This window comes from Carassius auratus, unplaced genomic scaffold, assembly GCF_003368295.1.
Source record: "Carassius auratus strain Wakin unplaced genomic scaffold, ASM336829v1 scaf_tig00215565, whole genome shotgun sequence".
NCBI lineage: Eukaryota > Metazoa > Chordata > Actinopteri > Cypriniformes > Cyprinidae > Carassius > Carassius auratus.
The window spans coordinates 1,068,040-1,182,959 of NW_020528142.1; the positions used below are offsets into that span (position 1 = coordinate 1,068,040).

Consider the following 114,920-nt stretch of genomic DNA (forward strand, 5'->3'; position numbering starts at 1 on the left):
GAGAGTGGAGGGCCAGCACAGGGCCAAAAGGGCACTAGGATCCTGCCAGATAGCACCAGCAAAGCACCCTCAAGGTAGCCTTAGGCTGGTTTGCAAGAAGGAGAGGGGGAATCAATCTCCTATCTAGGAACAAAAGACAGTTACAAGCCATACATAGGAGAAGAATCTCAGTTCAAACTGAGACAGTGGCACAAGACAGGTCAGGAAAAGCTGCACCAGAAAGCTAGTTAAAAACTTTGTAAACTAGCAGTAGAATAATAAAGCAAATCTTATTCACCCACCATGGCTCCCATGCATGTCTCAGCTCCAAAGCTCACATAAGGAGGCAATTAATAGATCTGGACCATCAGTGACACAGAAGCTAACCATAACATCATAGGTCAAGTAAGAGACTGCAAAACAGGCACATATAGGTTGCCACCTAACTTCTTGGTTACGTATGTAACCCCCGTTCCCTGAAGGAGGGAACTTAGATGTTACGAATGGGACCTCGCCCGAGAGCCCAATCACCTTCGAGTGGTGCAAAACGAGCCAATGGTACACAAAGTACCTTGGTCTGCGCGATTTGCTTAGCGAGCTCCGCCCCACAGAGCGGGTATATAAGGAGCAACGCGAGCAACTTGCATTCAAGTCTTCGCTGAGGAGCCGATCCAGTGACCCGGCCGTTCAGCAGAACAGCGATGTAGCAAGGGGACGTAACGTCTCCATTCCCTCCTTCAGGGAATGAGGGTTACATACGTAACCAAGACGTTCCCTTTCAGTCGGTCACGTTCGACGTTACGAATGGGGTCCCTTACAAAACGCCACATGGCTGTCTTCCAGCAATCCGTGTGAGTGATAGCACCCTGTCATGAGGCCAACATGAGTGAGGGCCTATAGCTCACACAGAATACACTGGGTAGCATATTCCACCTGGACGTATGCTAGCAGGCTGCCTGCCCGTGGGAAGACTTACAGAAGGCAGGTATCTACCAAGGTGGTGATACATAAGAACTCTGAGGTACCCAGCCCGTAGGGTGGAAGTTTCAATGACAGAGCTGGCAAGGGGCTTGCCAAGGGAAAGACACATGCTGCAGAGAGACTTACTGTGGACATACACATGTGGGATTGACCAAAGTGTACGCAAAGTGTTGGACATCAACAGTGCTGGAGGAACCCAGGCTTCTGACTGAGGAACTCACCTGAGGCGAATAGTGCACGCATCCAGTCCGCGGAGTGGAATGGCACAGCAAGCGGATTGACATCGAGCAGGTCCTTACTGGCCTGAAGAGGAGAGTACCCGGGAGGACACGGGCTCTACACAGAGATTATAAAATCTCGCGAATGTGTTAGGTGTCGCCCAGCCCGCAGTTCTACAGATGTCTGCTAGCGAGACGCCCTGCGCCAGCGCCCAGGAGGAAATCAACTGAAAATGCCTGCAGGTCCCCGACCCTCTTCACTGAAGCCAAAGCCGGCAGGAGCGCATTTGTCAAAGATAAAAACTTTAGCTCTACTGAGAGCAAGGGTTCGAAGGGAGCTCTCTGCAGTGCTGATAGAACCACTGCACAGTCCCATGAGGGGACTTGCTGAGGGCGAGTCAGATTGAGCCTCCTTGCTCCTCTCAGGAACCTGATGATCAGACAGCCTTCGTTCCAACCCCTCCTGAAGAAAGGAAAGCACTGACCCAATCGGATATTTCCAGGGGTCCTCATGCTGTGAAGAACACCAAGTGACGAAGAGGTTCCACTTCAAAGCATAGGCATGTCTGGTGGACATGGCTCTAGTTGAAGTGTTGGTGTCGCTGTTGTTCCTGTTGGTGTCGCTGTTGGACAGTGTTTTCTCTACTTCCTGTTGGCCTTCTGTAGCTAATCATAGCTCCGTGTAGCTGTTTTTATTTTTAATTTTTTGTTTGTTTGTTTTTTAAGTTGTAAAATATAACTTAATTCACACCATATTTCTGATATTATCGATCAATCTTATCAGATTAACTTTGATCGTTCACTCTTCCGTGACTGCAGTACACCTGCAAAGCGTTAGCACCCGTTAGCTTGTCATTAGCGTTTTCTTTTCTCCTCTCCTCTCTCTCGCTCCAGTTTTTCACAAGTTCATCAAACAACCGCAGTAAGAATATTTCATCAAGCACGGTGAGTAATGGCTTCGCCTACTATCGTTATTTGCACCTCTTGCCACATGTACAGTTTATCTATCTCTGTCGCTGATGAGGGATTCACATGTGATAAATGCAGGGAAATAGTTAGGCTGACAGAGAAGATTTCAGAATTAGAGACACGCATCCAAACTTTAATTGAGGACAGTAAGAATGTTAGGGCTCTAGATACGGCTTTGGATGGGTCTAGCTCAGGGACTCCTGTACATTGTCCGGTTCCAGCAGAGCCCCTGCAGCAGGGCAACTGGGTGACGGTGAGGCAGCGTAGTCGTGGGTCAAAACACCGCTCTTCTGTTCCGATCAAAACATTAAACAGGTTCTCCCCACTCAGTGATGCACCCACTGAGAAACCTGATGAAAGTGCTCTAGTTATTGGTGATTCTATTGTATGGAACGTGTATATAGAGACACCAGCCACCATAGTCAAATGTTTACCGGGAGCCAGAGCGCCTAACATCTTGGCAAATTTAAAAGTGCTGGCTAATGCTAAACGTAAATACAGTAAGATTGTTATTCATGCCGGCGCTAATGATGTTCGACTTCGCCAGTCGGAGATCACTAAAAATAACTTTAAAGAGGTGTGTGAACTTGCAAGCATGATGTCAGACACTGTAATATGCTCTGGTCCCCTCCCTGCTTACCGTGGTGACGAGATGCATAGCAGATTGTCATCACTCAATGGCTGGATGTCTAAGTGGTGCCCACAGAATAACATAGGTTTCATAGACATTTGGACAAGCTTTTGAGGCAGACCTGACCTGTTTAAAAGAGATGGTCTTCATCCCTCCTGGGGTGGCGCCACTCTTCTGTCTAGAAATATGGCACATAGTCTTAGTGTTTATACTTGACTAACTGGGGCCCAGGTCAGGAAGCAGACAGACTGGCTAAACCGACCGTCTGCTAGCTGCCTCCCGTCACAGAGGTCAGTTAATTCTCAGCACATAGAGACTCTTTCACCTAGATATCACACTATAGAGACTGTGTCTGTTCTCCGAACTAGAAAATACAAAAAACGTCCAAACCAAGTTAAGGTTAACAATTTAATTGAGGTTCAACAAATAAAAAACAAATGCAATATGGATAAACAAATGATAAAGATTGGCTTATTGAATATACACTTTTTGTAAATAATATGATAACTGACCATAATATAGATGTGCTCTGTTTGACAGAAACTTGGCTAAAACCTGATGATTACATTATTTTAAATGAGTCCACCCCCCACGATTACTGTTATAAACATGAGCCGCGTTTAAAAGGCAAAGGGGGAGGAGTTGCTTCAATTTATAACAACGTTTTCAGGATTTCTCAGAGGGCAGGCTTCAAGTATAACTCGTTTGAAGTAATGGAGCTTCATATAACATTATCCAGAGAAACCAATGTTAATGATAAATCCCCTATTATGTTTATACTGGCTACTGTATACAGGCCACCAGGGCACCATACAGACTTTATTAAAGAGTTTGGTGATTTTACATCCGAGTTAGTTCTGGCTGCAGATAAAGTTTTAATAGTTGGTGATTTTAATATCCATGTCGATAATGAAAAAGATGCATTGGGATCAGCATTTATAGACATTCTGAACTCTATTGGTGTTAGACAACATGTTTCAGGACCTACTCATTGTCAAAATCATACTCTAGATTTAATACTGTCACATGGAATTGATGTTGATAGTGTTGAAATTATTCAGCCAAGTGATAATATCTCAGATCATTATTTAGTTCTGTGTAAACTTCATATAGCCAAAATTGTAAATTCTACTTCTTGTTACAAGTATCGAAGAACCATCACTTCTACCACAAAAGACTGCTTTTTAAGTTATCTTCCTGATGTATCCAAATTCCTTAGCATATCCAAAACCTCAGAACAACTTGATGATGTAACAGAAACTATGGACTCTCTCTTTTCTAGCACATTAAATACAGTTGCTCCTTTACGCTTAAGGAAGGTTAAGGAAAACAGTTTGACCCCATGGTATAATGAGCATACTCGCACCCTAAAGAGAGCAGCCCGAAAAATGGAGCGCAGCTGGAGGAAAACAAAACTAGAGGTATTTCATATTGCTTGGCGGGAAAGTAGCATATCCTATAGAAAAGCATTAAAACTGCTAGATCTGATTACTTTTCTTCTCTTTTAGAAGAAAACAAACATAACCCCAGGTATTTATTCAAAACAGTGGCTAAATTAACGAAAAATAAAGCCTCAACAAGTGTTGACATTTCCCAACACCACAACAGTAATGACTTTATGAACTACTTTACTTCTAAAATCGATACTATTAGAGATAAAATTGCAACCATTCAGCCGTCAGCTACAGTATCACATCAGACAGTGCACTATAGACCCCCTGAGGAACAGTTCCACTCATTCTCTACTATAGGAGAGGAAGAATTGTATAAACTTGTTAAATCATCTAAACCAACAACATGTATGTTAGACCCTATACCATCTAAGCTCCTAAAAGAGGTGCTTCCAGAAGTCATAGGTCCTCTTCTGACTATTATTAATTCCTCATTGTCATTAGGATATGTCCCCAAAACCTTCAAACTGGCTGTGATTAAGCCTCTCATAAAAAAACCACAACTTGACCCCAGAGAACTTGTTAATTATAGACCAATCTCGAATCTCCCTTTTCTGTCCAAGATACTAGAAAAGGTGGTATCCTCACAATTATATTCCTTCTTAGAGAAAAATGGTATTTGTGAGGATTTCCAGTCAGGATTTAGACCGTATCATAGTACTGAGACTGCTCTCCTTAGAGTTACAAATGATCTGCTCTTATCATCTGATCGTGGGTGTATCTCTCTATTAGTTTTATTGGATCTTAGTGCTGCGTTTGACACAATTGACCACAACATTCTTTTGCATAGACTTGAACACTTTGTTGGCATCAGTGGAAGTGCATTAGCATGGTTTAAATTGTACTTATATGACCGCCATCAGTTCGTAGCAGTGAATGAAGATGTATCATATCGATCAAAAGTGCAGTATGGAGTACCTCAAGGCTCAGTATTAGGGCCGCTACTCTTCACGCTTTATATGTTACCCTTGGGAGATATCATCAGGAAACATGGTGTTAGCTTTCACTGTTATGCTGATGATACTCAGCTCTATATTTCCTCGCAGCCCGGTGAAACACACCAATTTGAAAAACGAATGGAATGCATAGTTGATATAAAAAATTGGATGACGAGTAATTTCTTACTGCTAAATTCAGAAAAAAACAGAGGTGTTAATCATAGGGCCTAAAAACTCTGCTTGTAATAACCTAGAACACTGTCTAAGACTTGATGGTTGCTCTGTCAATTCTTCGTCATCAGTTAGGAACCTAGGTGTGCTACTTGATCGCAATCTTTCCTTAGAAAGCCACGTTTCTAGCATTTGTAAAACTGCATTTTTCCATCTCAAAAATATATCTAAATTACGGCCTATGCTCTCAATGTCAAATGCAGAAATGTTAATCCATGCATTTATGACTTCAAGGTTAGACTATTGTAATGCTTTATTGGGTGGTTGTTCTGCACGCTTGGTAAACAAACTCCAGCTAGTCCAAAATGCAGCAGCAAGAGTTCTTACTAGAACCAGGAAGTATGACCATATTAGCCCGGTCCTGTCCACACTGCACTGGCTCCCTATCAAACATCGTATAGATTTTAAAATATTGCTTATTACTTATAAAGCCCTGAATGGTTTAGCACCTCAGTATTTGAATGAGCTCCTTTTACATTATACTCCTCTACGTCCGCTACGTTCTCAAAACTCAGGCAATTTGATAATACCTAGAATATCAAAATCAACTGCTGGCGGCAGATCCTTTTCCTATTTGGCGCCTAAACTCTGGAATAACCTACCTAACATTGTTCGGGAGGCAGACACACTCTTGCAGTTTAAATCTAGATTAAAGACCCATCTATTTAACCTGGCATACACATAACATACTAATATGCTTTTAATATCCAAATCCGTTAAAGGATTTTTAGGCTGCATTAATTAGGTAAACTGGAACCGGAAACACTTCACATAACACCGTACTTTCTACATCATTAGAAGAATGGCATCTACGCTAATATTTGTCTGATTCTGTCTTATTCCGAGGTCACCGTAGCCATCAGATCCAGTCTGTATCCAGATCAGAGGGTCACTGCAGTCGCCCGGATCCAGTACGTATCCAGACCAGATGGTGGATCAGCACCTAGAAAGGACCTCTACTGCCCTGAAAGACAGCGGAGACCAGGACAACTAGAGCCCCAGATACAGATCCCCTGTAAAGACCTTGTCTCAGAGGAGCACCAGGACAAGACCACAGGAAACAGATGATTCTTCTTCACAATCTGACTTTGCTGCAGCCTGGAATTGAACTACTGGTTTCGTCTAGTCAGAGGAGAACTGGCCCCACAACTGAGCCTGGTTTCTCCCAAGGTTTTTTTCTCCATTCTGTCACCGATGGAGTTTCGGTTCCTTGCCGCTGTCGCCTCTGGCTTGCTTAGTTGGGGTCACTTCATCTACAGCGATATCGTTGACTTTATTGCAAATAAATGCACAGACACTATTTAAACTGAACAGAGATGACATAACTGAATTCAATGATGAACTGCCTTTAACTATCATTTTGCATTATTGAGACACTGTTTTCCAAATGAATGTTGTTCAGTGCTTTGACGCAATGTATTTTGTTTAAAGCACTATATAAATAAAGGTGACTGATTGATTGATTGAAGTGATGGTAGCTACCACCTGTGGTGGCAAGGTACCTAAACCTTCCGTGACCAGTCCAGAACCCACACATGTAGATTCCACAGATCAGGACGTGGGTGCCAGAGGGTGCCCCATCTCTGAGAAAGAAGGTACTTCCTCAGAGGAATGGACCAGGGAGGGGCTGTCGCGAGGAGTACAAGTTCAGGGAACCAGGTCCGGCCGGGCCAAAAAGGCGCAACCATGAGGACCTGCTCCTCGTCCTCCCTGATCTTGCACAACCTCTGTGCAAGAAGGCTCGAAGCAACCTCATATGCTTGTGACTCCACAAGAGGAGATGGCGAGCGAGTTGCGACATGCGGCTGGAGCGTAGACCACCCTGATGGTTGATGTACACTATGGTCACAGTGTTGTCCGTACGGACCAGAACGTGCTTGTCCTTTAGCAGGGCCCTGAAGCGGTGCAGGGCAAGACATACTGCTAGCAACTTGAGGCAATTGACATGCCACTGAAGTCGGGGTCCTGTTCAGGAGCCCGACGCAGCATGCCTGTTGCACATGGCACCCCAGCCGTGGCAGAGGCATCTGTTGACACAACAACATGTCTGGACACCGGTTCTAGGGGCACACCGGCCCGTAGAAACAAGGGGTCCAACCACGGGGTGAAGTATCGGCGGCAGGCCAGAGTGATGGTCACTCGGAGCATTCCCTGTTGCCATGCCCATCTCGGGACTCAGTCGTGAAGCAAGTGCTGAAGCGGTCTCATATGGAGTAGCCCGAGCGGTATGACCGCCGCCGCGGATGCCATATGCCCCAGGAGCCTCTCAAATAGTTTCAGTGGAACCGCTCTATTGCCCTCAAATTTTCTCAGACAATTCAGCAGTGAAGGTTTGGGTACCACCGGCCGCAGGGCCAGTGTCGGATCAAAAAGAAAACGAGAACAAAGGGTTCTCCCCCAGCCCTCCTCCGGGGGAAGGAGTGATCCTGCTACCATCTCCTGATGAGCTGACGTCTCCCACTGTGGGTCGCCCGTCTCAGGAACGCCGCTTGGCCTGGCGTTTGGCAAGCTTAGGGCCGGGGTGAAGGCTGCTGCTGTGGCCAAGCGGGAGTGAAGGAGGCCGCATGGGGGCGCCCTCGGTGACGAGCAGGCTGAGGCAGCTGAGGCGGCTGAGGCGGCTGCGCCAGCGGCGGGGTGGAAGCGGCAGTGGGCCGCTGGGGCAGGATGTGTCTGATGGCCTCAGACTGCTTCTGGGCGGCAGAGAACTGCTGGGCAAATCTCTCTACCACGTCACCCAGGAGGCCTGGGAGACTGGGGAGTTGAGGAGATGAGCCCGTTCAGACTCCCTCATGTCTGCCAGGTTCAGCCATAGGTGGCACTCCTGGACAACCAAAGTGGACATCACCTGACCCAATGAGAGCGCAGTGACCTTCCTCGCCTGGAGAGCGAGGCCATGGCATGCAGGGCAGAAGCGGCCTGGCCCGCAGCTCTGTAAGCCTTGGCCACAAGCATGGATGAAAACTTAAAGGCCTTGGAGGGCAGCAGAACGCTCCACAGGGGGAATCCCAGCATACCCCTTGGCCGCCCCACCAACGAGGGCAGTGAAGGCGGAGGAAGTACCAGAACGGTTTCGGGCAGTTAAAGGTGCCTTCCATGAACTGGTTACTTCCTGGTGCACTTCCGGGAAGAAAGGAACCGGGGAGGGTGCTGGCGATCCACATGAGCAGCCCTCGGGAACCAATCATCCAGCCTCGAGCGCTCGGGACAGGGCGGAGGACTCCACTCAAGCCCGATGCTCTCCGCTGCCCGGGAAAGCATGGCCGTCAGCTCGGATCGGACTCGGACAATGCTGGCACTACTGAGGGAGGCAACGCAGCCGAACCCTCATCTCCCGAGGACTCAAGCCTGCCTTGTGATGCGGGGATCGACATACGGTCCTCTTCACGAGCCTCGAATGAGATGTCAGGAGCCTGAGAGGGTCCAGCAAACTCATCTGGAAACTCAACCGGCTGCGGCATATGTGAGGGGGGTGTGGCCCATGGAGGTTGGCTCATCGGGGAAGCCCACACAGTAACCCTCAGATCACCCTGGCCACCAGCCGAAGTAGCCCTCTTACGAGAAGAAGAGCTAGAACGGAGTGTGGCAGAGGGGACTCTATACCGAGCCAAGGTGGTCATGTCCCCGCAATGAGAACATGAGCCATCCATGAATGCAGTCTCAGTGTGCTGGAAGCCCAGACACTTGACATAGCGATAGTAACCATCACGAGGAGTGATGTATCGACCGCACCTAGAAACACTCTGGCGAAATTACATCTTTAAAAAGATGCAAATCAGCCCGTATCTCTTTTGTGAAAGAAATTTGTTCTTTCAGAGGTGTTGCAGCGCTCAGGGGAACGCGGGAGCTGTCGCGAGAAACCCAGACAAACCGCTGAGTTGCGCCGTCACACCAACACCAGCTCTTGCTTGTAACACTCCGGTGATTGCAGCAAGCGATGTGCTCGGCTCCAAAGCGAAAGCTTGAATGCGATTTGCTCACGTTGCTCCTTAAATAACCGCTCTTTGGGGCGGAGCTCGCGATGCAAATCCCGCAGACCAAGGTATTTTGTGTACCACTGGCTCATTTTGTACTACTCGAAGGTGATTGGGCTGTTGGGCGGGATCCCATTCGTAATGTTGAACGTGTCCGACTGAAAGGGAACCTCAGTTAGGGGAAGAAAGGGTTAACCAGGGGAATTAGGGGGAGGAAGATGTGGGTAGATGTAATTATCCACAGTGGGGAGGCAAGTAGATGTCTTAAGTTTTACCGCTGATCCAGACGAAAGCATTTAGAATGCCTTGTCTTGTTCACCTCTCTCTGATCTAGACCCTTTGACCTATTGGCCCTTCTACTTGTGCTACCTTCTAGACCTACCTGCAGGTAGGGAAGGGGTGTGAATCATGGCACTAGCCTTCTGGGCCTTTTTGTCCTTAGGCTGAGACGTGGGCCTTTGAGGAATGCCAAGGTGTGCAATGAAGCTCCAGCCTAACCTGCTACTGCACAGGCCATGCCATTCAGATGAGATGCTATTTGAAGAGGTCTGGATTGTAAGGAGGGAGCCTTAAGAAAAGATGTTTTGCCCACAGAGAGATGGAGGGCCAGCGTATCTTCAATGGAAGGCATCTTCTCACATCGGCTTTCACTCATCCCCTCAATGTGGCATAACTAATCTGCTGGAATCCATTAATGCCAAAGAGAACAGGCTTTTCCAAGTTTTCTCAATCTCCGCAGAAATGGAAGGCTCACCTGAGCTGGAGGGCTATGATCAGAAAGATAGCATTCCTCGAGCCTCACCGTTGTGTGTTTCATAACCTCAAGAAGCTCCTCATACACAGGGCAGGAGGACTGGAAGGACTCAGTCTGGATGGAATTATGTCAGAGAAATAGTGTCATCTTCCAGCAGCTCACTCTTGTCAGTGACCATTGAGCAAGAAAGGGAAAGCCCTTTTTTCAACTCATCAACTAGGTCCACCTGAGAAACCCAAAAGTTCATTTTCTCACGTGTCTCAGCAGTGGCGAGTCCTGAACCACGGAGGAACTGATGGTTGACCCTCTTTCCTAAAAAAAAAGAGAGACAAAAGAGAACAGAGCTTTCTAATAGGTAAAAGCTCGCAATGGGCTCAAACTGCTCCCTTGAGGACATTGAGCACCTGCTCTTCACACAACAAATGACGCAAAGATCGTGCATGTCATCAGGTGTCAGATAAGGAGGACATGGATCAATACACTTCTTAAATGCCTTGCTAGTGCTCACCATAGTAGGAAAAAAAACAGCTTTCTTACCAATATGTACTCTAAACAAAACGTTCCCTTGAAGATGAAGAAGAGCCTGGCGTGTCCTCTCACCATCCTTTAATACTGTGGTCACACAGGTAGTGACATCATAGGCTGTCACTGGCCAATGTTACTGTACTGTTTAGATGTATACTTCAGATACTGGTCACATCTAAGGTGTTCCTCAAAGCGACCGCTAGAGGATGCAGACTAGAGGTCTTCACAGTGCACCTGAGACCCGTCGACCCCGGACCCGACCCGGGACCCGTACGGGTTCGGGTCTATATTTTAAATCATCAGCCGGGTCCGGGTCGGGTCCGAATCTATTACCTCGGGTCCCGGGTCTGTTTAACATTGTGTGTAATACCCGTGCGATCGCCGATCGGAGTCATCGGACTCGGAGAACATCCGGCCATGATCAAAGGCTGCTTGTGTTTTTTGTAGCTTGCAACTTGTAAAATTAGGAAAAGAAAAGAGTGAGCCAAAAAAAGTGATCTCTCTCTCTCTCTCTCGCTCGCTCGCAGACTCAAGAGTTAATACAAGTGCACGCACGGTATTAATGCTTGCAGACTTGACACACTCATGTTTAATATATTTCAAATCAGCAACACAATCTGAGGTGAACTGTCACATGAATGTTTTCTATTACGCTCAAATTGCGTTAAGGCATTTTAGGTTGATAAAGCTAGCTCGCATGTGCAGTCATGTTTCTATGGCAAGCAGTGAGGGACACTTCGACCGCCAAACCGCGTTTTACATTTTCTCCCATTTTTATAATATTATAAATGAACCGTTTAATCTTAAAGTTTTAGTGGTTCAGATTCAGACTCGATGCAGAGCAGAGAGCACGGACAGAGATCAGATGATAGTAAATAAATAATGTCAGCGGCCATGGCATTGCACGAGCGATCGTTATTATAGTTCAAAAGGCAAACAGTGTAAGTTATTATGCGAATTAACTCGAGTCAGAATGTACATGCGCACAGTAGCATTTGTCATCCGTCACCGTGACATCAAGTGGACTTTTGAAGCTGAAATAATAAGTGGATTCAGCTTGGACTTGGAATAACGAGAGGAATAACATGAATAACTTTCTTGACGGAGGATTGTAATGCATCACAGGCAGTCAGGTACAAGGAAGAGAGACCACGGCTCTTTAAATTAGGTAAGACAAAAAGCTGTATTCTTCGCAACAGGTTTATTGACTTGTAATAGCAATTTAAGGTGGAATATGTCAACGTCGGGTCCAGTCGGGTCTGTGTCTTCCCGGCGGGTTCGGGTCCAGATTTCAAGTAATATACGGGTCCGGGTCGGGTCCGGGTAGGCATTTCTCGGATCTACACGGGTCCGGGTCCAGCTTTTGAAATAATAGACGGGTCCGGGTCGGTTCGGTGTAGTACATTACGGGTCTCTGTCGGGTTCGGGCAAGAATTTTTGGACCCGTGAAGACCTCTAATGCAGACTGCAGTGCGAAGTTCCCTTGAAAGGGAACTGGAAATAAATGCTGACAAATGTTCACACAAAGAAAGAAGGTGTAACTTTTATTTTTGCTATTGCCGCTGTGCACCATGTTGTGGAGACACTGTGTGTTTCGTTGTGAAATTGAAACCACTTTGTTTGGCCTTCCAAAAAAGGATACAACTGACACAATTAGAAATCAGTGGCTAAGTTGTATTTACAACACTGTTCCAGAACTGAGCCGAGTTCAAGTCTAGTCACCAATACCAGAGTTCGAATGTCTGAGTCAAGTCTCGAGCTCCCAGTGCCTACACGTCTCTTCAAAGAACTGATAAAATGTATTAAAGAGCTTCTACATTAAACAAAAATGACACCACTGTCACAATTGCAAAGGGAGTTTATAGAGAGCGTTTGTGTGTGAATGACCGAGTGATTTAGCATGAGTGCGTCTGTATGTGTTCAAGTGAATGTGTGTGTGTGATGGCACGCGACTGGTCAGAAAGCAACGTGTAACGTTAGTCTGACATGTTTCTTGTCCACGACACCACAGGATTTTAGGAGTCAAAATTGCGTCGTTTATCTGACACAGTGACCATTGCAACAGACAAAAACATTGTGTAATCTGACACAGTGACTATCGCAACAGACAAAAAAAAAATTGTGTAATCTGACACAGTGACTATCGCAACAGACAAAACTATTTTGTAAACTGATCTGACACAGTGACTAGTAAGTTATCAACAGACAAAAAATTGTGTAATCTGAACCAGACATCTGATACCAAATTGTCAAACATTGCCCAACCCTAGCTTCTTCTGTTTATTATCATATATGCATTAGTCAATAACAGTTTTTTAAAAAGCTAACGTTAGCCAATGGAAAGTATTTTACTTACTTTTCTGGATGCATCCGTTACAGGTGTCTGTTAAAGTTTGAAGTGGTCCTGACGCGACGATCGTCATGTCAGGACCACTGCCCACGTATCGACGATGACACGAAAGGTTCAGTAGACTTATTGCTTTAAATGAATGGCTGTTGTCATGGTGTAAAGAACAGTAACTGCTATTTGTTAATAACTGGAATCTTTTCTGGGAGTGTCCTAGGCTGTTTCGCGCTGATGGATTACACCCCAGCAAAATCGGAGCGGAGCTTCTTTCTGACAACTTCTCCAGGACACTTCGCTCCATGTGACTAGTAAGACAATTCACAAATAACCATTATGATGAGTTTTGTTCCACCCGCTTAAATGATAAAAGTACTTGCACTGTAAAAACTGTTAAGACTGTGTCTGTTCCCCGAATAGTGAGGTCAAAATATAAATATAATGTAGGATCTAGAAAAAATCTTAATCGCAATTAAACCAGAAAAATGTAAAGTAAATGAACAAAAACAATTTTTAAAGTTTGGGCTCATAAATATTAGATCACTCACACCAAAAGCAGTTATTGTAAATGAAATTATGACAGATAACAGTTTTGATGTACTCTGCTTGACTGAAACCTGGCTAAAACCAAATGATTATTTTGGTCTAAATGAGTCTACTCCACCAAACTACTGCTATAAGCATGAGCCCCGTCAGACTGGTCGTGGCGGAGGTGTTGCAACAATATATAGTGATATTCTCAATGTTACCCAGAAAACAGGATACAGGTTTAACTCTTCTGCTAAATGTTACACTGTCAGACATGCAAAATAAATCTAATGTATCTCTTGCTCTGGCTACTGTGTATAGACCACTAGGGCCGTATACAGAATTCCTAAAAGAATTAGCAGATTTCCTCTCAGACCTTCTAGTTACAGTTGATAAGGCGCTAATCATGGGAGATTTTAATATTCACGTTGATAATGCAAATGATGCATTAGGACTTGCGTTTACTGACCTAATAAACTCTTTTGGAGTCAAGCAAAATGTCACCGGGCCCACTCATCATTTTAATCATACAATAGATTTAATTATATCTCATGGAATCGATCTTACTGATATAGATATTGTACCTCAAAGTGATGATATTACAGACCATTTCCTTGTATCGTGCATGCTGCGTATAACTGATATTAACTATATGTCTCAGCGATACCGTCTGGGCTATTGTTCCAGCCACCAAAGAAAGATTCGCAAATAACCTGCCTGATCTATCTCAACTGCTATTTGTACCCAAAAATACACATGAATTAGACTAAATTACTGACAACATGGGCACTATTTTCTCTAATACATTAGAAGCTGTTGCCCCCATCAAATTGAAAAAGGTTAGAGAAAAACGTACTGTACCATGGTATAACAGTAATACTCACTCTCTCAAGAAAGCAACTCGTAGTATTGAACGAAAATGAAATGACGTTAATAAAAACTAACTTAGAAGTTTTTAGAATTGCATGGAAAAACAGTATGTCCAGCTATAGACAGGCTCTAAAAACCGCTAGGGAAGAGCATATACACAAACTCATTGAAAATAACCAAAACAATCCAAGGTTTTTATTTAGCACAGTGGCTAAGTTAACAAATTACAAGACGCCACCTGATTCAAATATTCCACCAACGTTAAATAGTAATGACTTTATGAATTTTTTCACTGATAAAATAGATAACATTAGAAATACAATAGCGAATGTAGATTCTAAAGCGTCTAACACTTCAGTTTCATCCATCGCACCCAAAGATAAACTGCAGTGCTTTACAAATATAGGACAGGAAGAGCTAAATAAACTTATCACTGTATCTAAACCAACAACATGTTTATTAGATCCTGTACCCACTTAATTACTGAAAGAGCTGTTACCTGTAGCCGAAGAACCGCTTCTCAATATCATTAACTCGTCGTTATCTTTAGGTCACGTCCCAAAACCATTCAAGCTGGCGGTTATCAAGCCTCTTATTAAAAAACCTAAACTAGATCCTAGTGTACTGGCAAATTATAGGCCTATTTCAAATCTTCCATTTATGTCTAAATTTTTTGAAAAAGTTGTGTCTGCTCAATTGAGCACCTTCCTGCATAAAAATGATCTGTATGAAGAATTTCAGTCAGGTTTTAGGCCCCACCATAGCACAGAAACGGCACTTGTTAAAATTACAAATGACCTGCTCCTTGCGTCAGATCAAGGCTGCATCTCATTTCTAGTCTTACTTGATCTTAGTGCTGCGTTCGACACCATAGATCATGACATACTCATAGATCGATTACAAAACTATACAGGTATTCAAGGGCAGGCTCGAAGATGGTTTAGATCCTACCTGTCCGATCGCTACCATTTTGTTTACTTAAATGGGGTGTCATCTCATTTATCATCAGTTAAATATGGAGTGCCACAAGGATCTTTCCTAGGTCCCCTTCTATTTTCAATATACATGTTGCCCCTTGGTAATTTTATTAGAAAATACGGAATTAGCTTCCACTGTTATGCTGATGATACTCAGCTATATATCTCAACAAGACCAAATTAAACTTCCCAATTATCTAAGCTAACAGAGTGTGTTAAAAATGTAAAAGATTGGATGACAAATAATTTTCTCCAATTAAATTCGGATAAGACAGAGATATTAATTATTGGACCAAAAAACACTACACAGAATCTTGTAGATTACAATCTGCAACTAGACGGATGTACTGTTACTTCCTCTACAGTCAGAAATCTGGGTGTTATATTAGACAGCAATTTGTCTTTTGAAAATCATATTTCCAATGTTACAAAAACTGCATTCTTCCATCTTAGAAACATTACCAAGCTACGAAACATGTTATCTGTTTCTGATGCAGAAAAGCTAGTTCATGCATTTATGACCTCTAGACTGGACTATTGTAATGCACTTCTAGGTGGTTGTCCTGCTTCGTCAATAAACAAGCTACATGTAGTCCAAAATGCAGCAGCTGGAGTCCTTAAGAGGTCAAGAAAATATGATCATATTACCCCAATATTACAGTCTCTGCACTGGCTACCTATTAAGTTCCATATCAGTTACAAATTATCATTACTTACCTTTAAGGATCTAAATGGTTTAGCTCTAGTGAAAACTAGTGCAGGCAAAGTTCACGATCCGGGGCAAATCTTTCAGCATTTTCCAAATGTGAACATTTAGCCCACGAATCATGCACGAGCGTAAAGTGACTGACGTTAGTGAGTGTGTTGTCAAGCAAAGAGAGCGAGCAGTAGCAATGTCTGTGAGGGAAAAAAATCGATCCCAGCCGGTTTTGGGCACAAAACAGGAAAAGTGTATCACCTTATATACTTTTTTATAACATATTTAGTCAAAAACAACGTGATGAATGCTCAAGTCCGATTTTATATATCCTCGAGTCCGAGTCCAAGTATGAGTCATCAGTCTGCGAGTCCAAGTCGAGTCACGAGTCCAGAGAATGGAGTCTGGAGTCTGACTCGAGTCCAAAGAATAGTGACTCGGACTCGAGTACTCCAGCACTGCAGTGTGGTGCTACTGACTCACATTCTGTAAGTATGTTTTCACATTTTAAGAATTTGCCATTTATGATTAAAATGCAAGTTTTGAGCAGTTTAGAGTAGCGCTTGTTGTTTGTCATTTCTCCTTTCACAGATGCAGACATGGTTTTATGTTTATGCGGCATGATACACAACGAGTAAAAGACAGTATAAGTAATTTTAATCAGTAATTATGTCCCCACTGGATGCAACAAATGCCTTGTTTATAATGGGTTTTATTGTTTTTGTCTTGTTGTGCCGATTTATGCTACCCTGTCAGATTTTACTACCTCCCATTAAAACAGATGGTAGTATAATTGGATAGCGAAAATTGCTACCTATCAGATTTTGCTTCCAGCATGATATCAATAAGGTGTGAGGCTTTATTAATTTGTACATCCACCTCAACCCTAAACTAACCCTTACAGTAGGACAAATACAGTGTTGATAGCATAATCTGATAGGTACCATCATTTGTCAGAACACGTTTGACGGTATGGCAAGGGGCTTAACATATCTGTCACATGCTTGAGCTATTCAGCCAGTCACAACACACTGGATAGCTGGCCAATCAGCATTACACCAAATACACAAAATAACGTTCTTTTTAGTAACATCATATGACCCCTTTAATTATTATGCAATTTACAATATTAATATTTATGTCTTATATTTCTTCACTTTCAAATGTTTAATTCTTCGGTATTTAATTTGGACAGAACACTGATTAAATCCTATACACTTCTATCCTCTGAAATATTGGAAATTGTGCAAATGTATAAATAAAGTAAACCTACCTCTATTTTAAATTTATATTAAATGTAATTATTAGCTTTTCATCAACTCATGGATACAAAGCACTTTTTTACAAACCCATAATTAAAAACTCGTTCAAAAAGAAAATGTCATATGTTTTCTGAATCAATTGTGCAGGTGGGAAGAAAAGTCATTCATTTCATCCACATAACATTGCCTTGTTACTATCACATACTGTATGTAAAGCATTCCGTATGGTGTAGGACTTGGCACTGTCAACATGTTCTTGTCATCTCAGAATTTAGTGAATAATGTTGTTCATAGTGCCAAGTACCACAAATGCGAGACCTATGTTACAAAGACGTTGCTATAAATTATTAATGGACCAAAGCACTTTAAACAGGCTAAGCTGAAAAATGTGGTATGAAAGTATGTATTTGATCAGGTACATGCTGAGGAAGATTTTATTATTTTCATTGTGGTTAATACAAATAGCATCATTGTCACTGCTGGTTTTCACCCTGTACTCACAGGCTTAAAAATTCTACACCTGTTGTGTATGAAATCCAAAGTGTAATTTACCACCTGCTGAGAGATGTATTTGGAATGGGAAGGGTGTTAGGATGATAAGAATAATTGAACCTTGGAAGTTGGGAAACTCAACTTAGGAAAAAAGGGAAAAAAGGAAAGAATCATTCTAGATAATTAACTCCCATATTCCAGTAATTATCTCCCTAATAATGGTAATCATATGCAAATAGCAGAACCTAAATGTGCCTTTTCTTTCTTTTCTTTTCTTTTTTAAGGTAGAATGTAATTTGTGTTTCTTTTGTACTATTGCTTTATTGAACAGGACATGCTGAACGATGGGTAATTGGAGTTCTTTGAGATTATGGTCCTATTTTTATTGTTAATTATTATTATTTTATTTTTATTTATTTGTATCATGGTTTACCTAGAAAGATTGGTTAGTTTTACATTGATTTTAGGTAAGATTGGCTGTCACTTCTGTGCATGATGGAAACTAACTACATTGTTAAAAGAAAAAAAAAGGAAGAAAATAAGGAATGAAAACAGAAATTGAAATTGCATATACAGTATGTCCAATCTTATTTTTGTACATAAAATGTTTTAAGGGAATTACGCATTTGCACAAATTTTATTTTAATGTGACCTACTTTTACTTGCAAGAAATGCTTCACATAAATGGAAATATATGAGTGTCACATAGTCAAAGATTCAGTTTCATCACCTCCCACTCCCAACAATTTTTGTTTTGTTTTCTTTCTTTTTTGGAGGGGTGGGGGATCTTGTAAAACTGTTATTGCTTGTCATCTGATGACATAACATTTCTGTTGACATGGGATTTGTAAGGCACTGGAATTAATTCACATTCTATTGTATTCTAAGTCAAACTTTAGAACTGGATTCAAATCTTCAAAACTTTAGAGAGAGAGAGAGAGAGAGAGAGATAGAGAGAGGGAGAGAGAGAGAGAGAGAGAGAGAGAGAGAGAGAGAGAGAGACTCAAAGTAAACTATAAAAAAAGTGAATGGAAAAATGTTTTTTAAAAAAAGAGAGATCACTTAAAATTAAACAATACCCACATTAAAGGGGTGTATAGATTTATAAAAAAAAAGTTGACATTGATTGACATTTTCTCTTTTTTATTTTGGAGTACCGTGAAGAAAGCCTGAGGTAATTTAGTTTATTTGTTAAACAAATGAAAGCTGAGTAAGAGGGTGTAAGAAACTGATCATGTATATTTTAAATTCCTCTACTGTTCATTTAAAAGACAAAAAATTATTTAGTAATTAATATATTTTGCAGAAAGTTTTATGAATGCATAAATATTTGAATAATGTTACAGTATGTCCCCGGGGTAAATTAAAGGGTTAATATGGGTCCAGAACCTAGACGTCCAGTGTTTTTCTCTGAACGTAAATCAGCAAACATCCCCTGGAGGATACTGACATATCTAAGATTGAAATACCAGCTACTGAATGATTAAAAAAAAGTGATTAAACAAACTGGGAAAAGAGGTGGGAGGTAGCTACATTTACAGCCTTTTTCTGGTAGGCTATCACAATCTCATTAATAAGGACATGTCAAAGGATGCATGGGTTTCGTCTGGTTTTATTTCCAATATACTGTTAAGAACTGAATAAGCCCTTCTAAATCTGTAGAACCAATCAGATCACTTATAGGCCAATTTACAGCATAGATTACCAGGTTGAGAGACTAGCTCATTCTCCAGTTTTTATTTTTCATCTGTGGTGCTGAAATTGGAACCTGTCAATATGCGCTCATTCTTTTTAAGAGCCTCTATTTCAGGAGTATTGTGTGGGATTAGAGTGGCTCCTAGAAACAGAGAGAACAGGAGAAGAAAATAACAGAGGTGAAACGGGGCTTCTTGAGGAAAGTGGGCCCTTAGCGATGCTTTTATTGCTCCAAAAAAGCCTCTCACATTTTCTTTCCTTGCTAACAACCTCTGTGTCAGAAACCAAGAGAGGTGCTCAGTCCCACTGCTGCAACCTTCAGAATCAACAAGGAAATACACAAACATAAGTGCCCAAACAACTTAATTTCAAGAAATCTCTTTACTTTTTCATAAGCTTGCACTATTTGCAGCTTCTTCTTGCACTAAAGGGATGGTTAACCCAAAATGAAACTTCTGCCAACACTTTTTTCTTCTTCTTTGGAAGAATGCTTCAAAAATTGTCCATACCTTGAATGCCACTGGGGTCCAAAACAAAACTGATAATTGATAATTGATAATTGACATCTCCATTTCTTGTCAGTTGGGTACAATTAAAGGGAACCTACACTGACCTGATGCATTGATACATCAGATTGAATTCTGGGGAATTTGGAGCCCAATGCCTTGAACTCTTTTGTCATGTTTTTCAAACCATTCCTGAAGAATTTTTGCAGCATGGCAAGGGGCATTATTTTCCTAAAAGAGGGCACCACCATCATGAAGCATTCACTGCCATGAAGGAGTGCATGTGGTTTTGAAAAATCTTTAGGAATGTGACATGATATTAATTTCTCCTGTCAGGCTTTAATATTGTAGCTGATCAGTGTATATACTTTGCTCCCCCTAGGAAATGGTGGACAGGAAGGCCACTTAGAATGATACATTGGGGTGTTTGCTCCATTTGTTACTCAATGAATAGAATATATGTCAAGCTGAATAACCCACCTATTCTGGATACATTTTATGTTTTTCTCATGCTTTCTGTGGCACTGTGGTAATTAGTAGAGTAACCAGTCTCTCAATGGCTGGGCTTTGTCACAGAGGTCAGTCTCTCGACACTTATCATGTACCCATCACTGAACCATTAAGATTCATAACAGTATGAGTAGACATTACAGTTCAGTTGCTCACCGGAGATGGAAAGCTTGAAATATGAAATGGTGGAACCATAAGTAATAGCTGTTCTTCTCTACATTCAGCCTGAGGCACCTGTGGCAAGCTTAAACTGAAACCATAGTGAATCTAATCTGCTTTACTGACACCAGGTGTCTTTGATGTCTATCTGCACAGGTCGACAAAACACATTCAGTAAAGGCTATTTCCATAAATTCAAAGACTCTATCTACATGCTTGCATAATAAAATATCTGAAGCTGCTCAGGTGGCTCTATTATCTGATCTTGACGAGGCAAGAGGATCTGCTAGATACCTGCATGTGACAACTGGTGGGTTATGCCAGAAACCTGATCTGATGGCTGCTATAAGAAATCATTGCTGCCATCTGTGAATGTATGAAACTTTTTTTCTGTTATTGAATGTGTAGAGAGGTTAAACCTCTTATTTCTTATCCAACATTTTAATGGGGAAATGCAAAAATGCTACAGAATTATAGTTACTTATAGTTACCTTGCCATCATATCTCTGTACAATGTAAACATTACAACTGAATAAAAAAAACACCTACACTTGTTTCAGCCAAAATATTTAAAATGTTTATAAAATCAATTGTTGAATAAAAGAGTAAATAAAACAAAAGTATGATTCACCCAATAATTTACTTAGGAATACATTCTATATATTAAATGTGTAATGTATATTTATGGTAAAGTAATATTTTGATAATTATTATGAAAATAATAAAAAATTATATATGCAATTGTATATTTATAAAATAACTACTTAAAATAGCACCAAATTTATATTAAATAAAACAAATTAGTAACAGCAAACACTAGAGAGAGTTCATATGCAGCAGTTGAGAGCAGGCAGCTGCACAACTAAAACGTAACGGTGTTGTATGGCGCATTTCGGATAGATGCTCAGTCAAGTCTAAAGTGGGAGCAAAAAGAAGAGTAAGGCTCTACCTCTGTTGTGTGTGCACATACTCTGTGTGACATTCTTTGCTTAAAAATCACATGGTTTTGATGATGGAACACATCTTACATTGAAAATGTAAATATTTCAAAAGATCACGATGAGGCATTTAATATGCAACCACATCAGTTAACCTAAGATACAGATGGAGGTTTTAAATACCTGGCATCATTTATTATAAATATCACTATGGTTGTTGAGTGCTGAAGTAAAAAAAAAAAACTGGGAAGTTTGAAACAAAATAGCTAAAGCCAATATACATTAAATTAAATTAAATATACATGTCTTTAAAGAAATATTTCAGGCAAAAATTTATATTTCTTCTTTTTTTTTTTTTTACTGTAAACCATTGCTTCTGGCAAAAATACATGTCCATATTAATGCTTCTTCCATAAAAAATAAATAAATAAATAAATGTCTCTTTACAACTGTTGAGACTGTCTTTAATTGTTGATATTATGGATAGGGGACTATTTTCGTTGACAGCAATTGTTTGTACTGTTATAAAAATACTGTTATATTTTTTCAGCTGTTTGGACTTTAATTCTGACAGCAACCATTTACAAAGCACAAGCTATCATTCATGTCAATGTAGTAAAATATGTATGAATCTTAATGAATAAAGAATTTATAGCCTAAAACATGCTGAATATGGTTAATGAACTTGCTAGGCCAAACAAAATACCTTGCTAAACTTTGATAGCATAATTTCTCAGAAAACATTTTTATTTTTTATTTTTTAATACCTCCACGGTATTAACAGGAAATATATTTAGGCTATGCTGTAACAATGTGATTATTTTCCACCTTAAAAACATTCTGCATATTTCTTTCTGCTGACATTCACACAACAGGCATAAAACTTTCCCACATGGATACATAATTTCAGCAGATGCTACACTGTAATCCTCTCTAGAGCAATCCAGATATTTGCCGTGGTTGTTCTGTATTGTGTATCAGATCCTTCTGTCACTGTCAACACTCCAGGATTTATTACAGAAAAAGCTCTTTTGGGCTCCCATGCAGAGACCAATACATTCCAGCCTTCTAAAAACCTGGTACAACTGGCTACATAGTGACGGCTAGACAAGAAAATCAGATGTAAAGTATGAATGAAATCCAGCAAGAGATCTTTTAAAAATTTCCAATAGATAAAATACAAATTTGAATTTTGTGTCCATATCTGTTTGATATCATATATATACTGTACTCTTAAGCACATAAACACATTTAAAATGTACAGTCTTTCTCTTCCAGGAAAATGAACCAAAATTATTGATGAAAAACAGAAGTCACGCTATGGTGAGACAAATGCAAGAAGAAAATTAAGATGAATGCAAATAGTCATTAAAGGGTTAGTTCACCCAAGAATGAAAATTCATCCATCTTCTATTCAATCTCGAAGCATAAATGTATAAATGTATAAAGTCCCCTTGTAGTGAATCCATGGATTTTTCGTAAGATAACTATCCAGATTTCAAACGTATTAAACCGTTTTTGTGTAACATCTGCTGACTGTGGGACGCAGAAGACCTGCAGGTGAAAGATGGAAGAAGATGGTACGTCACACACGCCTCTCGGAAATGTAGGAGACACAAGTTTTCTTACTTTAGCAAAGGAAAACCAGTCTCCTCTTGACTTATTTCGAAATCCTAAGACGTTTTTCTTTATAAATCCTTGTTTTGTGCTTCTAATTCGTGACCATTGTTTTGTTTTGTTATCTTTTCATGCTTGTCACCAACCATGCAGCGCTGACGTACTACAACATCTGCCTGCAGGTCTTCCGGTTCCCCACAGTCCCCCCAGAAGTGAGAAAAAAAGTGTTTATTACATTTGAAATCTGAATATTTATCATACAAAAATGCATTGATTTGCTACGGGGGGCCTTTATTCACCCCCCAGAGTCATGTGAGGGACGTGTTATTACAGATGCTTGCACTTTATTTCACAACTTCTGAATTGTTGACAACAAACACCCACTTACCCCATTGAAAGACTTGGAAGAGCAAGGACAATATTTAATATAACTTAGATTGGAGTATTCTGAAATGCTTCGACGGTGAATAGAAGATGGTCAAATTTTTATTCTCAGGTGAACTAACCCTTTAATAATCCAAAAGAGGGTAGATACAGGACGGACAGACTGGATGCACACATTGGGACGTCACAGACCGGACGACAAATAGTGAACTGAACACAAATAGGAGGGCTGATGAGGGTAATTTATGACACACACCTGAACCAAATGACAATCAGACATGATGGAAAACCAGGTCACACAGAACACCTGGGGGATCAAAACACATCAAAACGTCCAAGGTTGTGACAACTGTGGTTAAGTTTACAATAGATTATTTACTTGCTAGATCAAGATCAGGCAGTGAATCATGAGAGCAATGTTATTCAATGACTTGAGTTAACCACGCCATTAACTTCCACTTAGTTATGGCTTAATATGTCAGAAAAATCACATTCACAAAGAGGTACATGAACAACATATCCTGTGGCTATAAATCACCTACAGTATATGAATAATCTCTAGAAGAAAAGATTAGCAGTATTTATGAAATTATCACTACAGGGGGACTTAATTGTTAAATAATATTAGTAATGCCCTCCAGGTATCACTTAACATCAGGAAATAAAATATTCTGCAACAGGGATGTATCTTAAACAAAGTAAGCATCTCCAGTTGTTGAATAGGAGTTTTCATTTTGTTATGGTATGTCATAATGAGTTCCTATTTAGCACTGGAATTTGCTATTTTTAATGCTGTGTGTTCATTGCGGCTGTTATTGTATCAGTGGCAAAATGTGACAGCAGAGAGAGATAGAGATAGAGAAATGTATAGCCACACTTTAGTTAAATGTATCATTTTTTAAATAAAAAAATTACAGTAGGGCGAGATAGAAACCTGCTACTCAAAGCTTAAATGTAATGACCAATGAATTATAATTAAAATGAACCTTTTTAATCATATTGAAGCCAGCGATGCCACCAACCTCACCTCTGGTTTATCACGTCTGAGTGAATCACTTTTAACGCTGGCATGTTCAGCCGGACTGTCCCAAAGCTTGATGGAGACCTGAGAGAACCTGAGAGGTTGCGATATAGAGTTTCCCAGGAGAAATAACAGACCTTTTAGCCCACGGCTGCCAACATTCGCACGTACCGGTGCACGCTAACAAATACACAGCTCACCCCATTTCAACCAATACTGCGCTGAGAAGAGATACAGAGTCAGACAAATGGAAATACCATACAGCTAAACTACCATATGGAGTCACTGTTTGTCATATTCTGCTTCGTAGCACTGAATAAACGCAGCTTTCACAGACCCCTCTATCTTTATTATCAGTGAATAAAGAGGAAGCTGAATGGAAAATGCTAAATTAATAAGGCCGCCAGGTGTGCCTGGAAGTGCTAAGTGTGTTAAACCATTTCAAGGACTGTCAGCTGGATCTCCTCTGGAAACCTATCGTGTGAAATCACATTAAAATCCTTTTCACTGACATTATGGCATGGAAGCTCTCTAAACTTTCAATTACTGCCCCCAGTGTTCCCTCCACCTCGGTGATTTCACAACCCACTCGCCTTTTCTCCCAAAGCCCAGCTGATCTGGATGCAGGTGGGGTTGAGATTGATTGAGCTACTGGTGGGAGCCATAATGAGCTGGGCGGCAGATGCTGGTAATCAGACTGGGCTGTAAATTGCCTTGACAGATTTGGATTGCTTCAATGACCCCCAGGTAAAAGGCTTCTGAGAGATGCTCCATTTTGATGCTTTTGTCCCCTAGTGGCAAAGCACCAGCACTTATTGGTCTTCTGCAAGTGTTTGTGTCTAAATCCCTTTTAGGCTCCATTCCAGCATGACAGGACTCTAAGAGCACAGTGATTCATCGTTTAAAGCTTCACCTCAAAGTTTGTGCGGCTTTCTTATCATTAGCAGATTTATCCACAACAAACAACCGCCTGCAATCTCTCACCTATCTGTTTTCCTCTTGAACCGCTCCTCTTTGAAGCCTCAGAGGGCACAGTTGGTTGCTAATCTTGTTTCAGCGAGCTGACAAAAGCTATTGTTTCTTGCACAGATGCAAGCATGAGCCAAGATGTTTCCCTTTTTCACACAGCACTGAAAGGCGCAATCTGTTCATGAAGAAATGCCACAGCAATATGTCAGGATGCTAAAGAGATTGGTGGGAAAAAAAATCTAATATCACTAAACGGCTTATGGTGAGCACCTTCAAATTCACAGAAGATGAAATTAATTAAAAGAACATGAGTTAAAAGATTTTTAAACACACACCACAGTGGCCTCAATTCAATAAAAGTATAAGTATGGCAAGCTTAGACGGCATTATACAGCCTAACAATAGCATGTGACACTATCAATTCAGTTAAGTAACGAATGGCAAAAGATAAAAAGGCAGCTTAACATTAACCAATAGCATTTTATACAATAATAATAATAATAATAATAATAATCACATACTTAAAAAAAATTACCTGGTGTATATTATAGGTAGATGCAGAAATAATAATGAATAAATGGTGGTTATATGCTACATAATAAAGTCAAGTAAATCTCTGTACAATGTCAGAAGAAAAAAAATCATTATATACCTTATAATACACACTCTGAAATTTTGGTATTATTTATTTTACACCCCTGGAGGATCAAGGTTTGAGGTTTGATTGAAAACTTGGTAATTTTTATGTCGCTTGTATGAGAGATTCTGAAACAGTCTTTGTGCTTCCTCAAGTGCTGCCTCAAACTTGCAGAAGCCTTGGTATGTCTTAAACATTTACTAATATTTTCATTTAGTAGAACCATGAATAAATGCAATTATAAAAACAGAGACATCCTGTGACTTAAACTATTAAACTGAGAGTGTGTTAAAGTAAAGCTGCTTAAGTTTTTATTTTCATTGCATAGGCAAAAGCAAAAACTGATTTCAGTCTGCTGCAACTTGACACAAAGTGCATTTGTCTTTCACTTTCAATTGCCAACAGCAGTCACAAGTGCATTAATTACATAATAATGAAACTTCTTCCCATCACAAAAGATGACAATGACTGAAGCTGAACTTTAAAGCATCGTAGAAAATTTGGAATCCAATAGCTCAAAATATGCAGTGCAAGTTATGTTATATTGTATAATACTCTTAAAAAAACAAACAAACAAACAAACAAAGAAACAAATATATGCATCACTCTCTCAAATACAGTTTCTGATATGCTTATCTAAAACCCACAAAAAAATGGTTGGTTGAATGTTAGGATTGTTCACAATCTCATGAAACGCCCAACACTATTTTATATGCCTCAGAGTCGAGTCATTGAGAGAATACAGCTTGAGAAAATTGGATCTGTCTCTCAGGAGCCCTCAGAGGAGGCAGAGGAGAAGGAGGAGGAAGAAGATGGGGGATGTAGTTAGGTAGGTGGCTAAAGGTGTGTCACATTTACTGTTGTTCTGTGAATCTTCCCAGCTAAAATACGTTCATTCCAACAGGATTCCACAAAAAAACACAAATGTCACGAGAGGGTGAATCTGCATCATTTAAAGGTGACTTCATAAATAACCACAATATTCACAAATAACCAACATTTTTGCTAGTGTGACAACATCTTAAAGGAATGGTTCACCCAAAAACGATCATTTGCTTTTACTATTGCTCACTAATGGAAAACATCACAATAATCCACAAATAATCCGGACCACAGTAGTCCATCAATTACGATCTTGCGAAGTAAAAAGATGCATGGTTGTCTGCCATTATGCCTTAATAATGGATTTGTTCCTTACAAACATGTCATTTTTATGTCATTGACAGACAGGAGTTGTGCGGATTACTAGTTGTTTTAGTATTATTCTGACAGGAAAATCATGGCAAAAGCACAGCACACCTTTTTCAAACTATGAATTTCTTACACAGCTCTGGGATTCATACAGGCCCTACAGAGCTCCACTTACTGCTCGGAGTGGGGTAGTTATTTCAGATACTAAGCACACTAGCCAGAGAGTTTGTGGGAATACAGCAGGTCAGTTAAGGCATGTCACTGTCAACAACAGAATGGACTAAACAAGGGAAGAGGATTGAAAAGTTTGACCACCTTTATATTTCCATAATTTGTTTGACAGCCAAGAGGAACTAGATTATTTAGCAAAATATATACCTGTACACAGTGTTTCAAAATGCAAATTTCTTACCTCGAATACCCCTACAATGAGCCATTAAGATCACAGTTTATCAGCTTTAACAATGGGAAAATGATACAGAGAGATGATTTTCAAAATGTATGTTTTATTTTATTTTTTTAATTCCATTTTAAGCTTAAATGTTCTGACAATATGTTTAAATATATTTGTATACTTCACATAAAATGCACCTACTAGATTTTAAATAGGTGTCCAGAGATATGACACCTCTCTCTGTGACAGCCCATAGGCTCTGGTAGGCACTTATTTTATCAAGAAATACTTTCTGCCAGCCAATTAGAGTGCATGTTTTAGACTGTGCTGGGTTTTGAGGATGTACTACTGTATAGCAATGCAGCACTTTGTAGCATTTTCTATATGCAAGTGGAGTTGAGCATTTAGTTTGAATGTGTATTTCCAAATTTGTTCCTTTTTTATCATGCAGTGCAGTAAATACTATTTTATTCATAGCAGCCTCTTACATGCTGCCTAGGAATCCATAGCATGTTAATAGCATTTCAGGCTATGCATATTTCATCACCAGAGTATAATCTAGTAAAAGGCTGTTAGAATGTTTTTGAAGTGATGAGAATATGCTAAAGCTGTTCACATAAAAAGCATGCTTAAAATGAATCTTCAATGTGCATGTGTAGGTATAAAACAAATTTAACCCACACAGTCCAGATTTGGGAGAGAAAACAAACCTTCTTAAACCGCCTTTTCACTGCTTACAACAAACAGCAGACAGCAGAGTGGAGGCCATTCATTTCCAATGGAGACTAACACAGGGGTTGCATGGAGTTCAAACTCACTGTGCATCTCAAGCATCATTGAAGATTTGGACTGGACAGTCCAACTGGATTTGTTTTATTCAAATCAAATCTATAACATCAAATTACTTTATTAATAAGGTTAATAATACTGGGATATTGTGACAGATGTTGATCAAGAAAAGTCCACTCAGTCTTTTGTCAGACACTTGCAAACAAAGATTAACAAGCCTTAACCAATTTGCCACAGAAAACTATGAGATAAATCACTTTTAGGCAGGTAAATGGTGTTCCATTAATCACTATGTGTTTTTACAGGAATACATTTTGTTGTGTGTATATTAATCAGTGTGATTATTATGGGATTTAAAAAAAATAAGAGATAGTACTGAATGTATACACTGTGTGTATAGGCCTTCACATTATTTACCTTTACTCTTACACAAGCTGCTTGATTACAATCTCCCCATGCTGATTACATCTGCAACCACACTGCCAGTTTTCTTCTCCCTAAGGATATAAAAAGAAGCTGAACTCACTGAAACATCCAGTGACTTAATTGGCTGTACTCCTGTAGTCCAGAAGAATCTGTAGCAGCCGAAGAAATCCCGTACTTTGCTGGAGAGGTGATGTGTTGACGTGCCTTGAATACACTGACACTGTGGAGCTGCTGGAGTTATGGGAACTGTAGGGAAAACCCAGCAGCAAATATTTAAAATTTTACTCAAAAATATTACACACTTCTTTTTGACCTCTTTTATTATTTATATCACCTAATTACCTAAATTAATATGTTCCCTTATAAAATCATTTCCTGCAAATGCAATAAACAAAATCTACTACTGTAATATATAAGCTCAACTAATGAATTATTCATTTGGAAGTGTATGAATTATCACTTTCTCTGCTAATTGTAGTGTTAATTCTATACAATGAATACCATTTATCAGTGCCAGTCTATTTAACTCTCACATAAGCTTCTCAGACAAATGTTTTTCAAGCTTTCCTGAGTTATAATTTTCCCTGTTTGCCAAAGAAGTATAACTAAAATGCTGAAAAATAAAAATTAATACTAATACAGTTGGGCATTATGACCATATTTTCATCTAGCATATTTAAGTATTTTATTTTGTTCTTGTTAAAATCTGGAGGGGCAGCTCTGATAATTTATTACCCTTTTGGCTCTTAAGCTTTGTCATCTGTCATCTCAACTGGCAAAAACTACATTTTGGACTCATAATTTATCCTATTTTTGAAAGAAATAAAAAGGGGGTGTTCCATATTTATTTCATTTCTTTGTTATTTTTTGACACAATCCCTAATTCAACCATATTTTCCCAGTCTAGTAAGCTAGGCAGATGCATTTCTTATTTATGGGAGGCACTTTTAGAACAACATGAATGATGCACAGAGAAGCCTTTAAATGATACTTAAAATAAGAAATGATATGCTGCTTCAAATTCTTCAAGCACGTTGACCAAGTTTTTGTCAGGTATTGGTAAGGGAGGAACTCAGGTGCAGACAGGGATTCTCAACACAAAGGGTTTATTAAATACAAAAAGGGGGAAAACAAAACCCACGAGGGGGAAAACAACAGCTAGGGCAGGAACTAAACAACTTAACAGGGCAGGATTGATAAGACAACAAACTCTTGACACTAACTACAAACACTCACGGTAATACAAGGACTTCAGAGGGTACAGCACAATCTCACACACGATCACATAAGTAGAACACATCTGAGAAACACATAAGTAACACAATGAACCGACGCAAGACAGAGCACACTAGGAGATCTAAATAGGGGTACTAATCAAGACACGACAGGTGTTACAGATAGGACAATCAAGACACGACTAGGTTAACAAGGGGGGCGGGGCAAGGGAACGAGACAACACAAGCACATGGCCCAAAGACAAGGCCATGCGCTTGTACACAAAACATGGGTCTGTCATGATCCTGCCTCAAGACTAGGAAAAATCAAGGACACGAGGGCAGAATCATGACAGAACCCCTCCCTTAAGGAGCGGCTTCCAGACGCTCCTCAAGGGAACATCAAACACGGGACACGACTGACATGACAGACTGGGACACAGACACAAACCAACAGGACATGACAAATAACAACAAAGGCAAACATGAGTACACAACGGCAGGGTTGGGGTGACAAATCAAAAAAAACAAACAGGGAAGGGGAGGGGGCGGGACCACAAAGTTCATGGGGGACAGACCAGGGCGGGTGGGAGGGGTAGGAATCCTAGGAGGACAGGACGAAGGCTGACGACGGGGGGTACGGGCAGGTCTGGGTGGTGAGGGACGGGGAGGGGTCTCGGGACAACTGACAGGGGACATGACAGGACCAGACAAGGGACGCGGGACAACACTTACGGGACGCGGGGAGACGACATCTACTGGACACGGGGGGACCACAGGACACGGGGCCACATCAACAGGACACGGGGCCACAACGGCTGGACACGGGGAGACAACGGCTGGACACGGGGGGACAACATCTACTGGACACGGGGGGACAACATCTACTGGACACGGGGGGACATCAACGGGACACGGGGCCACATCAACAGGACACGGGGCCACATCAACAGGACACGGGGAGACAACGGCTGGACATTTGGGACTTCTGGGGACAGGGTCAGGGGACAAGACAGGACTGACGGGGATTTCTAAAATTTGGACAAGACGGGACAAATAATCAGAAAATGCTTTAGCAGCTAGGACAATTGGCATCTCCTTATGAGATGAAACCGACTGTACAAGAGTCTTTGCTGCAGAGTCGGCCGCGGCTCTCTCCTCCGCTCTCACGACTGCCGACTTGCATACAGCTTTCTTTCCCGGCTCGGGCACGCTAGCGCTCACCGCTGCTGACTCGGACACGCTCACTGCTGCTGGCTCGGGCACGCTCACTGCTGCTGGCTCGGGCACGCCAGCGCTCTCCGCTGCTGGCTCGGGCAAGCTCACCGCTGCTGGGTCGGGCACGCCAGCGCTCACCGCTGCTGGCACGGGCACGCCAGCGCTCTCCGCTGATGGCACGGGCACGCCCACCGCTGCTGGTATGGGCACGCCAGTGCTCTCCGCTGCTGGCACGGGCACGCCAGCGCTCTCCGCTGCTGGCACGGGAGGAAACGGGGTCACAGGACCGGCAGGCCCCCTCTTCCTCCTCTTCCTCCTTGGGCGCGGTGCAGAGACCACAGCTGGGTCAGAGTCGGGTTGGGGGAGTTCGGTCTCTGGCAGGGCTGACTCCGACGATTCCGAGGCAGACTCCCACGATAACCGTCTCCCTCGCTTCCCGGGGAGACCGACGGGTGTGGGAGGCACCTCAGGACTCGGTGAGGGATGTGCCTGATCCCCCAGAGTGGCCACGGCCAGGATACGACCCTCTGGAACCGTTGGCAGCTGGGTAGGTGGGGACCTCTGGGGCTCCTCCTCTCGCCCGCTCGCTCCGGAACGACCTCCCCTGGTCCCCCGGAACACCACAAGGCGAGAGCCCTCAAAACAATCTCGCTTGCTGGCTGACAACATCCAGTATTGCCTCCTGTCTGCTGAGTTCCCTTTTGGTCGGTTCATTCTGTCAGGTATTGGTAAGGGAGGAACTCAGGTGCAGACAGGGATTCTCAACACAAAGGGTTTATTAAATACAAAAAGGGGGAAAACAAAACCCACGAGGGGGAAAACAACAGCTAGGGCAGGAACTAAACAACTTAACAGGGCAGGATTGATAAGACAACAAACTCTTGACACTAACTACAAACACTCACGGTAATACAAGGACTTCAGAGGGTACAGCACAATCTCACACACGATCACATAAGTAGAACACATCTGAGAAACACATAAGTAACACAATGAACCGACGCAAGACAGAGCACACTAGGAGATCTAAATAGGGGTACTAATCAAGACACGACAGGTGTTACAGATAGGACAATCAAGACACGACTAGGTTAACAAGGGGGGCGGGGCAAGGGAACGAGACAACACAAGCACATGGCCCAAAGACAAGGCCATGCGCTTGTACACAAAACATGGGTCTGTCATGATCCTGCCTCAAGACTAGGAAAAATCAAGGACACGAGGGCAGAATCATGACAGTTTTTGTAGACACTGAGATATTGAGATGTTGTCAGTGCATACTAAATAATTCCTCAAAAATCGCTAATTTGATCATGTTAAGTATTCAAAAACTCATCATATCTACAGTAGCCTATATTGTAGGGATTTTTACACATTCAACTCTTTCTGAATAAAAGTGCTGGTAAATTACAATTTAAAGATTAACTGTGAACAGGGAATTATGAGAAATACCATTTAATCACAGCTGGCAATTTTCCTGGATGAGAAGTTGGTAAATGAATGTTTTGAAAAGATGTTTGAAAAAAAGCAATTATGCTTGGTCTGTATGAGCTTCAAGTTTAGCTCCAAGTTCCTGCTTTGCATTTTCAAAAAGTTTTATGTAATGACAATGTTTTCAAATTTCTATCCATTCACATGGATCTGGGAAAAAATGGCAAAAAAATCTATTTTATTTATATGTTTTTTATGTTTATTTTTATTTATAGCATGCCAGGCCAGTAATTGGCGATGTGACTTTGCAAAGAAACACTAATGCATGCACACCTACCTATAGCCTGAACGCATAATACCCATACACCGTCACCATTTTTACAAATACAGGTTTTTGAGACAATAATGGTATGGGTTTTCAAAAAATTACGCTTTAAATTGCTTTTTCAATTTAAATTTTCCAATAAGAGCTGCTGCAGTTGACCATGCAATTTCACGAACTGACTTCAATAATTCACATGTAGGTTTTTATGGTTTACCGGGACTCTCCATTGGTATAATAGTTTTTATAAACAACATTTTCTATCTCCCTACACCAGCCCTGCTCCTAAACCTATACTCTTCACAGGAAACTTTTTTTGCGTTTTTAGATTAAAAAAATGCTTTTTCTTTTTTTAAAGCAATTTGAATTAGGGGGACACCTAAAAAAATTGTGTTCTCATGAACCACAGACAAGCATACAAGAGAAGAGGCATTAGTTTTTCATTTAAACACTCCTATCATTTAAGGTTTATCATCATGACACAGAAGGTTTTTATTTATTTATTTATTTTCGCCAGGGCAGGAGCAGGAGTGTATGTGTGTGTGTGTGTGTGTGTGCGTGCGTGTGTGGATTGTTCATGTGTCTTCTAATCTGGACATCACATGTGTGCAGCAGTGCATGTCTGTTTGCATGAGAAGAGCCTACATGAGCAATCCTGCACATCCTATTTCAGTTGAAAAAAAAAAAATCATATTACATTAGCCATAGATGGGAGGTGAGATTAGGGCTACTGTACAAGTGCACTATTAATGTGAAAACCACACACCAAAGAATTGTCTGTATTCTAATCTCATTGACACTCTTTTATCATTTTGTCCCTCTCAATATAGGGTTTGAGTTGTGTTCTGCTGACAGGTCAGCACTTTCATGCTTCCATACCCTTCAGAGATCATCATTAGTGTGAATTATGAATGTGGTTAATTGACATAACAGATGACATAATTGGCATGAGGCGCCAGAAATGAACTCATCCCTGTAATATAATATAGTGTAAGAAAGGAACAATTACACAATAATTACACAAGATATGACTGGGGAAAAAATTATTATTGCTTTTTTTCTTTTTTTAGCTTATTCATTTTTATATTTTATGCTACTATCTACCCAAACAAAAAGTCATTGTACAAGCCTTCTGCATTACATAACAGCACACACAATCCCATGCTGTATCTAACTATACTCACACACTCGCTTCACAGAATTTAACAGATACAGAAATAATCTATGTGACGTCATAATGTGTGTAATCAAGTGTTTGGCCAACTCTGCACTCCAAGGAATCCAACTCTATTCTAACTGAGGACAAAAAGCAAGTGCTTTAAAATAACAAACTTTTTAGTATTAAATAATTTTAAGACTATTAAAGAATTATAACATTACTTGCACTTGGTAAACATAATTTTGTACATGCTGTGAAAATTCCACTGAACATATGGTTTGTTAGACGTGCACCATTTTTGTTTCTGTGAAAATTCCACTGAACATATGGTTTATTAGACGTGCACAACCACCACCCCCCACCCCCGAATTTTAGAGACAGATGTTGCTTGATTGACATTTCTCTAATTCCTTGTAGTTAGCAAATGATTAGAAGAGTCTTCATGGTCCTTATGCATCCTGGTGATCATGCAAAATACAACTGTTATCTGTACTTCATTAAACTGTGGCCGTGTCGGGTGTTAGAAAAGCCATGGTGTCCAGGGAAAGATTTACATGAATAGAGAATAAAGGGATTAGCATCCATTGGAAGACAGCTGAATTAAACATGTCATTTAATGCGGCTCTCTGGGCATTGCATCATTAATTTGCCCTCATTTTAGTGCAACATCTCCACTGCTAGAACAACCTCATGGTTTCAGCAAGCATCACCAATTTGAGTCAGTGCATTGACTGGACATATGTTTTTCAGGAATTCTGTGACCATCGTAAACCTCAATGGAGCTCAGGCAGCTGAATGAAGCGTAAAGACTTTCTCAACTGGAAGGAAATGTTCTATGTGCCGTTAGGCCCCATAATAAAACACAGGGAAGCACAAAATCACAAAAGTTCTCAAGAAAGTGAAAAATATCAGTTGTGAAAGTAAACATTTTGGAATTTTACATAATTTTATTTGCAGAAGGTTTTAATAAGGTCACATTTCAAAGCAAAGCTTTGAAGCTTGTAGCATGTCGTTTAATGTACTTACCTTCCTATCCACATTCCTCTTGACCAAACAAATGTAAGATTAACAGCTGTTGGCATGAACATGTTACATTTTACCAGTAAGAGAAGGCATTATTGGTTTAAGATTGAGTCAGAATCCAGCTGTCTTCAACACTGATTACTAAGGCTTTGTTAACATCTAAATGTGCCACAGCAGAGTGTATTTCTAATCATCTGCTCAGAACTATTACTGCAGTCATGGCTAAAGTCCCTTTCTGATGGATCCACTAGACAGATTGGAACTTTTAATTGCTGGTGTGACCCATTTAATAAGTGCCATGCAGCTCATTGGCTGGAAGTAACTAAACCATTAGCTCTGAGAAGATACTTCATTTAGCATTCAGGCAAAGTGTTTAATATGATGTGGTCTGCCTTGGTCATGACTAAGATTGTGTATTTCACATGAGCAAAGTGCATTTGTAATGTGGATACAGGGGGAAGATGTGAGACATTGCAGGTGGACAGAAATGGTGTCCCACTTTCATCGTATATTTAATTTGATTTAGCCCCTTCTCTATTATCCCCCATTTTCGGTATGGAGACAGATGACATACCCAAAATAAAAAGGTTGCTGCTTTATTTATGCAGATTTATGAACTCATTATTTGTATGAAATGGGTGTATTGTGCACTAGTAAGAAGCACTTTAGCTGAGGCATTGCGCCAAAGTGACTTATAGTATACAAATTATGGTGGACAGTTCCCCTGGTGCAATGTAGGGTTAAGCTTCTTGCTCAAAACTACAAGAGTTCATGAATTGGACCTTACAGGTTTGAGCTTCCAGTAGTTCAAGGTAATTAAAATAACCCCATTAAAAAAAAAAAAAAATTACAACATAATTTCACAAACGTATTTTGATTTGGTTCTAAATCATTTTTTTAACTCATAGATGCTCTTATAATGAGAAGCAATTTGAGAATTTTTCTAGCAATGGCAGTCTCTTGAGACTAAACTGCGCACCAAAGTGTCTGTGGCTTCCAAATAAGGGCCTTTAATATGCAGTGTGCTGGATCGAGATTTATAATGACTCGCCACAACACCCGTAATTGAGCAATTCGTCTTTTCGCCAGCCAATACAGTGCAATAATCTCTCCATATAGAACTGATTCAGTAAATGCCACACGTCTCTTTGGTTGACAAATAAATGCATTTGCATTATAATGTGATGAGCACCTACTGTACAGAGCGGGTGTTGCAATATGCCACACTGCTCATTGGTGGTTCATTGCCAGAGAAGCAAAGTGAACCTGTTCATTGTGAATATATCCTTATCCACACATTTATAAACATTTTTTTTTTACTTGTAACAAAATAAGACTTAACTGAAGTAAAATAACATAAACCAAAATATTAATAAATACTATACTAGTATATAAATGATCCTAAAATGACACTGAGTAGGACACACATTATTTAACCTTAACCAAAACCCATCTATTTCAAATTTTCATTCAACTGCATTTATTTAATTATGTAATTTTATTAACTTTTTACATTTTATTAATTTACAATATGGTGGGATGTTGTTTGCCCCATTGGAAAACACACAAAAATAATTTTCATTTTGAAACATAAGTAGAAAGTAGAATAAGTGCACAAAGTAGAATATTTTACAAAGCAAATTTGTAAATAACACTTTTCCTTTTCTCGGGTAAGCAAATACTGCAGGCTACTTTAGTATCTGATAATAATTAGTCAACAAAAGAGCTCTAACTCTAACAGTTCTTTTAATTGCAGAAGTGTTCTTTCAAGGAGGGCAGGGGAAATTATCTAAGGGCTAAACAGGGTGGCCTTTCTAATTGACAGTGTACACATTAAGCTATTATCATTGCTCTTCTCATCCATCTGCCCTTCTCCCACCCACACAGTGCCTGACTGCTCACTCTTCAGCAACAATCAATCAACAGCTAATCTACCAAAAAAAAAAAAAAAATGATGTGTTCAAATCCTATAACTATAAGTACTCCAGTATATACTGTATATATGATCCATTGATGAGCGAGTACTATAATGCAAAATTTCTCCAAATCAATTCCATTTAATAAAGAGACATGCCATTCCGCCAAGTATGGTGACCCATACTCAGAATTCATGCTCTGCATTTTACCCATCCAAAGTGCACACACACAAACCATGAACAGTGGGCAGCCATTAATTCTGCAGCGTCAGGGGATTTTTGGTTGTTCGGTGCCTTGCTTAAAGGGGGGGTGAAATGCTCGTTTTCACTCAATATCCTGTTAATCTTGAGTACCTATAGAGTAGTACTGCATCCTTCAAAACTCCAAAAAGTCTTTAGTTTTATTATATTCATAAGAGAAAGATAGTCTGTACCGATTTTTCCCGGAAAAACACGACCGACTGGAGGCGTGACGTGTGGGCGGAGCTAAAGAATCAGGAGCGCCAGTAGGCTTTTGCGTTGAGAGCGTTTGGAAGCTGTGACCGTGAGGGAAACAACATCATCCAAAACAAACCATGGCTAACAGTCAGATTCAGCGTATATTTATGATCCAGAATCAGATCCCGAGGCTGAAACTGAATGAGAGCAGCAGCAGCAACGACTCGCTCCGAGCGGGGCTCGAACCCTGGTCTCCGATGGGAGGGGGACGCACTAACAAGGAGGCAGAGATATTTTACGCAGTTTTACTCACCGCCTGTGGTTCCAACACACGATCGTGACCCCATTTCGTTGGGATTGCATCATCCTTAAGAAATAAACGATACGCAAATCCGTCGTCAAACTGGGCCTTGTTTGTAAAACAAGCATCTTCGAAATGCAGGGAACAAACACTTGCACAACTCCGTTGATGCTCTGTAAAAATAAACTCCATCCACTGGTCCCTTAATGCTGTTTTTTCTTTGGTAATCTGTGCAGGGTTGTCTTGCCCTGGCAACCAAAAACACACTCCTTTTGTGACATTTTGCGACGCAACAGACGCGCCCTTAGGACCCATATAAGGAAATTCTGCTCCATCTAACGTCACACAGAGCCATACTCGAAAAAAACTTTCTGAAACTTGTGACAAACCGGAAGGAGTATTTTTGGAACAAAAATACTCCTTCAAACGTACAACTTAATTTTTGAAACTTTGTCCATGTTTAGCATGGGTATCCAACTCTTTAACAGTGTAAAAAACTCAGTATGCATGAAATAGCATTTCACCCCCCCTTTAAGGGTATCTAAGTCATGGTATTGCAGGGCCGAGATTCAAACCTACAACCCTAGGGTTAGGAGTCAAACTCTATAACCACTAGGCCACAAAGAATGGGAACACTTTACTATAAAGCTTTTCCAATAAGTTGGCAGACAACAAGTTATTTATAGTGAATCAAGAGACAATTATATGCAAGACTGGACATAATTATTTAGCCCTAGTCTGTGGTGTCTGTTATAAAAGTAACTCTTAAAGAAGAGGATGAATGAAAAGTAAAAAAGCAGACCCAAGCTCCCTGATGCCACACTTTGGCAACAGAGAGCATTTGAGCTTATCGCCTGATTCCAGAGCAATGGCAAAAAAAGCTGGGAACAGGGTCAACGTGGCACAATAAATAGGAGTGGGCACACACATGCACACACACACACGCTGCGCAGATGCACCCGGTCTCAGCTGTGCCATAGACTCTGCCTACGGCAGCCCATGCCAGACACTGTCACTCACTGTAATACAACAATGATTTCATGGGTAAATCACAAACAGGCAATAGCTTGCTGCGTTAGGCCTATATACCTAAATACAACATAGGGCCCCTCTGCCAGATTGGAACGGGCACGTTCCAGCACCAAGGGAATCAGCATGTGTTCGAGCATGTGCCATCATGTATGACTCACAAGTTACATTGCGCTTAGTTTCGTCATTGCTTACTGATACAGTTAGACTGCAATGAGTGTATTGTTACCCACAAATATTAAATATAACTCCATGTCATGATACACTGAATATTAGCCATAATCAAAACTGAAATGGGTTATTATTTATTAAACACTGATTACTATGCAATTTCTTTTTATATAATTACTTATTTTTTAATACAGTTACAAGTGTTTAAAAAAAATGATTTTGCACCCCCCCCCCCACACACAAAAAAATGTATGCTTATGTAGCTATATATAGCAGCTTTAATAATCCCGTAACATAGTATTAATCACGTGAGTAAGCAGCTGTGAAAGGGGAAGTATTCAAAATCAGTTCTCTGTAATAGTAAGTAAGCGTTGCACAGTGAGAGAGAGGCGCACTGTCAGTCAGGCGCGCTGTGTGGGGCGGTCTCTTCAGAGATGTCTGAATAAGTCAAGAATCTCTTCAGCTGCCGCACGCTTTCAAAAGCACTTCATCTCGTCCAGTGTCGCTACGAGGGAAGAGTTTTATGTTTGCCGTTTAGCTTCATAAGATTATGAGGAATTATTTTGCGATTGCCGTGCGTAACAAACCTGCAGTGCACAGGGGTGAAGGAAGAACAGCTGGAACGCTGTCCAGGGTCCTGAAGTCAAGAAGCCAGAGGTGCTGAAGAGAGCATAGGCATTCACGGAGGACTGTATGTCTATGCCAATCAAGCCTTGAGATGACTCGGAAAAGGCTGCGTTCTGTGGCTGTCTGGGGATTCGTTGCATGGCAAATAGGAATTTTGTCGAGGTAAGAGTAAATATGTTTCCTGGCGTAGGAAAGAGTAATGAACGGAGAGTTTTTTTATTTACAGTTTTGTGTCGGGATTTTTTTTAGCTGATCGTCACGAGCTGTGGAGGTTGAAAGTATCGAAAGCCTATGCTACACAGACTCATTTGAGATTCAGATTATATTATTTTGCTTGTGAATATTTTACTTCATGTTAATTTATGACTACAGAAGGCTATGTTATAATTAATAGTTATTGTGTCACCACTGTTTATTTTAGTTACTGATGGCAGGTAAAGTTTTTAAGCAGCTTTTTCTCAGTGTAACAGGTGATATCTTGCCAAGTTCATTTAAAGCTTAGGAATAATTATGAAAAGCAATAATTTCTGAAATAAAATTGACTTTTCGTCATTTTTGTGATTCTGATTTATGCTGTTTTGGATTAATGTACATGATGCTTTTTCCCCTATAATGTCAGAAATGTGAACATACTAATGGAAATGGAAAACAAAATAGAAAATGCTGCAAAGTTAAGAAAATTTCATAGGTGCTTGATCAGTAATTATCTCCTTCTTCATATAGAAATAAATGGTTTGCAAGGAGCAAATAGATCTTTCAGTATGATTTAACGAGTATGTTATTTTTTTTTTTTTTGGACTCTTGATAGTACATCCCAGTGAAACTTTACCTTCATATGAATCCTGACTGACATTCATTCAAGCACAGTCACAAATCTCTTAGTTTGGGTGATTATTTTGACTCTGCTATACTCTTTTTTTTTCCAGCACTCTTCAGCCCAGAGTTACAAGTAGCTCTGAACTATGAAACTGGCGCAGATGAGAGTTCTGGGTCCCTTTGAACTGCACTGAATCCTCACAATTCTTTTAGCTGATGATGCTATGAATTTTTAATGTTTCATTTGTTGACGATCCTTGGGCCCAAGCAAGCCTAACGCCTTGCATTATTGATAAGTTGGCACTGTCTGTGTCGCCTTTGTATTGGTTGCCATTCACTGTTCCTTGAGGGAGAGTTTTTTACCTAAAGCCATTACTTAGGATATCGTTTTCAAATAAAAGCAGGATATGGCTCATTCCACAATTCAGAATGAATTACAGTGTACAGAAAAACATTAAACCTTCAGATCTAACTTAGAATGTGTTATGTTGTAAATAACTTTTTATAAGAGCTTCTCACCAATAAGATTGATATTCAGAGATGGCAAAGTCTTTATGGACAGAGAATAGTTTAGCAGAGGAGGTTGAAAAGGAGTATCTCTTATTGATACCATGCAACAGGTGCAGTGTCAGCAAACAAGGTGTTTAGGGGTAGTCATCTGAGATTCCTCTCAATGCGCTTATATCGTGGTGCAAATATTTTATCTGCAAGCTCTGTAGACTGTGGAAATGTCTCCTCGACTCTCTCTGATTTTCATCGCTGATAGAATCTTCAGTCTCATTAATGTGTTAATAGTGATTTGCGTCCTGGCCAAGCACATTTGTAATTTTCTTTGATGATTTACATTCTTTGATCTGCTTGAATCGAAATGCTTGCATAAAAATACCCACCATTATATACAATGTATTATGCACAGACTTTCGTGTACCATAAATCCTCTTAGCACAAAATAATTAATTAAGATACTCTTTCAAAATGCTGATAATTTAATGAGGGATGTTTTGGTTCTTTATCAGTCAACAGCAGTTGTAGGATGTCGATAGACTAAAAAGCTTGTTTTCTATGAAATAATACAGTACAAGTATCAAAATTTGCTCGATTAAGCAAACTGTGGGCCATAATTAATATTGTTATTTACATTGGTCCACCACATTTACATACTGTAATATAATTTTCACTGTTTCCTGAATATTAATCTGACCATTTTAATTTTAAAACCCAAGGTACAGTACAAGGTTTTGTTATTGAATATATAATAAATCATATATACAGTAGGAATCAGGACTATATTCTACTACTTGTTCCTTTAAAGATTTTCTTTTTTCATGTAGAAAAAAATATATGAAGTAATTTAATTCCTTATTTTTAGTTACATATGGAACAACCTACCATTTATTTTTCATGTTTTCTGTTTTTATTCAGTTAAAGTTTCAGTCATTTTGGTTATTTATTATCATTGGTAGTAGTAGTAGTAGTATGTCTATAACATATTTATTTTTATTCCATTTTTAATTATATTAGTAGTTATACTATAATAACAACCTAAGGCAAAACAACCATAGAGATAATTCAGTCACAGTAAGTGTAAGGCTGCAAGTTTACACATGGAGAACATATTTTACACATTGAGAATTTTTATGACCAATCGCCCCCCCCCCACACACACACATACACATAAAAAAAACACACACACAAAGAAAAGAAAGAAAAGAAAAGAAAAGAAAAATGACATTAATTTTTATACTCCCAAAGCCACAAAGCATATACACTCAACCACCATCAAACAAACGGCCCCAGCGCTCACGCGTTTAGGCAGTCACATAGTGAGAATGAGTACAGACAGATATCTCAGCTGTCAGTTTATTCTCAGAAAGGATAATGGAATACGGGACTGTAAGGCATTGTGGTCATACCCTACACCACTCAGCACAGGTTTACATGCATCTGCTCCATACTAGCTAGTCATTACGTGCCTCTGGGCTGACATGGATTTGAATGTGTTGTTTTCTTTAAGAACATAAAGGATCAAAATGGCCTGTTTAGTGCCCCAGAGTCTTTCTGTCATACCTTGTTTTGTTGGACATTGAATATTGTCACAGTTTTTAACTTGTTGGTGGCTTCAAGGATGACTAATCTGATTTCTCAATAGCTTTAGGAACCCAAATAAGGGCAACGGGGGTTAGCTGTCATATGGGTAAGATGTCACAAGAGCTATATTTCAGTAACTATAAGGTTATGAGTAAAAGTTCAATTATTGTTCTTTATGCAAATGTTGGTTTCAAACATTATTCATTATTTATTACAGTATCTAATAATAATCATTGGATTTAATTATATACAGCTATGTATAATAATAATAATAATAAAAAGCTGTGGTAATCTTTGATTCTATAATAAGTATTCATTCAGAGTGAGGAAATCCTGCATGCATAAAGAATTTAAAAGTACAGAGATTGTTTTGTCAGCTCTGTTGTTTTTATTAGGGACATTTTGTGGCAGCAGTTCTGCCAACTCAAATAACTTGACTAGACAAGGACAGACTAATATCAGCACTGGACCAAAGACAGTGTAGGTCACTATGCGTCACTCTGTCATCTGCTCCAAGAGAAAGACATGCTGTTGCTGAGTCTCACACTTCACCCACCAAAAATATCCAGATGTAAATCATTATTTTAAAGTGTGATGAGTCTAAATACGTATTTGAATTACCTATAATATTAAATGGATGGAAATTACAATGTTTTGTTGCAACCCAGTCTCAGGAAAAAATACATGCATGTGGTGATGTTTTTTGCAAAAAATACTGTATATCATGTTGTTTCTTGCATGTTTCTAAATGAGAAGTCAAATGACTTTTCTTTGGAAAATGTTGATCGAGGCATGTTTTTTCCAATGAGCCTGAGTTGCTTTATTAAGTTTATTAACTTTGAAAATGTATTCTAAAACATTATTATAAGCATTATTCTCAGGCTCCCATGTGTAGGTTCAGTAATTTCACTCTAATGGCAATAAATAGTTTTTTTTTTCACTTTAGAGTGAAATAACTGAACATAAACATAGGAGCCTGAGAAAATGTCTAATGTTAGAGGAAAATTTCAGGTGGCATTTAGAGGGTTTTGCATCTGAACAATATATACCGTATTGACCCGTATTGAATATAAGATGACCCTGGTTATAAGACGACCCCCCTTTGTTCAGATGAACCTTTTGGAAAAAGGCTTTTGGAACCAAATGTCTCTCTCTCTCTCTCTCTCTCTCTCTCTCTCTCTCTCTCTCTCTGTAAAACACATTTTTTCTTAAATTATTTTCATATTGCATATTTTTCCTATTTTAATTTTTGTTTTGAAAGTATGGTAAATAGCCTACTGGTAGAATGTGCCAACAATAATTACATTTAAAAATATACATTTTTGATATACCATAAAAATAACAGGTAGGCCATTTGAATTATATAACATTTAGTCCATCCATCTCATAGTAGCCTACCAACATTTTATTAACAGTAGAAGTGAAGTCTTATTGTAGTCTTCAAATCTGAGTACTGTCTTATGTTTTAACTTACAGAGAAAGTTTGGTCCCATCGGGCTAATGACAGACACGGCTCATGCCGCTGAAAGCAATTCTTTTTCTTTCTCTATCTTTACAGCACACATTTTATGACGTATTTCATGGCACACCTGTTTTATGCGTTTTTGGTGCCACCTATTCTTGTGGGTGTAATATTTAAAATGTCAAAGTCTAGACTCTGAATATAAGACGAACATGTTTTTTCAAATGTATTTCCAAGAGAAAAACATTGTCTTATATTTGGTACAATACGGTTTACACACTCACTGGCCACTTTATTAGATACACCTGTTCAATTGATTGCTAATCAGCCAATCACATGGCAGCAACTCGTGCATCTAGATGTGGTGATGACAACTTGCTAAAGTTCAAACCGAGCATCAGAATGGGGAAGAGAGGGGATTTAAATGACTTTGAACGTGGAATGGTTGTTGTGCCAGACGTGCTGGTCTGAGTATTACAAAAAATGCTGATCTACTGGGTTTTTCAAGCACGACAGAGAATGGTCCGAAAAAGATAAAATATCCAGTGAGCGGCAGTTGTGTGGATGAAAATGCCTTGTTGATGTCAGAGGTCAGATGAGGATGGGTAGACTGGTTAGAGATGATAGAAAGGCAACAGTAACTCAAATAACCACTCGTTACAACCAAGGTATGCAGAATACCATCTCTGAATGCAAAACAAGTCGAACCCTGAAGCAGATGGTCTACAGCAGCAGAAGACCACACCGGGGGCCACTTCTGTCAGCTAAGAACAGGAAAAAGAGGCTACAGTTCGCACAGGCTCACCAAAATTGGACAATAGAAGATTGGAAAAACTTTGCCTGGTCTGATGAGTCTTGATTTCTGCTGCGGCATTCAGATGATAGGGTCAGAATTTGGTTTAAAAGAACATGAAAGCATCCTGCCTAGTTTTGACAATTTAGGCTGGTGGTGGTAGTGTAATGGTGTGAGGATATTTTATCGTCATACTTTGGGCCCCTTAGTACCAATTGAGCATTGTTTAAATGCCACAGCCTACCTGAGTATTGTTGCTGACCATGTCAATCCCTTTATGTCTAGAGCGTACCAATCTTCTGATGGCTTTACTCAACAACAACAAAGTCTCACTTTACTTCCACAGTAACCAGATCTCAATCCAATGCAGCAGCTTTGGGATGTGGTGGAAGGGGAGATTCTCATCATGGATGTGCAGCCGACAAATCTGCAGCAGCTGCATGATGCTATCATGTCAATATGGACCAAAATCTCTGATGACCTTGTTGAATCTATAACACGAAGAATTAAGACCATTCTGAAGGCAAAAGGGGGTCCAACCTTTTACTAGCAAGGTGTACTTAATAAAGTGGCCAGTCAGTGTATAATGCACACACACAAAATTAAAATTTCTGACATATAAAATGTTAACAAGAGCATCTCTTGATAACTGAAGATAATGCAAAATGCACACAAACATGCACAATGCAAAGCCAGATGTTTGTTCACATTTTGCGCTGCTCTCACTTTCATTTTCATCTGCTGGACCACTCACTGGAGCGGAATGTTCTAGTAGATGAGAACGGCTCACCCCCAGTGGGAAGAGCTCCTCATAGTTTCTGTTTTCTGCCAGTGTACCTTTCACCATGTGCATTAAGACCAATTGGCCGGTCTTACCCTCTGGCTCTCGTTCCTTAACAAACCACTTGGGTCCTAAAAGCTCTAATGCTTTATTTTCTTTGCCTTCAAGGGGTATTTTAGTTTTTTTCTTTGAGCCTGTTTCACTCCTCTGCCTCTTGTGCCAGTTTTGTGTATTGTAAAAGGCAGATTAGGTAGCTCCTGTTGAATTATTGATAAGATTTTGTCACAAAGCATTGATTGCGCTTTGAGTTATTCTGCCAGCGCCGTTTCTCTTGAATACTTTCATCAGAGTTTTTGAAGTCCAGAGAAAGACACAGAACAGAGGGAGGCCTCTTTAAGCAGCTTAAAAATGTTCAAGTTTTCATAAAGGTTTTCTGTATGAGGAAAATGTCACAGAGTAAGATCTAAGTAAATGCTAGGTTGAAACAAAAAGAGCAAATTTTGACATGAAATTATTAAAAACTTATATTGAAGCCTATTAAAGTGTGCTATTTTTCCAAAGTTTGAATAAGTTTTTGAATAGTATCTTACCATCTCTATGGTTTATGTTTTGGCTGTTCATGCAAACCAGTTTCGCTGTGGGGATTAATAAAGTATCTATCCTATCCTATTTCACCAAAGCTGTATTTACTGATAATAATAATAATAATAATAATAATAATAATAATAATAATAATAATAATAATAATAATAATAATAATTGTTACTTAACTGTTTTCTATTTTAATATACTTAAAAACTTAATTTATTCCTGAATTTTCACAGCTGAATTTTTGAAAGTCTTCAGTGTCACACAATCCTTCAAAATCATCCATGCTTTATCAATGTTTTTTTTTTTAATGATTATTAGATGAATAGAAAGGTAAAGAGAACAACGTTTATTTGAACTTTTGATTAATTTAAGGCTTCATTATTGCTGTATCAATGTATTTACGTCTATAAAAAGATCTTATTCCAAAAATTTGAGTGGTAGTGTACTAGTTTGGTAAAAAATAAAAATAAAATAAATAAATAAACATACTGTATATAAAACTCTCTGTATGATTCCTCATGAAGCCACACGTGCTGGTCACGGTTTGCATATGGTGGTGAAAATAAGCTATAACTGTGACATTTAAGCTGCCAGTGTGACAGTTGATGCGTGAAGCACGAACCTCTGTCAGACATCAGTGTCACTGCTGTCACATACAGTGGAGTGCGAGTTCCTGTTTTTCTCAGCTCATGCTTAGTAAAGCTGCATCTACTACATCAATAAAAATATCTCTCTGGGCTTGCAGGAGAGCTCTTTCCTGTCCACTTAACTTGCTTCATGTTTCCACTTGGCCTGACAATACAAAGACTAACCTGGGTGAAGTGTATCTTGTAAGAATGTTTGGAAAACTAAAAGTACAGATGTGTGTTAATTTTATAAAAGCTATTCTTGGCTTTGGAACATGCTGTAGGTTTGAAAACCACTGAGCAATTTCAGGGACAAGTTTTGAAATCTCGTTCCACAGTGATGCAATGCTAGCAGCTGAAGCCAAATCCACATACAGTGAATGGTGAATTGTGTATATATCTACACCAGCCTGAGCAGATTAGAGACTGAGCCACTGTGGCTGTCCTGATATACAGTCAAGCCCAACATATTTTTGTTACTTTTGCTGTGGTTATATTTAAATAGCAATCAGACATCTGCATATTTTTATTAAGATTTGTTAATAAACACCCACAAGGTCCTTTATTAGAAAGACCTGACAAACACAAATCATTATAACTTTGTCATTTCAAGTTATTTCAGCTGGTGGAGGAACATATTTTGGTAGCACTTTATTTTACAGTCCTGTTCCTCATGTACATACTATGTACTTCTTATAGTAATTACAATAACTATGTAATAACTAGGTACTCACCCTGAACCTACCCCTAAACCTAACCTACCCCATGTAGTTACCTTGTGTTACCAGAACTTTCTTAGATAAATACACTGTAAGTACACTATAAGTACATGTTAGTACACATACTGTAAAATACAGTGCAACCCATATTTTTTATATTTTTATATTTTTTATTATATTAAATAGAGTTTTACATTGGTCCCTGATCCAGTTTTTCATTATATTATTAACAAGTAGCTAAAGGGGATGGATTTTGCGGACCATTTTTAATAAATAATTATTTTTTAAGGAACAGCTTACCCAAAAATGTTAATTTGCTGAAAATATAGGTGATTTTGTTGTTTTTGACAGATTTAGAGAAATTTAGAATTACATGCACACCAATGGATCCTCTGCAGTGAATGGGTCAAAATGAGAGCTCAAACAGTTATTATTGTGATGTTTTTATTAGCTGTTTGGACTCTCGTTTCGACAGCTCCCATGGATGGCCAGAGGGTGAGTAAATTAAAATGAATAAAAGAAAAAACCCTAAAAAATCCCGAAAGTCATTATACCATACATTAGATGCAATTTTTTTTATTAAATTAAATTCATTTTTGTCCAAGTGTACGACTTTTTCCCATAGTAGACATAGACTGGATTTAGCAGCCTGAAATTTATGGGGATATGTTTTTGCTGAAATTATATCTGTCTGTTATGTGTGCGCTGGTGTGTGCACATAAAGGATATTACATTACCACACATATGAAGAGGAGATGAAAGGTGCAGATCTTAGCAGAGCTCTACATCTGTGGTTGCATCGATCCAAGTATTGATGCACTGTGTATCCTCAGTCCATCTTTTGTGCTACAGATCATGAGGCCATTGTTAGTGATGGCAACAGAATATTAAGTGTATGTGTGTGTAAAATGTAATGCAAGTTTGTCTAGATGAGACCATCCTCCATCACCAGAGGGGAACTGCGCTGCAAATCACAAATGAGCACAATATGGTAAATTCTAGTACAATAGTTTTCTAATCATTATTTTTATTCACAATTTTCTGACTACATTCTCAGTAAATAATACATGCAGTGCTGCCTGGATTTAACCAAAATAGCGTATCTTAGGAGGCAGCATTTGAATACTTGCCTACCTTTTGGAAATGTATTCATAGATGCCTTCATGTCAGGAATCACGCTCTGAAGGTTTTGATAAAATAGCTACAATATTTATTCAGCAGGTATACCTGAACTCATCGTTCTCTTTGTTCTCAATGTATCTCATAAATCTCATCAGCAGTCTTTTCAGATCTTCAGTCCGTGGCTGGCATTCTATGATACTAGTTGAATGCTGTTGGAAGTGCAGCTAAGGGCAAAGATCAGAGGTTGGGTTGCAGAGAAACAGAAATCACGTAGACCTTAATATAGTGACTGTTGGAGACAATGTGCATCAGCCATACCTCGAACATCAGGCAAATGAAAATTCAGTGTTCTAGAAAGCGAGTGATTTATGCAGTCAGTGTATTAGATATATCTGACTGAAAAGGAAATGAGAATCTTACATGAAATATGGAGAGTGAGACAGAGGATCTCAGGGGACTCTGGTCATTTCAGTTAGTGGTGTATAAAAAAAAAATACACAGAGGAGTGAAGACTTTATGCAATTACTCATTGTTTAAATCTGAATAACAGCTGTTTATGGACTTATCTTTACTAAACAACAAAGTCTCAGTTCTTTCACCATTCAAAAAAAGACAAAAGGGCTAAAGACTGAAAGCATGTTGAGAATCACCTTGTGTATTAGTACTTGTTACATAATAATAACCTAGATAACTGGTTTGGACCTAGATCTGAAAGAAAAACACAGATGCACAAAAGCACAGAAAACCTTCACTGTCAACGTAAACTTCTCATTGGCACAAGTTAAGTGTTGCATCTAACAATTGCCATGTCTGTGCTGGGTAAAAAGGGAAAGGGCATTTCTGTCACATAATCAGATATGTAACATTTTGATTTTGACCAGTGATGCCAGACGTGTGATAATTATCATATTTGTATGATAATTTTTACATCTGTACGATGTACGATCAATAATAATTAAAAAATCCCGTAATGTACGATAATTTCAAAATTTTATGAAAATTTAAATGATGGTAGTTGCAGTCATATGGCTTCTTTACTCATACACAAAATCAGCTTATTACAGACACTCTAAATGAGTTCGTGTGCACCTGAGGGTGTGTTAAGAATGCAGGAGAGTGCCCTGCTTTAAAGCCAATGAGCACTATGTAGGATACCGATGACAGCAATTTAGATGTGGAGTTAACTGCACCATGCAGCAACAGCTAAATTCCTTCTTCACTGGACTCGACAAAGCAAGTGTTAAAAATCATTTTAATATGTCTATATGCGCCGCGAAGCAGACAATCACTGAAAATAATGGGATAGTATTTTGTCGCACTACTTCTGTCCAACCATACGCCTAGTTATCTATTGTGGTAATTTGCAGGTCATGTCAAAATGTTGTTGGTTTACAATAGATAAATAACTCTTGACTCGTGTACGATAATTTTCTTCCAAATACGTTAATTTTGAACTTCTGGTACGATACTGGGACATTTCCAATCTGGCAACACTGATTTTGACTGATAGCATCCAGTAGATCTCTCCTGCTGAGGAGCTCCCAGAGGACAAACGCAGAAGGGAGCTTTCACACCTGTTTAGCTCTAAAAACAGGATTTTTTGTATTTCGATAAACCCAGACTCCACAGGGTGGCTCTGGGAAAAATAGGACAGTCTTCTAAATTTGGCAGCTGCTTTGAAACTGTAGCATGCCAAGCTCGAAGCTACTCATAATAATTTTAAGTAGCTAGCTAAAGTAAAGTTATTTAAAGAGCCATTTTTCTTTTAAGTATATAACCATATGGTAATCATTTAAAATTCAATTACAGACTCATTTTTGACCAAACGGAGGGTTATTGAATGAGCAAACAATAGTGATGAGGTTAACAGCTAGTCCAATGGAAGGATGGACGGACAGATAGAGCTTCAGGTAGTTACACTCTAACACTGTCACTGGCAAACTGTCCGCTCTCCTACTTGCTTAGTCTAGAGATCATGTTCTGCCTGACTGGAATTATATTCAGTGTTTGTGATGGGCACCATCCATCCAGAGAATAATCTGGTGGCTATCTGATCCCTGATAAATTGATAATCTCTGCCCTCACATGCCTCTCTGCACTGGCTCCATGGGAGATTTTTGGAAGCACTTTCATGTTACATTCATTATAGTTAGAGAGCAGAAGTGGGGGAGGGTGAAATAATGCTTTGTGTGTGTTACTAGAAGAAAGGCCCAGTTTTGACAGATACCTGTAAAGAATGTGAATGTTCATACAATAACAGATATGGACTAGCGTTAAAAAATTGGGGTTGATAAAACTGATTTATTCATCATTAAATTGATCAAATGCATAATGTTACAAATGTATATATTTTAGTACTGTTCTTTTGAAATATATATAAAAATAGCAGCATTAGTGATAATAATAGGCTAAGCAGTGGCAAATAAGCATTACCTTTTAAAAGAAATTACTTTAATTCAAGGATCCGTTAAATTGCTGAAAACAAAAGTGAAATGACAGTGAAATACATTTTTAAAACAAATTATTTGAAAATGAGTTTTTAAGCATGTTGGTGATCTTCATTGTTACATATTTGGAGATGTTGTTGCCCAAATTTAAAAAAAAATAGGGGCATTTTTACAGAAGAGATTTAAGTTTGTTCTTCCGTTCCTTGCAGAGTGAGTGGAGTGGCATGATTTTTGACTGGAGCGAGCAGTAGATTTTTTTGAAAGTCGGAGCATCATAGTTATCAGTTGCTCCAAGAACACTTCACTACCGCTTCATCACAAGCACAATTAATGCCAACAGCAAATGGTGGTATATATTATAGGCTTTATTTTATTTGTGATATAAAACCTAGGCCTACTTTAAAAGCATGTATTTTATCCCAAATATTACAGCCCACAATAGTATATAAATGATAAAATATATATATATATGTATATATATTTGATTGGACTTGAAATAGCATTATTAGTTCCCAAGGAAAACAACAGACAAGCGGATATAAATAAGCCTTTATTTTTAGTTGAATCTTGAAATTTGGCATTCAAACCAACCATAGCCAATCAGCAAACAAAAAGCATTCATATACATTTTTCTAAACAAGAAAAAGCATACTTTGCTTTATCATTTCTAAATGTTTGCTGTTGTTTTCAAGGGAATCGAGCAGCTGTACTAAAGCTATGGAGATGATAGTTTAGAAGTGGTAGTATTGGTGTTAACTTGCGGCTTACACTAACTACACTACTACATCGGGTGTGAAAGTCGTGACAAAGCACACAGATCCTGATTATATTTAGTCATTCAGTATCTGAGTGCGAGCGCTACAAAAACGGATGCAACATTCTCTTTCCCACGCTCCACTGGCTTGTGCTACCAGCAAGTTGACAAACCATATAAAAAGTGCGCTTTGATGCATCCTGTGTAGAGATGGCGTTGGGGTGTGGCAGACCTAAGTTTCAGCTCATACTGCACATCTTGAGACTCATCTTAAATACACAGCTTCACAAAAAAGTACTTTCTCAAACCATGCTTGGATACTCACTGCCAGTGTCACCAATGGTGGTGATGGTGGAATATACCCAAGTACCCATTTACTTTGGCTATTTGAGTTGTTTAATTAAAACATAATAAAAAAAATCAAATCCATAAAATGATCCCATGATGGGAACCATTGTTAGGTTCTATATAGAACCTTTTCTTCTAAGCATGTACCATTCCAGTCATTCTAGTGATTTAAATACCTAGTGATGCAGCCCATTAATGAATAGTGGTGAATATATTATGTAGATATTGCATTGATTTTCTAACAACTCCTGCCCAGAATACTGTCGTTGTGAATGACTGAAAGGCTTTGTCCATCCTATCAAATTAACTGTTTATTTAAAGTGTAAAATATTAATTAAGGAAAATCTTTTGGAAAATTCAGAGGGATTTACACAAGAAATGATGCAAAAGAAGTGGCTCATCCAACATTACACTTTTATGGAAAAGCAGAAACACGTTATCTGCCATTTGCAACTTATTTCCTTAGAGAAATTCCTTGGAGATACAAGCACTCTGGTTTGTCAAGTGATTAGTTGAAATTTTGGGGTAAATTGGATCAAGACTGGAAGCGGTCAGAGGCCCTCCCCTCCCCCGATGCTCTTTGATATTAGGCATGTAAACCCTTTCCAAAATAATCAAAAGGGTGTGCTCATGTGTGTCTATGTGTGGTCAACCACAAAATTGGTAGTAAAGATAACTGCTATTTGGGTGAAATTGCTTCCCTTGCTTGGAGGCAATGGTACATCTCAACAATAGTTTTTGTCATTACAGATTAACAAAATTAAAATTCTAGCAAACGCAAACAAGAGACCTTCTAGCAACCACTATTGCTTGAAGTCAACATAGCTACCAATTGTAACCTATCTTTCTCAGCTGGATTAATAAGAAACCAGATTATTTTAAAAATGTTTTTTCATATAAAGTGAGAAATGTGTTTTCTTCCTGCAATAAACAGATTACAATGTTCTGAGATCATTGGGGGGTGCTGGAAACAATGTTTTTAAAAGGGGGTGCTGAGGTGTTCTTTGGGGCATTTGTTTAAAGCACTGGCACAGATTACAGACAGAATTGAAAAGCTTTTTTGTGCGATTTTCACACATTTTGTTAATTTATAATATATTCATCTGGCTGCACACTCTCTTTATTTAAATACTTATTCATACTATTGTGTTACACAATAAAACATAAGTTTTTTGTATTAATAATAATAAAAAAAATATATAATTTACAGAACATCAGTAAAATTAAAATACTAATATGTATGGCTGTTTTAATTTCTTTGCACAGAATTTTTATTTTGGAGGAAAACAGAGGGAGACCTTAAAGCTTATCTCCTGTTGACAGCAGCTATATAAATAATTCTTATTATAAAGTTGGGAACATGGTTGTGTTGCCATGTTGCAGTTTCAGTTTTCAGTGACATATTCCTCAGTTTGGAAAATGCTGAAATCAGTTTAAAACAGAAAAATCACATCCATGTCAATTCAATTTATTTTTAAAATATTGTTATTATTAATTTTATTAGGTTTGCCTCCATGGTGAGGATGTGACTCTGAGTGAGGTATTATTGCAGCTGGCTGATGCCACTGGATTTTTATGTAGATGAATAGCAGCTGTCACAGTAATACTTATCCAATAACACTAAATGACAAACCAAAGCTTACTATTACAGAGTGAAATTGTGTATGACAGGGTGCCAACACTTTCCCGTACACATTAACTCCATTACTCATTTACATTAAAAATTACTAGCACCTAATAAGGAAAGGCACAATAACAAGTCCAGCACACCTCAGGCTGAAGCATGCCTATGAGCCAAACAACACGAGTTCTATCAGGATCTGACACGGTATACAACACTAAAATGACATTGGGCAACATTTAGAGAAGGTAAACCTCTAGAAAACAAAGGAGCCAAACTGTGTCCAGCCTCTTCGCATTAGCAGAGCAAGACAACACAGCGAACACCATGCTGACAGGACAGGTCACACCAATCCAGCAGTTTAGCTGTGGATTCACGTTAAGGGAGGCAGATGAGGGGTGGGGGAGAGGGTTGTTTGTCCCACAGCAATGACAACCCAATGAGACTGAAGCCTACAGGGGGTGACAACAAAAATGCAGCTATACTCTCCTAATACTAACTGGATGCATTTCACAGACTTGCTAGGAATAATGAGATGGAAGATATGTAGAAAATGGTTTTATAGTTATTGTGATGCATGGTGTTCTAAAGCTAAAATGAAAATCAGCAAACGTTTAAAGCAATCAGTGTGTGTGTGTGTGTGTGTGTGTGTGTTTAAAAGTTTGTCATCAGTGGTTTAAGGTTTGTTTATGTAATGACAATTTTTTTTTGATGTGTTACGATATTTACAGTAAATACATTTATTTTGTTTACATAAATGCTATTCTTTCTAATCATGATTTAATCTAAAAATAATCATGCATCATTGTTCACACACACACACACAAATAATAAAAATTATAATAATAATAAAAATGATAATATTAATAATACCACCGTTTTCAATGTTAGAATGATTTCTAAAGGAAAATACAGCTTTGCCATCGAGGGAATAATTTACATTTTAAAATATTTAAAAAAGAAAAGTTACTTTAAACTGTAATAATATTTTTACAATATTACTGTTGTTTCTACTGTTTTTTTTTTACATATGTACATATATCTAATTAAATACATATACAGTATAAATGTTTTTGTTTGTAATTAATATTCAAGTAAAGATGCTGATGCATTTGTGTTGTGTCAGTGAATAAGCATCGCACAAACAATGATAAATGTGTGTGGCAAATGAAAGCAATTACATAATTCTGCAGTAATTTGTGTAATTGAACATTATTAAAGTATTAACAAAGATAATCAATAAGCAACATACATATTTCAGATACAATCTATGTGGATAAATGTTGCGTGTGAATTTGAGCAGAGGGTGTCTGCTGGCATTTATTCTTGACTGGGACTGAATGTGAATTGAACCGTGTGTGAATTGTAAGTGCTTTTGATTAACTCAGAACTGTCACACTGTAAAGGTGAAGCTATAACTCTTCTTTCATAATGACTGAACTGTGGGCAGATGTTTTCAGTTAATTGTCTTAGCCATCCTGTTTCTATCTATCATTGATATGCTTCATCAGTCTTTCTTCAGTTCCTTTCTTCAAATATCCTTGCCTTCCGCTTCCTCTCCCAATCTCTCTGAAGTACTGCACTGTCCTTCTCTCAACTTATCTGTCATTCTGAACCTTCTTTTATCCTTTTAATGTTTTTTGTTTTTTTAACCATTATTTCAATAGTCTGTCATATTCTGATAATATGATACTGGCCATCGGGCTCATGCTTAATGAAAGTTTGAAAGAAAAGATTATCAGTGAATACAACATCCTCACACACAGTCAAATTTACACTATAAAATATTATATTAAATGTATGAAAATCTGGGGCCGCCAGCAATCTTTGAATAAGAGGATAAGAGGTATACTGGTACATCAACATAATTTAATGTACTTATTACATGTTAAGTTCTAAAATACAGGCACCAATATGCCATGCTATAATGGCAAAATTACTGTCACTATTTATATTGTATTTGTTTCTGGTGAATTTTTTCCAGTTGCAGCTATTTATTATTTATTTTATTATCACTATTATTTTTTTTTATTATTATTATTTATTTATTTTTGTAAATTTAAAAGTGCCAAAGTCATCTTTTAATCTTAAGATATACTGATGGACACTTTAAGTGATACAGCAGAAAGTCACATTAATACAAACAGCAATTTCTGGTTATCAAATCTGATTTGCTGAGAGCTTTTTCTAGAAGTGTGATATTCTCGTGATAACAGAACTTTCTGTTTTACAGTTTGAATTTTTTTTAATTTGAAATATATACAGTACAACAAAAGACACCACAGAGGCGGTTATGCATGTGTGTGTGTGTGAGAGAGAGAGACGGCCTGTGTGAACTCTTAGTTAACTTTAAAGTTGCTGTGAAACGGAAGTTGAGATTGTCTTTTATTTCTCTTCTGTGACATCTATCTGAATGAAACGGCATCTAAAATGAGAGGGCGGGACTTGATTTTGTCCATCTGGAATTGATTGTATCGTTTGTAGTTGGGGCATTGCGTTACTAATAGTAATGTTTTGGTAATATCCTGATATCCTTTCAGTTATTAAAGGTAGTGTACACCCCATGGCTTGCGTCAGTACTGGTCAATGCATTTATTTCTATAAAGTGAAGCATCAGCTTCAGTTTTTCCCTCTATTATTTATCCCAGCGTTTAGCTACACTCTTGTGCCATAGCTCGTGACCAGAAGAGAAGATGAGTCGTTTCGAGGGGTAGGGGAGATTGATTAATGTTTTTTATTAAAGATTGCGAGGGCACATGAATATTAAAAAAATAATGAAGTGCATGGATACATTATTTATAATAAACACTACAGTATTCCTTAAAAAAAAGATTGATTTCATGTTGACTTTAACCATATGCTATTTTTGCCACTGATTTGCCAGTGCACTGAGATAGATTGCAATCTGTGTATTGGATGTCAGTATTCTCAGTTCTGCCTGCACACATGCAAATTCCTGCCATCTCCTCAATCCCCTTCGATCGGCTCCAACATGAGCATCCTCTGTGACTGTCTCGCTCTTTTGACCACCATTGATGCTTCATTGGCCTGTGGTTTCCATGGTAACTGTCTCAAGGCCTCTGTTGGTATTGGTGGGAGGGAATGTGAAGTGTCAAGGACAATATATTTAGAACTGCTGGAAACCAGTTAGACACTTGGACCCAGAGGTGACTCCTTCCAGGGGTTGCAAGAGCAAATCCATGGCTGATGGCTTTCTCTGGTAGGGATGTTCCTGCCTAGACCAGGGTTTCGGGCAGAGAGAGCGAGCGAGAAAGAGAGAGAGAGAGAATGTTGCTGGAAGCTTGGTTCTTTCTGCTGAGAAGGAGCTTGGTAATTGGAGGTTTGCAGTTTACCTAGTGCTCCTGGGAGCAAAGGTGGGATGTGCACTCTTGACTTCACAATTCTGCATAGTCAGGAAGGCCCACCACCAAGACACACAATGCTTATAGCCAGAGGCTTTTACACAGATGCAGAATTTGCTGTCAGTTTCAGAAGCAACATCAGTGTTGGTTAAGGCCATTCCACACCAAGCTGACATCAAAGAACTTGTGTAACAAAAGCCGACTCTGTTGTTGCCTGTGTCTGGGCCAAAAAGTTTGCGCTTGAACACACCGCAAACACATAGCCAGTGGCCAACTAGCATGGAGGTTCTGCAGCTGCCTGAGAGGAAATAATATCCATACCAGCAGGTGGCAGTAATCTGTATTTTTCATTCAAAACGGGAAAACCAGACTGCAGATATTCAGACTGTAAACAAAGTGATGCTAGTTTACAATTCTAAATATGAATAATGTTGGTCAGATAGTCTTCACTTTCTTCATAGCAGTCAAAAATAGTTGCTTACTGAAATTCCAAGACATTTTTAAAAGATCCTTCTGTATGTGCCCTCTTTGACTTTGTTGTCTGCTCACTTTAGTTCTTTTTCTTTTCATGCACTCGTTTGCTAAGCTGAAAAGCCAGAATGATCTCTCCCAAGGATTGCTCCAATAGTGATTTAACGTGGTCAGTTGGCTTGTCGTTTTTTATTTATTTACAGGATTTAAATAATTTAAATCAAGAAATGAAAATGTGGTCATTAATTATTCACCTTTGTGTCATTCTAAACCTGTAAGACTTGTGCATCTTTTGAACACAAATATTTTGATCCATGAGTTTTCTGACCCTGCATCGACAGCAACGCAACTACCACGTTCAAGGCCCAGAAACATAGTAAGGACATCACAAAATAGTCCATGTGACACCAGACTGACACAGAAGAATGTTTTTTAAATATATAAATTAATTTTGTGTACACAAAAAGTATTCTCTTAGCTTCATAAAATTAAGGTTGAACCATAGATTTCACATGCACTATTATAACGATGTCATTATTACCTTTCTGGCCTTGAACGTGTCAGTTGCATTACTGTCCATGCACGGTCATGAAGCTCTCATATTTCATCAAAAATATCTTAAAGCTGCGGTAGGGAACTTTTGACGCTCTAGCGGTTAATAAACAGAACTGCTTGCATCTTGCGGAAGAACATCGTAGCTGGAACTACTTCTCTCTGTTTATGTCTATGAAGAATCACAAAGGTACTGGGATACTCCGCCGCGGTGCCCCCGAAGCAATCTAAAATGGTCCGAATATAAACACTTATTATAGGTGCACCCTAGTGATTCAGGACAAGCCAAAAACACGGTTTGGAAAATGGATTCATGGTGTACTCGCTTATTATACAAATTTTTCTACATTTTGAACACAAACAATGTTACGGACCTCAGCTCTGATTGGTTATTTTTTACCAGGAGCGATGGAGTTTCTGCAAATGGCAATATGACCACTGGGAGGAGCCAGAGGGGCTTGATTTTTTTCACAGATTATCTGTCTCATATTCTACTGTCAGGACATAATGACAGGTTTTATAAATATGTAAAAAATATTTTTTTTTTTTACAAAAGTTCCCTACAGCACCTTTAATGTGTGTTCTAAGAGATGAACAAATGTTTTGCAGGTTATATATAAGATATAATATATTATATAAAAATATCAACTATTTGGTTGGGGGGGGGGGGGGGGGGTCAAATCTTTTGCCATAAAATGCCTATGCTTGTCCCCACTTGGTGTGTTATGGCCTTTAGTTTCGAATATAACCCACAACCTTGTTGAAATGTGTCACAGGCTTTCTACTCATTCCTTTTTTTATAATTAATTTCTCTACTGGGGATCAGACAAGTAAACAAACTAGATTATTAAGGCTTCAGATGGAGTGGAAAATCCATTTTTTATGAAGTGCAAATAGAAAATTGTTTAACAAAATCCAGTATACTGACCACAGATGTGGAAAGGTGTCAAAGGTGGTCTTCCTTGTTGACTGCAGACTATGATTATTCTCTGCAGTTGGCTTTAAAATAGAGATAGAGAGCAAACCATCTTCATTCTCTATGCTGCTTCAACCAAATAAACTCTAGAGCCCCCTCAAGATTAATTAATTTCTGCTTTGTTCTAAACTGGTCTAGATTTACTCAGTCTCAAAGCTTTGAAACAACAGAACTCAAAGCAATAGCAAAATGAGAAAGAGGAAACCAGCGGAGAATAACTCAGAGGAATGTCAGTGTCAACAGCAGTGAGCAAAGCTGATCTGTGCTGAGCAAAGCAGCATCTGAGTTGTGAATGCATGTGGATGGATATGTGTGTGTTTGTGTGCTCATCTCACAAGATGATTTTGTGGGATGGAGCAGCGAGTGTCAGTAATTTTGTGTCACATGCTTTTAATCCTAATCTTACTGCCTGACCTCTGACCTATGTTCATCAGAAACGTAATGAGTGCTTCAGTAGCCAGTAACAAGCATTTCTGTAGAAGCAATCTTGTCATATTACTTGATACACGACTGGCTGAAATGTCACAGATTACACTATATGAAGGCAGATCATGGTTCAATGCTCAGTTCAGCACACTGACATTACGTTAACACACTGAACAGAAGCACACTAGATGAATAAATTCATAAATGTTATATGTGTTCTATTCATTTTTTAAAGCATATTTAAAATATGTATTAATACATTTTTATTATGAATAATAATATTTTTATTATACATATGTTTTTTTTTACAATTTTCATTCACATAGATTTTTTAAATGTATTTTACCACATTGAATTTTATGATTAATATCCCCACCATAAACTAGGTATACAATGAGCAGGAAAGTGAGTAGAGAGGGAGTAGAAAGGAATATGGCTCAATGCTTTGCAACAATCGAGAAACATAATACATTTAACATTTAGGTAAGTTTTAAACAATATATTCTCGTCATTGTCATGTTCTTTCAGCACTGTGCATGAATTCAATATGGCTAAGTTTAGTTAATGATTAAAAGGGGCGTATTCTTCGCTTACCTCGCAATCTTAGAACCTTTCATAAAAATATGAAAACAAAACATCACAAGTATATCTTTGTGATTGTCTGCATTATCCTTATGCAGCAATCTATGATCAAAAATAAAGAGGTTTAAATGTTCGATGTTCCTCGTGAATATTTGTTCACATCCTTCTCCCCTTCCTAGGTGAGCATCTCACTCCTGATTAATTAAGACAAAACAAAAAAAGGAAAAAAGAAGAAATCAAGTGTTAAATCAAATGTCACATCCACAAATCCCTGAAAATATGCCTTGTGTTTTCATTAAACCAAACAGATCAATGAAGTGTCCTTCCCACATCCTCCTTAAAATAAAATTTACTGGCAAGCATTTGTAGGTAGTTTCCTTAGACCTAGCCATGGAGTATCACTGCATGCCTTATTTGAATTTCTCGTTGAGTAACATAGAAGTGCAACTGCAAAAATCCAACCTATACACAAACGCTTAACACAAAGAATAGCACATCTCAACACTAATAAACAAGACATAAATTATCCCTCATCTGCTGCTGCCAACATAACTTCCTTTTACTCCTTATCAAGAGAAATAATGCCTGACAAAATGATTGTCTTTCAGTCATTACTAAAAGGAAATATGGCAGCAAAGTTTTCCTTTGTGTATCACAATATGAAGTTTTCTCTTTGGGAGTTCAACAGCTTTACTTGCACACCAACTGTTTATGTTGCATATAGCCATGTATGATCATTAATGCAATAGGTCAGCACAGAAAAGTATATAACATGTATGACATTTCAAAATGAAGTGATATTGTGACGAAATACTACTCTAATAATATCTATGTCACTTCTGCTGGGTATTATACTAGTAGCATTAAAGACAGTAAGTCACATGCATGGGCATCTGTTTCAAATCTGAATGTACAGACCTAAATATATCTATATTCTCACTCCTAATATGTTGGAGTGAACAAAAGCTGCTTATTCTACAGCCTTGTCTAATGCCCCAAATGGAAAACCTGAATATTTGATGTCAGATGACATTAGTATTGTCTCTTACATTTGTAGATTTGCACAAATCTGCCCCCAATTTTTATCTCTCTCTTTTCTTATTCCTCAGTTTGGTAGCATCAAAAAAACCAGAAAACCCTCAAGGAGAAAAAGCATCATCACCCTCTGACTTCCTTGACAAGCTCATGGGAAGAACCTCAGGTTACGATGCCAGAATTAGGCCCAACTTTAAAGGTAGTACAAACAGGTCCTTTCTCTTTGCATTTTGCTCTATTCCTCCTTGAAGGAATACACTGTGCTTTCTTTAATGGTTATTTACCACCACTTCCTGTTTTTGATGTCTTTAAAACCTTTTGTTACAGTGATCAGTGGTGTCTATAAGATTCATATTTTATACGGTACAAAGCTAATGCAGATGTGACTCTATATTCAGTTTCATGCTATGAAATGATTATGTAATAATGCTGCACATCTCCTGGTTCCAGCTGCCTCTAGACATTTCTGCCATGACCCTGAAAACATTCATTCATTTTGCTGTTACAGAACGGCCATGAACCCAAACCATCTCAAACTATAAATCAGTCCGAGCATTTTTAAATTATTAAGCTGGCAAAGGACTTCCCCTCGGAAGCTCATTTACAGAAGCCACTTATTCATAAATATCAAGTAAAGTAACTTTTCCTCCTCCATTAATGAACCATTACGAGGCCATGCAGTATTATTCTCATTTCTCGTTTGGTCTTAAACTGATTTTGTTGTAATCTCAACAAAATAAACATTTTATTAATATCTTAATAATAATAAAAATGTGTTATATTACAGCAGACAAGTATTAACTAGCTCATGTGTACTCACACATATATAATGATGAACCGGTGAGTCTAATAGAAAGTATCTTTGCAGAGACTGTACTCTATTATGACTGATTTCACTCTTCTCTCCACAGGTCCGCCCGTGAATGTATCATGCAACATATTCATTAACAGTTTTGGCTCCATTGCAGAGACAACTATGGTATGTGTTCCTAATCCAGCAATGATGCATGTGTTTTCAAGCACAAATGCCCCACGGCAGTGTTTAACTGATATAAATCTTAGCTATTATATTAGCACTGTGTTGATTGTTTCCACGGGGAGTAATTAATGCACTAAATAGTATGTCATTAAAATTCACAGGTCAGACTTAATGGAAACAGTATATAGCACACACACAAAATTGTGTGTTTTGTATTGAGGGAGGGTTTCTGCTAGCATGCATGTCGTATTACATCTAAATCCAGATTGCAAGAAAGACTGTAGGAGACTGTTAGGAAGTCCACTGGCTGAAAGTCATAAAGGGTGCTAACTTGCTTGCGTCACTAGGCTTCTAGGAAGCCATTTTGTGAGACAAAGTTGTGAGGGTCTTAGACCCTTTGGACCCATTTAGACCACTTTCATCTTTCATGTCTGCCTTAAAGTCTGCAATTAACTTGAGCTTTCAGTATCCTAAAATGTTATTTTGTCTTCATGTTTGCTAAAAAGCAAATGCAGTAAGCTATCTGTATTAATTTCAGTTAACTGTTTAATTTAAAACAGTGATTTGTTAAAGTAGCATTCTTTTCTGAAGTCAGACATAGAACCAGTTATACAGTTACGCTGTGGATTCTTTGCTAAACTAGCCGCAATTCAAAGCAGATTTTTGCAAATAGACCTTTACAGAAAGATATGGACCCCACAAAAATGCAACAACATGTAAGGGTGTTAAATGTAAAGCCTATTCTGTGATCAGTGACTTTTGAAATGTAAGGACTTATATAGTCAGACATTCATTTATTGCCATTTATGCATCAGTATATTTAGACAGTGTCTAAACGGTCAGCTTCACACTACTCCTCATGTTAGCATGGAAATCAGCTGTTGTTTAAATTGTGATTAAATTATATACAGAAAGTGAGCAAAAATAATCACTGGAGCTGTCAGTCGTAAAGTACTGACTGCATTCTGCACCATCACCAAAACATGTTATCATCGATGATGCTGTACACAGCTCAGTGATTCTCTTCTTGACATTGTATTTGCACTGTGTTAGTTATAATGCGCATTCATCAGAGTGTAGACATTGCTGTTACTGGCTACAATGCTCAATGCTGCAACCTTTTATGCAATAAATGTTTGAAAAGAATTCCAAATGTAATACTTCTCTTAAAATAAACTAACCCATCCATTTAAACAGTGTTCAAATCAGAGGGATAAAATTACAGAACAGTTTTATTTCTAATATTTTTTTAGATTTTGATATATACACACACACACACACACACACACACACACACACACACATGTTTGTTTTTGTGAAAAGTGGGGACATCCCATAGGCGTAAAGGTTTTTATACTGTACAAACTGTATATTCTATGTCCCTTCACCAACCCTACACCTCACAGGACATTTTTACTTTCTCAAAAAAAAAAAAAAAAAACTCATCCTGTATCCTTATCAGCATTTAGAAAAATGGGGACATGGGTTATGTCCTCATAAGTCACCATCTCCTTGTAATACCTGTGTCATACCCATGTCATTATACAGAGTTGTGTCATGATATGTCACAAAAACAAAAGCACACACACACACACACACACAAACAAATTATGAATGCATGTCAGGAATAAATAAATAAATCCTTTAAAAATTTTGTTTAAAAAACATGAGCTTAATTTAAGTGTGGATTTATACATTTTGTTTACAAAATGTTTTCGAATATATAGAATGATGTGATATATATATATATATATATATAATAAAGGTTAATATCATTAAAACAAAAATTGTGCCAATTTACAACCTGGACTAACCTGGCCTTTTGCAGACAACGGTTTAAATAGTACTAATCAATTTAAATATATAGCAGTTCTTATGATATTTATATATGTTTTATATTTATTAGATTATAAAAATTTTATTTTCAATAATTTCAAGACAAATAGTTGAGAAGAACTGGACACAACAGTATGTGTTAACAACAACCCTTGGGATGAATTACATCAGGAAAAGAAAAGGGAGAATGGTTCAGATAATAGTTCATGCAGAAGAAAGCATCCCACCCTCGGATATATGGGGCTTGTGTTGCTTGTATTCGGGTAGCCATATCTTGAAATCTCCAGGCAATCAGTGATCAAGTGAGAGGCAGAAAGCAGTTATTGTTCTTACTTGTGCAGTTCACCCCTACAGGGATCTTGTTTGTCCATTATATGCCACCACGGCTGAATTTAAAAAGGCGTCTGGTGTGCTTAGCAATGGAACACTGTGCATGTTGCGAATTATTTATTTATTTTTCTTTTTGATGTTTGATCACTTTTACTCTGCAGACAGCCAAACAAACACTCATTTGGGACTACACCCCATTTCCACCCAGAACTACACATAGAAAGAAGGAGATGTGCTTTTAGCTTATCTACACAAGTGTCCCAACATAAATGTCTGTGAACATAAATGCTCATCACACACACACACACACTCACTGAGAGTGCCTTGTCGCCTTCATCCCTCAGCTTGCTCTGAATAAGTTATGCGCTGTGAGATGGCACACTCACTCTGAAGTAATTATGTCTGAAGAGACTGTGCTTTAGCCAAAGCTTTTTCCTCACTCTGAGTGGACTTCTGTTCATAAATATTCCTTCCTTTAAGCAGGGTACAAGTCTCTTGTCATTTACTCAAATCAACCACTGTTCACTGATCCAGGGTACAGATGGGCTTTGAGAAATAATTTCTCCATGTGATACACTTCATTGGCATGACACAATTTTTTGGTCAGGATTCATTAAGCTATTGAAAAATTTATTTTAAAAGCAAAGTCAAGTCACTTTTTTATATAGCACTTTTAGCAATTCAGATTGTGACAAAGCAACTGAACAGCATTAAATAGCAAAATAATGTGTCAATAAGCAAAAAGGCAGTTCATCATTCAATTCAGTGATGTCATCACCTAGCTGAGTTCAGTTTAAATAGGATATGTGCAATCAAGTCGACAATATTGCTGGTAATTAAGTGTCCCCAAGTAAGCAAGCCAGAGGCGACAGCAGCAAAGAACCAAAATTCCATCCGTGACAGAATGGAAAAAAAGCTCAAGCTCAGTTGGGGGGCCAGTTCTCCTCTGGCCAGATGAAACCAGCCGTTCAATTCCAGGCTGCAGCAAAGTCAGATTGTGCAGAAGAATCATCTGTTTCCTGTGGTCTTGTCCATGTGGCTGTCTAGAAGACAAGGTCTTGATTGTGGATCTGTTTCTGGGGCTCATAGTTTCCCTGGTCCCTGCTGACATTCAAGGCTGTAGAGGTCCTCTCAAGGTGCTGATCCACCATCTGATCTGTATACAGACTGGTTCTGGTGGCTACGGTGACCTCAGAACAAGAGAGAGAAAACAGACTAATGTCACAGGCCGGAGCGGACCACAGGTGTCGTGAGTCACGCCCCTTCCTGGTTTCCACCTCGAGGAGGTCCCAAGAACACCCCAATGACCAGACACACGAGAAAACCAGGAAGGGGCGTGACTCACGACACCTGTGGTCCGCTCCGACCTGTGACAGATTTTTGGCGTAGTCGGCAGGGTTCCACCTCGGGTTGAGCGACCAAGGTCCCCCAATGGCCGACCACGAGTTGCCAGAGGCCCTCCCCCGAGTCGTGCCAGTGTTCATGGGGAACCCCTGGATCCAGAAGTATGGCGGAACTGAGTCTGAGGTACGATTAGCTGAATGGAAAGCTCAGATTGAATACTTGGCCGGGATTCAAGGGTTGAGTGCGGCACAGCAGCTGCTATTTGTTCTAAATTCTCTAGAGGGGGAAGCACGGCGGGAAGTCCAGGCCGACCCAGAGGCCGTCCGAGCCACCGCTCAAACCGTCTTCCAGTTCTTGATGGAACAATATGGTGATACCACCCCAGTAGCTGTCCTTAGATCCCAGTTCTTTAACTGTAAACAAGGCCCCCGACAACCTATCAGAGAATTTGCACTGCGACTACGAGAGCAGTTCACGAGGCTACAAGGACGCCAAGATCATGGTCTCGGGGATGGAGAGACCTTGCTGAGAGACCAATTTCTGCTGGGGTTGAGAGAAGGCCCAGTACATCAGAGCCTGGGAGTGCAGTTCCGAAGAGACCCGGAGCTTACATTCGAGGACCTGAAGAAGGAGGCGGTGGCCCTGGAGATCGATCAGGCCGAAGTAAAAGATCCCCCTGTGTGTGCGGCCGTAAGTGGTACTGCAACGGCTGTTCCAGCAGCAGCCGACTGGAAACAGGCCCTGAAAACGGAGCTCCTCAAGGAAGTCCGTGAACAAATAACAGAGTTATCTAAAACCCTTTTGGAGGAACTGCGGCTCGGCACTTCGAGGCAAGAGGAAGGGCCGACCCCCCGAGGCCGTGTGTATTCAGAGGGTGGCCAAGACCTAGGAAGGCGGTCTAGCCGACCTGACCACCCTCGATTTGAGTGGGATGAACAGGGGCGACCGATTTGTAACCGTTGCGGAAAACCTGGCCACTACAGTCGACAGTGTGGTCCCCGAAGAGGCTCGGAGGGGGGTTTTTAGGTCGACCGGCCACAGTGGGTCGTGTGGTCGGGACCCCCTTAGTTGACCCATCCATAGAAGCTGGCTCGAAGGACAAGATGATTGGGCATAGCCCTGTAGTGGAGGTCCAAGTGTGTGGCATCAAGGTGCAATGTCTCGTTGACACTGGATCGCAAGTCACCCTATTTTCTGATAGTCTGTCACAAGAGCTGTTTGGGAAACAGAATGTGCAAGGCACAGAGGCCCCCTGGCTTACCCTGAAGGGAGCAAATGGGTTAGACATCCCCTATATTGGCTACAGATTAGCGGATTTGGAAATTCACGGAATTGTTGTGCCCCAGAAAGGAGTGATCATCGTCCAAGACCACTGCTTGGGAACTCATAGAGCCCTCCTAGGTATGAATGTCCTCTCGGAGTGTTGGGAGGAATTATTTCGGGTTAAGCCTGTTCAGAAAATACCACCTGCAGAACGACAAGAATGGGAACGTGTTGTGGCTGATTGTCGCCGGATACAGATGACCGGGGTCCGGAGGGACCGGGAAGAGACTGGTCGAGTAGCTTGTCGCTACGCACTGTCCATACCGGCCCGGAGTGAGGCCATAGTATGGGTAAGGGTCCCCCAACAAGAACACGGGCCAGAAGGCTGGGTACTGGTAGAGCCCCATTTGGATTGTCAAAGTGTGGAAGTGGCCCGAGGACTGGCGGTGATCCGACGAGGACGAGTTCCGGTCAAGGTACGAAACAAGAAGCCCTGTGCCATACATCTACACAAACACCAGAGTTTGGTAAGAGTAACAATGGTGGAGCCCCATCAAGTGCGAGAAGAAAGGGACGTTAGCTTCCGCCAGGTATGCCCTACAGGGGTTGAAGTGGGCCTGACTCAAATAGACTCGCCCTCCAGGAGGGATGGGGAAGAGGTGCCCCGGCCATCTATCGGGTGAATCCCTACGAGGAGAGGAATTGGAGCAGACTCAGACACGTAAACTACAGGAACTTCTAAGGAAGTGGCAGCACGTCTTCTCTGCCCATGATGAGGATTATGGATGCACGAATATAGTGAAACATCGGATCCCCACGGGGGAAGCTGGACTCAGTCGCGAGAGATATCGCCCGATACCACCTACTTTATATACTGAGGTTCGGACTCTGCTGCAAGGTATGCTCGACCAGGGGATCGTTCGAGAAAGCAGCAGCCCGTGGGTGGCACCTATTGTACTGGTGCAGAAGAAGACAGGGGCTTGGAGGTTTTGTGTCGACTACCGGAAACTGAACCAAGTGACTAAGAAGGATGCCTTTCCATTACCCAGAATTGAAGACTCACTCGCCATCTTGACAAAATCAGCTTGGTATTCCACGTTGGATTTGGCCAGTGGATATTGGCAGGTACAGGTGGATGAGGCAGACCGGGAGAAGACCGCTTTCACGACCCCGTTTGGTCTTTTTGAATGGGACCGGATGCCCTTCGGCCTTTGTAACGCCCCAGCCATGTTCCAGCAGCTCATGCAACGGTGTTTGGAAGGTCAGTTGATGGAGTCCACACTTGTATATCTTGATGATGTGATTGTCTATTCCCCAGACTTTGAATCCCATCTGCAACATCTGGAGCAGGTCTTTCAGGCAATGGAGAGGTATGGGTTGAAGCTCCAACCAGACAAGTGCCACCTGCTGCGGAGAGAGGTCAAGTTTTTGGGCCACTGTGTGAGTGCCGCGGGGGTTTCTGTGGACCCGGAAAAGGTATCAGCAGTACGAGGATGGGGTCCCCCAAAGACAGTGAGGCAAGTGAGATCATTCTTGGGTTTTGTAGGATACTATCGACGGTTTATTAAAGATTTTTCTAAGATCGCAAAGCCCTTGAATCAGCTGCTGTCTGGGACGGGACGCCCTCGAGGCCACGGGTCCCCTGCCATTACGTGGAGTCCTGAGTGTGAGGCTGCCTTTCAACAGCTGAAGCAGGAGCTGTTGCAAGCTCCAATTTTAGCCTACGCGGACTTCACTAAACCCTTCGTTCTTTATACAGATGCCAGCAACCTCGGCTTGGGGGCTGTGCTAGCCCAACGGCAGGAGGGAGTGGAACGGGTCATTGCATATGCTAGTCGGAGTCTTCATCCCGCTGAGAGGAATGATACCAGTTATAGTTCCTTTAAACTGGAGTTGTTGGCGTTGAAGTGGGCACTCAGCGAGAAATTCAAAGATTACCTCTGGGGCGCTCAGGTGACAGTGATCACCAATAACAACCCGCTTGTGCACCTACAGACAGCAAAACTGGGGGCTGTGGAGCAGCAGTGGGTGGCCCAGCTAGCGAACTATCCCCCAAGTTGGGATAGGACGGAAGTTGCTGGGGCAGTGGATGAAGCTCAAGTTGAGAGATGGAGTACTATGCAGAATCATCAGAGATCCGGGGCTAGATGAGGAGATCTGCCAGATTGTGGTAACAGAAAAGCAGGTTCGGGCTTTGTTAGTGGCTTACCACGACCAACTGGGGCATCAAGGACAGGAGAAAACGGTGTCCCTTCTGCGCCGACACTTCTACTGGCCAGGATTAGAGGCATCAGTGCGTGCTTTTATCCAGGCCTGTCCCTGATGTACTCTATTTAAATCAAGGCAAGAGGCCAGAGCACCGATGGTCCCCATAAACGCAAAAGCCCCTCTCCACATTGTAGCTGTGGACTTCTTGACGCTGAGCCGACCCATGGACCGTTACCAGAACATTCTTGTGGTCACTGATTTGTTCACGAAGTACGCTTGGGCTGTTCCTACCTCAGATCAGACGGCTAATACCACTGCCACGGCCTTGTGGAGGGCTGTCTTTCAGCCGTTCGGATGCCCCGAGTTCCTGCATTCGGACCAAGGACCCAACTTTGAGTCTCGAGTGATAAAGGAACTGTGCCAACTGTATGGGTGTACGAAGACTCACACTACTTCCTACCATCCCCAGGGTAACGGGGGGCACGAGAGGTTTAATCAGACCCTGTTGGGCCTACTGGGCACATTGGACCGGGATCACCAGAACGAGTGGGTGAGTGCCTTGCCAAATTTAATCCAGGCATAAAATAACAGCGTACACAGTACTACGGGGTATGCCCCTACTTATTTAATGTTTGGCAGACATGTGCGGATGCCAACAGATCTGATGTTGGGGACAGCAGTTACCTTGAGGTCTTTTATTCCAGCCGTTTCGGCGAGTGAGTTGGAGTGTTTGGGCGAGTGCAACAGGAAGAAGGCAGGGGATATTGCTGGCTGGGCGAAGACGGAGACAAGGATTCGGCAGAAACAGAAACTGGGCTGAGTATATTGAGATGTCTACTTGACTGTGAAATACTTTATGGACATGTGTAACAAACTTTGAGTGGTTGGAAACAGGAAGACTCACTGGAAGTACCGCCGCAGGAGGCCCCTTTGACGGGTTATGTGACAGCTGGAGGAGTATCCAAGAGCTGGGAAGCAGAGGGGAAAAGAGGCCTCGTGTTAATAACGGTGTGAGTACCCTAAACCATCGTACAGCAACAATTCCTTTAGAGCCTTCTTGTGAGTTTGTGGCATAGTAATTGTGCGGCCCCACTGTGGAGGAGGATTGTGGGTGAGCCGGGACCAGTGAGCGAGAGCAAATATTTGGGGTGTCGTGGCGGTGACGCTTTAAAGGAATATTCGTTGCATCAGTCCTCTACGATTTCCAGGACGAGTCTTGAGTCAGATGGGGTTGTGACCCTAAATTCACCAAGAGTGTGTGGAGTGCAGTGGGTGAGTCTCTGTCTGTTGCTGTGAGTTTATGCACTGGAAAATTGCAGTGTGGTGCTGTATTTGTGTCGTCAACAACCATCTCAAATTATATGCCGTCGACGACACCTTACCTTTCTTCTCTACGTGGCAGTGGTGAGAAACAATTTCAAGTAAAAACAGTGTGGATGTAGTGGAAGTACTATCGTTGAGGAGTTGGTTGCTGTAGGAGGAAATCAGCTGTGTGTGTGTGTATATTCTGCTGTGGAGTTCTTTAAAGGTTCGCCCCTGTCTTGACCTTTTGCCCTGTTGGTTGGGAGAAAGAGGAGGAAAGCGTTCGACTCCCCAGTGTAACACGCCCCGGAGGAAACGACTTGCCTGTGTGTGTGATACCAGCGGAGGCAGTGTTCGGCCCGGCGCAGCAGCAGCTGCCTATTCACATTTCTATCAGCAGTTGGTTGAATCCTCAGAAAAGGAACGCCTGACGTCTTTTCCTCAAGTGTCTGTGAGTTACATTCTCTTCCCGTTTCCCTGCAGATTCACCGTAAGCCTTATGCCCGAAGCTAAAGCTAGTATATTGTGTTGTACACCCGCCTGTATGCCCAAGTGAAGCCCCAGTTACCTTGATGTACTTACCTTATGCCCGAAGCTAAAGCTAGCATATTGTGTTGTACACCCGCCTGTATGCCCAAGTGAAGCCTCAGTTACCTTTGATGTACTTACCTTATGCCCGAAGCTAAAGCTAGCATATTGTGTTGTACACCCGCCTGTATGCCCAAGTGAAGCCCCAGTTACCTTGATGTACTTGCCTTATGCCCAAAGCTAAAGCTAGCATATTGTGTTGTACACCCGCCTGTATGCCCAAGGGAAGCCCCAGTTACCTTTGATGTACTTACCTTATGCCCAAAGTTAAAGCCAGCATATTGTGTTGTACACTCGCCTATATGCCAAGAGAAGCCCCAGCTGTCTTGTCTATAGACTTACCTGTGTCCTAAGTAAAGAACCAGCGGCCCCTCTGTCCACAGTCGGTGCCCAAGTCCTGTTATATCTACCTGTATGTTCTTGTGCAGAACTAGTGGGGCCCTTTGAAGCATCTACTCACACGTTGACCCGCCACTCAGGATACAGAAACCGCGGAGCTTCCCAGTACGGTGTCAGTCGGATCCCGTCAGCCATTGTATGCTCCACTTTCATCGGGATGACCGGGAGTCCAAATCCGCTGGGCTGACTCGGAGTTGCCGCGAGTAGCAGCAGGTATCCACTGTGCATTCAAATTTCAAATACTTACCACTTGTGTTTGTCACGTCCAGGAAAGGAGGGGGCCCTGGACAGTCGCCCTGTAAGCCAGAACAAGGGACACTGGTGAATAAGCTGATTGTTGATATAGCCCAAAGGAAAAAGGAGTGAAGGGCTCACCTGAGATCTCCCGTGACGGAGCTTAAGAGACCCGAGACTGTTACTCCCCAATCGGAGAATTGGATTTTAGCTTCCCTTCCCCTTCCACAATAACCTTTTTTTAGTAAATTAATAAAGTGGTTTTAATATTCAAATTACTGGTTTTCTCGTGTGTCTGATCATTGGGGTGTTCTTGGGACCTCCTCGAGGTGGAAACCAGGAAGGGGCGTGACTCACGACACCTGTGGTCCGCTCCGACCTGTGACACTAAAATTAACATAGATGCCATTCTTCTAACAATGTAATTAGTACAACGTGTGTTATGGGAAGTGTTCCCGGTTCCGGTTTTCCTAATTAATGCAACTTAAAAACCATTTAACACATTTGAATATTAGAAATGTGTTAGTGTGTAATGTGTAAGCCAGGTTAAAGAGATGGGTTTTTAATATAGATTTAAACTGACAGAGTGTGTCAGCCTCCCGAACAATGTTAGGGACTGTAGGTTATACCAAAGTTTGGGTGCTAAACAGGAAAAGGATCTGCCAAACACAGTTGATTTTGATATTCTAGGTATTATCAAATTGCCATGAGTTTTGAGAATGTAGCGGACGTGGAGGAGTATAGTGCAATAAGAGCTCATTCAAATACTGAGGTGCTAAACCATTCAGGGCTTTCTAAGTAACAATCAAGATTTTAAAATCTGTACGATGTTTGTTATGGAGCCAGTGCAGTGTTGACATAACCAGGCTAATATGGTCATACTTCCTGGTTCTTGTAAGAACTCTAGCTGCTGCATTTTGGAGTGTGCAGAACAACCACCCAATAAAGCATTAATATTATCTAACCTTAAGGTCAACGCATGAATTATCGTCTCTGCATTTGACATTGAGAGCATATGTCATTATTTAGATATATTTTTGAGATGGAAAAACGCAGTTTTACAAATGCTAGAAATGTGGCTTTCAAAGAAAAGATTGCTATCAAATAGTACACCTAGGTTCCTAACTGATGGTGAGGAATTGACAGAGTAACCATCAAGTCTTAGACAGCATTCTAGGTTATTACATCCAGAGTTTCTAGGTCCTATAATTAACACCTCTCTCTTTTCAGAATTTATCTGTAAGAAATTACTCCTCATCCAGGTTTTTATTATATTGCATTCCATACATTTTCAAATTGGTATGTTTCTCTGTGCTGCAAAGAAATATGACTGAGAGCTCTCGGACTAAATCTAAAATATCTTAAACTGTGTTCCGAAGATAAACGGAGGTCTCACGGGTTTGGAACGGCATGAGTGTAAGTTATTAATGACATAATTTTGATTTTTGGGTGAACTATCCCTTTAGGCATAAATAAGCAACTTTCTCTCTTGTTAGACATTTCTGTTACATGAGTTCAGGTTGTTCTGAGTTTTTGGATGTGCTAAGGAATTGAGATAAATTAGGAAGATTAGTTACAAAGCAGTCTTTTGTGGTAGAAGTGATGGTTTTACAAGGAGTAGAATTTACAGTTTAAGCTATATTAAGTTTACACAAGACTAGATAATGATCCGTGATATCATCACTTGGATGCATAATTTCAATACCATCAGCATCAGTTCCATGATATGAAAACTGTGTTGTTCTGCGGGCACCACTTAGACAACCAGCCACTGAGTGATGACAGTCTGCTATGTATCTCACCACCAAGGTAAGCAGGGAGGAGACCAGAGCATATTACAGTGTATGAAATCATACTTACAGACTCATATAGACACTAGCTTGAATGCACCTCTTTGTATACTGTATATAATTCATGTTTATACAAATTGGTAATAGTAACTTTTGTAAAGTGTACGAAACCAAAATATATACAGTATACAAAAAAAAAAATAAAAAATAGCATTGAAGACTTAAAATAATTTTTCTAAAGATTTTTCATTCAAAGTTACTGGTCAAATCAATTAATGTTTTTCATTTACCCCACTGATGTTAACATCAGGTCATCTTAAAAACACATTGTTTAAGACTATCAAGAAAGTATATTTTCAAGAACTGAATGAACATCTAGATATGTTTTCAACTTACAGTTAAACAGTACAAATTTTAACACATCACATCAAGGAGAGCATCAGTGTGCAGTAATAAACAATATCCCTAAGATTTGTTGTCCAGGCTAGGTTTAAGGGTGAATAAGAGGGTAAAAGGCCATGTATGGGAATTCTCTCTATGGTTACCCATGTCACATATGGATTATGCTAACCCTTCCTAGATTTCCTGCCCTTAACCATCTGGCCTTTGGAGATCACCTTCCCTCTGCATTAGGGTCATGGGATAATCCTTACATCCCGGAACAAAGGACACTGCATTAACAGAACATCATTCTGGACAAACCTCAGTTCCCAGACAGCTAGCATTCATATGCCAATTTCTCTAAAATTAAAGGAAATCAAAGGACAGGAACATCTAAACACTTGAAGGAAATGTGCGACTAAATTACCAAACATTTCTAACCTGAAAAGGAGTAAATTTCTCATGTATTATCTTCCTCATTCCACTTTTTTAATCCACTATTCCTCTATAGTCTGATTATAAGGTTGTTAAGGTCTAACTACAAGTAGCTGCAGTTTCAAAACATCATTTAAGGTGTTGTTGTTGAACACATCTACATACAGTATGATGATTCTATGGACTTTGAAAATCCTGACACATCTGCCTGTCCATGTGCTGGAAATCCAACATATAAAGATCTGATCAGCCCAGTTCTGTACACCAACTGATAAGAAAGATAATCTCAAGATTATCTGCGGCTTCGTAAAGTAGAGTTACGATGGTGTAATTTGCCATTTAATCAATGCACAAAAATTCCATCTACACAATGAAGAGTGCGGAAAGTGATTTTTACTTGCAAATGGCACAGATTTTATTCACCATTGCTCATTTTGGCAAATGCTGACAACATACAGGAGTAGAGTTGCCAGTGGTTATGCTGACAACATGCAGGTTCAATGTTTCAATAGTCACTACCAAAGCGGTGAATGTATTGACCGGACTATCTGACTGCACAGAAGCCACAGACATATGGAGATGTGATTAATCATTGACTTGTTGGCACGGGCACAGATTCCCCCTTAATGCCAAAGAGTCCCGCTTGAGTAGGCAATTACACAGCAGATGTGTGGAGATTGCCATGGAGCCAGTGAAGGCCTGCAGTTGGTTGAGCAATTGCAGATGCGATACACAGGTTCTTTCAAGCTTCACCACACCGACTGCAAAGAAATGTGCAGAGGACAGAATTAGCCGCTAAGTTGATGACAAAGCAACCAAGAGATTGACAAAGCAATGGTGTGACATCTATAATGAAAGTAAGCCATGCTTCATCAGCTGAGATGGTGGCCAATTCGGTGATCTGTAATTTGGAGCGTCAGCAATGTTCCTGTCAACAAACCACCATAGTAAGATGTTTTAGGAAGTGGAGCAGAAAACTAATGCTTTGACTTCTTTTTTTTTTTGTTTCTGCTAAACACGACGTCCTCTGCCTTGAGATGTTGTTTGAATGTTGACAAAGGGGAACTGACACAGTTGAGGTTTGCTTAGTCACTAACCGTGTTACGCTGGTTTCCCACGTGAAACTCCATATCAATATACCACCACTCATGCACTCTGACGCACAGACTTTCTAATGAAGTTCTTCGAGTGCTTTAGAAAGACACAGATAAGATATGAAAACCGCCCTGTTCTACATCCGCCTTGCTGCCTAACAAATTATATCACCCACGCGCTGTCACCTTCCATTCATTATTAGTGGCTGCTTGTCTTTGTTGCTTTCAGGCAAATTCAGTCTGATTATACATAGTATATTCTTAAACTTCTGAATGAAAGAGCTGTTGTTGTAAAGAAAGCAGAAGTTTCAATCTCTCCTCGGATGCATTTTTAACATTTATTTAAGCTTTTATTAGTTTCAGATTATGGTAGATCTGTCTCCTAGCTTATTGTTGAGGTTCACTGAGGTTCTTTCTTCTTTACTCATGCAGTTCTGCCAGGCTTCTAGGCAAAAACATTACGGCATATATTATGGCATAAAACTGTGTCACATTTTATCCACAGAACTTTAATTTAATATGGACTGTGAGCTGTAAATTTAAGAACCACATTTAAGACGTTTGTTGTTTTTGAATTTGTCTCAAGGCAAACGTAAGAGTACGATGGAGTGTACAACAGGCAAGAACAGATCTCATTGATGATTGCGTCTCTACATGCCCAATGACTGGATTTCTTTTGTAGGCATCAACTTTGTTAAACAAAAAGCATTTCCATTTTACCTTATATAACTGTTGGCAAGGTAACAGCTGGCTTAACTCCATGGCCCGTCACAACCTCATAATGATTACCCACCTTATTACAGTATGTCTAAAATATATTTATTTAAAGTAATGCTTCTTAAACTTGTCACCCACATTTAATGAGATAGGGGTCATATTTGCTTTGCCTTTGAGGGATTTTGCTCATGGTTTTCAGAAGAGGGTATATGCAACCTGTCCATGTTGTCTTATGCCTAATTTGAACAGCTTTTATCAAGTGTATTTAATATCAGGCAAAAATAAAAGAAAAAATATCTGGGTAACATTTTATCCTACCTCATATTTGTTTGCTATCATACTCTCACAGTTGGCTTAATTTTATTATTTGCATTTAGCAGTGTTTTTCTCTCTTGATTCTCTTCTCTCTCCCTGTCAGAACGAACATTATGTAGCAACATAAGGGTTGATAGCCACTGATTTAATGTATTTACAGCTGTGAAACACAACAAAAGTAGACAGCAGTGCATTGATTGAATTTATGAAAATCTCACACAGCATTTTAATGTACCATATATTTAAGCAATGATGCTCATTTCTATTTCACTTGTGTTGGCTGTGCATGCTTGTACGTGAAAAGACTCATTCTATCTGATTTAAAACTGACAGAGGCCTGTTGTATATCTCCTGTGCTATTTGCCTTGACTGATGTTAAGCATTTATTCTTAGGATTACAGAGTGAACATATTTCTCCGGCAGCAATGGAACGACCCTCGGCTAGCTTACAGCGAGTACCCAGATGACTCCCTGGACCTGGATCCCTCGATGTTAGACTCCATTTGGAAGCCTGATCTGTTCTTCGCCAATGAGAAGGGAGCGCACTTCCACGAGGTCACCACTGACAACAAGCTCTTGAGAATTTTCAAGAATGGAAATGTCCTCTATTCAATCAGGTGAGACTTCAGCACCAATCAAAATAGTTACAGTAAGCAGCAGCTGACTGACTTTTGACACATACATTTGAGTAGGTATAGGGTCATGGTCTATGAAAACAGCTGCTGCGTACTAGCTCCTGAAAATGTCAATAATAATCCACCATCCTAGTAATCAAATGTCTCAGCTGATGCAGACTTGAGTCATTAGAGTCATACCTTCAAACTTTAAAATGCAACTAACCCCTCAACAAATGCCAGGATGAACACAGTGTCATTCAACATCAATCAATGCAGCGAAGCCATAGGAAGTCAATATCACTGTGGCAGCATAGGATAGAAGGAAAGTGCTGGAGTTAATAGTGAGGGGTAAATCATGTCAGGCTTTTGAGGAGATATGAAGGAAAGCTGTGCAGATGTGAGATGACAGAGGATTCACTCTAACTGAAATCCACGTGGCACCCTGAGGGAGAAGGAGTGTAATTAAAACATGGCCAATCTGCGGCTGTCAGACTTGTCTCTCCTATGCTTTAGTGGCCCCGTTCTGAAATCCCACCACTCAAGCAGCTTCAAATGCTCAAAGCCCTCAACTTTGATTCCCTTCTTTGTCTGAGTTGTGGATTTACAGATTACTCATTCAGAGAATGTAGATGGAATTCCATTTACGTTTTTTGTGCATATAAATTGCCTTAAAATGTTTTACACTTGGAAAAGCACATATGTGACCCTGGACCACAAAAACTGTCTTAAGTTGCTGTGGTATATTTGTAGCAATATCCAAAAATACACTGTATGGGTCAAAAGTATTGATTTTTCTTTTATGCCAAAAGATTTCAATTAAAAATTAATTCCATGATGATATTTAGTAAATTACAAAACTTAATCAAAACTGAATTTTTATTAGTAATTTTTTATGCACCCTCAGATTTCAGATATTAAAATAGTTGTATCTAGGCCAAATATTGTTCTATCCTAACAAACCATACATCAATGGAAATCTTAATTATTCAGCTTTCAGATGATGTATAAATCTTATGACTGGTTTTTGTGGTCCAGGGTCACATATTAAAAACAAGAGGTGTGAGTATAATTTTTAAAATCTATGCCTTTTCCCGTTTCAATTTTTAGACTGACTCTGACACTCTCGTGTCCGATGGATCTGAAGAATTTCCCCATGGATGTGCAGACGTGCATAATGCAGCTGGAGAGTTGTGAGTAATCTCGTTTGACCTCCTCTCATCAAGAGCTTGTTATGTAACACCCCCACCCCTCATTCAGATTTGTAGAAAGCAGACACTGTTTCTCATTTCATAATATAACTTCAGCCGGTAGCTAGGATGAGGTAAATAGTAGATTTGATGTAAAGTGTGTTCGGCACTGGCATTCACCTGGCAGGATCATAAAAAATTATGTAATTATGGATGGGCAAGGCCCTGAAGACATCCTTAAAATCATCATGGAGAAATTATACACCATTCTAGACAGTAACTTAAGGACACATAGGCACAGAGTGCTCTCTACGGACGAAGTGCTGAATGCCAAGACATGTACAACTAGTGGTCAAAGTGTTTGGTATATTATTCCAAGAGCTTTCTATTGATTTAAAATCATGCCACAGCTAAATCAATCTCCCCCATGACTATTGCTCTAAGCTGGGGTTGAGGCTTAGAGCAATAGTTATGGGGAATCTGTCTTCATAACTACATGTTTTAGAGTGGCCATGTTCATGTCATTAAGAGAGTTGCTCACTGAGAGGCTCTTGATAATAGACAACAATGTTAAATTGAAGAGATCATCTCTGTTGGGAATAGTTAGCTTATTCAGTAGAATAGAATAGAATAGAATGAGCATACTCACCTTCCCTCTGGTAAAGTGGTGCCACCAAGAGAAGCAAGTGACACCAGAGCTATATGAAGAAACAGAGATAATTATATCTGCCATTTCAACATCACACCATACATTTTCCGGTGCAGTTGCAACCCTGAGGATATTGTGCTGGTGAACTGCTTAATGCGTTGTGATATGTTTTTATCTTCATGTTGAAGCTGTGTGCCTTTTTACTATGTTCTGCAGTAAACATGCTTTATGGTTGTATGGTCATAGTTTAAATCAACAATGGAAAGAAAAACACAATAAGCTGGTTTCTTTTTACATACATGTGTATTAAAAAAATAATCACATCATTGCCTTTTGAATATAAACTGTGAATCTGAAGTCACTGTTCATTAGATGCCTCTGAATCTATTGCTTATATCTATCTGAAAAGTAGTACATTGTTTTTTAATGTTCTAGCCTTCTGGAACAGCCCTCTCATTTGGCCTCGGATATATCTGCATTTTTATAAAAAAAGAAAAAAAAAACTAGTTCTTAAATTAAACCATCAGAATGGTTTAACTAAAGGAATATTTACTTAATCTTTGTCCCTTGTGAGACAAAAGGCTGCTAAAGTCTTTTGGGTTCATCCGAAAACGACAAATTTTTCATATGTTGTTTACAAAACACAAAATGAATATTTATGAAGATTTAATGCATGCAAGTTTGGGATGAGGTTGAATGCAAGTAATTAATGACAGAATATGTATGTGAAAGAATCCTTTAATGAAAGTGTAAGATGTTGCAATATTTGCAGAATACGAAAAGGGCTAATTATACAACATTAACCTCTCCATTATGAAATTGTAATACTCAAAACAGCATGTAAAAACTAACAAATATATGTTTTTCTCCTAGTTGGTTACACAATGAATGACCTGATCTTTGAGTGGCAAGAGAAGGGACCTGTACAGTTTGCCGAAGGTTTGACACTCCCACAGTTCATCCTCAAGGATGATTCTGATTTGAGATACTGCACCAAGCACTACAACACAGGTAATTTGCATAACATTGCCATATAATACAATTTTAATAGACTGATAGAAGCTCCAAATGATCCGCAACATCATAAAATGAACATGATTCAGACTGAATAAGAAAATTAACTTTAAATTATAATCCAGTGGTTCTCAACGTCGGTCCTGGGTACTCTGCAAATTTTGTATACCTGTATACCTCTTATCGGACACGCTTGCACTCTCTATTGCTATTGCTCTATTGAGCTGATGATCTGAATCAAGTGCATTAAAATCAAGAAGACATACAAAATGTGCAGAGAGATTAGAACCATTGGTCTATTCCACATGTAAATTGAATTTGAATTATTTCATGCTTTCAGAAGGCATTAACTCACAAAGCAAAACAAATCGCACAGTCTTGTTCATGGTTTTTAAGGATGAGGGAATATCATGAACCTGTCCATGTTGCCATCTGGCTAGCTTCAACCATATGACAGATTAATTTCCTCCAAAATCAACTGGATGTATGGTCTTTGACTGATTATATGTATAGTGTTTTTTCCTCTTATCGTGCTGTACTAAGCAAGCATGATTATACAGCATTATAGCATTTCATTATTTGCATTTATCATTGCTCTTCTCTACCGCTCTATCAGTCCAGACATGTGGCCCAATTTGTTATGGCCACCAGTTGAGAATCACTAATTTAGAAGAACAGAAGACCACTGCGAGGAAGGAGAAGAGACAAAAAAAAAAAAAAAAAAAGAAGAAGAAAAAAATCCAGGAGAATGTTCTAGCAGTCTTGTCTTAATGGGATGCAAAAGAACAGCTTTTATCAGATGATTATTGAAAAAGGTTGTTATCGCATCTCGTGGTGTCTCAATAATGTATCCACGGTGCACTGGCCTTATCACGGTTAACACTTAAACATCAACGGTGTGAGAGAGGAAAATACTGTCAGTGAGTGTTCAGTGTCTGAGACCTAAAGTGAAAAAAAAAATGTAGTTATACAATGCCCAGAATTTTATGTATCACATTTAGCTTAGTAGCCTTGAAGTACACACACAAATTATATTTAGAAAAAGTTATCTTCAAAACATGCATGATATTGGAAAAACTGGCCAAAACACTGGCAATGAGACTTCTGAGAGTAACTGAGGAAAGATTTCGAAAAACAAACTAAATCGAGATGAGGTTTCTACATGCCTTCGGTCAAGAACCATGTCAGTGCATTGCAGAATTGTACTTATCTACTGTGCTCATAAGCTCTCATAAGCCTTGTCAGATATAATTGAATTAATTGGTGACCTGGTGAGTAGGGTTCAACGGGGCTAAAGGAGCCCCGGGGTAAAAGGCGCATTTGATATTATATTCATCTAAACCACTAGATGGCACAAAAACGAGGCGTGGCAGTTTCCAAAACATCCGCTTTTCAAGATGCCCGTGTATTTTTGTCTGATCAATGACGCGATCGCGCACAGCAGCGCAAAGTTGATTCTGTGATTACTTGATCTAATATTTGATGTTTTTGAAAATGTTTAAAATGTAGATTTAAGTAGCAAATGAGAACCACTAAAAGTAATGCATATATTTTGAGAAAATGTCTTTATGATTTTCATTATTAAAGCAACAGTTTTTTTAAATAACTAAATGTAATGGGGTGGAGGTAGCATTAGTTGTGGCTCCATATTAGGCATGCTTGGGACTACAAATGTGTTGGACTACAGATCCCATGAGTCCAAGTACTATAAAGGGGGAAATCAAATCTTCTGGCCTTTCTCTTTGTGGGACCATGTGCTGCGTAGGAGAAGCTGTGTGGTATGTTTCAACGCTTGGTGATAATGAAGCTAGTCGTTGCCTTGTGAACATTATTAAAGTAAATTGTGGAAGTAAGGGTTGTGACTCATGGTTATGGTTAGTGTAGTCCATTTTAATGTGTGTTTGTTTGTTTGTTTTATAGTATGCTTAAAGGATATATACTGGTGGATCCCTCAGAAATTGAGTAGATTCATTCATTAACACAGGTACTTATTTTAATTGAATATTGGAGTATGTGAAGTTTGCTTTTTATTGTTAGGTGTTTTTAATTCTGTTTTTAATTCTAATATTCTAAAGGGGCAATCATGAATTGCATTTTCTTTGTTTTGCAGATGATGCATGATTGCCGTTTACTTTTATCTAAAATATTGGTGGGTTAATGTTGGGTTGTAAGATATGACTTTTAACAGTTACACTATGATGAAGTGATTTGAATTTATTGTGGGACTGTGATTTTGTTTCGTTTATTTGTCTTCGTTTTGTTTTAATCAACCAAAGACAAAGGGGTTCCCATTCTTGTATGCATGGTTGACTCTTAAGGTGATTGGGCACAATTTGTAGTGGTTTGAGTCAAGTGCGTGTTGGTTTTCTATTACACTTGTAGTGTTATTGGTTTTGTGCTGTGATTTGAGTGTACTCTTTAATAGTGGAACTGCCATTGTATGGGATTGGGGAACCCTATGGTCTATAGTGGGTTAAACTTTTGTGTTCTTTTCGTTTCTTTGCCACTTCTTATTACCATTTGTGTTTAATAAATCTGTTTGTGCTTGCAAGGAAACACACTGTGGTTGTTGCCCTTCTTTTACACCTTCCCCATTACTTTTTGTAACCCTCCCCAGGCCTTACAAGTAATGGGGAAGGTGTAAAAGAAGGGCAACAACCACAGTGTGTTTCCTTGCAAGCACAAACAGATTTATTAAACACAAATGGTAATAAGAAGTGGCAAAGAAACGAAAAGAACACAAAAGTTTAACCCACTATAGACCATAGGGTTCCCCAATCCCATACAATGGCAGTTCCACTATTAAAGAGTACACTCAAATCACAGCACAAAACCAATAACACTACAAGTGTAATAGAAAACCAACACGCACTTGACTCAAACCACTACAAATTGTGCCCAATCACCTTAAGAGTCAACCATGCATACAAGAATGGGAACCCCTTTGTCTTTGGTTGATTAAAACAAAACGAAGACAAATAAACGAAACAAAATCACAGTCCCACAATAAATTCAAATCACTTCATCATAGTGTAACTGTTAAAAGTCATATCTTACAACCCAACATTAACCCACCAATATTTTAGATAAAAGTAAACGGCAATCATGCATCATCTGCAAAACAAAGAAAATGCAATTCATGATTGCCCCTTTAGAATATTAGAATTAAAAACAGAATTAAAAACACCTAACAATAAAAAGCAAACTTCACATACTCCAATATTCAATTAAAATAAGTACCTGTGTTAATGAATGAATCTACTCAATTTCTGAGGGATCCACCAGTATATATCCTTTAAGCATACTATAAAACAAACAAACAAACACACATTAAAATGGACTACACTAACCATAACCATGAGTCACAACCCTTACTTCCACAATTTACTTTAATAATGTTCACAAGGCAACGACTAGCTTCATTATCACCAAGCGTTGAAACATACCACACAGCTTCTCCTACGCAGCACATGGTCCCACAAAGAGAAAGGCCAGAAGATTTGATTTCCCCCTTTATAGTACTTGGACTCATGGGATCTGTAGTCCAACACATTTGTAGTCCCAAGCATGCCTAATATGGAGCCACAACTAATGCTACCTCCACCCCATTACAATACACCCCCCTTATTTTAAATCGGCGTCCCGTCGATCAAATTTCTATGACCATGGTCGAAAAAACAGGGTGTTTGTAACACTGGAGAGCTCTGTTCTCGGGAGAAAGATATAACCATTTGAATGGACTTCTCTACACACGGCTGACTGAGGAAGATTATGTGGATTTGTATGCTGCCCTGCTGTGGACCGGGTTGTCCGCCTTACTAGGTCCACCTGTCGCTGCACTGGCTGTTCCGGTTGTCGACATGGCTGTAAAGTCAGCTCTTGAGGATCACCTTCTTCTGCTGGAAGTGGTATGCATAACTCATTCTCTGCAGGCACACCAGGTTCACTTGATAACATTACTATCATATCCCTTCTCTGCTCCTCAGGATCCTCACTTAAAGGGAATAGTCCTGGACTTTCGGTTCGACCTTCTGATGGGACATAAACTGGTCGCAACTCACTACGGTGTATTTGTCTCACTTTTCCACCATCAACTGGAATAATAGAATATACAGACCCTTGCCCCTCGGGACATCGAACAATTTGATAAGTGGTTGGGTCCCAAGCATCCTGGATTTTCTTTCTGCCTTGATGATCATGTGCTTTTTTATATACCAACTGGCCTTCCCTTAATGTCATCTGTGACACCTTAGCATCATTTACACGGGCACGCTGAGCTGCAGCTTTCTGAAGACGGGCTCGGGCATTATTGAAAATACTTTCCAAATTATCTCGGTGGTCAACTATCCAGTCCACATTTGTTGGGCCATAGTCATCCAGTCCTAGCATAAAATCTACCGGTAAGTGTGGTTCTTGTCCAAACATCAGGACATAAGGACAGTAACCTGTAGACTGGTGTTCTGTGGTATTATATGCAAACACCAACTGTGACAAGTAAGATGGCCAGTCTCTTTTTTTTTCAGCAGGGAGTGTACGCAGCAGATCATGCATCGTTCTATTGAACCGCTCACACTGACCATTCCCCTGAGGATGATATGGTGTAGTATGAGTCTTTGCAATACCATAGATTTCACAGAGTTCTTTTATCAGGTGGCTCTCAAAGCACCTTCCCTGATCTGAATGTAACTGTCGCGGGACACCGAACAAATAAAACCATCGTTCCACTAATACACGGGCCACTGTTTTAGCAGTCTGATCTTTAGTAGGGATTGCTTGGGTATATTTTGAAAACACATCTGTCATGATTAATACATTCTCCATTCCACTAGTTGATGGTTCCAATAATGTAAAATCGATTGCTACAATATCAAGGGGTCGGTCAGCCATCAAATGCCCCATGAATGTACGCACCTTCGGTCTAACCACTTTTGAGAGGGTACAGCGCTGACATTTCCTACACCAGTCCTCAACATACCTATACATTCCTGGCCAATAACAACGTGCTCTTACTAGCCTTGCAGTTCGCTCCATCCCCTGATGGCCATGGTCATCATGAAGGCAGGTAAGAACCTCCTCTCTAAGGGCAGATGGTAACACAACCTGTCGGATTTCCTTATGACACTCTTGTGGCCAAAATCGTCTATACAAAACACCATCCATTTTCTCCAACTTCTCCCATTGACGGACTAGCTCCAAAAGCTCTGGCTGTTCGAGAGAGCGTTCTTGCAATGTTGGTTGCTGCCTGCGGTCCCAGTATACCATGAACCTTCCTATGACAGGGTCAGCTTCCTGCAACACACCCAAATTTTCCTTCAACGGTCTGGGAAAGACAGATACTTTATTAACCCTGCAGACCTGACCCTGATCTGTAACAGACTGCCGTATTTGTTCCGGCACAACTGCAATCGAAGCCAGCTCCACCAAAGGGGTGGAGCTTTGTCTAGACAAGGAATCAGCATTGCCATTATTGCGTCCAGGCCTGTATTTGATATCTAAATCAAACTCTGCAAGCTGATTTACCCACCTTTGTTCCAGTGCCCCCAGCTTTGCTGTCTGCAAATGACTAAGAGGGTTGTTATCCGTATATACTGTACACTTATTTCCCAGCAGATACTCTCTGAATTTTTCAGCTACAGCCCATTTTAGAGCCACAAATTCCAGCTTCATTGAGCTATAGTTTCGCATATTACGTTCTGCTGGCCTCAACCCTCGACTTGCATAAGCAACTGGTCTACACTTGCCCTTGTACTCCTGTGACAAAACGGCACCCAAGCCTTGAAAACTTGCATCTATCTCCAAGATGAATGACTTGCTAAAGTCAGCATAAGCAAGCACAGGGGCACTGGTCAAAGCTACCTTAAGGGTCTGAAACGCATCTTCACAAGCTTTAACCCACCTATCCCCCAAATTAACTTTTGGCCGCTTGGTTTTCTGGCCCCGAATGACTTCAGCTACTAGAGCATTCAAAGGCTCTGCAATACGTGAGAACCCTTTCACAAATCGTCGATAATAACTAGCAAAACCTAGAAAGGACCTAAGTTCTTGAAGAGTCTGTGGCTGTTTCCAATTTACCACTGCAGCTATCTTTTCTGGATCAGTGCTCACTCCTGCAGCCGAAACGACATGTCCCAAATAACGTACTTTTGGGCAAAAGAAACAACACTTACTGAGCTTAACTTTAAGATTTTGTTGCCTTAAACGACTCAGTACCAGTTCTAGTCGCTGCAGATGCTGTTCTACTGTTGTTGAAAAAATGATCACGTCATCAAGATAGAGCAGTAGGGACTGAAAACTTTGGTCACCAAAAATTCGTTCCATGAGCCGTTGAAAAGTGCTTGGCCCATTGCAAAGCCCAAAAGGCATCCGAAGAAATTCAAAGAGCCCAAAAGGAGTACAAAAGGCAGTCTTGGAACGATCAGCTTCAGCCACCGGGACTTGATTGTATCCACTTGCTAAATCCAATGTAGAAAACCATCTTGCCCCAGTCAAAGCATCCAAGGACTCCTCAATCCTGGGAAGTGGATAAGCATCCTTCCGAGTTCTTGCATTTAACTGACGATAATCTACACACATTCTCAAGGAACCATCCTTTTTCTTTACCAGCACAATGGGAGATGAGTATGGGCTACAACTCTCTCGAATGACCTGACTCTCCAACAGCTGCTTAATGTGGGCTTTGACAGCCTCCCACTGACTAGGTGGAATTCGACGATGACGCTGACGCACTGGGACATTATCCAACAATGGGATATGGTGCTCTATCAAAGTAGTGCAGCCCAAGTCACCATCATCCTTAGCAAAAACATCCTGATATTTATGCAAAAGATGTTTGACCACTTCCCTTTCTGCCTCTGAAAGCCCCGATAATTCGACCCTTTCTAGCTCACTGTGGTTTGAAACAGAAGCTGACATCTGGCACTGAATAACAATTTCACTAACACTGCCTTGCAAATTTTCCTTAAATGAAATTTCTTGGTCAGATTGATTAACCATCTCAACTTTAATCAAACTACCCAACTTTGCTCTTGCAGGTAAATATACAGTTTCTGTGCTGACATTAACCACAGGTACACAAATTGTAGTTTGGGAGGATTGTAACAATGCAGGGGAGATCAAAATTCCTGCAGGAAATCCACCGCTCCCATCACCACCAAGGGGTTCAAATAAAGTGGCTACATTTGAAAAAGTTTTAGGGCAGTAAGCTGTAACTAACCTCATTGTTCCGGCAGGAATCTGCACTGGATGCTTTGCTTGCACTCGTACCTGGCCAATATAACCAGGACCAAAGGGATCACTGGTTCTCTGGCACTGCAACAATGCATCCTTCCAACCAGTTTCTGCTCGTCTAACCTGTAGAACTGAAAATAAGGCTGAACCATGTTCTTCAAACAAATTGTTATAACACTGCCCTATTATGTTCATCCCCAACAGACCAGGGACCAGTTCTTTCTTTTTAGACATATCAATGTTTTCAGGGTCTTTCACAACCAATACACCCTGTTTAGGTAGAATTTGTCCCAACACATTAACATCAATTTCAAAATATCCCACATAAGGGATATTCAAACCATTCGCAGCTCTCAGTTGAAGCCAGCCACATTTTTTTAGAGCATCTGGTGCTAGTTGTCGAAAACATTGGTCAAAAAAAGTCTCTGTTATAGTGGTCACCATTGAGCCAGTATCCAGCAAACATAAAACAGGAACACCCCCCATTTGAATCGTCACTGTGGGACATTTGCCGATAAGACGCTGCACCACTGTAGGACAGACAAGTCTTGAGGTTTTTAAACCTTCAATGCCTATTTCAGTTTCTTGACTAGTAACCACAGGAGAGGCACATTCATCTATCTCCTCCACCGGTGTTCCCCTCGTTGTTCCCCCAGCTGACCTAGAGCCAGAATCAACAGGCCATTGTTGTCGACAATATCGGGCAATGTGACCCAATTTATTACAACGTAAACACCTTCGAGAACCATTTGGCCTTGTCAAAGGGACAGAGGGTTCATTACTTGAGGGTTTAAGATCATCAAGACGCTTCGTAATCTCATCAATCTGAGCTTGTTGGTGCTTTAACAACTCCTTAATTTCTCTTAATTCAGTAGATTCATTAGGCCTAGGTGATTCAGTTACTCTACCCTGAGCAGCATTACACCATAACTGAGCAGCAGGGGGAATAGCCTCTCCTTTGCCTTCCTCATTCCATCTGATAGCCTCACTTCGAACATCAATTAAGGTACAGTGTGGAGTTTGTCTTACAAAACGTTTAAGTTCACGTTTAAGTGCTACATCTTTAACCTGCTCCACAAACTGATCACGGAGAACTTGGTCAGCATTCGGGACACCATGTGGACTACTTACGAGAATAGAATCCATCAAAGATATAAGTGCATGAGAGAATTCAATTAGGGATTCACCCTCTCTTTGTTTTCGATCATAAAACCCTTTCTGCAACTGCACGAATGTTTGTTTTGCTCCATACATACTTCTTAAAACCTTAAATATGAGTTCGGGAGTCTGACGTTCAGCTGCTGCTCGGAGTTTAATCTCCATTCTGGCTTCCCCTCCTAAATGATCTAAAAGGAATGCTACCCTTTCTCGCACAGTCCAACTGTCATCCCCAATGCAGGCTTCAGCCTCCTCAATCCAGTCCTCTATGCTCGAAGTAGAGTCCAAGTCCCCACAGAACCGTCGACACTTCCGCTCCCGAGGAACATACATCACTCTAGTGAAAGGCACCGGCGGAGGAGCATTAATGCTGGATACAGGCTGGTTAAGAGAGTCACGGCTGGATGCAGAAGATTGTTGCATTAATTGTTCATTTGCAGCCTGTAGACTACGTATCTGTTCCCGCAACTCTGTCAGCTCCTGTTCCATAGTTACGGTGTTTTCTTCTTGCACGACTGCCGTTTACTTATACAAATACCTTTTAAATACCTACACAAAATGGTGGGTATCAGTGAAAAAAAAAAAAAAAAATAATAATAATAAATAAACAACAACAACAACAAAACAACAAGGCCCACAGTAACACACTGTAGTGCTGCCCAACATCAAACAGACCCTGCCGACTACGCCATTTGTAACCCTCCCCAGGCCTTACAAGTAATGGGGAAGGTGTAAAAGAAGGGCAACAACCACAGTGTGTTTCCTTGCAAGCACAAACAGATTTATTAAACACAAATGGTAATAAGAAGTGGCAAAGAAACGAAAAGAACACAAAAGTTTAACCCACTATAGACCATAGGGTTCCCCAATCCCATACAATGGCAGTTCCACTATTAAAGAGTACACTCAAATCACAGCACAAAACCAATAACACTACAAGTGTAATAGAAAACCAACACGCACTTGACTCAAACCACTACAAATTGTGCCCAATCACCTTAAGAGTCAACCATGCATACAAGAATGGGAACCCCTTTGTCTTTGGTTGATTAAAACAAAACGAAGACAAATAAACGAAACAAAATCACAGTCCCACAATAAATTCAAATCACTTCATCATAGTGTAACTGTTAAAAGTCATATCTTACAACCCAACATTAACCCACCAATATTTTAGATAAAAGTAAACGGCAATCATGCATCATCTGCAAAACAAAGAAAATGCAATTCATGATTGCCCCTTTAGAATATTAGAATTAAAAACAGAATTAAAAACACCTAACAATAAAAAGCAAACTTCACATACTCCAATATTCAATTAAAATAAGTACCTGTGTTAATGAATGAATCTACTCAATTTCTGAGGGATCCACCAGTATATATCCTTTAAGCATACTATAAAACAAACAAACAAACACACATTAAAATGGACTACACTAACCATAACCATGAGTCACAACCCTTACTTCCACAATTTACTTTAATAATGTTCACAAGGCAACGACTAGCTTCATTATCACCAAGCGTTGAAACATACCACACAGCTTCTCCTACGCAGCACATGGTCCCACAAAGAGAAAGGCCAGAAGATTTGATTTCCCCCTTTATAGTACTTGGACTCATGGGATCTGTAGTCCAACACATTTGTAGTCCCAAGCATGCCTAATATGGAGCCACAACTAATGCTACCTCCACCCCATTACATAAAGAATATTGTAAAATTATTGTATTTGGGGTAAAAAGTGCCCTTGCTGTTGGGGCTTAAGGTGCACAGTAATTAATATGAAAATTAACGGATTGCTGACTTTTCTATTTGTTGACATGACATGGTAAGATTAAGATGGTAAATATCATATATAATGTTGGGTGTCCATATTAGAGTTGATGTTTAGACCATGTTACACCATGTTTAGAATGAAACTATCATATTTAAAACATGATATTAATCATATCATGTAATAAAATATAATTTCTGTAAATATATATATTCAATTATTACTGAATCTCCTTCATTACTTTCAGAATCTTTAAAACAATCTTGTTTCTGTATTTTAAAATGTATTTTTTTTATATTAACATTTTAATGACATAGTTATTGAAAAAAACTAACTTTAGCTGAACATTTTAACATTATTTTAGCTAAAGTATTAGTATCAATATTGTGTACCTTTTACCCCATGCTAGTGAGCCTTTTGCCCCTTGTGTGGGGTAAAAGCCACCCCCCTCCTTGCCTCCTCATACATTTATACGATTTTTAAACAAAATATACAACTTGAATTATTTATTTTCACGCAAAATATGTTGCTCAATTAATCTTCAATATAACGTATATTTTTTTCTGCAATTCTACATTTTAGGTTCAGTGAATGGCACATGTTGTACCCTACTCTTTGCCTTTGCCTTCTTGCTTTTAAACCTGATATTATCAGTCATATCGATAGTGCACATATCAGAAGTCATACTGTATGGACACACAATCCCTGGTGAAGAGGTGTGTGCTTTTACCTCCCTGTGTGTTTTGCCTCAGAGGGACTTTCTGACAGGATGAATGACAGATGCTGGTGGGTCAAGGTCAGGTTGCCTCAAACGATTGTCCACAGAGTATAAGGACAAAATGAGAGAGAGACCACCCGTAAATGACTTGAGAGCCAGGAGAAATGGAAAACCGCAGGGGGAAAAGTATAAAAGAAATAGAGAGTGGGATTGGTGACAATACATAAGATTCAAAGGTTTCTTTTTTTTTGACAGGATCTCTGTTCGCAGTTGTGTTCAGGGCACTGTATGTATCTATAGGGAGCTACATGTCGATTATATTATTCCCTGGACTCATTTAGTAATTGAATCAATATTGACGCACAAAGGCATATTGATATTGATTGGGTTGAGAGATGAGCATCCAATTAAAAGGTAAGACAACTGCAAAGCTCCTAGCAAATATCAAGAACTTTAAAGGGATTCAGATTCATTTAGTTTATGGATAACATGCTTTTTGTATGTATTCAGCAGAGAGCAATAATATATTTTATATGCATATAGATTAAATATGCTTTTTCTTGTCAAGAAGAAACAAGAGAAACCATTTGCCTTAGGAGGTGTGAAAGGAGGTGTTTTTGTTATATAAAAAAATAAAAATAAAAGGATTCAACCATGTGCATTATGTGCTATGCAGTTTAGAGCTATGAACTCACATGAAAATCATTATTATTATAAATGTCATTCATACTGTTTTATTTTACTTGCATCATGAGTATAACGTCCAAAGCAATTACCTTCTACTGAAGTCAAACCCATTTTCTTTTTTCTTTTTTGACAAAACTGACAAAATAATTGACTTTCTATCAAGTACAGTGGCTCTGTCTCTGGCTTCAGTAGTGCCCCACAATATTTTTCATCAGAGGTGTAACACCTATTTCAGGCCACCTTTCTGAGTCAGTATTCCTTGGTGGAGCGAACATAAGAGCAAGGATCCCTCGAGACAAAAAGCCACTCTCGTCTGCAAATATATGTAGCAAAGAATACATTACTGTAGTAATACTATAATTTATGCACTAAAAGGGGTAGTCCACTACAGCATGATGCAAATAATTCAGTGTAGTACATTTGCATTTTGTGGGATTACAACTGTAATAGGATGCTGGCTCAGTTTGGTTTGTACAGTACAATGAAACTGAGTAGTTCAATTTGATTGTTTGAATGCATTTAAGAGGTATTCACTCACACTGTCCAGTATACAATATGTCAATCTCTTAGCATATTGGCCACAGGCATCTCTGCATGAAAACCACCATACCTCTGTTACATTCATATAGAAAGGAATCAATAATTCAATACTCAACATCTTTCAATTCACTGACAGACCATGGATTTGTCAGTCTGTCACATTATGAAAATATACTACACTTTTTATATGCTGGTGTTGCACATTGCAAAATAAGTCTGGGATCTGTCAGATAAGCAAGTAGAATAATGATCAAACTCTCTTTCATGCAAAAAAAAAAAAAAAAATGTTACCCTTAGGCCTAATCTTATTACTCATACAACCAGCCCTCGATGACCTTGAGGTTTTTATACCAAAGGGTAAGAATGTATGCTAAAAATCGCATTATCCTTTAAACAACACAATGACATTTTACTTTCATCCTCGGTTCATTAACACTTCTTTAAATGTGATCTCCCCTCTCTAGTGTGACAGGATGGATGCAGGGCCTTCTGCATGATTGCCCACACATTTCCTCCTCTGCCACACAAGACTTCCTGCTCTGTCATGTAGTTGTGCACACTCATACATTTTCTCAGAGCTCCCGCATCTTCTGTCAGCTGAGTCATGAGGGATGTGAAATAACCACATGGCACAGCTTTAGTGATGTCACAGTGGGTTTTCATCCCTGATCTACTGCAGAACAAGCCTGCCAGTGAAAAGATGGAGGATCCTTTGGGTTTCCTAAGTGTGTAAATTAAGCAGTGCACTAAAAATTAATCTCTGCCAAGCTCCAAAAATAATTTTGTTTAAAAAAAAAATCCCTTTTGATAAAAGCCCCTATGTATACATATTGTGAAATTCATTGACAGCTATAAAGTGGGATCTAGCACACACTTGTGCATGTATATATTTTGAAAACATTTGCATGCATTTAAATGTATATATTTCTATAAGTGAGATTATATAAAATACACTTAATATACAAAAATAATATTTTTCTCTGAAATATATACATGCATTTGTGAATATTTATATAAATAATAAATATATATGTGCAAACAAAACTTTCATTTTGGATGCGATAAATTGCAATTAATCGTTTGACAGGACTAATAATGCACAAATACGGTGGCATGCACTGTAGCCTTTATCATTTCATATTAAAGCACAAATTAAATTAAGAGCTTGCATGTCAGCTCCACGTTAAATTCAGTAGCGGCTGCTCTTAAAGTAATAGCACCCAAATAACAAAATAACCCAGCTGTTGTGATGTCTCTTCATCAAAGAACAAAATAAAATTTTGTAGTTTTAAGATTTTATCTATATTTAATGGAAAATTTAGTGTTTGATAACTTTATAAAATTTCTGTATATTTTGTCCTTGCTAAAGGACACAGGTAAATATGACATTTATTATAATGGGTTTATGTAAACATTGTTTTATTAAGTTCAGATATTAAGATTTTTTTTTTAAGTTATGGTTGATAGCTCTCAATTATAATGAAATGTCAGTATATTCAATAATCTGAGATCAATTAGCTAATTGTTTTATTCGATGGACAGCACTGATATATATGTATAAATCAGCTCAGAAACTGAGGAGGTAAATTAAATCCATAAGTCTACATTCCTCTCTATTATCCTAGGATGGTTTATTGGGCTGTGCTGATTCCTGGGCCTGCAGCACATCCCACATCTGTCCTGTGAATGTTAGGAGCTATCAGGCTCCATAAGACAGACTGTCTCCTGGTTTTTGTTCTTTTGCCTTTCCTCTTTCTCCTGTTGTTTTTTCTCTCACCTCTCTCATTTAGTCTCTCAGGGGTTTTATTCTCAGGTCACCTCAACTACAGTGCTGACAGCTCCAACCATCCAAACTTCTGAGGAGACTAGGAGTGTGTGTTTGCGTCATTGTGTGTGTTAAGGTTACATTCCAGAGGGAACATTTCAGTGTCAAACACACTCTTACACAACATCTTAACAACTACATGTTTAGGCACATATTAAATATTGCATGTATATGTGGTTTAAGCAAACGTTATGTGGCTCTAAATAAACTAACTTTTATAGGCTTTCAGATGTTTCATTCATTTATTGAGTTTAAGTGTATTTTTCTCCAAGTTACTCCAGCTAGAGAGCAGGGCTGTGTGGAATATTACCAAGTGAAAATCTCCCAGGGACTTTGGAACAAAAGAGACAGAAATAGTGAAAGCCGTCTCCCTGCTTTTCAGGAAAGACAAGCCTCGCAGAAATTTGTTTTGAAAGAGAAAAAGGCTCAGTAGCAGAGAACAAAAAAGACAGACTGCAGCTGAAAGCTCTCAAACCTTTTAAGTAGGTGCTCTCTACCTTTTCATGTGGATTTTGTATATAAACGTAACCGTCTGTAATGCCTCTTCTCCGACCACACATGAAATAAATATCTTCTTTTAAATGAGCACACTTTCTGTTGGAGATAGTATGGTTTTCAATGTCTGACCAGTTTCATCCTTATTTACACATTATTTTCAGAATAAAACAGGTATTTGTGATATTTCAACTGCATTTGAGCAGCATTGTAATGTAAAAAAAGGAATTAATTATTCATGTCTAAAATATTAACATCACTGAATCAGCCTTAATCTTATACCAACAAAACTAACTTTTATGGGTTAAATCAAGTAGAAAAACTTTTACAGGTGACCTATTATGTCCCTTTTTACAAGATGTAAAATACGTATCTGTATGTGCACAGAGTATACATGTGAAGCTCAAAATATACAACAGAACATTTTTAGCTTGTTAAAATCGCCAAAAAACGCATAGGGTTTTTTAAATGTTTTATTTTATTTTTTATCACTTTAAATGCAAATGAGCTGGTGCTCCCACCCCCTCTTCAGAAGAAGGTGGAGCTTCAAGAGCTCATGCTCTGGCAAATGGCACTGGCATTTGCAAATAAACATTCCATTATTAGTACAAGCCTGTTAACTTTACAGAAAATGTACTCATTTTGAAAAATCAGTCCTCTGATTTTACTGTGCAAAATAAATTTGCAGTTATGAATTACACAGATTGGGAGCACACCACGATAAAAATCTCGACACAGCTGGTCTCATGGTGCCATTGCTATTACAAGTCCCACTTGTGAATATGAGCTCAGCAAATTCAAGCAGTTGACTTCACATTGCTTTCATATGCAGTTTTTAACTACCACTTTCCTATTCATGATCATTCTGGTGAAGACAGCATCAGTGAAAACAGGCAGAGACTATGCTAGCTTTAGCAATTAGCCTTACAGAGTGAAGTGAAGTGAAGTGACATTCAGCCAAGTATGGTGACCCATACTCAGAATTTGTGCTCTGCATTTAACCCATCCGAAATGCACACACACAGAGCAGTGAACACACACACACTGTGAGCACACACCCGGAGCAGTGGGCGGCGGCCGGGGAACAGTTGGGGGTTCGATGCCTTGCTCAAGGGCACCTAAGTCGTGGTATTGAAGGTGGAGAGAGAACTGTACATGCACTCCCCCCACCCACAATTCCGTCCAGCCCGAGACTAGAACCCACAACCCTTCGATTGGGAGTCCAACCCTCTAACCCTCTAACCATTAGGCCACGACTTTCCCCACGAGTGACAGGAAGTTCTTTCAGAAAGGCGACTTAAGGTGAAAGTGAAAGTGACGTGACATTCAGCCAAGTATGGTGACCCATACTCAGAATTTGTGCTCTGCATTTAACCCATCCAAAGTGCACACACACACACAGCAGTGAACACACACCTGGAGCAGTGGGCAGCCATATGTGCAGCCATATATGCAACAACAAAAACAACTTATTTTATTGTATTTTTGTCAAATAAATGCAGGCTTGGGGAGCATAAGAGACCAATTATGAAAACATTTTTTAAAAATCTTATGGCACTTTTGAACAGTGGTGTGTGTATTATCATAGTTTTAGCATACAGCAAAGAATTAATGCAAATAAAAAATGAAATAAAACTTTTTGGTTTTTGTTTTCCAGGATGTATGTTAATAACCAAACCTACCAGAACTTAGAAGCATAAATCCTCATCTATAGTTTAATATGCCCTGTGTCCACTTTTCTTTCTGCTAGGCAAGTTCACATGTATCGAGGTACGTTTTCACCTGGAAAGACAGATGGGCTACTACCTGATCCAGATGTACATTCCCAGCCTGCTCATCGTCATCCTGTCCTGGGTCTCCTTCTGGATCAACATGGATGCTGCTCCTGCCCGTGTTGCCCTGGGAATCACCACAGTGCTCACAATGACAACTCAGAGCTCTGGATCCAGGACGTCTTTACCTAAGGTAGAGTGCATACGGTATTAAAGCAAGAGCCTTATTCACATTTGTAACAAAGATGCTGCATCCCTGGTCAGTATATTGGTGTAAGTTCTATTAGCACTTCTGCACATCTCTTTTTCTGCCATTCATTCTCAGTTATTATTTATTAATGCAGCTCAGAGTGGAATGTGCAAAGTGCATCCATGCATGAAAGCTGGCGTGCAGTGTGTATTGCATATTAAAAACTCATAAATGCTACATTGAGTTATGTAACACAATTAAACATTCCAGAAAAGAAAAAGAAAAAAAAGGTTTTTTCACCTGGCAGAGAATTATCTCTAATTCATAGCTGTGATAAGTTCAATAGTCTGATGGATCCCTAATAAAATGACTAGGCTGTTGTTATGCAGGCTGGAATGAAAAGGCAAAGGCTAACTAAGGTATATGAGAATGGATGTGTTTGTGTCTTTCTGCCGTGCAGGTGTCTTACGTGAAGGCAATTGACATCTGGATGGCTGTGTGCTTGTTATTTGTCTTTTCTGCGCTGTTGGAGTATGCTGCGGTCAACTTTGTTTCACGGCAACACAAAGAGCTCTTACGATTCCGACGGAAAAGGAAGAAGTCTGGGAAGGTATTTATGAAAAGATAAACTGTATCCCTGTGTTTTGTCATACAAAAGTGTTGACAGGTGTCAAATGTTGAAAGGTAAAGAAAGTTTTGAAGCAAGTGTTTATAAGAGTGCTGACGCACGCTGAGTGACAAGTAATTCAAGTGCTTTGAGAAGACAACATGACTGCAGGAGTGACTTCTTGTAGGTCTATCCACCTTATTTTTCAACACGGAAGTAAGCCATTTTCTGTCAGTGTGTGAGACTTCTGGTTCATTAGCTGCTGTAGGGAAATAATGAGAAGAAAAAACAAGTGCAGTAAACAGTAAAACAGTTTAATATAGACCTGTAAGGTCTACACATATGCAACACTGCCTCCTAGAGGACAGAAGTTGTCAGTGCATCCTTGTGGCAAAGCACCAAGTACATCCTTGTTGATCTTGGAACAACATTCCAATCCACCATTCAGAACTGAGATTAAACTTTTCAGGAAATATCAGTTTTAGGCTTACAATCAGGGTTAGGTGTGTCTACACCCTTGTTAATCAGCTATCACTTCCTTCTGATTATAGGAATAAATTATTGGTAGGGTTAGGTTTAGGGGTAGGGATTGGGTTAAATCGATATTTTTGGATAATAATGTTGATCCAGGATCATCAAAAGATGTTGATACAGGAACATGCCTTTTACATGCCCATACTATTATTTTTGAATGTCACTTATTGGTTCATATTTATTTATTTACATTGCATGATATCCTGCATGTGGAGGGCCATCATATTTTATTAGTTTGCATGCTTTGTGTTTCCTTCTCTCTTCGATCCCCCTGCTGTGTTGAAAGACTTTCGATCAAACTTTTGATGAGGAGCTTACCAAGTCATTCCATCATATCAATGGCCTACACAGTGCTGAGCCAGTTTATGGATCAATGGGCCAACTCGACGAATCCAATGAAGGGGTAAAGAGAGAGCACAGCACTTCATCTCTGTCCATGCCTTCGACCGATGATTTCATTATAGTCACTCAACTTCCCTATCAGGTGTCCATGTTCATTCAGGTCCTGAAACAGTGTGTCACAATATTTTAACATTCAGATAAGTAGCGTTCATAATGTCAGTATTAAAACATTCATTTGAGTATTTTATGAATCATATGCTTATGGATTCATATGATACAAGTGTTATATGATTGTTTCCACTTTTAGAACCTTACTTTACAGTAAGCCTCAATTTATAATAAAATAACTTTTTTTTTTTTGAAAATTTCTACATACTAATACATACTAATAAATTTAGGTGACTATATTTACACTTTAGTATTGGGACCAATTCTCACTATTAGCTAGCTGCTTATTTGCATACTTATAATTAACATATTGGCTCTTTATTAGTATTTATAAAGCACATATTCTGTATGACAATAATCTACATCCCTAATCCTACCCAATTTTTATAACTTTTAAATACTTACTAACTTACTAACTATTAATAAGCAGTAAATTTTGAGTCTATTGAGGCAAAGGTTGTAGTTATTGGTTTGTTAATAATGAGAATTGGCCATTAAAATAAATTATGAGGAAGATTTCTGAAAGATTATATAACACTGAAGACACGAATGATGGCTGCAAAAAAAGTAGCATTGCTAGCACAGGAATACATTACATTACATTTTACAATATATTCAAATAGCAATATTGTGTTGTTGATCAAATGCATTCTTGGTGAGCATAAGAGCCTCGTGTGATAAAGCTTGATATGGGTTTGATTTCAAGTTATACCAAAACATTTTTTTGTCTGAAATCACGTGGACAACAGAAGAGAATGTGAATTATCTTTGCAAAGCAAGCCTTTTTTTATTTTGTTTTTTTTATTCAGCTGTTTGACTGAGGTTTAACATTTGCTGGCTAACAAGGCAATAGAAAAGCTGAAACTCCCCATAAATCATTTCAAATGTTAGGGACATCATAAAAACTAAGTGCTTATGCTGTATTTTATTGTTCACGTTATTATCTTATATCACAGAATTTCCTAAAAGGGAAGCAACAGGTTCTGTGAATGTAGGAGTGCTAGAGTCTTGATTGCTTCTCTTTCTGTATCCTTTCCTTTTTCTAAGGAGGAGGAAGTGCGGGAGAGCCGGTTGAGCTTCACGCCCAATGCAGGGAAAGACGGAGCCGTGCCCAAAGCTGCTAATAATACGGCCACAACACCCTCTGACCCAGCCCTCACTGCCGGCAAGAGTCATGAGGAGATGAGAAAACTCTTCATCGACCGAGCCAAGAAGATCGACACTGTGTCCCGTGCCGGATTCCCACTGGCCTTTTTTTTTTTCAATATTTTCTATTGGGTCCTTTACAAAATCCTACGTCACGAGGACGTGCACAAGCCATAGATGGAGCATGGCATGTTGCACCTTGGGAGGTACAGTAGTAAAACAGCAAAGCTGCATCAATGAATGCTGATGTTTCTTGCCAGGATCTATGCTAAAATGACTATGAAAAACTGTGATGTCTAGGACCGGTGGTTAATTTCAATAAATTGTTTATGTTATACACCCATACGAAGACACTGCACTCACTATGCAATGGATAGGTATCCGTAGGGCCTCTGACACACCTGTCCCGCAAAACAAAAGTGGTCAGCACTTCTACACACCTGTTTAACACAGAAGCACAGTCCGATACTGACTACAGCCCCTAGTAGTGACAGATGCAGATGTGTGTGTCTTGCACTGGTTTTGTTGACTCCGTTGTCTTACAGCTTTACTGCCAATGTTCTGTGTTGTATTTTTGATATACAGCTATTGAAAAATGGCAAGAGTGCAAGAGCAGAAATGTATATTATACAAATATCCAAACACAAACTACTAATGTTGATTATTTTATAAGGAAGAGTTACCTAGTTTTTATTAGCATTTGGTCAGCATAATGTGTCCCCGAACATTTTGTCCCAACCTGATTGTTGACCAGCTCTAGTAGAAACCAGCATCCAGGCCAAAAACATTCTGAGTTAAATCTCAAGAATGACCCCGAACCAGCAAAGAAGGCAATTGTGTTTACAGCTAGCCTATATGAACACCTTAACATTAACTGCTTCAAGGAAACACATTTTTTTAAACTTTAATGGGTAGCGTACTGCCAGTTAACATGAAGAAATTGAAACCATTCTTCAAGTTTTTCTCGAACAAAAGCATTATTGTTTGAAAACCATTGCCAGTCACTTCAAACTAATGATGCCACTACAATATAATGCGGCTGGGAGTGAATAATGTCACACATGTGTTGCAAATTCATGAATGAAGAAATTAATTCAAGGAGGGCTTGTTGGGACAATGTTGCAGTCAATGTGTTTTCTGAGACAAGTCCTCAGACTAAATATATATATATATATATATATATATAGTAATGCAAAAAATTATGAATCTCATTTACATTTTTTGCATTACTATATATATATATATATATATATATATATATATATATATATATATATATATATATATATATATATATATATATATATATATATATATATAGTAATGCAAAAAATGTAAATGAGATTCATAATTATGAACATAATTTGAGTGGTTTAAAACTAATCTAATTGCATGTATGGTGATTGTATAACTTTGAATTCTGAATGGACGTTAATAAATTATATTACAAGAGAACAATATCTAATTCTGCTTCTGAAGATATCCCCAAGGCATTGCAAATATATTTAAAAACACATATTGGAGAAATGGGAAAATGTGTTGGAATAGGTATTTAACAATGTTATCAATATTTGTTTAGTCGAAATTCCGAATAAGCTGTTCACATATAAACACTGTTCAAGACCAGACTTTCTTAGACGTTTTTTATTTATTTATTTATTTATTTTTATTTAATGTCTGTTCTTTTCAGAAGTATCTGCTGAAAACCTGTGCCATACAAATGATCAAAGCATATCTAGTCTCACACATTCCTAAGAGTAAATAGAGCAGTGCTGCCGTGTTTTGAACGTTATCTGACATCAGCATTTGGCACATACATGCATCATGGAGAGGACACAAGAAGTTCATGGAAATTTACAGTATAATGCAAGAGCATTTGTAATTTATTTTGTACAAACATTATTAAATGTTATGCATGAACTCAAGTCTGTTGTACTTCATTTTCAGTATGAACTGGACCAGCAGTCAATGTTCTCGCTGCAATTTTAGTTCTTCTGTGTACATCTGTAAATACTTCTGGCCACACTTTATAGTGTCCGTGTTACACAAGTAAATATAGATAACGGAACAGTTATAATACCAACGAAATGTATTACAGTTTTGCAACACAAAATACGTTTGTGTTTATTTTAAATTGGCTGCGTTAACATAATGTAAAGTGTAAAGTTCTTTTCATATGTTTACTGAAGAGCCCTCTGAGAAAGACGGAAAAAATAAAGATGTTTATAAAAGCATCCGTTGTCTGTTGCTCATTTAGGTGCGTTCATTTTACCCTCTCCACATGTGTGTACTTGTATGTTCGACTGTCGCCGAGGGCACTGAACGCACACGAAAATTGTTAGTAATCATCTCTTTGGTGTAAATGTCAGTTTGTAAAACGACACTAGGCCGTCTGTGTTTACTGTAGTACTTATCTACACGCCCCCTTCTGACTGTACGCCTACATAAAGCATTGCACGGCGCGCTCGGCGGTGAGCAGCATGAGTCTCCACGGGAAAGTGGCTCTGGTCACCGGCGGCGCGCAAGGCATCGGAAGAGCCGGGGTGGAACATCTCCTGGAGAACGGGGCGAAGGTTTCGCTTTGTTAAAATTCTTTTTAAAATGGACTTCGCGGATTTATCCAATTAACTGTTGCGAAAACTTGTGCAAAACGTCTTTATGATTAGTTCAGTTGCCTGCTTGGGGCGAATATTTTTTTATTTCATCATGCATCGTAGCGTCTTCGTTTAATAAATTGTTTTAGCATTACGTTATTAATTTACTTTTTGACAATTCAGGTTGCACTGGTAGACCTGAACCAATCTGTGGGAGAGGAATGTAAAAGCGATCTAGATGGCCAGTTTGGAGAGGATAATTGTATTTTTATCCAATGTGACGTGACTGACTCTGGGAAACTTAGAGGTAAAACTTTTTTCTTTTTTTTTTAACTAATCCTTTTAGTTAGGAAATTTATAATATCTCGTCTAGACTTGCACAGTTTGACTTTCTTATAGAACGAAACAATTATCCACTTTATACTGCGCACCTGTATGTGCAGCGCATCTTATTCCTCAACAATGTCTCATTGTTTGGGAAGTTAATAAGTTCATACTAGACATTCATAGGCCCTCAGGTCATCACTGAGGAATGTTACTGGTTTTTTTTGAAGTTTTAACACTAAATGTGTAGCCTTTTGTTAGGTTGCTTTATTTCTCCAAGACAGGAGTTTATGGGTCAGTTGTGAAGGGAAGGGTGAATGTTCATTCCTGTTAAACTTGTTTCTTAAGACACACTTACCCAAGAGTTTAATTAAATGTTTCTTTGTGGAATGCTGCAGCTGCAAGTCAGTTGAGGGCACATGCAGACTGACACTTGGCTGTGTTTCTAAACCTAGGTGAACTGACTAGCTGGACTGCTCATTTGGTTTAAATACACAGCGTTAAATGTGCCACTATTAAAACATTGCTATTTATGAATATAAATGAAAACCCTGCTGTGATTTCTTTCATTAGATGCCTTTCAAAACACAGTAGAGAAGTTTGGTCGGTTGGATATTGTCATCAATAATGCTGGAATCAACAATGAGAAGAACTGGGAAAAGACCATTGAAGTAAATTTGGTGAGTTAAAAATCATTATGCTTGAAATCCAACCTGTAAGAGACTCTTGCATTTCAACTCAACCTCATATCACTGGACATATATATGCAAAGAGTGGACGAAGTTTGGTGCTTTAGGACACAACATTCAACTACACTTCAGGATAGGAGTTACAAATTCAATAAAAATACTCCACCCCCTGCTTCCAGTCCAAAAGATTTCACAATAGTGCATGAAGTTGAAGGAACACCATTGTATGGCACTTACATGTGCACTGTATGAAATAATCTACAGATCTTTTAAATAAATTATGCTTTGCAGAGTGATTTCATAATGGACATGATGCAGTATAATAACGTGTTTGTTCATAATAGCCGATCAATGTCAACATAATCTCACTCTCATAGAAAACATCTGTTCACTATGTGCTAGCAGTTTCACTCAACTGTTGTCTTCCTCAGACATCTGTCATACAGGGGACATATTTAGCACTAGAACACATGAGTAAAGAGTATGGAAAAGATGGAGGGGTTATCATCAACGTTTCATCTATGGCAGGTAAGATACTGATCACTTTTTCATGCGTCTTACATATGTGCATGTTTTGAAAAAGTTAGCCTATAGCCTGTAGAGAGTATTGTTCTTAAGAAGATTACATAACAGTACTTTTTGGTTAATAGCAAACTATAGAGTGAGTCAAATATTTACACACACTAAAGCAAACATATCTGACCTGGTTAAAAGGGCTGCTGTTGTCTCTGTTGCCAAGGATCTGTACCTACTGGTGAAAAATGACACATGCACTGTTATTATGCCAAAATGTAATAAATTGCATGATAAATACTGTGCCTTTACTTGATGATTCACTTGCTTGATAATTAAGATGCAAATGAATTAGAACACATTGCAAGACAGGTCATTTGTACACACCTTTTTCTTTTATAAGAATTCAGTTTAAATGAGCACAAAGACCATAATGAAAATAACAATAGCAGTTTCACAACAGCTTTCACAATATAGACATGTTAACCTACAAAAGTATCTGCTTTTAAAAATTCAGTTTGTTTTGTTGTAGCATGCCTGCATGCTATTGGTCAAACTATTAAGTCAATACCTTGAAAAAGTCAAGTCAAGAAGACAACAGTAAAGCAAAGCCATATCCCAGACATTTTGTGGCAATTTAGAAAGCTATGACAAGAAAGATTAGGTTTCATATTTTAAAACCATATCTTTATTTTCCTCAGTGACTATTCAAACAATAGCCCAGCAAAGCCAAGTTCCCACTGAAAAATATCACCAGCTTTATACTTAAGCACCCCAAAAGATGCCAAAAAAAAAAAAAAAAAATCAATGGAATCATAAATCAGCAGCAAAACTATTATCAGCTTACACATCTGTCATCAAGTGCCTGTGTTTTGGTGCCACTTAGCAGTTGGGACATAGGTAAACTGATTCTGGCCACTGTTTTGAAGATATGAATATTATTTTGTATATATACAGTTTGTGTGTACGGTCTGGATGATGAATTGTGCCTGGTTGACAGTGAACTTGTTATAACCCCCAACACACTCCAGACAGGTTTCTAGACTTGTTTTTTTCCTTACCAAATAAGAGATGGGATTAAGGATGGTTTATTTCCCTCACTGCCTCTCAGGTTTCTGTAACTAATGTAACACAGGTGATTATCCCTCTTTGTGATTGGAACAACTCTCACATTGTTGCCTACATTAATGGAGCTTAATTTCTTTTACTGTATCTGGAGATTGATTTGCTTGGAATTTTGTTGAGGAAACATTCTTTTTCTTGCATTGCCATCTCCTCTAAGCAGAAAGTTTGATATTGTGTTTGTTAAACCACACAGTACACTGGATTAATTAAAGAAAAACATTAAAGCAATGATTCACCTAAAATGAAAATGGGCTTGTACATGCCCTCAGGCCATCCGATATGTAAATGAGTTTGTTTCTTCATCAGAACAGTTTTTGATAAATTTAGCAATACATCACTTGCTTACCAGTGGATCCTCTGCAGTCAATGGGTGCCGTCAGAACATTTAATAGAGTTTAAACATCTAATAATCCACAAGTAATCCACACCACTCCAGTCCATCAGTTAATGTTTTGTGAAGAAAAATCTTTTTTTTTTTTTTTTTTTTTTTTATAATAAGCATACTTTTTTTTTTTTTACTTCAAACTGATGCTTCTGACTAAAATATACATCCTATCCATAATATTGCTTTCTCCAGTAAAAACATTGTCTTATCTAAATCAGGAGAGAAATATGGATAAGGATGTACTTTGCCACTGGAGGAAGCATTATTATGGTTTTGGGAGTGATATTTTGGTCAGAAGCACCAGTTTAAAGTTAAATGTCTCAATCAATTTATGTTATTTTTTGGGGGGGTTTTGCTTTTCACTTCACAAGATATTAATTGATGGACTGTAGTAATATGGGTTACTGGATGACTATTATGTTTTTACCAGCTGTTTTGACTCTCATTCTGATGGCACCCATTCACTGCAGAAGATTAATTAGAGAGCAAGTGATGTAATGCTGAATTATTCCAAATCGGTTCTGATGAGCAAACTCATCTACATTTCGGATGACCTGAAGGTGAGTACATTTTCGTTTTTGAGTGAACTGTTCCTTTAAGACTAAGTTAAAATATGAACCCGATTCAGTCTCCTTCACCTCTGACAGCACTGAATCAGTATTAATGATAAACACATACAAATATTTAGCAGAAACTTTAAAATAACCGAATAACTAAATTCTTATTGAAAATAACTATTTATTGTATCTGAACTTTTTTTCATTATTGCCGTGAGCAACTATCACAAATTGTGGAAAAATTAACCAGGCTGACCTGAGTCAGGTGTTATAAATTATAAATAAAACAGACCTCATGTACATTATAAATAAAATCTAAATTATATCATCTTAATTTGTCTATAAACTATTACATACAACAGAAACACAAAGCAGTCTACAAAAGTAATTTTGTGTCTAGGACCTACTGTAGTTTTTGAGCATAATGGGAGAAAGTTGGTGGATTTATGCAGAAATACCTAACCATGCTAAATGGAAACATCTTTTTAGGATGACCTCAATGTTTGGTTTAGTTCTTATGATGATCTTACCCCTTAATTAAAATGTTTACAGTCAAGAAAGCTTGATGACTCTCTTCAAGATGTTAATACAGCCAGAATGGGAAACAGAGCCTTCTTTTATGCAAAATTGGGTTATCCACTGCATGTGCATTAATATTATGCTTAGATTTGTTCATCCAGAACACACAAGAACTGTTTAATTGTAAATACTGTCTCAGTTATTTGCCCCTGCCGTCCTTGGCTGCCTAGGTTTGGTGCAGCTTGTAAATGTTGTTTATTATAACAAAGCCTGAACGCTAAAGGAAACATTGTTCCATCTGACTTTTCAATAACCTTCAACATAAGATAAATGATAAATTCAATATACATATATATATACATATATATACATATATATATATACACACACACACACACACACACACACACACACACACATATATATATATATATATATATATGTATAAAAAGACAATGGGGGAAAATGCAGATGACTTTTTCACATAAAGTTTTATTTGTATATTTTTATATAGGTCCAAAAAGCACCAAACTGCCCTATAAAGTTTAAAACATTAGTTTAGGAAATTGTTCTCAGCTCTTTATGTTTCCAAAGAGCTTTAAACAGACTCAAGAGCCATTAGGATTTTCATGCGTGAATTAAAAAAGAAATCCTCAGCCTTGGAAGATCCAGAGATTTTTCCATGACGAAGGTATTGGAAATCATTCACAGGCTTTGTTTTGCTACAGTCTCAATGAGATGAAAACCTTGCTCTTTCAAATAACAGACTCTAGTATTGCAGCCCTGGTTACAAAACCCTTCATTCAGTCAACTGGAATAATAATCTCATGAACTAATTTTGTTCCAAAATATGTCTGACTTTTTTCATTTGTGTAACAAAAAATGAGATATTCTGCAGAATCTTCATGCAGCTCTTTCCATTTAAAAAATGATTCATACAAGGAACACATTGGAATTTTTGTAGTTATTGCCTAATAATCTTCTCCTTCAGTGAGCTGTTACTTGAGAAATGTGATGTCAAGGAGAAGAACAGATTTGTGGACAAAAAAAAAAAAGCAACCGATCCAAAAAAAAAAATTTATACACTGATCTGCTTCTCGATTTCAGTTCACCGACTGATGATTTGGTTGAAATTGACAGCTCACTGGAGCAGAAGATTTCTTCTGAAATCACTATTTCTTAAATTTGGCCTGCTTCAAACTCAAATCTACCACATGGTTTCAGAATGCTACATTTTTGGAGCTTAAAATTCATACTTTAAGGTTCATTAAAAAAAATTGCATTTTACATTATAGTGGAAAAACTAGGTATACGAATGTACATTTGACATGTTCTTTTTGGAATTAGTATTCATTTTGTTTCCTCCTAGCTTTTCTGCATTCTCCTCACCAGCCAGTATACACAGCAACAAAGCATGGGGTGATTGGATTTTCCAGAGCCATTGCAGTGAGTACATCAATCCTGTCTCACCAGTTTACCATAGGCAAAGTTTACCGGAACCATATGTAAATCTGTTCACCGAAACATTGTACATTCCAGCACATCCCAGCTTTTTCCCTCGAAGAGAGTAGTTATGTTTGCTCACAGATAGGATCTCTCACCCCTGTGTGTTGACGCATTCTTTGCGCTGTGTGTGTAATTTAGGCTGACCGTGTTTGGACACGTTTTGTTGTCGGCAGGACGCATCTGAACAGGGCAATTATGGAGTGAGGATCAACACACTGTGCCCAGCCTTCGTGGACACCCAACTCCTTCGCACTGTGGAGCACGAGGAAACAATGGGCAAGTTTGTCAAGTACAAAGATGAATTCAAGCAACGGATGGACAAGTATGGCGTTCTAAAGTAAGCAGAGTTCTGCTGAACCACCAGTTTCTTCTGTATTAGATTTTGTCTAAGTAGTTTAGCTTTGTTTGTTATATTCAGTCCATTGAATAAACAGTTTTGCTTGGGCAGAGACCAAAACAGTTTTTTAGAAAATGGCCAAAAACTGTTTCCAGTCCAGACTTTTACAGCTGCAAGTAAATAATCAGTGGATGAACTGCTTGTAAACCTTTAAACTTGCCTTTACTGGAAGATTTAGACATTCATGCTGCACCACCCATTGATTAAAGGTGGATTAAACCATATGTTTTGCTTTGCTAAGATTTTTGACATGCACATAAAGTTGAATCAAATCAACCTCCTCCACCCCAACAAATCATCTACAGTATTACTGACTCTTTTTTTACTCGCACTATTCTGTTGGTCACGGTGGAGTTTTTTTTTTTTTTTCAATAAAACATTTATATCTTCCTCAAACACTCTGTAGACACTTGAGGGATGAATAATTTGAAGTAAAAAAATGTCAACAAGGACATAGAAAAGATAAGATTTTAAATTTGATTATAAAATGCAAAAACGAATCGCCTTGTTTACTTTAATCCACATTCTTTACTGAAAATTGCTGATTTAACATGCGACAGTGACAAAGAAATGTGAGATATGATTGTGTTGTGTCTGTGTTTATGTCTACAGACCATCTCTGATTGCAGAAGGAATGCTGCGAATGATAACAGATGAAAGCCTAAACGGAGCCGTGATGAAGATCACCTGTTCTAAAGGCATTCACTTCCACACCTATGAACCTCTCTCAGCTTGAGAGCGATGCCTTCATCAAACATGTTCGTCTTTTTTCTCTCCTCTCCGTTCTTCATCGGAACATTTATTTGATTGAAGTCTAGTGCAGGCACCTCAAACCGCAAGTTTAAGACACAAACCTATGGCGCATTTAAGAAATAAAAAGGGACGGTATAGGTTTTCCTATCTATCATTTGAGTTTTGAAAACCAAAAAGGACTGCATACTGGTATTCGGGCCTCTTTTTTTTTTTTTCATGCCCTTGAACATTAATTTGAATGCTGTAAACTGCTACTGTAAATGGTTTTGAGAAAAGATAATCATATTTATTAATAATTCAGTTATTGTTTTCAAGTCAATTGTACCTCAATATATATCAATGATTCATTTTTTTGTATAGTTTTTGTATAATATTTTAGATATATATCTTTGTGGCAAAGAGAGTATCTTTTATTATGTATACCTTATGTAGAAATCAACCAATAAACTTCTAAAAATACAAAGAAATTTTTTCTATATCGTTGCGGCTAAATGTGTATGGCATAGGCTGTGTTTTACCTGAAACGGATCCCAAATCCGTAGTCTTGCAGATTTTGAGACCAGGCTGCTATATATAGTGTTCATGTCTACATTAAAAGACACACAGAATGCAAATCCAGAAACAAGTGTCACCTGGCAGCTGTGTTTACGTCAATGCAGTTGTCCAGGAATCTGCACAATTGCCTACACTTACCACATTACCAGAAATTAATAACCTGTGCTTTGCTTTCACATTTTAGTGCTATGGGTAAAATCTTTCTATTTCCAGCTGTGAAATATAACAAGTTATGTTGCTAGATATATACTAAGTATAAAAGTTTTTTCATCCAAATGCATCCAAAGTCATCTTGGTCAATCAAAACATGGCTTACAGTATCTGTTTTAAAAATGTTCATCAGTACAATCACAAAGTCTACACTAAAGTCGAGTTATACGTAAATAAACTATACAAGTGCCCTAGATGGGTTATAGGGGTTCAATTTGACAATAACAGTTCTCGGAGTATCCAGAATTTCACTTTTTACACTGTGACTTTACAAAATTCCTTTGATGAAACATCACAGGGATGTGTCTCTGCTTTGATATGACAGCAGATAAAGATATGAAAGTCTATGAGGACTTGGAGGGCGTCGTTTGAATGATGACTGTTTGATAGTCAGAGCTTTCTATCTACATCTGAAGAATCCTTGAAGGAAGTGCATGCTTACAGATTATACAAACAGTCTTTGCAAAAGCAACAACTGAACCACTAATGTGTTGTCATCACTTTTAAAGTAACACTGTTGCAGTATGTAATAATTCTAGCAATGCAATACACACACACAAAATGCACCACTTTTTTACCACTTGTTAATGTTCATTTCTGTTTACCATAACATTAAGTTGTTACAAGTTACCATAACAAGTTAACATATGTTCATTCATGATAAATTCATGTTAACCTACAGAAGTATCTCTGTGAACTTATCGTATACATAGTCTGCTGGTCTTCTCAACAAGGGAAATGGGGAGAGAAAACTGAAGTGAGAGGAGACCAGATGAGTCAGGTCATTACGGTCACACAGAAGGCCCTGAGGAAGCTTGGGTGGGGTTTGAGTACAGGTTAAACAGACGAGAAAGCTTTGATAAGTCACTGAAAGATATGCAGCTCACTTAGCTTATTGTAGGCAGGAAGCTGTGACACAAAATGAAGAGTGTGTTGCATGACATGCCTCGTTGTTTGTCAAAAACTATTTCATGGCGAGGCTATATTAGAATTGGCTGTTGATTCGGAGGCTGTTTCTGCATTTATGTGGTATATCAACTTAACTGAAAAAGATTTCTGGGCAGTTACAGCTGTTAAAAAAAAAAAAAAGACAACAACGATGCTCTACAATTAGCAATGTTCTAAAATAAATAAATGCTCTACTCAAAAACATTTTAAAGATTACACAGCTTTCTATTGTCTATCACCCAAACATTTTGATTCAATTACAATCTTCTATTGTTTCCTTCATGTGTATCTTCAGATATTATTTTACTTTCCCCCCAATGAAAGATCACTTTATATTAGCAGAGACAGTGAATACACACACATGTCAGACAGTTCATTACAGTGCCTGCAGAGCTTTCACTGGTATTTTGCCCAAAGCATTGGTCATTTCTTGACCCTTGCGCATATAACTCATGTTCATTTTGGCAATCAATGTGCAATCAGACAGATTTGCTAGAAAGCAACAGAAATGTTCTTCCACTGGAAGTTTCAGCGGAGTCTTTTGGACCTGCTCCATGAGTAATAGTCTTGAGAAAGGAGAGAGGTTGAGTGTTTCCTTGTGTCTCTGGCAGTTTGTGTGTGATCCCAGCCAATGTTTAGTTTTTCATCACAAATACAATTTTTAAAGTAGAAGATCAGCAGATATAACATACATTTGGTCTAATCCTGTCTTGGACACATTATTCTTATTACTATAAATAAATACATTAATTAATTATTATCATATCATTCTAATTAAACAGTGATTGAGAGTGTGAATTCTGTGGCTCTGTCCGTTATTTTGGATGACAAGTGTAATCACTGATACAACCTAGTAATACAGGATTATGCGGGTCATTTTACACAAATAAAAATTGTCTCTCTGACAGTATGTTGATAGTTTATTGGCGCCCCCCTCAGGACAAATGAGATGTCTGTTACGTCAAAAACTAAACAATGTCATTTAGTAACTTATATACTTTCACTTTCATACTGTAAGTCATACATAATTCAAATACAGAGAGTGACAGATACAGATATGACTTTTTTAGTGTGTGTTTAAGATCATGCTCAAAAGGATCTGCTCTTGAAAACACTTCCCAGATGCCTTAGTGATTTATGGACGAAGAACCATTCGGTTATTTTCAGAAACATAAGCTCCCAGCTCGTTTCTATTTATTTTTTCATAAAAAAAAAACATGTTAGAAAAGCAAAATAAATTGCTAGTTAAGTCCAAAGCAAATATTCAGTAAAAAAAAAAATAATAATAATAAAAAAATATAGTAAATTTTGTTATAACGATGTCTAATTCATATACACTACGATGCAGCTGTTGCGTCATACGGAGTACATCTGGACAGTGCTTTGTTAAGTGTTTTTAAACATTGTTACTACAAACAACTGTCACACAGGAGGACATGTTAGATTGTGGGCCAATGGGGCGATTACCTCAAGGTCTTTGGCCTGAAACCACATATATATATCTGGATAGATAGCAATTGAAATGAGTCACAATGCTTCACATTGTTTTTTTTTTTTTTTGTTTTTTTTAAGAATCTTTGTTTTCAGGTTAAGTTGGCCCTGGTCTGAATTAAATGTCGTACAGGCCTTTTTAGTTTCCAAATCTAAATCTGACCTTGACCAAATCTATTAAAACGGAGGTAAAACAAAAACAGACTTGAGTATTTGCAACAATGAAATATCTGACAGGCCTCTTGAGTTTCCAAATCCAAATCTGCCCTTGACAAAATGTATAAAAATTGAGGTAAAACAAAAATAGACTTGAGTATTTGCAACAAAGGAAAGCTAAAAGCTGTGATAAGAGACATCCCTTCCCCTAAGATTAAATGGCACACGAAATGTCAGGCCGGCCTGCACAGTCTCTGGGATGTCTCACTCCCTTGTACGTCACCCGCCCAGTTAATAGAGGTTTCTAGTTCAGCTGTCACTAGAAGCATCTAGAAACAGTATGAAGCAATATGTGGGACAGGCAAGGATCAGAAAAGCAATATAATAAGAGCCAGTTAACTACTAATTTTGAATCATTCAAGGGTTAAAGGTGCTCCGCATTAAGCAAAAAACTCTCTTCAATTTCAGTAGCAAGCATGCCTCAGTCCTTAGCAAAGTATTGCAACTTTAAATCTCTTCCTGGGAAAAAGTTTGGTCTCAGATTGATACAGTAAGTTTTGCATGTCGATGAAGTAGTGTGTTTTAATTTCAAGAATGAAATACTATTTAGCAAATAAATAAACAATAAATAAACTTGGCTACAGAATTGTTGTGTATTTCTCTCTCTATATATATATATATTTATATATTTGCTATATATATATATATATATATTTACACACATATATACTTGTATATATACATACATTTATGCATTTTTCTATACCTTTATGCATTTAGCAGATTAAATTATCCAAAGTGACTTACCTGTACACAAAAAGCGATTCACCATAAAGCCAACAATCGTTGTTGTAATACTTATTTTTATTTATATTAAAATATATGCTTTTTTTCCCGATTAGCATTTCAGTATTTTCATATTCACTTTCATATTTACACATACTTTTACTTTCTTCAGACAATTTCTATTACTCTGCAAGTAGCTGAACGAACATATAAATGATTTCTAAAGAGGCAACAATCTAGATGACCCAAAAGTGTCGTCCCTTGTCAGAGGGAAGAGGAAATGTGCAAACATTCCATTATTGTTGGCTGAAAGGCAGACAAATCTAAGATAAGCAAGAGGTGTTTAGTTCATATATTCTTTACGGACTATGGTGGGAAAATCAAACACAATATTCTATTTTCTGCCAGTTTCAGTAGTGCATACAGGAGAAATCTTCAATGTAAACACAACATGGACAGTCTCTTGGGATTGTGTCTGTAGACATTGCCAAATGCTGCATGAGCAGCCTGACATCTGAACAGGGCATTTTGAGTTGATCTAGACCTTAAAACTGAAGACAAAGACTTGACATCTGAAAGACGACTTGCACAGAATTAGCCGTATATGGAGAGCAACTGTGTACATTCCCACTGCTGTTGCTAAGGGCTTGAGACTCAATCAGCTCACAGGTTTACCGAGAACCCCTATGTTTATTTTACATCAGGGGAGCCAAGTGGCCCAAATACTTGCCTATGTGCTCGTTTCTAATGATAAGATGTTATTGTAGGGCTTCCCATGAGCATGTGAAAACTGTTTTGACTGGCAGGCAATGAGGTCTTGGCGGCTGGCCAAGGATAATAACTCGCCTCCTATTGGCAAAGAAAATAAGCATTGAGAGTGGTGTAAATTTGTAATCAAGTGACTTGGAGGAAATTCTTTTCGGAACAAAACTATGAAATACAATGAACGCCAATTTAAGGGGTTAGCAAAAGAGCCTCCCAGAGAACAAATATTTAGCCCATAAGGCAACATAAACATGTAAAGCAATTAGCTTGATGTGCTTAATATCGTAAATGTTCTTGCAAATATTCTACATTTAAACTGAAAGTGTCTCACAATAAATACTCTATAAATATAAAACATGTTCTAAGAATTTTCTGCTAATGTTCTCATTAAATTCTGAAAATGTTATTTTTGACTGTTCTCTGAACAATGTTTTTCTTGGTTAAGTGAATGTTATATTAAACGTAAAGGGAACTTTGCATTTTATCATTTTGCATATAATATGGGAACAATATTTTTTAATGAAACAAGTGGCAGTATAACATAAATGTTAGACGAATGTCCAACTAAAACATTTCATGAAATAACTTTAATGAATGATGTATTTTGCGCTAACCTTTGAGAACACTTAAAGATTAGATAACTTTGATCAAATATTTTATTGATTTTACTGGAACAACTTTCTTTTTTCATGGCTTTGAGAGAACCTTGAAAGTTATAAGAATGTTCCTTGTTAACTGTAGCTTTAAAAAAAAAAAAATCAGATTGACCAAAATACAGCTTTATTATAGCTGAAAGTCAAGGACATAATAAGTAAACTCATCCGTGATTCTAATTATATCTCTTTCTCATTTCACTCTCTTCATCTCGTTTGCTTATGCCCTCCAACCTTTAAAATATGCTCATTAACTTGAGCGATTAGCTCAATTAGCCTTGTTCTGCTCAAGAGGTGCAGATGCCTGCATGGCCGCGACAAACTAATCAGGAAGGTAAAGAGTTCGTAGACATGCATGAGGTCCTGCTAATTAGGAGAGAAAATGAACCTAATGTGGAGGGATCTGGAATGGCCAGGCCGGTGGAATGGAATGAGGGGAGCTTGCATAAACATACACGCTTTAAGACAGAGGAGGAATGCAAAAAGTGTTCCCTCTCACTCACTTCAAGTCGTTTCTCTCATCTCCCCCACCCCTCTTTCGGGACAATGATTAATGAGAGCAGGGGATTACAGCAGCAGCGGAGAGCAACAGAGACGTGCGTTCAACAGCCAATCAACAAAACTTAATGACACAGTCATTATGAATGGACCCC

At 39.0% G+C, this 114,920-nt stretch overlaps 3 protein-coding genes and 1 long non-coding RNA gene across 7 annotated transcripts; 3 read left to right on the top strand and 1 right to left on the bottom strand.

Moving 5' to 3' along the window:
• The first annotated feature begins 39,678 nt into the window (after window positions 1-39,678).
• On the top strand, window positions 39,679-100,446 carry LOC113095002 (glycine receptor subunit alpha-3-like). 2 transcript variants are annotated; one of them, XM_026260602.1, is made up of 10 exons: window positions 39,679-40,065; window positions 61,550-61,674; window positions 62,387-62,454; window positions 77,084-77,307; window positions 78,415-78,497; window positions 80,017-80,154; window positions 96,333-96,547; window positions 97,005-97,154; window positions 97,972-98,088; window positions 99,243-100,446. In XM_026260602.1, the coding sequence occupies exons 1-10, from the start codon at window positions 39,995-39,997 to the stop codon at window positions 99,516-99,518; spliced, it is 1,467 nt and encodes a 488-aa protein (XP_026116387.1). In that variant the 5' UTR covers window positions 39,679-39,994; the 3' UTR covers window positions 99,519-100,446. The 2 variants fall into 2 exon arrangements, with proteins under 2 accessions (XP_026116387.1, XP_026116385.1); XM_026260600.1 differs by lacking the exon at window positions 97,972-98,088.
• LOC113095003 (uncharacterized) lies at window positions 81,777-86,310 on the top strand. The gene is made up of 2 exons (XR_003288251.1): window positions 81,777-82,141; window positions 82,268-86,310. It is a non-coding gene; the product is annotated as an uncharacterized LOC113095003 (long non-coding RNA).
• LOC113095001 (uncharacterized) lies at window positions 82,787-89,102 on the bottom strand. 2 transcript variants are annotated; one of them, XR_003288250.1, is made up of 2 exons: window positions 83,398-89,102; window positions 82,787-83,271 (listed from the first exon to the last, which is right to left on the bottom strand). XR_003288250.1 is itself a non-coding variant. In XM_026260599.1 (2 exons), the coding sequence occupies exons 1-2, from the start codon at window positions 89,029-89,031 to the stop codon at window positions 85,167-85,169; spliced, it is 3,669 nt and encodes a 1,222-aa protein (XP_026116384.1). In that variant the 5' UTR covers window positions 89,032-89,099; the 3' UTR covers window positions 82,787-85,166. The 2 variants fall into 2 exon arrangements, 1 of the variants encoding a protein (XP_026116384.1); XM_026260599.1 differs by having other exon boundaries at window positions 82,787-85,227; window positions 85,424-89,099.
• A 1,327-nt stretch (window positions 100,447-101,773) lies between the features above and the next one.
• On the top strand, window positions 101,774-109,162 carry LOC113095004 (15-hydroxyprostaglandin dehydrogenase [NAD(+)]-like). 2 transcript variants are annotated; one of them, XR_003288252.1, is made up of 7 exons: window positions 101,774-101,914; window positions 102,119-102,242; window positions 102,833-102,939; window positions 103,380-103,476; window positions 107,417-107,493; window positions 107,692-107,890; window positions 108,563-109,162. XR_003288252.1 is itself a non-coding variant. In XM_026260603.1 (7 exons), exons 1-7 carry the CDS (start codon window positions 101,822-101,824, stop codon window positions 108,684-108,686), a joined length of 786 nt encoding a protein of 261 aa, XP_026116388.1. In that variant the 5' UTR covers window positions 101,774-101,821; the 3' UTR covers window positions 108,687-109,162. The 2 variants fall into 2 exon arrangements, 1 of the variants encoding a protein (XP_026116388.1); XM_026260603.1 differs by having other exon boundaries at window positions 107,727-107,890.
• The last annotated feature ends 5,758 nt before the right edge of the window (window positions 109,163-114,920 follow it).

Coding starts and splice junctions, on each gene's coding strand:
- LOC113095002 (XM_026260602.1), top strand. CDS start 39,995: ATGACTCGGAAAAGGCTGCGTTCTGTGGCTGTCTGGGGATTCGTTGCA. Junction 77,308..78,414: donor AATGTCCTCTATTCAATCAG/GTGAGACTTCAG, acceptor TTCAATTTTTAG/ACTGACTCTGACACTCTCGT. Junction 97,155..97,971: donor AAAGGAAGAAGTCTGGGAAG/GTATTTATGAAA, acceptor CTGTGTTGAAAG/ACTTTCGATCAAACTTTTGA.
- LOC113095001 (XM_026260599.1), bottom strand. CDS start 89,031: ATGGAACAGGAGCTGACAGAGTTGCGGGAACAGATACGTAGTCTACAG. Junction 85,228..85,423: donor GCTGACCCTGTCATAGGAAG/GTTCATGGTATA, acceptor CTTAGAGAGGAG/GTTCTTACCTGCCTTCATGA.
- LOC113095004 (XM_026260603.1), top strand. CDS start 101,822: ATGAGTCTCCACGGGAAAGTGGCTCTGGTCACCGGCGGCGCGCAAGGC. Junction 102,243..102,832: donor TGACTCTGGGAAACTTAGAG/GTAAAACTTTTT, acceptor TTCTTTCATTAG/ATGCCTTTCAAAACACAGTA. Junction 102,940..103,379: donor AGACCATTGAAGTAAATTTG/GTGAGTTAAAAA, acceptor TGTCTTCCTCAG/ACATCTGTCATACAGGGGAC.